This window comes from Sapajus apella, unplaced genomic scaffold, assembly GCF_009761245.1.
Source record: "Sapajus apella isolate SASKATOON/1434 unplaced genomic scaffold, GSC_monkey_1.0 scaffold3, whole genome shotgun sequence".
Classification (NCBI taxonomy): Eukaryota; Metazoa; Chordata; class Mammalia; order Primates; family Cebidae; genus Sapajus; species Sapajus apella.
Window position 1 is genome coordinate 21,327,307 of NW_022436943.1, and position 144,179 is coordinate 21,471,485.

General features: G+C 33.7%; 1 long non-coding RNA gene, 1 other non-coding gene and 1 pseudogene across 2 annotated transcripts; 2 read left to right on the top strand and 1 right to left on the bottom strand.

Annotated features, from left to right (window-relative positions):
* Positions 1 to 26,556: 26,556 nt before the first annotated feature.
* Positions 26,557 to 58,933, bottom strand: LOC116529454. Its single transcript, XR_004259513.1, has 2 exons — positions 58,367 to 58,933; positions 26,557 to 26,961 (listed from the first exon to the last, which is right to left on the bottom strand). It is a non-coding gene; the product is annotated as an uncharacterized LOC116529454 (long non-coding RNA).
* Positions 41,776 to 41,884, top strand: LOC116536361 (annotated as a pseudogene).
* Positions 58,934 to 75,413: 16,480 nt separating the features above from the next.
* On the top strand, positions 75,414 to 75,547 carry LOC116536371. The gene has a single exon (XR_004262596.1). It is a non-coding gene; the product is annotated as a U4 spliceosomal RNA (small nuclear RNA).
* Positions 75,548 to 144,179: the final 68,632 nt, after the last annotated feature.

Here is a 144,179-nt window from a genome sequence, read left to right on the forward strand (position 1 = left end):
GTGAATGATGTTTCTATGAACATTCATGTACAAGCTTGTGTGTGGACATAAGTTTTCATTTGTCTTATATAGATAACTAGGAATAGAATTGGTGGGTTATATGGTAACTCTATGTTCAAATGACTGTGAGACTCTTTTCCAAAGTGGCTGCACAATTTTACATTACCTTCAGCAATTTATGAGAGTTCCAATAGCTCCCCATCCTCACCAATTCTTGGATTTTGTCCAGCTTATGGATTATATCAAATTAGCCAGTATGAAATGTTATCTAATTATAATTTTGATTTGCATTTCCCTAATGAGTAATGATGCTAAGCATTTTAGTTGCCATACATTTTAGTATCAGCTTGTCAATCTCTGTAGAAAAGGCAACTGGGGTTTTAATAAGCGTTCTGTTGAATTTGTATCAGTTTGGGGAGTATTGCCATCTTAATAAGATTAAGTATCTAGATCTATGAATGGCTTTTCATTATTTAGATCTGCTTAATTTATATCAATGATGTTTGTCATTTTTAGTGTACAAGTCTTATACTTCTATTGGTATATTTCTTCATAAGAATTTTATTTTTGGTGCCATTGAAAATGGATTTGTTTTCTCAATTGGATTTTTAAATTATTCATTGCTAGTATATGGAAATACAAGTATGTTTTTTATATTGATCTTGTGTCCTGTAAACTTGTTAAACTTGTTTATTAACTCTACTAGTGGTTTTTTTTTATATGTGTGGAATACTCAGGATTTGATATAAAAACAAGATCATGTCATTTATGTACAGAAATAATTCTACTTCTTAATTTTCAATCTGGATGTCTCATAATTACTTTTTATACCTAATTACTCTGGCTAGAATGCCCAGTACAATGTGAATGGAAATGATGATAGTGGATACTCTTGCCTTGTTTCTGATCTTAGGATAAATGCTTTTAAGTTTTTCTTCATCAATTATGGTGATAGATGTGGGGTTTTTGTAAATGTTCTTTATCTGGTTGAAGACATTTTTTCTATTACTAGTTTGTTAAATGTTTTCATCATGAGAGGGTGTTGGATCTTGTTAAATGCCTTTTATGCATTCTTAAGATAATCTTACCATGTGTTTTCTGTCCTTTGTTTCTGTTAACATGATATATGAATTTATTTTTATATGCTTAATCACTTTGCATTCTCGGAATAAATCCAAGTTTCTCAGGTACATAATCCTTTTTATATTTTGCTATATTCAATTTGGCAGCATTTAATAAGAGTTTTTACAAATGTGTTTTTTAAAAATATTGGTCTCCAGTTTTCTTTTCTTGTGATGCTTTTGTCTGGTTTTGGTACCAGAATAAGACTGGCCTCATCAAATGAGCTGAAAAGTGTTCCCTTCTTTTCATCTTTTGGAAGAAGTTGTGAAGTCTATATGTTAATTCATCTTTAAGCATGTGATAGAATTCACCAGTGAAGCCACTTAGTCCTGGACTTCTTGTTGTTGGATTGTTTTAAAATTACTCATTCAGCCTCCTTATTTGTTAGAAGTCTATTCAGATTTGTAATTTTTTTTCTTGAGCCAGTTTCAGTAGTTATACAGGTCTAGGAATTTATCATTTGATCTAGGTTATCTAATTTTTGGCATACAGTTTTTCATATTCTGTTATAATTGATTTATTTCTACAAGGTTGGTAGTAATGTTTTCATTTTCATTTCTCATTTTTCTTATTCAAATCACTTCTCTTTTTTCTTGAGCAATGTCTTCATCCTTTTTCTACTGCTATAACAGAATACCACAGAATGGATAATTTATTAAGAATAAAAATTTGTTTGGCTCATATTTCTGGAGGCTGCGAAGTCCGAGAACATGGCACTGGCATGGTATCTGGCAATAGCTTTTGTGCTGCTTTATCCCATAGTGGAAGGGAAAATAAGTAAGCAAGCTAGAAATGGAAATGGGGGCTGAATTTTATCTTTTTATCAGGAGATTAATCTTTGGACAACCATCACACTCCTACAATAAAAGTGTTAATTCATTCACAAGGACAAAAATTAGAGTCTCATGGTGTAATTATCTCTTAAACGTTCCAACTCTTAATGCCATAACAATGGCAATTACATTTCAATGTAAGTTTTGGAGGGAGCATTCAAACTGTAATGGCCAGTCCTGTAGAAACTTCAGTCAGTAATGTCATGAAGTTTACAAGTTCTTCCACAATACTGAGGAAAGTAAAAGACCCACAAGATGATTAAGGTTAGTGATACAGAAGAAAAGGAAATGTGGTGTTAATTTGGGTGTTAACTTCACTGAATTAAAGAATACATAGAGAACTGTTAATGCACTATTTCTTGTTGAGTACATGAGGGTAATTCCAGAGGAGAATGGCATGGGAGTCAGTGGACTAAGTGGAAAAGTTTTACCCTCTTTGTGGATAGGCCCCATTTCATCAGTTGTGGGCTCAGAGAAAACAAAAAAAAAAAAGGGAGAGAAAAGTGATTTTCTCTCTTACTGTTTCTCCTGAAGCAGTACACTCTTCTCCTCCTACCCTTGGAGATCAGAATTCCAGGCTCTTCAATTGTGAACTCCAGGACCTACACCAGTGCCCCCAACACCTCCCACAGGTTCTTAGGCATTCAGCTCCAGACTGAGAATTGCACCGTCAACTTCTCTGGTTCTGAGCCTTTTGGACACGGACTGAGTCATGTTACTACCATCCTTGGGTCTCCAGCTTGCAGATGGCATGTCATGGGACTTCTCAACCACCATAATCACATGAGCCAATTCCCCTAATAAATTCCCTCTTACATGTCTTTATCTACCTATGTCTATATTATCTATCTCGCATTGGTTCTGTTTATGCAGAGAACTCTGGCTAATACAGGAAAATATAGAAAAGGTATACTTGTTTATATTTTTATACAAAAATAAAACTTCATTAGAAAAGCACTGATCTGAGATATAGAAAATAAAATTTCTCTGATATAAAAATAACAAATCACAAATTAAAAGTGGTTACCTATACCTGGCAGAACCAATGAAAATAAACCTTAAATATATAAATAAATATTTATTTTATTTCTTCAATGCAACAAATACTTACCTTATATGTCATAAATCAAGCTACATATCACTTAATCTTTACATAATCTAATGAAGTATTAATTATTTTTGTCCTGATTCGACTGATTAGAAAATAAAAGCCCAAAGAGATTAAAAACCTTTGCCATGGTCAGAAGGCCATCATGAATTAGTAACAGAATCTTAGTTCACAGATATCATTCTCTATTGCTGTTACTTTAGCAAATACAGCATTCCACTTCAGATTCTTACCTAATATCTGTTGTTTTCATATGCATAGCATTTATTCATTTGGTTGTTGATAAAATAAGATTTTGTATGTATATATATGAAGTAAATCATTCAGCAAGCTGACAGCTTGTATTAGAATCTCTGACAGTTCCTTATAACAGATAATCACAAACTTTCATGATTTGAATTTAATAAGGAGCAATTACTTTATTTTTTTTGTAGCTTATGATAAGACTAGAAGCTCAACTAAATTTATATATTGTTATGCTATTATTCAATGTGTACAATGAGAACATTGTACATCTACTAAAGATATGGATTGCTTTCTATCTTTTGGTTTATGCATTTTACCTCATAATTGAGCATATATATATGTAAATGTAGACCTGAACTATCACTTGGGATGAATGAAACAAATATTGCATATAAGGAGACCACATCTTTCTCAAAAAGCAGTATCTTTTTCACCCTTGCCTAGTCTCCTTTCAAATATGTGCTGGGATCTTAATGAGATTGGATGCACAATATCTCTGGGAAAAGCTACATAGCAAAGTAGAGTCAAATAAGCAAAATGCTGTCTGATTCACTAGAGAAATGCTTTGTGATAGGACGATATAATGTTCACCTCATATCATGTGGTGATATGGATATGCTATGGGCTTTCAGCAGAGGTTGGAGAAAGCAGTAAAATTTTGGACCCTAAGTGCTCTTTCCCCAAAAGGCAACCTCCTCACTTTTTAATTGTGGAGCTGAGTTTAATTGTGGAACTTGACTGTGTTAAGAGCATCAACTTTGGGCCCAAAATATGTGTGTGTAATTTATGGTTTATTTCTTAGCAGCTGGGTGACTTAACCTCGGTGTGGCTTGATTTTCTCACTTACAAAAGCTGCTGTGGTACTTAAATAAGTACAAAAATGTAAAGCAATTAGAATAGTGACCAGCACAGAGCAGGTTCTCAGTAATGTGAATATTATTGCTATGATTATCCCAAAGCTAGATTTCCTTAAAGTCAACTTGCCAACTAACCTCCAACAAGGTATTAGCTGTTGCAGTTAAGGTGTTTATACTAAACGGGTATTAAAATTTAATTAGGCGACTCCTGAAGGTTAGAAAACCTTCAAAGCACAAAGGATAGGACATAGAATTTCGGAATGCTAGAAAATTTGTATCAGGCTTCAGAAGAGAATAGGACTGGTGGTTATTGTATCAGTGTGATGGGGCTGGCACCCTTGAATTACTGTGCATGAGAAAATGTTTTCTCCATCTGTCTGTAATCAGGGCCTAGAACAAGAAATCAAAAGAAAAAACAAAATCTAAACTCATAGGAGGAAAAGGGTAGAGATTAAGGAAACAGCAGAAGAAGAATGTCATAACAGTATGGCTGTGTTTTGCACCCTCGGGCTGGTTAATGGAATGAAGTTCTGACATTCTTCAAATAGTTTTAAAATGGTCCAAGCGTTCACATGGCTTCTATCCAATTCTACTTGAAATTATGGGAACAGGAATGACTCAAGTTCACTGCTAAATCTTTCTACAGAGGAGATATTTGACAAAATTATTCGAAAGAGAGATGCATGAATGTCAATAAAGAACCTCAGTGACCTGTGAGTATCTTGAAATATTTTTGTATTTGTAAGGAAGCTACATTAACACTTGGGCATAACCAACCAATCAAACAGTAAAAACAATTTGAGAATATGGTAGAACTTGTATTCCTCCATATTATTTAGAATTGCAAACTGTGTCTGAACTGAATGCTCACAAGTAGCACAAATGAAAAAGAATTTAGGAAATCGGAAAGAAACAAGAAGGAAGAAATAAAAAAGGAAAGACAGAAGGAAGGAAGGAAGAAACGAAGGAAGGAAGGAAGGAAGGAAGGAAGGAAGGGAGGGAGGGAGGGAGGGAGGGAGGGAAAAACTGTGGAAATACAAAACTCCTTGAAATAAAATTTGAGCACTTGCAGAGTGGGTATGTTACTTCACCTTCAAACTCTGTCCTGATAGCATTCACTTAACCGGATGAAATGACTAAGGTTGGGAGGATCAGGGAGGTGAAATCTTGACTGCTCTTCTTTGGCCCTTGGGAGGCAAAGGTCATGTTCAATTCCTCTGAGTTATTTCCTGCCATTCTTCTCCTGACATATGAACCACTTTGTTCAAGACACTTTGGTAGGCTCCCTCTAAGGGGATTCTGTATAACCTCCACCAATTTCTTCACTGCTTCCCCCTGATAAAACCTCTTCTTGAAATCCTGAAAGATACAAGCCGGGGTGCATATCTTCAACTGTGGAGAGCGCTAGGCCATTTTAAATAATTTTAGGCAGCCGAATTAAATTTGCTAGTTCTTGAAGGACTACCTGTTAGATCACTCCTAATTAGCTTACTATTTGGGGAAAGTTCTCTTGTGGTTTCTTTGTAGCAGATCATTTTTGGGTGAGTTTCTGGTGAAATGAATGCATACTTTATAATGAATGAGGTCATTTTTATGCTTATTAGTCCTTAAAGAGAGCTGTTTCTGATTGAACAAACTTGGATGTGAGAGAAGAGAGAGAATGAGAGAGAGAGGATGATGACTGATAGAAAGGAACAGAAAAGCAGCTTTTGTGTATATGTGCCTGTGTATTTTACCAAAAGTTTTTGTGGATGTTCAAAGAGAGCAAGGTGTCTGTGCCTTTAATCATTTTCATTTTAAAAACAGAGGCTTATATTTTCACATCTTCAGCTGTCCCAGAGGGCAGCTAGGCCAACTTTAACAACATTAATTTCTCTTTATGACAGGACTAGTGCTGCCCCAGGTCTTCAGAACTGCCTAAAATGTCTGGAAAAGTAGATAATGAAGAGGATATTAGAATTGTAAACAAGAACAATTTTGTAATAAAAACCATATATTTTCTGCATTGGACTTTGGGCTTAATACTGCGGCAGCAAAAGTGTCACGAGTTATAATTTGTTGATGGCTACGGAGCATTAGTTACAGTCAGAGCGTGTGCATAAAGGCCAAGTCCTCCTGGCATCCCATTAAAGAAGATCTGGGATGGGTAATTGCAGTTGAGTTATGTGAATGCGTCTCTTTCATTTGATTTTTGTATTGTGCACTCTGATAAAAAGAACTTGTGTATTGTAACTTCCTAGGCTGCTCACAGAGACTCTTTCCCTTATGCAGAGGTATTTTGTACAAGTTTAAAGGATTTACTAATAGCGAACGTAAAGGGATTACCCTAATGAAAATCAAAGGGGAGCCATGCCCAGTCCTCCACTGCTTTCAAAATATTTAGGAAGACTCCAGTTTGGGGCGTTGAAAATGAAGTATTCTCCTTTTTGCTCTGCATTTCTCTGGCTGCCAGTGAATTCCTCTTTTTCACTGTTTATTCATCCTTCTTGCTGACAGGGTTTATGAGTCTGACACAATGGACTAAGAAACTGTAGATTTTCCCCCAAGAAACAAATGCCCTTCTTTGTGTGTCTGCAAGGAATACGGGGGCAAAGTGTAAAATGTGAACTTTATGGTCTGTTAATATCATAGGCAGGACTATGTTCTCATCTTAAGGTACATGGCAGTTGAGAAAGTTCATACTGCACTTACCATTTTGTCTTTTCCTTATCCTTTGTGTCTTCTTTCACACAGAAGAAATATGAACCTGTGATCCTAAAAACACAGCAATTTCCATTAATATGGTTTATCTTTGTACTTCATATTTGCTTTTATTATACTCAGTGGTCTATGTTCCATAGTCTCTTCCCTGAATTTAGTTTTGTGAGAAAAACACTGCATGAAGCCTCTCGGTTTCTGTTGAGATCTTTATCCATTGAATGTAATAATGATAATATTTATATTTTTAATTAATGAAAATTAAATTTTACATGTGAATGATTGTCTTTACAAGATTGGCAATTGTGTAAGGCATATGTTTCCAAAAAAGGCAATCATTACTACAATAAAGACTAGAGTAAAATTCCAAATACTTTAATTTTGAAGTGAAAAGAAAAGGCATATCGTGTTTTATGAACTCTCTCTAAATATTATGATTTTAAAAATAAGGGCAGAAACCTTTTATCTGCATCTATTAGCATCTAATTCCCTTTTCACAGCTAGGATGTGAAGGTAATCAGCTTCATCCTTCATCCCATTAGTGTGATGAGAGTTAGGTGTGGTGTCTTTCTGATGAGCTGGAGTAGCAGGATCCAATTCTGAGACAGAACTCACTGGGGCTTGATGCAAACTGAAAGGCAAAAATGAGCACTCTTCTATTATTTAGGCGCCTGTCCAGAGGTTGGAGAAAAAAAAATATTTCCTTGTGTAGATTTAGCCTAAGCGAGCAGAGATAACCCCCTTGCCTTCTGTGTCTAATAAGATGTGAATGGGGGCCGAAATAATGAGTATTACATTGTATTTTCCATGTAAAAGCCTGAGAAACAAAACGTCCTGAACACTGGCAGTGATTCCAGTCATTTTCAAATGAAAAGGGCTATTTGTTTCCAAATTACAGCAGCCACTGGAATGCATACGTTTATGCCTCAGAAATCCTCATTTTGTGAAGTAAAATTACCTTTCAGTAATTTAGTCACTGCAGGCTTTGTCCTGCTGACTGGTCAGAAGCTATCAGATAGCTTGCAGCTGCAGGCTGAAGCCCGACCATTTTTTTTTCTAGGACAGGCAGTTAGTTAGTAGAGCCATCAGTGCGGCATCTGTCATCCTGCTAGGCCCAAATTGTTTTCTATGATGGATGTCACAGTCTGTATGATCAAAATAGAAGCCCTGCTGCTTTTAATTGCAAAATCGGAGTACTTGCACATTTGTTATTATGCTGAGGTTATTACCTCACACAAAATGAATTAACAGGTGAAAATAATTGATGAGAGGAGTCTAGGGATTTTTAGCCTCTTCAAAGAGACTTTGTAATTATGGCATAATGAACGTTCTGAGACATATCTGTGGGGGGCAGCATGAGACCACCAAAGATCTCTTCAGATTGATGATAAATTCTGCTGAATTCTACTGTAATACTGCTTAAATTTACTTAGCAATTAGTTTAATAGTCCTACATGATTCATGATAACATACTGAGAATTTTTAAATAACTTTGCTCCATCAATCTATAAATTAAGCTACTTACCTCAGCTTTCTTCCCAAGGTGATGGGAAATGTTAACGAATCAGACTTTCTGAAACAAAGATGACACAGGATAGAGGTTTGGGTTTCAGAAACGCCTCACTAAATGTGGCAGGCATCTCAAATAATTCCTCTTCCCCTTTTAGCTCCTCTCAATAGATTGTGAAAAGAGCCTCACCAAATTTTGTCCAAATATAGTTTAAGAGCTCCCCAGCACATGAAGACTCTGCATTTGTCCTGTGAAGTATATTGTTTAAACATTTTGCAAGCTGAAGTAATTGCTCTTGGCTTTCTGACCACTCTTCCATTCAGACTTGGTCATAATTCAAATGCATTCAGCCCCTGAGTGCTTCCAGAGTCATGGAGTCCGGCCATCTTTCCCCTTTTTCATGACATCCCGAAGCTGCACAGGGGATCTCTGTCACCATGAACTCATTTCCAGCATGGCTTCGGAACACAGAAGGCACTTCTCCTGTATGAACCCAATACTGTCAACATGTTGGGTTAAGATTTTCATGTGTTGTCTGACCCGGTAGAGAATTATAGTTTTAAGATAGTCAGCCTAAAAGTTGCAAAGATGGGAAAATATTATTAAGTTCTATAAAAAACCATTAAAGAAATTTCTTTTAATAAAACATAATGGAACATATTGTGAGCATACATCTTTTCAATAATTTGATATTATTCATGTCTTACGTACAGCTAAATCTCAAGGTAACTCTTCAATTAACTAGAGCTAAAAAATTAAATTAATTGTGAGCACTGTTATAAGAAATGTACATAAAGGAAATCTTGAGACTTGAGATCAAAAAACCCTTTAGTTAAAAGTGGAGAAAACTAAAAAGGAAACAGAATTGTAAGTTTTGGGGAAATAGACGTTTAAATAAAAGACTCACACGTTTAAAAATATATTCATTTTTTTAGGTGACAGGAAACTTTATCACTGATTCTAACTAGATTGATAAATCCATATTTCTAGAAGACATGCATTATTTACTATTGTTTTTGTTCCTTTTGTTGTCTTTCTTAGCACACACACATACACACGTACACACACACACACACACACACACACTTCCCTGCCCAAGAGGTTGTAACATCTTTGCATAGAATTTCATTAAGTGGTTTTTACTTATTATTTGTTAATTTTTTCCTGAATTTAAATAAAATGCATATTAGAGGTATGCAATTGATATTGAAGTGACTCTTTTTACATTTTATCCATATAATACTATATATATACACACACACCTATATACTGCATTCTTTTCAGATTTACTCTAAGAATTTTGCTATTTAAGAGTATGTAATATTAAAGGATCTCAATAACATAAAGAAAAATACATGACAATAAATTATAATAAATGCAAGGCAAGCAGTGAACTGCCCCACATGTGAAGTGGACTGTGGCAACACATATCTGGCCACATGTCACTTTCTGAAGCATTTTTCATAAACCTTCACATGACTGAATTTAACTTCAATATAAGCCCCAAGATGAATTCCCCAAAGACATTAACAATAGATAAATGCTTCTTAAACAAAATAGTCTATTTGAAAAATTTATTACATAGGTAGGAGGGTATTATACAATTGGACTTCAATTGTGTCATAAACCATGATGCTACTATGTGATATTACTTTACTGTTTGATCTTAGTTATAATGGAGAGCAAAATAACCTAAAATTCACAGGTTAATGCTGTAATATTTTGACACCTGTTTCATTTAGATTATATTAGATTATTATTATGAAACACCATGAAAAATACTGAAGGGATTCCAACTTGAACAACAACAACAAAAAACTGAAGATGAAAATTGAATTTCTAAAAAACTTATGTTAATGAAGATCAGGTACAATTTTTTTGAAATTTGATTGTAAAGACAATCCAAAATCCTGTTCATAACATGATCCAAGAGCAATAGATTACACAATTTAAATTTCATGGTAAGCTATGCAAACACAAATAGACATGTCTTACACAGAAATGAAGAATACAGTGACTCAGTGTGCTTTATGATAGCTTTATGACAAATGACACATGTGTAGAGTGCAGTATAACTGACTCTAAAGCAAATTCAGCTGCTTTTTTCTTGCATCTTCTTTTTCTCGTATATAATATGTACAGAAGTACAAATGTTTAGACTCTGTCTAGTGACTACAAACAAAGAACATTCAATGCCATGTGTATGTTTACCAAAGAAATTGTGTTTCAGATGGGAAAATCTGATGTCCTTTTCAACAACTATAGAATTGAAGTAGTCAGGATAGGAAAAAGGGTATTTGATTTTTTATTCATGGGTGATTGCAAAATAATTCTTGTGTGACATTGGGAATGGTGAGCTCATGGAATTTGAATCACTGACTTGTCAGACATATCTATTTCCGGGAAAAGAAGAGTTTTTGTTGATAACCTAATGATGATGCAAATTACTTTCTTGACGATGCCAGAATTTTAGTAGTAAGTTTTAGTCTGCTGCTAGCATGCTGTGAATTTTGTGTAATTAAATGAAATTGGATGTTGGACCTTGCTTTGTGTAGACAGCACTGGTTTCTGAGTAATACTCCATTCAAACAACTCACCCTGATGTATTGCATTAATAGATCATCAGAAGCAGTTGTCATTCCAATGATGTATTAGTACAATACATGAGAATGAGACTCACTGATGATGTATTTAGTACTCACAAGATGGCAGTGTCTAAAGAAGAAATGGGCCCAGTAAGGAAGCTATTATAATTACAGGATGAAGTCAGTTACTATACAGTACTTGGCAAGAATTTTCAGGGTATCAAGTTGGTGTATTGGTGCTGAAGCTACGTTTAGGATACTCTTCCTGGTGCAGAGTGAAAAATATTATCATTCCTATACAAAATAATTTCCGCTGGTGAACTACAATATAGTACACATACATGTTTCATTACCATACATTTTAGTGATGTCAACATTTATATCAGCAGAAAACATTGTGTACTGTTAGTACTAGCTTCTGGGGAAAATAAAAATCTCTCTTTAGTAGGATTTTCTGGGATGGTACGCAAATATATTATCACAACAGTAGTTTTCCAACTGATAGTTTGTGCCAAAGGGGAAGCTTTTGCTTTTAAGTGTCTACATGCCACCAAGCCATCATTGGCATATCTCCTGGCATTAGCTAGAGAGGCAGATATTTTAAGTAAAACATTAAATTTAGTTCTCACTGTCATACATTTTCTGCTAATAGAGCTTGCAACACCTACTATAAATGTAGATGAATTAGAGACTCCTACTGACCTCTATCTACCTCCTGCTGGGCTTTTTCTAAAGGGGTAAAAGAGAGACTTTTAAATGTTCATAACATAGGGCTAAAAAGGCTTTTTATGCAATGGAATAGCAGTTACTGTTCACCTTCTTATAGCAGCTGATTGCATCATAAATAAAATAGCAGGACCGGTCATCCCAGTTGTGGAATGGATGCATCCAGAGAACAGCCACACAGCACAGGGCATTGGTGAGACAAAGGGAATTTTCTTCCCAGGGCCTGGGCCTGTAAAGATTAAGGAGCCTGCCCGTGTGCAGTTTGGGAAGGAGGGAGTGGCAGAGAAAGAGTAAGAAGTAGAGGTGATACCTTATACATGGCATTTCCTCCCTGGAAATTTACTAACCCATCATAATTTGAAGGAAGTTTCTTGAACCCCTAGCAAGGAAGAAAAGGCGGTAATGAAGCGGGAGGGTTAACCACAGAGACAGGAAGATGCTGAAGGGAATCTCATTCCAATTTTCCTAGCTAGGCTGGTAGTGGCTCTCTTACACTGCATTAAACAGTCAAATTTAGAGCAAGGGACTGAATTTGGAGAGGAAAGGGGCATATTCTTTTGATTAAGTGGAATTTCTTCATAATTTCATATTTTATTTCATAATTATCATTTCTTAAATTTGGAATAGAGAAATAATTTTACGATTTATGAACAAGTAAATATTCTTTCAGTAGACCTTAACGATCTCTATTTTAACTAAAGGCTTAGAAAATATAATGATAAAAGTGTATTACCAGATTTACATTTACAATAAAAATGATTTTGAGATGTTTTCTATAACTGATTCATTTAAGAATAATTGTTTATTGTATTGCCTATTTAAGCGTGCATTCTTCAAAATGTTTACTGACTTTTCAAACTATTAAAGTCCCGTACTAGGCTATATTTTGGACTTGTTAGTGACACTGCTGAACTACTGAATAATTATTTTATACTATGTAAGTTTTCTTAACATCTAGGAAATAAGGCAGGTAAATTTTTAAAATATATTTTGAGGTTATAAAACACCAAAAGCAATAATTTATGAAAGTAAACCCAAGATTATTGCATTATATCTAGCCATCAATTATTTTTGTATGATATAAAAATGATTTTTCACATTAAGGAAGGCAGTTTTGTTAAGTATTTAAATAAACACAGGCAGTCTTATTTTTGCCTCAAACATGTTTGCATAAAACAGATTTAATTATTTGTCTAGAGAGTTTAAACCGTCTTAACATTGAAAATGCACATAATTAATCCATAAATATTTGTCATGGAGTTCCAAATTATTAAGGAATGTGAATTAACATGTTTGCCAAAGTTAAGCAACAGTGCTAACAATATCTAAAATGAAAACCCTCAGGATTCCCTTTGCCTTTGGGAGTAAAAACATAATTTGGACCCTGCCCCAAGCCTCCTTTCTTTCTTCCCTCCTTTTTCTCCCTCCCTCTTTCATTTTCTCTCTTCTTTCCTTTCATCTCTCGTGTCAACTTCTTCTTCCTCTTGTTTTATTTTTGGTAAATGTAACAAAACCCACGAAAAAGAAGAAAAGGTAAATCATACAGTGATATGCCACTGGAAAATCTTAATGCTCTGAGAAATGCTTTTAATTGCAGCCAAGGCAGTAGGCGGAAGAGAGTAAGAATATGAGGATGCCATAAAAATGGATAAGCTAAGGTAGTTATGTTAAAATGTTTGAGGCTTTGAAGGTTTTATTTTAATAGCACAAACACATTAATTTTAATTATATTTCCAATATTTAAATCGCAATATGAAGAATAATTATAAAAATATATATTCTTTAAATTATGGTACATTTTTTAAAAGAATTATTGTAACAGAAAAATAAATTCTGACCTTTTGAACTCAGAATTCTATTCAGTGGCATCTAAGGTAGCATTAAATCTAAACATTTGCCCAAAATATGTCACATTGTCTGAGAAGCAACAGGAAAAAGAAAGTCAGAATTCTCATAAACATTGCAGGAGGTAAACACTCATCACTTTGTGGTTTAAAAAGAAACTCTATAAACAGATTAAATATACTATACCACATATCTCTCCCACTTTTTTTCTAGGTAAAAACTGTTTATTCACATAACCATCTGCATTATTGGAATAAAAGGTTATCTTGTTATTTGAAGGCAAAGTCTGAGAGGTAAGTTCCCTTGCACTCCTAAGAGACAAATATGAAAACCTGGTTTAGCATAACAAAAAGCTGGCACTTTCACATGTTAACAGAAAATTCTTCATCAATTAGGTTCATCAATTAACCTTTTAGAAAAAGATTTTCTTTAATTTCTACTAGGGCTTAGACTGACTGATAGTGGCATTTCTTTGCTTAACTGGCTTTGACAACTAATTGTCTCCATGGGTTTTTACTTATACATTCGTCTCACTGGTTTAACAGCTGGTACTCTGGTTTACCATGTAATATGTGGTTGTTGATCATCAAACCTATCTTAATTCTAATTTCCTCCCTGTACCTTGTCTTCCTTTGTTTCTGAACTCTTTTCTGTTCTCTTCAGTGTCTATCTATTCTGTTTCTCTCTGTCAACAATTTCTATAGGAAATGATCTGGACTTCCCTGTTCTCTCAGCTACATAAATGTTGCTTTTCATTAGATGGAAATTCTCCTCATCACTTTTCTCCATCTTTTCAGTCTATCTGATCATCTCATCCTGGAAACGACTATTTCTTTTTCTTTTTACATGAGGAGTTATTTTTCCCGTGCTAGCCTTCACCTTCACAGATATAAAAACCTAATTGTGCACTGTGGTATAAATGGAATTCGAAATTATCAAGTGCAAAATTAGCATTAAAAAATCATAAGACAACAAACAATAGGGCTTTTATGTGATTTTTGTAATTGCACAAAACTAGTTACTCTGGCAATAATTGTTTGTGCTTCATTAACATGCAAAATGGTTTTATAGACTAACCCACACACAAAGAAACCATTTTTGATGAGAATTGTGCTTTGTTTAATGTTAGACACCATTGTATTTGCTTTCCTAATATAACAGTTCTAATTAGTACCTAGCACTCATCCTGAGTTTTTCAGCTTGAACACTCTGAAGGTGACAATCAAGTCACAATTCCATGGCACTCTTTGTCAGTACCTGTCAAAATATAGCTAAGCCTTTAAGAGTTGTGATCTAAATACTGAAAAAAAAAGTTAATAGTCCAGAAACAATATGTCCTAGGTAATTTTACAAAATGAAATTGCACATTAGGTCTTGCTTAAAAACATAATACCATTAATGCTAGCTCATTAAATGTGGCCCTGACAAAACTAGAATTATCTTAACAATTTTATAGCATTGTTTTTATCATTTGACCTTTGCCTGTTTGCCTGATTCATTTGATTTTACTTTCTTGGTGAGGCAGTACAGGTGGCATAAAAGCAAAATTTTAAATCAGTTAATAAGTGCATGCCCACTTATCAGAGGTGATCAGCCATTCATCTTAAAAGCATGAACATCATTCTTTTTAACTGCACTGAAGTAGTGACTCCATTATGCTAGACTTTATAAGCCTAACCATTGTGAAGAGTTCTAACAATTATAACAGGAGAAAACATGCAGGTCCTTACTTTGGACTGTCTTGAGTTAGAAGAGAATTCAAATTTCAAAGACATGGTAGGGGATTTCCTGGTTATTATTGAATCCCATGTTTTTCCTGAAAGTCCACAGGAGTGTGGAGGACTTATTATGCAATGCTGATATTTGTGGGAGGTGTGTTATTTTGAGTAAATGACATGCACGATATACGGGTGGATAACTTGGGCTCAGGAGTTCGAGACTAGCCCGGGCAATATGGTGAAACTTAGTCTCTCCAAAAAACAAAAAAATAGATAAGCGTGGTGGTACTTGTCTATAGTCCCAGCTACTTGGGAGGCTGATATGGGAGGATCCATTGAGCCCCAGAGGCAGAGTTTGAAGTGAACTGACATCACACCGCTGCGCTCCAGCCTAGGCCACAGAGTGAGACTCTGTCTCAAAAAATAATAATAATATTCTAAACATTTAAAAGTCTCACCCAGTAGTGTCATAAAGTTGTCACCATCAGATATGATTTCAAGACTGCCCTTCATCCTTTTCTTCTGTGTATTTTCTAGTTTTGCCACCTCTCTTAAAAGGTGACACCCAAAACATCTGTCTCTCTTTAATCCTCTTTTTACCCTATTATCTACCTATTATCTATCTTGCCATCTTGCTGTCTTACTATCTATTATTTATTCATCGAGTTTTAAATGCATCCATGTTCAGAGTGCGAAATGCTGAATTTAGAGTGATGCATTAAGTCACAGTCTTGACCCAAAGGAGTTTATAAGTCACTAATGGAAACAGACACATAAACAATCATATTGCTTAGTTTGAATCTGTTGGATGAATGAAAAAAAGAGACAGCCTTTGTTTAATAGGAATGTAAAGAGGTTCATGAAAATTTTTCCTAAGGAAAAGTTAATTTTTGTTTTTAGGACTAAATAATGTAAGGACTGAACCAAACTAAAATTATTAGTATATGTAAGACTATGTATTGGGGTTTTGATATTCTCCCACAAAAAATCTGATTTTGGCCCACTAAGTGGTGTGTATATTGGATAATCACTCACAATCAGGTAAGGGTCTCTTGTTACCTGTACTTACATATTTTCAGTGACTAATTTTCTATCATAAGAGGATAGACTGAGATCCAGTGCAATCCACAGACATCTCAGGAAATTCACATTAAATCGGAGCATGAATCTTATGTTTTTTAAAAAAATCTCATTAAATGTAATTATACGATCTCTCATTTACTAAGGGAGTTTCATCTGAAACTTTTTCCAGGAGAATTCTGTTGGGAATTTAGACCTCCTTTCACCTGTGCTCTTTCCTCACTATAACTCATCTCACATGGGATCCTCAAGGTTTTGCAGAATTCCTAAAGGAAAACAAAAAAAAAAAACCACAACTCTTTACAGTATTATCAGATTATATTCTAAAACAAATGAAAACATGTAGCTGCTTTATTTGGAGTATAATATTGTTAAATCACTAATAATATTCTATTCTCTAATTTGGTATCTGAATTCCACCACATGATGACATACTCAGAGTAGTTTTTTAATGATAAGAAAGAGGAATCATAGCCAACTTAGGTCTTCTGAATAGCCCACTGACAAATATAATGCCATCCAAATACTCATCCATTCTTCATTCCAGCAATATTCAGACCTCATCGTCCGCTAAATCCAAGCAACGTGTGTGTGTATGTGGTTTTGCAACTGGGCAAATAATCAAAGCAGAGGAATGAATACAACCATCTGTATGGAAATTGGTAAACTGCAAATTGGTCCCCTAACTGGGATTAGAGAGAATGCATGTTTTCCCCAGCTCTGCTTATTTCCCAGAATTTCATATACATCAATAACAATGGCTTTCCTTCCTTCAGCTAAAGATGGAGAGAGAGATGCTTTAAAGTTGTCAGTGTTAGGGAGGGTTTGTCCTGCATAGTTATAAGCCTATTATTTAAAAGAACAAAATGAAGGCTTGTTTCCTACAGTGAATTTAATACTTTTCCTGCCTTGTATTATGGTGATAGTGCTGAAAAGTAGAGTAAAAAAAAGAGAGGAAAAGATGCATTTTTTAAAACTCAAAACTAAATTGTAACCTTTTTTGTACGATGACTTAGCTGAGATATTTACTTACCAATGTAACTTTTAAAATCACAGTTAGAGCCAAAGAATATTTGATAATTTTTCCTTTAATTTTATAGTTAATGTCCATTATTACATGACATTTAGAAGAGTCTTCTAGAAGCCTAATACAATACAATAGGGTATCATAAAAATACCAAGAGTAAGATATCCCTGATATGCCATTGTTAAATTATGTACAAAGTATAAAATGATAAACCAAAAGAAACAGATAATAGTGATGATGTATTTTGTGTAATCAAGTCCTAAAGTCTATTACGTACATAAACCTGAAATAATGAGTTTGTATAAGTTCAGAAAAACTCTATAACCTTTGATAAACTGTGTACAATTTGGGGAGGGCAAAAAATGGAATATATGATTCCATATAAATGATTAGGATATTCTTGTCTATGAAAAAATCTTATGAACATAAATATCATTTTAGTTATTTCTGATTTTTTTTTTGGGGGGGGTTGGGCAGAGGCTTGCTCTGTCACCGGGGCTGGAGTGCAATGGTGCCATCTCAGCTCACTGCAACTTCCACCTCCCAGGCTCTATTTCTGATTTTTAAATGTATACTTTATTAGCTTAAAAGAAGGCAATGGAAGGAAAAAGATTCTTGGCTTGAAAAGAAATGTTTTTAATTTTATGGTGTGTTTTTGTTGTTGCTGTTGTTCCTCCCATAAACATAGTCATATAAGCAAGTTGATTTGAGAGAGTAATACATTCATATCATATTGTTGGACAGGATATTAACACTGATTGTAGTAGGTTGAATGATGGCTGCTCAAAAAGAAATATGTCCAAGTCCTAACCCCCAATATCGATGAATCTAGCTTATTTGAAAAATGATTTTTGTAGACATAATTGAGTGAAATATCTCAAGATGAGCCACATGAAGCTGAAGGCAGAGATTGGAGCAATGCATCTCCAAGCCAAGGAATGTAAAGATGGCTGACAGCCTCCAGAATATAGGAGGAAGGCACAGAACACATACCCTTTCAGAACCTCCAGAAAAAGCCAGCCCTTCTGACTTCTTGATTTTGATTTTTAGCCTACAGAATGATGAAAGAATATTTTTTTAAGTCAACATAGAAGTAACTTGTGAAAGTCCTAGAAATGAAATACACCAGTTTTTATAATACTGGAATTCAGGTATCATACTCAGCTTTCCAAATGAAAACTAGAAACAGTCATTTTACATCAATATAAACTTCATAGAAAGCAACACACTAAACTCATGAATAAAAACAAAGTAAACAAATGAAATCACTCCAACCTTACAATATGGTGTTTAGCATAGAAAAAGGGGTGGCAAATTAGACCTCAGAAAGCCCTCCTGAGGCACCTAATTTCTGATTATCCTGGGATTTTTAAAAATTGTTATTATATTTTAAGTTCTAGGGTACATGTGCAGAATATTCAAGTTGGTTTGTTACATAGGTATACATGTGGCATGGTGGTTTGCTGCACCCATCAACCCATCACCTAAATTAAGTATTTCTGCTAATGCTATCCTTTTCCTTGCCCTCCCCAAAACCTACAGGCCCCAGTGTGTGATGTGTCCATATGTTCTTACTGTTCAGCTCCCACTTATGAGTGAGAACATGCAGTGTTTAGTTTTCTGTTCTTGTGTTAGTTTGCTGAGAATGATGGTTTCCAGCTTCATTCATGTCCCTACAAAGGACATGAACTCATCCTTTTTTATGGCTGCATAGTATTCCATTGTGTATATGTGCCACATTTTCTTTATCCAGTCTATCATTGATGGACATTTGGGTTGGTTCTAAGTCTTTGCTATTGTGAACAGTGCCACAATAAACATATGTATGCAGGTGTCTTTATAGTAGAATGATTTATAATCCTTTGAGTATATACTCAGTAATGAGATTGCTGGGTCAAATGGTACTTCTATTTCTAGATCCTTGGGAAATCACTACACGGTAACTGACTTTTTTTTTAAGAGAAGTTGTAGCTTTACAAGAACATTCAGCAGAGGTATAAAGAGTTTCCATATGCCCCTTCCCCTCTTCCACTATCAACACATTGTACCAGAGTGGCATGTTTCTGATCTTTTTACTCCTTCCATTGTTTTGCCTTTTTCCAGAATGTCATACAGTTGGAAACATACAGTGTGTCATCTTTTCAGATTGTCTTCTTTCATTTACTAATATGCATTTTAAGATTCCTCCATGTCTTTAATGGTTTGATAGCTTATTTCTTTTAATGCTAAGTAATATTCAGTTGTCTAGATGTATTTACCTACTGAGGAACATCATGGTTGCTTCCAAATTCTGTCACTGATGTATATAGCTATTATAAACATCTATGTATAGGCTTTTGTGTGGATATAAGTGTTAAATGCATTTGGGTAAATATCAAGGAGCATGACTGTTGGATAGTATAATAAGAGTAGATTTATTTATTTATTTTTAAACTGCCAAACCAACTTTAAGTGGGAATTTCACATTCCCAACAGCAATAAATGAAAGTATCTGTTGCTCCACATCCTCACCTGTATTTGGTGTTGTCTCTGCCTTGGATTTTGGCTATTCTAATAGGTGTGTCATGGTATCTTGTTATTGTTTAAATTCTCATTTCCCTAATGGCATATGATGTTGAAAAACATCTCTTATGTTTATTTGCCCTCTTTATATATTTTTTGATAATGTTTCTTTTCATGTGTTTGGCCCATTTTTTAAAAAATTAGGTTGTCCATTTTCTGTTATGTTCTAGAAGTATTATAATTTTATGTTTTTATATAAATGTAAGTCTATTAGCCATTTTTTGGTTAATTTTTTGTGAAAGGTGTATGGTCTGTGTTTAGATTAATTTTTTTCCCTGGTGGACGTACAGATGTTCCAGTATCATTTTTTTTTAAAAGACTATCTTTGCTCCAGTGTATTGTCTTTGTTCCTTTGTCAAAGATCATTTGTATTATTTTGGTATTAAGGTAATGTTGGATCTCTTCCTGATCTCCCTACTATACTCCACTGAGTCATTTGTCTTGCTTTTCATTACTAGCACACTATCTTAATGACTGCAGTTTTTTAGTAAGTCTTAAAGGTATGTACTACCAGTCCTTCAACATTGTAATTTTCTTTAATATTATGTTGATTATTTTGAGCCTTTTATCTTCCCATGTAAATTTTAGAATTTGTCAATATCTACAAAAATAACTTTCTGATATTTTGATTAGAATTGTTTTGAATCTGTAGATTAAGTTGGGCAAATTTGACATTGACAATATTGAGTCCTACCATCTATGAATATGGAACATATCTCTAATGATTTAATTCTTTTTTTTATTTCTTTATTCATAGTTTTGGAGTTTTTGTCATATAGTTCTTGTATATTTTATTTTTAGATTTATATCTAAGGCTTTTCTTCCTGGGAGGTGCTCAAATAAAGAATAATGTGTTTTTAATTTTAAATTTCATTTGTTTATTGCAGGTATATAAGGAAGCAACTTTTGTACATTAATCACATATTCGACAATGTTACTATAATCGCTATTAATTCTATGAGTTGCTTTTGTTGGTTCTTTTGTGTTTTCCACATAGATAATCATGTCATCTACAAAGTCAGTTTTATTTCTTCCTTTCTATCCTCTATACATTTTATTTCATTTTCTTGTTTTATTACATTAGTTGAAACTTCTAGTATGAAGCTAAAAAGCAGTATTGAGATAAGACATGTTTGCTTTTTTTTTCTGAACTTAGCAGAAAAGTTTTTATAGTTTCTCACCATTGTGATAATATTAGCTGTAGTTTCGCTGAAGATAAAATTTAGTAAATTGAGAAAGTTCCCCTTTGTTCCTAGTTTTCTGAGAGTTTGTTATTTTTTGTCAACAATAAGTATTAGATACTGTCAAATGCAGTTTCTATATATACTGTTATAATCATATGATTTTTTCTTTTACAACCTATTGATGTGGTGGGTTACATTAATTGACTTTTCAAATATTGAACCAGCCTTGCATACATGGGATAAATCCACATGGTTGTGGTGTATAATCTTTTTTTAAATTATTGAATTCTATTTGTTAATATTTTGCTGAGGAATTTTTTATATATGTTCATGAAACATATTTGTCTATAGGTTTTTATTTTTTTCTCATTATATTCCTATTTGATCTTGGTGCTAAGGCAATCTTGGTCTCATATTATGTGTTAGGAAGTATTCCTTCTACACCTATATTCTAGGACAGAATATAGAAAATTATTAAAATTTATCCCTTGGTTGTTTATTACATATTCTACTATTAATCAGTGAAACAGAACTAAGAATAAAAGGAGTAAGTGTGACAATACTATAGAAATCTAAAATATTATCTTTAGTATTATCATTTTCTGGTAGCAGGAATAAAGATTTATTTTCAGATAACAATCTGACATATAAAAAAACTGTGGTTTAGTTTTAGAAAATAAATGTCGATTACCAAGTATAATTAAGTTAATAATGTATGATATGTTATATACACTGTGAGCAATGTAAAGGAAATTCATTTCAATTTAGAGCAATATTCAAAGACAGTTTGGATCTAAGCCCATATTGTAAACTCCTCTTAGCTACCATTTTTTAAAAAATTAAGTTTCTAGGGATATACTTATCTTTGTTAAATAAATAAGTTTTAATAACTGAAAATCATCAGCAGTTTGGAGTCCCCTGTGAAAAATAAAAAAAAAAATTCTAAAACTAGTTATCATTCAAGCTTCCCAAGATTTCTCTTAGCCTTAGTTTTGAGGCCTAGAGCCAGGTGTGATCTCTCAGTACTTTCTTGAGTCATTCCAAGTTAGTTCTCAAAAATAGGTTTATTAATTATCTATTCATTCACTTATCAAAAGCAACAGGTCAAGAATACCAAAGTTGTCAAAAAAAAGTTGACAAACATTTTCTTTTTCTTGAATAACTATACCTAGTTCTGTGTTGAAGGAAATGCCCATGGGTTAACTATTTTGTGAATAGCAAATGTCAATGAGAAGAGTGACCATTTATTTTTCTAAGCAAATTTTTAGAATATGTGGGTATATTGGAAAATTAGCAACATAAAGATTCTAACTTCTCAAAAAGTCTAGCCTATCTCTGTTTCTTTCTTCTCCAGTGCCGCTGTAAGACCTATAAGACAACTTGTACTTGACCCTAGAGTAACTTCATTAAACTTATTCACAATATACCATTAATAAATTAATTTTATATGTGTATGTGTGTGTGTTACACTCCAGATACTGTATAAGGGAGTTGCAAATCAGTACTTGTGTGCATAGTGCTTTCATTTTGATAGAAGACTACAATACATAGATAAACAAATAAATATATATGATTTCCAATAGGGATTGTTTTATGGGAAAATAAAGGTTGGCAAGGTCCGTTTACCTTTGGTCATGGGAGTGTTTTTCTCCAGCCAATATAACAAAATTTAAGGGAGGTTTATCTGATAATGTGGAATTGCAGCAGAGACCAAGTTAAAGTAAGGTTTTGAACAATGAGTTTTTCTAGGAGAAGAAATTTTTAGGCAAAAACGAGATAAACCTTGGGCCAAAAGTTACATGGATTAGAAGGTCAGAAATCAAGAGATAAGAGAGTAGGTAGGAGAACAGTTAAGGTCATAGATGCAGAAGGAGAGTAGACAGGGCCTGTAGAACCTTGTGGACTACTATAAAGTGTTTGAATTGTGCTTTTAAGAAGTTTTAAAAACAATTAACAGACCAGGAGCAAGGTGTGAAATGATATAATTTACAATTTGAGAGGGTAGCTCTGACTGTTAGCTTTAGAATAAATTCCCAGGACATAGAAGGAAAAAGATCAGTTAGAAGTGATTTCAATAATAAGTGTTAACTGAATTCAGCCTGACAGTGTGGCAGGACCCAGGGGGTAAGAATGGAAAGATTCAAAATGCATCTGGACATTGGAGCTGACAGGATCTATTGGTGTCTGTGGATGGATTAGAGGTGGAGTAGAAAAAAATGAGATCAATGAATGATGATGCCAAAATTTTTAACCTGACACATAAATAAATGAAGTTTTTACTTGCTGTGATGGAGATTACTGTCAGACAAGTAGGACTGGAAGTAAAACCACAAGTTTAGCTTTGAAGATGTTACATTTGAAATGTTGAGTAGGCAGCTTGATATCTATATGTGAAGCTCAATAAAAAGGTCCAGAATGGATATATAGATTTGAAAATCATCGATGTTCAGATGACATCTAAAATCATGAGCCTCGATAGGATTGCCCAATAAGTAAGAGGAAAAAAGGTTTATGACCAGGATGAAAACTAGGTTTTATGGAGCTTGAAGCTTCACAATTTTGCTGATTATTTTTGATAAAAATATTAGGCAATTAAAATAATCAAGTACAAAGTTTTGAAGGGGTACTAACCGTATCGAGAACTCCAAAGCTTGAATTTTGTTAAGATCATGGCAAATCTGCTTGAGGTTGGAGAGTTGGGGGCTAAGTAGCAGAGTAGACTAAGCAGTTGCCAACTTGTAAAATGAAACTAAAAGGTGGCATTCCAGAAGCAAAGCAGCTAAAGTGTTTCAAGGAGGCAAGAGTAATCCACTGTGACTCCACAGATAAGATGAAGACAAATAATGTACCATCAGATTAGGTAACTTTGTGGAATTTGACAAAGAGTAGTGTTGGTTGGTGTAGTAGGAGCAAAACCCATGTTTCTCTGTACCTTTGGAGTAGATAGACTCTGAAAAGTTACTTTGTTAGTGCTTGGTTGACAGTAATGCATAAAGTGTTGAGAAATAATACCATTGCTTTTGAAAAAGACTAGACCAATTGAACTCCTACCAAGAGTATCTGTGAATTTCTGTTTTTTTTTCCCCTTCTCGTATTATCACTTAAATATTTAGGGATATTTAAGGGGGAAAAAGTTACCTTGTTATTTTCTTATTTGTATTTCTCTAATTAGTAGTAAAGGCAGGTATCTCTTCCCATGCAGTGGCCTCCTTTATTTCCCTTCTATAGACTGAGCAGTGTCCCCATCATTCCATACCAACATTTTCTTGTTTATCTTGGATGTTTTTTCCGTACATGAATTTTAGAATAAGCGTGTAAAGTAAACAAACAAACAACAAAAATAACATTGCCAATTTGATAGGCATTTCCCCAAATTTAGATTTTAAATTATGGGAAAACTGACACCTTTATACTGTATCTTCTCTTTCATTTGAGTTTACTTTATGTCCTTCAGTAAAGTTTATAATTTACCACACACACATACACACAGACACACACACACACACACTCTACATTGGGTAGATTTAGACACATAAGTGGAGAGTAATTAGGGAGCAGTGAGTTTTCTGTAAATGAAGGAGATGTATGCAGCAATTCAAAGGGATAGATACATCAAGGGATAAATTTAAAGATGGCTCATATATATGTGATTTGATCTACTGGATAACTAACATTTAGATTACCCATAAACAGCCTATGTTAAATGCAGGAACATAAGGTTAACGACAAGGACAGACCATTTCTTTTTAATAAGAGTACAGCTGTAAATACAACATGCCCTTTTACCCAAATTTCTTCTATTTCCTGAAATACATAAAACTACCTATGTGCAACGACAGAAGAGATCTTTAGTACAAGCCAAACATCTTGTGAGAGAGGTTTTCAGCTAAATACTTTTATGTTTTTGTGTTTATATCTTTCTTTCTTTCCTTCTTTCTTTTCTCTCTCTCTCTTCCTTTTTTCTTTCTCTCTCCCTTCCTTCCTTCATTCCTTCCTTCCTTCCTTCCTTCCTTCCTTCCTGCCTGCCTGCCTGCCTGCCTTCCTTCCTTCCTTCCCTCCTTCCTTATTTTTTTGTAGAGATGGGATTTTACTATGTTGCTGAGCCTGATTTCACACTCCTGGCCCCAAACAATCCTCTCGCCTCAGATTCCCAAAATACTGAGATTACAGGAATAAGCCACCATGATCAGCCATGCTTTTGTGTTTAATATAAGAAATAGATTGTACTTGTAAACATTCAACTTTATTGAAGCATAAGTTCCATTTAATATAAGTATATATTAATACTTCAATGAGTATTGAGAAATGTGTACACTCTTGTAAGCATCATTCTGATCAAAGCCTCATTCTGATCACATTATCATCACTTTCAAAAATTTCTGGTATCCCTATTCAGTCAACACTGCACAATACTCACTCCAGTTAACCATTCTTATGATTTCTATCACCAAAAGATTAGGTTTAAATGTTGTGGGACTCTATATAAATGACATCCTGTGGGATGTGCTCATGTGTGTGACTTCCTTGCCACTGTGTTGATTTGGGTATTAGAGTTTCGTTATTAGTATTGCTGAGCAGTATTTTGTTGTATGTGTATGCTACGATTTGCTTATTCATTTATCTACTGATGGACATTTGGATTGAATCAAATTTTTGCAGTTTTTGTGGAGTTCTTATGAACACCATATAAATTTTCTTGTGAGTACGCATTTTTATTCCTTTGGGTAAGTCCCTGGAAGAAGGATCTGTATGTCATACAATAAATACGTGATTAACTTTATTAACCAACTGCTCAATAGTTTTTCAAAATAGTCATAGTATCTTACCTTCCCATCAGCATTTTATGAGAATGACAGTGGTTCCACATCTTCAGAATTGTTAAAGTGGTACCCCATACAATTAGCTAGAAATATTTCCAGTCTCTAAATTTTCTAAGCTGATCTTTGTGAAATTATACATATGAAGTTGGTTTTTTGAAAGGAACGGAGTCCAATGTAAAGGATACTTACCTAATATTTTCTTGTCATAATCAACTCTGTCAATGAAAACTACCATACTAGAGAGCCTGATTATGAAGTAATGTACAATGGACTATTGTAAATGCTCTGTAAGATATTAAAAAAACAAATATTGGCTGACTATGGAACTTAAAATGGCTGCTTCCATGGATCGTCTCAAATAAAAATGCTGTGATTACAAATACTGTCATGACACCATTAATCAAGGATTAAGAAATTATTAATTACATTCAATAGTAAATCCAGGTACAACCATGAGAAGACACTTTATTATCAAAGTATTTATTTGCCAATAGACTGTTTTCTCATTTTGCTAACTAAAATTATTTTCTTACAGGGAAAGCTTGTTTTTTTTAACCATAAAAATATAATTTTTTTCCATTGATACTCATTTGTGCTTGGAGTGTATTTGTATAAATGGCTTCATTTATGAATTTCTTTTTTTTTTTTTTCAAAGAAAGTAAAGCAGTTGCTGTTGAATGCCATGTTACATATCACTCTGGCCCACCTTTGAGTTTATCTGCAGCTACAACTGAGAGTTCCTATTAAAGCCGGTTGCTTTCACACTGAGGTCTGTTTGCTTCAATTGCGAGAGTTCTCTTGTTTATCTCTGCAATCAAGGGTAATCTTCAATTAAGAAAGGATGTGGGTTGATGAATAAACACCCAACTGGGACTATTCTGAAGCATGTTCTACTTGATTACTCAGAGGATTCCAGGAAGACTGAGCCACACTTGCTTCCTGTGATGATCTGCTCCTTGACATTGACTTCCATTGTGTGGCTTTCCTCTTTTCCCTGTTTCACTTCTCTTGTTCCTTTACTTGTGCTTCCTGGCATCATCTCTGAAAAATATGACTTGTCTCATTATCTATTTCTGTGAGAAGTCACACCAAGAACAAAAACTTATGTGATAATAAAGGTCTTATTCATTCACTCATTCAACAAAGACTTATTACATCCTTATATTCTCCCAGGTATTGTGAATGAGTGAGACATGTTGCTTGGTTCTCAGATAGCTAACAATTTACTGGTGAAGACTGACATTGAGCAAGTGGTTATAAATATATAGAGACAAGTGCTATAAAGACTAAAATGTCAACTCTGTGAGGGCAGGGCTTTCATCTGTATAGTTCTACTCCCCTTCCCCCAGGCATTACCGTATTTCCAATGCCAGAAAAATTTCCTGACATAGTAGTTGCAAAAAAATGAATGAATGCTAAGGTTTAAACTAGAAACCTTTAGCAATTACAAAGGAATCACTACAAGTAAAGGAGAGTGGAAAAACTATACAAAATGTAAGTTTAATTTTCTTACTGGGTAGCTACAGGCAGAAAAACACTAACAAATAAAAAGAATTAGTAGACCCATTAGAGCATAGAGCCAAAGGTTCCTTGGATGGACATCATTACCTTCTAAATTTAGGGACACCAAGCTACAGACTCTTATAAAATATCACATATAATATGCCCCTGCATTGGTTTGCCAGGGCTGCTGTTACAAAGTACCACAATCCGAGTGGCTCAAACAACATAATTTTTTGACTCACAGTTTTGGGGGATAAAAGTCCAAGATCAAGGTGCTGGCAGTGCCAAGTTCTATCTTAGGGCACTAGGGAAAGATATGTCTCAGGCCTCTTTCCTGACTTCTGGTGTCTAGCTGACCATATTTGGCATTCCTTGGCTTGTAGATGGATCACTCAGGTCTTTATGATCATGTTCAGATGAAGTTCTCCCTGCATGCATGTCTATCTCCAGATGTCCTCTTTTTTTTTTTTTCCCATTTATTTATTTTATTGCATTTTACATTTTGGGGTACATGTGAAGAACATGCAAAATTGTTGCATAGGAACACATGTGGCAGTGTGATTTGCTGCCTTCCTCCCCATCACCTACATCTGGCATTTCTCCCCTTGCTATCTCTCCCCAGCTTCCCACCCCCCACCCTCCCTCCCCTATTTCCCCCCAACTGACCCCAGTGTGTAGTGCTCCCCTCCCTGTGTCCATGTGTTCTCATTGTTCAACACCCGCCTATGAGTGAGAACATGCGGTGTTTGATCTTCTGCTCTTCTGTCAGTTTGCTGAGAATGATGGTTTCCAGGTTCATCCATGTCCCTACAAAGGACCCAAACTCATCGTTTCTGATGGCTGCATAATATTCCGTGGTGTATATGAACACTGATCATATTAAATTTGAGGATCATCCTACTCCAAATAACCTCATCCTAACTACTTACATCTGCAACAATTCTATTTTCAAACAGGGCCACATGTTACAGTACTGTGGGTTAGAACTTCAACCTGTGAATTTTTATGTGAACAATTCAAGATACAACACCCATCTTTCTTCAGCCTTGGAGCTGAATGGAGAGAAGTCTCTAGAATATAGTATACAGCAGGTGAGACTCACCAATAAAGATGCTATTACTTTAGCTTTTCACAATGACAGGTATGGCTTGAAGTTATCCCTTTCATATTATTGCATGTAATAACAATAGATTATAATTACCTTTGCATAGTCAGATTCACTAGTAGCTTATTGTTTAGTGTAAGACAATGCACATACTAAAGATAACCACATCAATTTCTTTCTAAATAATCCACTACTCAAAAATCCAGATGTTTGAGTAACAATAAATTTATTAGGCAAGGTTTTTAAAAATAATTTGCTCAATCTTAGTATTTTTTTCCGTTATTATAAATCTAAACTTTGTTAAAGTCCACACTTTATAAACCAAATTAATTATTCCTTTCTATGTCCCCTGCAATGTCTAAATAAAATATTTTTTTTCATTTTAATATATTTTGATCTATATTTTATTACTTCCATAGAATTTTAGAAATACTATTTATTGACTTATTTTTTTCAATAAAACCTAAGTGGATGTTAGGAAAGAAGTAGAAAGGTCAATCAGGTACAAACTAGAAATACTATAGTCATTTTTTTCCAGATATTTAAATAATTAATAAATAATAAATGCATATTAAAACATTAGAGGTAAAATACTGTAATATAAATAGACATAAATAGCTGAAGTGTTTTTGTTAATGATTACCAAATATCTTAGCACATTTAATAATGCCAGTCAAAACCAAAATAAGCTCTGTAACATAAATGTGATTCTTTAATGTCAAATATAAGTGTGGAAGCTGAATTATAAATTTAATCGCAGATAAGAAGCTAAGTATGTTTATTGTAACATTCTTTTTCAAACAATCCATTTTCTTAGCTGATAAGCCATACCTCACAACATGAATAATATAATTAACAAAGATTTTTGGCAGCTGATTAGCAGATATATATGCAGTTTGTTTTTGCCTCTTGAGTTTCAGGCTATTGTTAAGTTATGCTTATTTAAAGAAGAAAATACCTTGTCACAAGGATGCCCAACAAAACAGCAATCCATCATACAGAATTTACTTCAGAAATTACCATGTCCCAGAGCACGATTTCTCTGTGACCTAGAATTAATTGAAGAATTGATGCAAGAATCATCATAAATACAAAAAGTGACAGAAACTGATCTTTTTGAGGTCAACAGAGTTTTGATGAAGGAGGCTGTGATGTCGTCCAAAGGGCAATATCCAGACTAAAGGTCTCCCAGTTTTGTTCTCTGTTTGATCTTTTGATCTCTACTCAATGTTTCAATGTCATTACCCAAGAGTAAGAAAGAAAGGTCATTTTTTCCTTTAAATTCTGAGCTCTTTAACTTCAGTATGTTTTTATTTACCCCTTTTTTTTTTTGGTTTCAATTTGTCTCACCTGGTCTTTGGTAGTCCAAAATCCTTAGGCTGGCAATAATGTACAAAGAATTTGCTCTAGAAGAACGAAGTCCAACAGTGTGTCACAGTCATTAAAACATTTATGGACTTTGTAGCCACGTGAAACTTGCCTCTGTTCCCAATTCTATTTCTATTTCACTAGGTGATTAAATCAATTGCTTAACTTTCTTCAGTGTTGATAAAAGTATCATGAAATAACAATACTCTTTCCTTTTGAACATTTTTTTTTTTCTGTGCAATAGTAATCCTCATCATTGTCAGATGTGTGCTTTGGGCTTACGAGGAAAAAGCTCGTGATTCTGGTAATTGGAAAAAGAAAAGCATTAATATTTTTCCTCGTATTAAACCATACATAGGTGATTTTAATAGCAGCCACAGTACTCTAGTTTCATGTCTCATTTGCAAATAAATGTTGCTAAATGAGAATACTACATGAACTGAAATTTTGGAAGTTATGTTAACAATCTATCTGTAATGTATGACTTTAATTCCTGTGGTGTAGTCAGAAAAGACCATGGACCTCATCTGTTGTCTAGTTTCCAGTTATATCACTGAAGAACTGAAATAGATTGATGGGAAAAGGCAGAAATTAGGAAACACTAATGTTAAGTGAAGGAGTATATGGTTAGGAAACAATAAGTGTTTCTCTGCTGAATAATGAGGGATGGAAAGTAGCTCTAATTGCACCCTTCTCTGAACTGCAAAGGCCAAGTGCTGCTCATCCTAAACACGGGCCATGTCCGACACATCCCTGTAACTCTGTGATCTTACTATATAATAATTGTTTATAGGTTTATTCCCAGTAGAAGTTATGCATGTGCAGGCAGGCTTATCTCAATAAAATATCTGTTTTATTGTGACAACAAAATATTAACTCATGTCTCCTATAGCTTTAAAAAGTCAGCTTTTTTTTATATATATTTTTTTATATATATTTTTTATATATATATGTTGAGGAGCATGCTTGCATCAATTATATATGTTACCTTTTTCACTGATGAATTTTATGTTTAGACATCTTGATAAATAACAAAATATTTGAATATATATATTTTTCTGTTTCAAGAAGTTTAATTTATAGACCTAGCAGAGTGCCTGATAAAGTGATGTCAAATGATGACAAAACTAGGGAGATAGATACCAAAGTAGGACTGGGGACAATTTGTGAAATAAGATGAAATCAAATTTTATATAGAATATTTTGGGGTACACAGAAAATGATCAATAAATGTGATTAGGGTCTTCTACCTCACAATCTAATTTGAATAAAATGTCTAAATTCTTCTAGTAGCCACAGATATCTACCTAAATATTGCTTAATATAAAAATCAAAAATATAATGTAGTGCTTTGCACTAAAGCATTCAAGAAATGTCTTTCAATTGATTTGACATGGATATATGACAAGAAATAATGAATGAATGAATTCTGCCATAGTTTCAATATGTCCCCCAAAATGCATGCATTGGAAACTTAATCCACAATACTACGAGTCTTGGGAGGTGAGACTTTAAGAGATGATGTTATCCCCACAGTGGGTTAGTTATTGCAGAAGTGGGTTCCTGATGAGTGCAGCCACTATTTGCCTTGCAACATGCTCTCTTGGCCTTGTGCCTTCCACCATGGAATATTGCAGCAAGAAGGACCTTGCCAAAATGTTAACCCATTGACCTTGGACTTGCCAGCCTCCAGAGCTATGAAACAAATACATATTTTTTATCATAAATGACCAAGTCTTACTTTGTTATAGCCACACAAAATGAATTAAGTCAATTCATTGTTCCATAGGCAAAAACAAGTAGCCTTTATGATTCCTTTACTTATGAGTTCAGATTATAATGCCTGAAGTCACATAACTGCTAAAAGTTGTTTTTAAAACTCAATACTGTTTATTTAAAATGCTCTAATTTATTTTAGATAATATTTTTAACATTCCTGATTTGGAATGAGAAAAATAACATTTTCTGTGTGATGGTCCTTTCATGAATTTTTGTAGAAACTCCTACTTGAACTTTCTCTTAATATTCTCTTATGTTTCTCTCTATGGAACTATTCTTCTGAAGACCTACTTCTCCAAGAGAAACAATTGCATTTAACTAAGGACAAGGACTAATACTGTTACTATGTATATCATTGTGTATTGACAACTAGAAAATCATAGTAGATAGATTTATAAACAGTATTGCTGTTTTGCCCTGCAGGAAACCTGCAATTTGATCAAGATCCACATTTAATTCCTGTCTTTATATTCAGATCTCAGTTATATTTTCTCCTTGGCATCTTTAAAAGCTATTCTATACAAAATAATTCTATTAATAATTAATCAGTCTGCCTTTATGCCTTACTATAACCCCCAAATTGCTTTAGATAGGTAAAGAGATAGGTAGCACTGTAGATAAATAATAGAAATAATAGCATTCTGTCACGTGATTTGTTACTCCACTGCAGATTATATCTTATAACTTATGAGAAGAAAGCTTTAAATGAATTTCCAAGGTCATAACCCTATGGTGATGAAAACTATACACACAATTCACAGTGTTCTTACTTTATTTTTGTAATAAAATATTCCATTTTGTGACAATAAAATATTAACTTATATCTTCTATATTTTAAAAAAGTTAGCTCTGATTATTGTATATGTATGTTGAGGAGCATGCTTGCATCAATAATATATATATTACTTTTTTCACAGCTGAATTTTATGTTCAGACATCTTGATAAATGATTAAACTTTTGAATATATGTATTTTTTGTTTCAAGAAGTTCAAAAACACTATCAATAAAATGAAATCTAATAGAAATACTGTGATTTAACAATATATAACTTTCTGTCCTTTAAATATAAACATATATAGCATGTATAAAATCATCTATGGTAGTTCCACAAAGTGAGAGCTACCATTGTGAAAACATCCATCCCAATTCGTACACAAAATGCTCTATAAAAAGTCTAAAATTAATGTTTTCACTGAAAATATAATATTTGTTTATATTCTATGTCTATATATAATTTCTTAGCATATCAAATAATGCATATATATATATGTGTGTGTGTATATATATATATATATATATATATATATATGTCTCCTTTGTGTGATAGGCATCAATTCTATAGGTGACCATAGGGGAAAAGTATATATTATTTCTTGATATTTCTTAATATTTGTAATGTGTCATAACCTCAAAGTTAAAACTCCTATCTGTTTCAGAATAGACATTTAAAATTATTCTGTCTCACCAACTGGCAAAATAGGGCAAAGAAACTATGCCCAGGTCTCATTATTTATTTAAACTGAAATATATTAATATATGGCCACAAACTGATTTTTTTCAAAAATTTTCAAATGGTGTTTAAAAATTAATCACTCTTAATTTATCTCTTTGGTCCCAAATTTGATGAGAATTTCAGTGCTAAATGTCTGTTATTATTCTATATCCAACATCTAGAACAAAAATGTGGAGCAACTGTTTGTTTGCCCTCTCAATGATCAAACTAAAATCATCAGGGGAAGGAGGAATGTAGGATCTGGCTACATTCCTACATGTAGGAATGTAGAGATGGCTAAGAGAGGAGAAATTAATTCTAAATAGAAGTGAATATGTGCTTCTACTGATGACAGAACTTACGGCTAACATCCTCAAAAAATGGCACTGTGTGTGCAGAACAGGTTATCACTAATTGGAGCTCCACCCACCTCATTCCAGTTCAGTCCCTATTGCTAGTTAATCTGAAACTTCTAAGAATAAGTCCTAAAATAGTGATCAAGAAGTTGCACATAACGGGGTGTAGCAAGTCAGCAGAAATTTGTTTGTACTGAGAGTATCTTAGGGTTGGCAATATGAGGAAAATTACCGGTTAATCCCTATATGGGACCTCGGAACTTTCCTGATTAACCAAATTTGCTTGTGTAAGATGCATACTTTGGTTTTTAACTGGGACAGCAGCTGGCAGCATGCTACAAAGGACCTATGCAGTAATCACCCACTCACTTTGAGAAAGCCAAAAGGAAAACTTCTTCAGATGAAGCCCTGAAGGGTTTCATGCCTCAGAACTGCTAAGATTTTGCAGTTGGAATGATTTTAGAGAAATTTGCAAGGAAAACTTCATTATGAATCTCTCATACACCGTGTCCCCTGAGAAGCTTATCACTGTTTGTCAACTGCAACAGAAAGTATAATGCTTTTTTATTAATAGGGTTCTTTTTTTTTCCAAAGGGATTGTTGTAAAATACCATGATTAATTGAAGATTTCTTTTTACTTCTGATTTGCCTGATTGACACAAGTAACCCTTATTAATTTCCCCAGATGCTGAAAGCAGGGGTAGCAAAGAAACACAAGACAATGCATTATTTATTCTGATATTCAGTGGTCATTTTCATCCTAGTCACAAATATTAATTTAATGAGGCCACATCACCATGCTTTTCACCAACTCTGACATGGTGGTGGGGTGTGGGGTGTTGATTAAACTGATTAAACTCTCTAGGTGAAGCACATTTTCTCAAATTCATGTTTGGATGCTTAAAATTCCTGTCATTCATCATGCCATATATAATGTATCTCCTCTTATCAGTCGCATTTAGAAAATGATAGAACAAAATAATTATGCCAAAAGTTAGAAAAGCTCACCAAATGTATAATATCTTCAACTGCTTGGTATTTAAAGCAATTTGACCATGGTAGGTTTAAACGTTTATGGATTTGGTAAGTTTTGCTTTACCCATTTGTTTAGAGAGCATACTACTTTTATCAACATTTCTTATAGATTGTAGAATAGTAAGGCAAGTATCCAAGAATACTATGTGCCACCTTATCATTATATTTTGTTAAGTATTATAGGTTCTACTAAATTGTTATTAATGTTTAATAAAATATGATTGTCTTCATCCATAACATAAATTCTAGAACTCTTCCACCTCTATGAATTCTCATTTTCAGTTAATATATAAAGATATGCACATAAGAAATATTTTTAAAATAAATCTAACTGTACATATTTCATTAAAGATGGTCAGGTTAAGGTAAATTATTGGAGACTAAAATTTATGTGACTACTGATTTTTTCTTTCCTCAAGTACAAGCTCAAAACATTCACTTCAAAATGCTGAAATCATCAGTGATAAATACTATTCTCAGAAAATCTGGCATTGTGCTGATTGTAAGTCCTTTATGTTTTCCAGAAGCTGGAAATACATCATCTAATATTTTTAATTATATCTATCCTCCCTGTGACTCTCAGAATTCTCTCTAAAATACAAAACTTATCATAAAATTCTGCTTTTATAAGGTATTAATTAAATTATTTTTACCTATTGAAAAAATTCTTCCCAAGATGTGATATTCTAAAAATCCCTTGACATCGTTTATACAGTTGCCATTTACTGTCCTAGTAGATCCCTTTTTGTTTGCTGTTTCTGAATCAATCTGAAAAGGCCAGTTTTTATATAACCTCTTCTGTGACTCCTCATTGGATATCCTATGACCTCATCTGTCTTACTTGAGTGCCCAAAAGAACCCTGAATGCCACACAATACTATATGACATCACTGCAATGCAATTACTTGCTGGCAAGTTAACACTGACCCTGAGTTCCTCCATAACAGGAAGAACTTTGCATCTACACTGCCCAGCATAGTGTATGGCACAGAGGTATGTATGGATACCTGAACTGATGATTGCATTATCAAACTTTTTTATCATTATCAATGAGAATTGTCTAAAAAGGTCACTTCTCTTGGCAGGCCATAAGAAATTGGGTGAAATATGTCACAGGATCATCTATAACAAACAGAATAAAGTGGAGTATCGTCAATAGGAAAGCTAGCAACTGGCTGCCTCTTCATCTAGAAAACTCAGTCTCCCCTGTCACAGGAAAAATGGCTCTAAACTGCCTTGTGTATTCCAGGTAAGAGACAATCCAGGCTCCCAATCAGTGAGGATGGAGAAGTCAGGAGGGATATTGAGCCAGGGGTCTGGAACTATGAGATACTCTGGAAAATCCTCAGAGGCCCAACAGCTCAAAGGCAGAGGAGAAGTACATGGCCTCTGCTCCCAAGCAGCATACTGAGCTCTCTCTTCGAGAACTAAATTAAATCTAACACTATCCTCAGCTTTACATGCCTGCCTGCCTCACCAGACTTCATGCACCAAAAAGACTAGAGCAATGTTTCTTTTTTGTTACTATGTTGATCCTTCCAAGCAGAATCCTTAAGTATAAAAAAGGTGCATGTGCTGGTTGAAAAATCTTAAGTGCTAACACATGTTGAATGAATTCTGGGTGCCAAGTACTACTAAGGTGCTTTCTAATTTTAATCCTTACAACCACCATTTGACATGGATACTGCTTTCTCCTCCTTTTTATGTGAAAAGACTGAATATACATGCATTATTTATGTAAGTTAAATCAGGTGATATTTGTATTTCATTTGTATGTATTTAGCTATCTTGTAAGGCTCCTAGCCATGCTACTTCAGGTATTAGAAGGGTTTCAGCTTTCCACCTATGTGCCCCAGTTATTCACTAGTATTAACTTGTAAACTTGCCAGCAAGTAATTGCACTGCAGTGATGTCATATAGTATTGCGTGGCATTCAGGGTTCTTTTGGGCACTCAAGTAAGACAGATGAGTTCATAGGATGTCCAATGAGGAGTCACAGAGGAGGTTATATAAAAACTGGCCGTTTCAGACTGATTCAGAAAAAGCAAACAAAAAGGGATCTACTAGGACAGTAAATGGCAACTGTATAAACGATGTCAAGAAATTTTTAGAATATCACATCTTGGGAAGATTTTTTTTAATAGGTAAAAATAATTTAATTAATACCTTATAAGGAAAATCTCCCACTACCTTCAAAACAATCTGTGTGCCATGACCTACTACAGTGCTTGCTTCTCTTCCTTTTTACTTGTCCATGTACTCCATTGCTGCTATTACTCATCAGAAGAGGTGTTGTCTCTGGATGTTTATCAAATGTTAAATTCTTGGATTAACCGAAAGAGGCTGGGTCCTGGGCCTCAAGAGGAAGGGAGAGATGTGCTGCTTCCTGTGAGACTGGGAACCACATCTTTCCACCTCCTTGACTTTCACTGGCTAGCTGTGTTTTCTGACCCTGCTGGTGTGGAAACTGAAGGATGGATGACAGGGATCAGACACAGAAAGCCTTATGAAGCATTTATTCACTCAATAAATACATACCATCCTCAACCCCTATTCAGTTCTAGGCATTGTCTTAAACATTTGTAACTCGCACCTGAGCAAAAGAGACAAGAATTTCTACCTGAAACATGCACATTCTATTGTTAGTGCCTTCATTTAGGGTATGTGGGCTTTTAGGAGCTGGCCTTGGCCTTCTCCTCTAGCCTTATTCTCTGACTTCAGCCTCATCTATCTCTATACCTTTGCCCCTCTCATCCCTCCATTCTTCTCACACCTGTCTAATTCCTTTTCTTTTCAAATCATCTCAGTCTGTTTTTGATTATCTCATCCTTCAGTTTGTAATTCTGGAACTTTTATATTTCCCGACCTGTCTATAGGTTTGGATAACTATAAATGGCACCGTAAGCCTGATAGTTTATTTTTATGACATTACATTAAACAAGAATGCAGTTTTCTGTAAGTTTAAGAAATATACTTAATGGACAGAATTTTTGTGTAATACTGATCCTTATTTATAAGTAAATTGCTGTCCACTTTTTCTTTCTACCACATTAGCTTCATATGAAGCTCTAAATGATTATAATTTATTTTCATTTTTCCCTTCATTAGGAGCAATTCTTATGAAGTCTAAGAAGCCTCCTATCTCATCTTACATTTACTCTAAAATAACTAGCAACATAAAAATCTACCTAGAAAACTATACTCTGTAAATATATCTAATAATATTCTATACATGACCACACATATTTGTATGTAACTGACTGTTTGTGTGTTTGTTTGAGACAGGCTTTCACTCTGTGGCTCAGGTTGGAGTTCAGTGTCACCAACATGGCTGACTGCAACTTTGAACTCCTGTACTAAAAGGATTCTCTGCCTTCAGCTTCCTGAGTACCTGGGACTACAGGCATATGGACCACACCTGGTTAATTAAAAAAAGAATTTTTTTGTAGAGATGGAGTCTTGCTATGTTGCCGAGGCTGAACTCAAATTCATGACCTCAAGCAATCCTCCCTCCCGAGTTGCCCAAAGTGCTAGGATTACAGGTATATGAGTCCCTGTGCCTGGCTTTTGACATTTTAGTAATGTTATGTAAATGTCCTTGATTTATCTGCCTTATTTAGGTTTAGTGCTAGTATAAATATTTACTGAGAAATCAATTAAAGGGTTATCTATTGATAGTTCCCATTTGGAAAAATAATGAGAGCAAACATTATATAGAGAGTATTTACGATGTTCCAGAAACTGCTTAAAGTGATTTACATTTATTATTTTTAATTCATGTTCAATCATTCTATAAAGTAGGAACTATTGCTATTTGCATTATATGGGGAATACAGTAAAAAGCAGAAAGTTTAAGGGAGTCACCCAAAATTACAACACAAGCAAATGACCTAGTGAGGAGTTGAACGTAGGCACTATTGCTAGAAAGATGTGGGTATGTGCATTGAATTGGATGGAAATTTAACTTATATTTATTTAAAATCATGTAAGTACCTTTTCTTTAATACTAAAATCACTAAATGTTTCAGTGTGCTCAATGCTAAAAGGAAATTTCATATCTTCAGCTATTCAGAATAAAAGCAGATAAAAATTTTTATAACAGGTACAACAGTATATTTGTACTTGCTTTTTAAGGCTTCAAATGGATTGAATCATCCTTAAGTTATATAGGGTTATGGAGGCTGATTTAATATTAGTATCTCCCTATTATTTATAATATACATTGCTTCTTCTTAATCTTGGAAATGAAAGAATATATGGATTTCTATTTCTAAGCAAGCAGTGCATTGGATGACTTTGAAGTAATATTTAAAAAGTCTTTATTTTTGCTGGGCGCGGTGGCTCACGCCTGTAATCCCAGCACTTTGGGAGGCCGAGGCGGGTGGATCACGAGGTCGAGACCATCCTGGTCAAAATGGTGAAACCCCGTCTCTACTAAAACTACAAAAAATTAGCTGGGCATGGTGGCGCGTGCCTGTAATCCCAGCTACTCAGGAGGCTGAGGCAGGAGAATTGCCTGAACCCAGGAGGCAGAGGTTGTGGTGAGCCTGGGCAACAAGAGCGAAACTCCGACTCAAAAAAAAAAAAAAAAGTCTTTATTTTTGAAAAAGTGTTGGGGTTTTAAGCTTAGGAGAAGCTGAGATCCACATATGCCTGAAAATGTGCTAAGGCAAATGCACCAGTAAACTATTATTGAATTTCAATAATTATATAAGCATACTTTTTTGGACTTTATAATAGTTCTTTATTAACAATACTCATTATTTGTCAGTGCCTGAACTACTTTTATTTAGATTTTTTTAAATTATACTTTAAGTTCTGGGATACATGTGAGGAATGTGCATGTTTGTTACATAGGTATACTTGTGCCGTGGTGGTTTGTTGTACCCATCAACTCATCATCTACATTAGGTATTTCTCCTAATGCCATCCCTCCTTTAGCCCCCCCCACTCCCTGACAGGCCCTGGTATGTGATGTTACCCTCCCTGTGTCCATGTGTTCTCATTGTTCAACTCCCAATCATAAGTTAGAACATGTAGTGTTTGTTTTTCTGTTCTTGTGTTAGTTTGCTGAGAATGATGACTTTCAGCTTTATCCATGTCCCTGCGAAGAATATGAACTCATCCTTTTTGGAGACCAATGAAACAGAACAGAGGCCTCAGAAATAACGCCACACATCTCCAATCATTTGATCATTGACAAACCTGACAAAAACAACCAGTGGGGAATGGATTCCCTATTTAATAAATGGTTGGGAAAACTGACTAGCCATATGCAGAAAACTGAAACTGGACCCATTCTAATACCTTATACAAAAATTAACTCAAGATGGATTAAACACTGGCTCATGCCTATAATCCCAGCACTTTGGGAGGCTGAAGCAGGTGAAACACGAGGCCAGGAGTTTGAGACCAGCCTGACCAACATGAATAAATCCCGCTTATACTAAAAATACAAAATTAGCTGGGCATGGTGGTACATGCCAGTAATCCCAGCTACTCAAGAGGCTGAGGCAGGAGAATCACTTGAACCCAGGAGGCGGAGGTTGCAGTGAGCCAAGATCACACCATTGCACTCCAGCTTGGGCAATAAGAGTGAAACTTCATCTCAAACAAAAAAAAAAAAAAAAAAAAAAAAAAAAAAAGATGGATTAAAGGCTTAAATGTAAGACCTAAAACCTTTAAAACCCTAGAAGAAAATTATTTAGGCAATACCATAAGCATACATTTTTTAAAAAAAGGTTATATTAGTATCAGAGTTGGCTGAAGATTTGAAAGTATACTAGAAGTAAATCATTTGACACTCTTAAAATGGATATTCTTTAGGTGCTTCCTCTACACATGCCTGGAGGCTGAACACAGCTTAGTGTTGGGTAGAGGTTGAGAAGTGTGTATCAACCCTGCTTGCAGACCCTACGCACAAAACTAAAGGTTTAGTTAATGGATTCATCCTCATCAAACATAGTTTAGCTAATATCTGTTGCTTCTTAAATGTCTCTATGTGTGCTTCACCTCCCACCTAAGTGGCAAATCAAAACTGCCCTCTAATTATTATATATCTATTTCATTGGCTTAATAGATCAATTGATCCAGGGAGGGGGGAACGGATGGGGGGGGAAGAGAGAGAGAGAGAGACAGAGACAGAGAGAGAGAGAGACAGAGAGAGAGGAGACATGTTTATCTCTATTTATCCATCATAAAATTTCAGTGATTTTTTTCTACAGATCCTAACCTGGCTGACTTACTGCTTATTCATAGTATGCCTGTGGATTGCTTAAAACCCCATACACAGCTACCCACTGCTACAAAAGTGTAGTTATACTCTTCATCACCATGGTCTCCAGAGCTCTGGATGATCAGACTTTGGCTACCTCACAAGACTCTTCTCAGACCCCTGTCTCTCTGGCCACTAGACTCCAAAACCTTAAGTTTCTTTCCCTTTTCTCAGATACTACCAGTCTTTCTCATCTCCTGGCCCTTGAACATGTTCTTACATCTTGTGAAAACTCTTTTCACCACCGTTGAATCTATCAGGTCCCTTCCCATTCACAGGTAGCAATTCAAATACTACTTCCTCAGAGAAATCTCTTTTGTCCATCACACAATAGTTGCTATCATATTATCAGTTGATTTTTTTAAATTATTACTCTGAAATTTTTGTTTATTCATTTTCTTGTTGGTTTATTTTTTAACACTCTTAAGTAGAATCTAAGTATCATCTGAGAAAGATCTATCCCTTGTTCACCACTGTCTCTTCAGTACCTAGCACAATGTCTAGCACATAGAAGCTGTTCAGTAAATAGTTGCTGAATGAATGAATATTGTTCATGAATTTGCTCCCATTTTGAGAAATACTGTGGCTTCAAGAGAAGAGAAGGTCCATACTATGTGACTTATAACTCCTAATAGGCTACTTATTATGGTCATTTATTCTCACAAATTCTCAATTCCTTTAACTGTAAAACAGAGAAAATAATGTCATATTTTATTTATATTTATTTCATTTTATTATTCAATAAAGGATTTGGAGTTACTTTGAAAATTCATGGTATTATTCATTATGTTATAAATACACAAGTAAAAAAAATCATAAAACAAAATTAAGAAAGGAGTAATATGAAAATAAAATGGGAAGATCCCAAATTAAATAGCTATTTAAATAAACATAATTTTCTGTCTAATTTCATTTTAATTTTGGCCTTTAAAATAACTCATAGTCTACGGCCATACCACCCTGAACGTGCCTGATCTTGGAAGCTAAGCAGGGTTGGGCCTGGTTAGTATTTGGGTGAGAGACCGCTTGAGAATACCAGGTGCTGTGGGCTTTTTTAAAAAAATAAAAAAAAATAAAAAAATAAAAAATAAAATAACTCATGAATATAATAAAAGAAATAAAAACTACTTACTACTACTACTTAACAATAACTCATACATATAATAAAAGAAATAAAATGTACTTATCCCATGATACTTAGGATTTTTTTGTGAGGAAGATAAGAAATATTGGATGAAGTAATTTATGTGAAGCAGATTTGCAAACAGTAATCATACATTTACTATTATTAGTGTTTATGTAAAGTTTTGTTAACCAACATTTCTCATGTTTTATTTTCTCACTTCATATTTCTTATTACATACTTTTTTTGTACATATCTCTTATGTTATATATTTTTTGTTCATATCTCTTTTTCATGTAGAGCTATGTGGTCTCTCTAAGGAGACTGTGAGCCTTTTGAGAAAAAGTTCTTTTTTGCCTCCTTGTACGCCTATTTTTTTTTTTTTTTTGTTCTTCCTAGGACAATCATCATGCTGACCATGAGTCAATAACACCTGAGAGCTGGCTATCAGCACATTTAGAACTGAAGATGACTAAAACTTACAGAAGAGCCTTTGCAAATTTTAAGATATCAAGGGCAGAATTTCTGGCAAAGAGAGGAGAATCCTCCATTTTATAGAGCTGTCTTCTTTCTCTGGTTTAATGGCATAAACTGACTTCTCTCTTCAGTTTCTTGGGTTATTTTAATAGCACAGTGATAAGCCCTAGCCCCACGCTTGTCCATAGGAGAATTGTCCTGACACAAAAAGGTATTTTCTGCGCTGTCTTCCCCTCTACCTTTGAATGTTTCATGACTCAGAGGAGGCTATCTTTAACAAAATGAGAATAAAAAATTGAAACATACGTTTATAATATGTCTTACATATAAATGCTGCATATTTTGTCTAACATCTAATTTGTGTGAAATGAAGGAAAAGCAGGCATGAAGTTTCTCAACATAACAAATGGTTTTATCAAATATACACATCATGGAGTATATGTGAGTATGTGGAAAGCAATGGGGAAATACTTAGTTTTGAGGTAATGCTTTCTTAGTTTATAAATTAATAAATCCTCCATATTCCTCAGTAAGAGAAGTAACGTTCATCCCAAACCAAAAATCAAAAAGGAAATTATGTGAACACAATCAAGAAATCCAGTTCTGTTACATAAAATATGACTAGAATGTTACATTATTCACCATACAAAATCATGTGGGTTTTTTTGCCATTGGCAAACATGTTTCATTTACAAATTTATATATCTCTACAGAATTTCCTTCAATATTTCCCAGAAGAAAAATTCTTCTCTATGGATATATTGTGGAGCAGTTGATTAAATATTTATTGAAATGCTTAATATAGTATGCCTGGAAAAAACAAAATTAAAAACATGAACAAATTAATATAGTATAACAAAAAATCTTAAAAACACTAGCATAAATTATTTTATATAAATATTAAAATAGTGAAAAACAGCTAATTTAGAAGAATTAAGGAAATACCTGTTTAAAACTACCAACATTAAAATCAACCACTAACCAATATAACATTTATAGCTGCATTTAACATAATGTACTTTTTAATCCCCTAAAACTTTCTGTTCTTTTACTGGTTTACTTTTGGAATAACGTGTTAGTAAAAAATATAGTTCAAATTAAGCTATGTATTGAAGAGAAATGTACCAACTATGTTGTTACGGTTTTTATTACAAATAACATAGAGTTTTGATGAACTTTGAAAGGACACAGTGAAGTTTATTATTAGGAAAGTCTGGCCACTATGAACAAGACTGATTTAGGCTGAACTGCTTTTTTTTTTTTTTTTTTTTTTTTAATCCCATCAAATTCTTTCTTTGAAATAATAAGAATTACTTTGTGGTGTGTGGAGTTATAATTCTTCTGTGAGAACTCAGAGTAAACATTTGATGGCAAATTCATAAAATAATCATTTTTGGTCCATTTCCTTTGGCTCCACATACTGTTTATATAGCGGTATAAGGGTTTCTGTTACTAATCTGTCTGTGAAGTTTAGCCCTGCTTACATAGAGTAGATTTGGGAAATAATGGAATGAGTAACATCTAAGGACTAAAACACGATAGACAAATTTATTTGTAACTACAATAGGGCAAAATATATATCTATCCCCAATAGTAATCCCTTCTATAAAGTAGAAACATTTAACCTTCGAGTGACCATAAAATTTAGTGTCTAGCTGGAATACTTTTGAAAGTGAAAGAGGTTAGGACAAGAGGCTTGAATCAATCATCTCAGGCCAACTGGAACACATGTTCACCCTATTCAATAAAGATCTTTGGACCGGTTCTCTTCCTTCTCTTTTTATCTTTCTGGCAGTATCAACACTTTTATGTTTAAACTTTGTTTTTACGGCTTATCTGCCTATCCAGCCGTCAATATCACCCTATTATTTGCATTATACTTACAGAATTCAAAGGTAGATATGTTAATAAATTTATTTTTATGGATATGTTCAGATAAAGTTCATTTATAGTAAGCAATTATACTGAATAGAGAGCACAGTGATCTTCCTCGAGGTAATTATCATGCTAAGATTATTGCTTGCACAAAAAGGGTCATAAGAGGTTTTATGGCAGTAACCTGTAAGATCTGAACCTTCTGATCTTTTTATCTCTGGAGCACATAATGTATTTTTTTTACATTAAGTACTGAAATTACAGTCCATTAAAAATTAAGCATTTAGAATAATTGCTCTCATTTTTAAAGAGTCTAAATACCTAGATATATTTCAAGACTACTTGATTTGCACATTGTATTAAACACTCGCCATATGCAGAAAGTGTGCATGTTGAGTATGGTACTAGAAGTGTAACTAAAACTAATGAAAAAATATACATGGCATAAGTGATCACATTATCTACCAACTTCATAAGTATATATTTCTTTTTGAATTGAATCTCTCAAGCTTCATGCAATTTTGTCTTTTGATAATCCTGCTCAGTTTACAGATAACATGTACAATGCTAGTGATAGTGGCATTTTATTTAATTTTTATGAGTAACCAATTTACTTCACTTAAAATTCATATGTGTGTGTGTGTGTTTGTGTGTAAATACACATATACCTACAGTATTTTTTATAGCAGTTTCAGGTTTGCATAAAAATTGAGCAGAAAGTACAGTTCGCCTATGCTTCCTTCCCTATTTCTCTTACTATTAACATCTTGCATTAGTAAGATACATTTCTTAGAATTCATGATCTAATATTGACTTAATGTTAGTAACCAAAGTCTATAGTTTACATTAGAGTTCACTTTTTGTGCTGTACGTTCTATGGGCTTGAGAAATATCATGACATATATTTACCATTAAACTATCATACAGAGTAGTCTCAGTGTCCTCTATGCCTTTGCCCACATTACTCATAGTAAGATCATCAATAATATTTATCATTTGTTAATTCAGTGGTCCTTCCCTAGCTTGATCTTTCAGCAACACTTGACAATGGATACTTCACACACTCTGAGGCCACATGTTTTCCCCGTTTTTTTTTTCTTACTTTTTAATTCTTTCTTAGCTTTTGCAGGATTCTTCTCTTCTCTATAATCTCTTAATAGTGGATTGTTCCAAGATTCATCCTTTGTTCCTATTTATTGCTGTATCTATACTCACAATCTTGGTGATCTCATCCAGTCTCATTGTTTTAATAGCATGTATGTGGATTAACATTCATTGATTCACTAACTTATGACTCTAGTCCAGATGTCTCTCTCATAATCTAGGTGTATATATTCAACTGCTCATTTGCTCTTACCTTAGATGTCCAAAAGACATTTTAAATTAAAACAACAAATAATTTTTAAACTTCACTGTGATTCCTCACAAGTTTACCAATTCAGTTGATGACAAATCGATTCTGCCAATTACTCTGTTCAAAAAGCTTGGCATCATTCTTGACTCCTTAATTTCCTTTATATTCTACTTCTAATTCATTGGGAAACCCTATTAGTTCTAATTTTAAGGTATAATCAGAATCCAATCAGTTTCTACTTTCTTCACTCCTATCACTCTGGTCTGAGTCATTGTGTCTTGAATTATTGCAATAACCCCGAAAACACCTTCCTCCCCACTCTTTTCCATGTTTGTTTCCCAACTGTCTATTATTATAGGAGTAGCAAGAGTAATTATTTTCAAACATGAGTCAGATAATGCCACTCTTTCTTAAAAACTCTGCTTTTGCTCTCCATTGTACTCCAAGTAAAAGCTAGAGTCTTTACAGTGGCTGTCAGTTGCCCTTAATTATCCAACATCATTACTTCTTCTTCTCCTAAATGCTTCCTTCTTGCTGTACTCAAGTCACATTTGCTCCTTGCATTGCCACACCAGGCATACATAACACCTGCACAACCTTTATATCTGTAGCAATCTCTTCCTGAAATACTTTCACCTCACTTAAGTCTTTGTTCAAATTTTGTTTTTCATTCATGTTTTTTCTTTCCTTGGTTTACTTTTTGTTTTACTATTTAACAGCATTCATCAATTGATAGCATATTATTGTAGAATTTGTTTTAATTTTTAACATTTTTGAGTACATGAGATATTTTGATACTTTTCAATGCATAATAATCACGTCATGAAAAATGGGATCTCCATTCCTTCAAGAATTTGTTTTTTGTGTTACAAATAATCCAATTATACTTTTAGTTATTTCAAAATGTATAATTAAGTTATTTTGATTATAGTCACACTATGCAACTACCAAATATGAAGTATTATATCATTATATGACTTACTCATATTTATTGCTTGTTGTTTAGAAGATAAGCTTCTTAGATATGAAACTTTGTTTTGATTTGTTCACTAATATATTCAAGCACATTGAACTCATTGAACTGTGTCTAGTACATGCTGAATACTTGATGAATATTTGTTAAGTGCATCCTCTGTTGCATCTTTGTTGTTCCTATTTTGTTTTCTCCATGCCTTTGACATAGTTAACGCTGGAAAAGCACCAGAACATGTTCTCTGTAGTGTCCAAGCATGTCATTAGTAAAGGACAAAACCAATCATTATTGTATTATCATGTGATGTGTCATCATGCATATTTCACCTTAAGAACAATTAAGGCTGATGTTATAAAATGGGAATTATCAATATAAGACAGCTATTCAGAGAAAAGAGTAAAGGAGTGAAAATAAACTTGATTTCTTCTAAATTTTTAAAGTACATTGGAATTATAGTTATGTAGCCTTGATTACAAAATAACAGCTCTCATAATATCCTCCATCCCTTCCTGCTTCTCTCTCTTTTTCTCTATTTCTTTCTATTTCTAGTTTTTTTTTTTTTCTGGAGGATTTATGAATATAAACAATCTGCCAGTGGATACTACATTAGCATTTGTAATTAAAAAAGAGTATTTATTGGGAAAGGAAGTACATATTATTTTCCTAAAAATACATGTAAGACCTTGTTTTTATTTTTAATTATAGTACAGAATTTCAAACCTGTTACATATTTGGAAAAACATGAAAGATTTTTTTTTCCTTTAAAACATATTTTATATACAGAAAAATAAGTCATTTTCAGGTATGAAAATTAATTATAATATATATTAAAATCAAACTCTATGTACTAAAATGCCTGATTTTCAGTCACCTAAGAGATATAGGAAGAAGGCTTTATCTCTGCAGGGATAAATGGGGAGCCAGTTGTTTCACATCTTTTTTAAAAAAATTAAAGCCAGTAGATATCTGCCTTCTTATGATATGTGTAGACCTTATATGGACATATCACTGTCTAGATCGCTGAAACACTGCAGAACACACAGAGCATTTGAAAATCACTAAATCTAGAGTTTCTAATTAATGTTAATAAAGTTAAAAGCAAGCACTTGTGTTTGTTTGTATTGGGTAAGAAAATGATCCGTATTTTGCAATTCCAAACTTTAATTCAATCCCAACATTAATTATAAATTTGCGTTAATAGACAGTATACAAATATGTAACTAATATATGATTTAAGAATTACAATATTATAATAAAAGTGAGGAACAAATAAGTATATTCCTTACTATAAAAATATTTTTAGACAGAAATTTTAGTAATTTTATTACTGATCCTTAGAGGTATTAATTGGCTACATTTTATATTATTGGTCTTAGCACTGAAAATTTCTACTGATACTACTTTGTCTAGAATATCAGCCATTTTGGAATAATTTTTCTTCTCTCGTCTTCCTTTCGGTAAATGTGTGTTTACCTGTGGAGCAGAAGTCTGCAAAATAATGAGTTAGATAGACAAGCTTAACAGACTACATATGATAGACAATCTGGCCACTGTGACTGTAAATAAATTAAGCTCACCCTCAAATTAAATGGTCTGAGAAGGCTTTCTAAAAGCAGTAGCACCAAACCTGAATCTTGAATGACAAGTTAGATAAAGAATGGGTGGGCCCTCCTTCGTAGACTTATATAGACTTTTGCAAACTTATGAGAATAATGACACACTCAAGTAGTTCATTTTGTTAATTTTGTACTGTTGAAAGATAATGTGGAGCTGGCTGAAGAAGAGTGGTCAATAGATGAATTTGAACAGAGAAAAAAAGGCCAGATTAAGAAAGTGGTTTTTGTTTCTTTTGTTTTGTTTTTGTGTATACTCTAATAGAGGCAGTTAAATTAAATATTCATTGGGACTTGAAATGAGAAGACCCTGGACAGTTCACAGAAAAGGCTCAGCGATTCAAATGTCAGTCAATGTTTTTGCTATCTATTGCTACATAAAATATTATTCCAAAATTTAGCAGCTTATGAAAATGAGTATGTATTATCTCATACAATTTCTGAGTATCAGGAGTCCAAGAGCAGCTAAGTTAGGTAATTTTGGCTCAGTGCCTCTCATGAACTCTCAGTCAAGTTTCTCAGCCAGAGCTGCAATCCTCTGACAGTTTGATGAAGGCAGGAGGATCCACTTCCAAGAATAATCACACACATGGCTTCTGACCGTAGAACTCTGAAGTTTGCTTGTTTTTAACAGAGCACCTCAGTTCTTTACCACATGGTTTCTCTCTGCAAAGTTTCTCATGATATGTCAGCTGCTTAGAGCAAATGATTCAAGGGAGAGGGAGAACAACAAAGATGGAAATCATGTCTTTTTAACCTAATCTGGGAAATGGCATCCCATCATTTCTTCTGTATTTTCCTTGGTCACACAGTCCAACCCTGTATAATATGAAACACAACAACACAACATTTTGAATACCAGATGTAGGGGGCTGGGGTTGGGGACCATCTTGGAGACAGGCTACCATAACTCAGAGGGAGAAAATTAGAGCCCACTGAAACATAGATTCAACATTTTGAAAGGTACTATGGACTGAACTGCATCCCCCCACCGAAATTCATATTTAGAGACGGGGACAGTGAAGAAATAATAAAGGTTACATAAAGTCATAAGATTAGGAACCTAATCCAATTAGAATGGTGGGTGGCCTTATAGAAGAGGGGACACACCGGGGTCGCTGTCTCCAACATGTGAGGCCACAGTGAGAAGGCAGCCATATGCAAACCAGGAAGACAGCCCTCACCAGACACTGACCATGCTGCTGCCTGTTTTTGGACTTCTAGTCCCCAAAACTGTGAGAAATAAATATCTATCATTTAAGCCAGCTTGCCTGTGATACTCGGTTATAGCAGCCTGAACAGATATGACGAAACCAAGAGAGGAGTATAACAGAAGCCAAATAAAAAACACAGTTTGAAAAGGAACAGGTAAACTGAGAGTGTCAATTGAGCCTTATTTATTATTGTTTTGGAATTTACTAAGAGTGGGTGAATAATCTAATTTATTTGGAAAAATATAAAGTTTTTAGATGATATTTAGTTTCTGCTTGCTCGAAGTTACATGTTTTGTCATATGGTGTACCCAATGTTTGATTCCTCAACAAAGATTCGAAATTATTTTAAATTTCTTTCCCCAGCTATTTGGCTTTATTTTTTCATTGTGACTCTATGATCTGCTAAATTTGTATTTGCTTGTGCATATATACATATATTCTTTTCTTCTCTGAAACTCTATAGTTATTAAAATTGCTAATTCCTGTCTCATTTATCCTGGGAGAAAAAGGTCTAAACCATATATCAGTTTAATGAAACATTCTCTTCAGGTGCTAAATTCCATGAATATATTAGTCAGATATTAATTATAAACAACAGGATACTTTTCAAAAATAAGATAATTGTTCAGGCCATAGACCATTCCAACAACATTTGATTGTTTTTAAACTGATTTTTTTTAAAGTAGCCAATTTTAAACATTATAAAGTCTTCAAATAGCCTGGTTGAATATTTTAAAGGCTTTGATTTTAATTAGATATTGGACTGCTTCAGCTTACTGAAAAGAGGTGAGAAAGCTTCAAACCATGACACTCTCCTAAACAGCAGGTGTCAGCTCTAACTGCCTCTGAAAATATTTAATATATTCAGTTAATCGAATTCCTTAGAGAATGTTACAGTCCTGCTTATTTGTCTTATGCAGACTTTGTATTAGATTTTCTTTCTTATTTACTGTACTTCTTTACATGTTATGAAAAATTATGTCTGATATTTTCTGGTTTCCCAACAAAATCAATTTTAGCTTTTCTCAGTCTTGCAATCACAATAAACTAAACATTACTAGCTTCATTCCTTGACTTTTAGAATTTGAGGTCTTCCCTTTCAGTATTCTGAGGCGACCTTGACAATTTTGGAATATTTACTTATATCAGTTTTGCATATAGTCTGCCAAATAGCTTAAGGCTCCATAGATGAGCATATATTAAACCATGAGTGTGATTTTTTTTTCTATTGAGTTTATGATGTAGCTTAAATAAAATTGAAGAAAATGTTAAAAACTACAAAATTTGTTAGTATACACCTGAATAGTGCAGCAAGTGACCAACTCTTGTGAGTTTGCAAAGCCAGTGAAGTAAATATAAGGTAATTTATTTAAGGGGTGTATTGTACTTACTATGCAAGAGGTGTATTGTACTTATTATTATTATAACACAATCTTAGCTTTTTCCTCAAAGGTATCTTGTTGTTCAATGGTTATAATATGCAAACCAGCTCCAGTGCTTCGACAGAAGTTGACCATGCCTTTGAGGGCAACATTTGAGATAGTGACATTTACTTCCCTGTGTGGTGCTTGCCTCTATTGCTGAAATTGCAGAAATGTAATAAGAGCTACTATCTATTATCACTTTATAAAAATAAATAATCTTTAAATTAGAAATAAGTGAGGGATACTGAGGAAATTATCATGTTATTATTATATTAGAAATGTCAGATGAATACCTAAGTATGCCAAAGACAGAGTATTGTTTTATTTTTAAAGTTGTCTTCATGTCTATATCGGTACACTAACGTATCTCTGTGTGAGCGTGTGTGTGTGTGTGTGTGTGTGTGTGTGTGTGTATATTGTCCTAGAATAAATTACATTTTTGTCTTAATATAATTAAAAGTAATGACTTGAAGTCATATCAGTGGGCACTGTTAGTGTATTTAAGGAAGTTGAAACTGTGAACAGATAGGAAGCTTTTAGGCAGGCTGAGTTAACTCCTGGAAAAGTAGAAGCAATGATTCTCAAGATGAGGAGTTTTACAATTCTGTCTGTCCTAATTCTTCTCCACAAAGGGATATATACAATAATCTCCAACAAAAAAAAAATTAAAACTCCAGTGATAATTTTGAGAAAACGTGTTTTCCTTTGCTCCACTCCCACTAGGTGTCAGGAAAATTATTCTAAATGGTGAGAATAAGACCAGGAAGATAGGTTACCTTTTCTAAACACCTCCACTGTCTGCCATAGATGTTCAGTTTAACCAAAATTATTTATTCGCGTCTTGGAGGCTTTTGAAATTCATGTTCAGAGTAGAAACTCTTCCTTTGGTACACTTAGACTGCTAGCAGCTTTTACAAATAACTGGTACTTTCAGAGGCAGCCCTTGGTAAAGCAAAATTTTCAATAAGGGAATGTGTACTGTTTTTCTCCATAATGCTTCCCAAAGACAAAACTCTTACTCAATATCAATAAAATTAATGTTAGTGTGGCATGTCAGCTTGAATAAATTTTAGTGATAGATCTTTTTCTCCCTCTCTCTCAACTCCCAGACTTATTTAAATGCCCTCCAAATTCTAAATAAGATCTTCCGAATTAAGTTGATTGATATTTGTTTGAATTGTCAGGTATTTATAAAATCAATTCAGTCAAATACTGATTGATTTTGGCAGATGTGAGAGTGACATCTTTTTTGAATGCAAATATGTGTTTTTAATTATTGTTACCTGGATGTTATATCTTAAGGTGGAGCCAAAGGATTCAATAACACTGCACATGCAAAATGTTATTTTATTTCTAAAAATGGAAAAAATATATTTGATTAAATAATTCACTTATTTCCCCAGTAGCACAAACCTAAGTGGTTATTATTAAAAATTCTTAATTTTTTATGAAAACTTTTTTGATGTTTTCATTATATTTTTACTTTGATAAAATATTTTAATTATTCTACAGAAATTCTATTATTTTTAAATACAGTGGTCAGTAAATATTTATTACACAAAGATATCAGAAGCATATGGAAGAGCAGTTTGAATACTTTCATATACATTTTTTATGTTTCTCCGTATGTATCCATTTCTACTTCCAACACATTAGATTATCACCTCTTCCAGGGACTATTTAATAGTTTAATTGGCCTTCCCGTATTTCTTACCTTTTTAAGGCTCTGAGTTTCTTTGGCAATTCCTCTTTACTATTTAGAAATCTCCATTGTTTGCCTAAAATCCATAGAATAAAATCTAATCCTTCTTTTTGTGTCAATACATTTTCCAAAAGCTTATCACAATTCATTTTTTTAGGTTAAAGTGTTATATTTTTACAGGCTTGTCTTCAATTAATCACAAGTATCTGTGTGTGTGGGCGGGGTGGGGGGAAGGGGTGTTTTAATCATCCCTGGAAAATATTTTTGCATTTTCCAACCCCACACATAGTTTGTATGATTCCAAATGACTGAAATATGTTCTCCTTTCTCTTCACCTAATTAAATTCTACTCATCACTTATGTGAGTAACACTTGTGTGTAACTCCTGCTAGTTGCTGCAATGGGTAAACACTGAATCTCAGTGGCTTATAACCAGCAAGATTCATCTCTCCTGCAGGTGAAGTCCATTAGGTCAGGTAGTTCAGATAGCTCTCCTCCATTCTGTAGCCAAACAATCTGAATAAATATGTGACTTACGAAGCTGCAAAGGCAGGAGAACGGAATTATGGGGACAATCTGTAGGCACTTACTGACTTGGCCTCAGAAATACACAGATCACTTCCTTGCAGAGTCCTCTGGCGTGGTTCAATGGTTTGAACCTAACATTAAAGGAAACAGTGAAAAGTAGGTGAACAAATGGCACATTTGGGGCATATAGCCTTAGTCAATTCTGTAAACACAGATACAATCATGTCTACTATGAAAGCTTAACCTGCCAGGCCAATGTAAAACAATCTTTTCTCCTTTGAAATTATATACCATTTCCTATAAAATTGACCTGCTGATATTAATAAATAACCTCACAGCATCATTTTTACCATCTTTTTTGTCATAATTTTACCAATTTTTTTTTTAATTAAATTGTAAGCTCATTGAGGATAGGATCTATATCTACAGTAAATTATCTCCTGAGAGTGCTTAGCAAGATACTCTATATATAGTGAAAGGACAGGCTATAGTTCTTACTTAATTTAACATTCCAAACCATTTCAGTTAACAGACAGACATCTAGGAAAACAAGACTTCAGATACACCTCAGGCATCTCATGTATAATATAAATTATTAAAACTGATTAATGTTCTGCTGATAATGTTTCTTCAAAAAAAAAAAAAAGGAAAGAAAATCTTGGCTGAAGGACAAATTCAACTAAATGAGATAAAAAAGGGAAGGGCACGGTCACACAATATATCACCAATCTTCTGAATCCCTCTATATAATCAAGAAACATTTGTGTCCTTCTTAGGTCACTAATCCTGCTGTGATTGATGCTAATAACAATAATTTACAATGATAACTTATAATTTTCAGAAAAAATTAATAATTTAACTACTTTGATTATTAAAACAAATATAAAAAAAGGAAAGATGTTATTGTAAAGCATATTGTTTCAATGAGAAAATTGAGGTTTTAAGTAATCATAGAACACGAAATTATACAAGTCTAGCATTGGCAAAGACCTTAAATATGATCTAATGCAATAGTTTCATTTACAGTTGAGAATACTGCAGCCCAAATAGGTTAATTGACTTGTGTGAGGTCCTGTAGAGAATGAATGGATATAGCAGAATTAAAGCTCCTCAAGTCCAGTGATATTTAGACTGTGCTATTCTGCCTTTTATTTAATTAAGCGCAACACAAATATGCATTGTTTAAGAAAGCTATTTAAAATAGTATCTACCTGAAATGGAGTAGATGTTGAAAGGATTTTATAAGTCATGAGTTTTTAATGTGTTTTATTTCTTCCTCATTAAAAGGGAGAAATCTTTGGAAAAAAGAGTGAGATCTCTCTTAGGTAAGAGTGTTCGGTGTAAGCCTTGAAACATAAATGTATTTGATTTTAATTGGATAAGCTGCATGTATGTGAAGTTACTTATGGACTTAAATTTTAAGCAATACATTGACAAAACCAGGAAATACAAAAACTAGAGAGAATAGTATATTAAAGATCTTTTTGAATGTAGAATTGATGCAGCCACATTTGGTTTCCAAAATGCTTAGTAACATTCATTTTTAAACTAGTAAGTATGCTTTGACTATGACTTACTTTTATCATTAGTTTAAAGCTAGAATACTGTTGATAGTATTTAATATTACCACTCCCTACGTCCTAGATTCTGTAAAAAACAAATAAAATGTGCAGTCTGTTTTCAGGACAGTTTCATTTGCATTTCATTACACTTTTAACCCTCAATTTTTATTCTTGTAGAGGCTATTATAGGAGCTGGTAATCATACCTTATATGTTATAGACAACTCTTAGGTTATCAAAACGATCATCTGGTCTATTCCTCTGAGTCTAAGCATGACAACCTTAGATCATTCAAAACTATGATTCCCTCTCTAATTTTTCAAGACATCAGGTGTGAAGATTAAATCGATCAATTTTTTAAAGTATATTTCTTTGGAACCTGGTATGTAAAATAAACTGAGCTATATCTTGTGATGAATAAAATAATCAGCATTTGGTCTTAAGCTCACAATCAAAGGAAAAACTAAAAGCACAATACAAGATGCAAAATAACATTCTAATAAGGCATTACAGAAGTCATAAAGTGATATTTGATTTATTCTCAAATGATTGGTTCAGATAATACATGCTGTTAGAGTTCAGAGAAGAGAGAAATATATCTTAACATTCAATAGAAATTCTCTCTTGATATAACTAAAGGTAGTTTTATTTGGTTTAGTCTTTTGTGGATCACTAGAACTGGCAAGTTTCAAGTATCTTTTTTTCTTTTTTGCCTTCATTTTTTTAATGTTAGATATTACCTACAACTTCTAAACCTTTCTTTAAACTTTTCCTCAAGGTTTCAGTCATCATCTGCTAAATAATCTATACTTCTTCACAATAACACTATATGTAAATTTCTTTTGCTATATCAGACTTTAAAATAATGAAAAGATTACTTCTCATGTTTAAACAGCATAGTAGAATCCACGGTGTCGCCTTCTTTATGACTTCCAAATCAATTTTAGCCTTATTTGAACCAAGGTAGGCCTTCCTCATCTCAAATATATGCAATACTTTTTTGATATAATGTGTGCTCTGACCCCATAACTATAGCTTTTTTTTTTAAAGCAACTTGATTTAATTCAGCTCAAATATATTAATATTGCCATTGCAAATAACTCACTTGGCAGGGACAAAAAAGTTCACATGTCAATGTGATCAGAAAAGAGGGTGAGGCACCAGAGTAAGTGAAAGAGGCATTTTGGAATTAATCAAGATAAGAGTACCAGCACCTCATATTTTACCTAAACAACAGCACAGGGTATAAGCAATTTGTATTTTTTCTTGGCCTTGTTACCATTTCACCCTGACTTATAATTGATAGATCATTCATTTAATTAATTGATTCTATTTCTAGACTATAAAATGTTAGGGAGAATTCTCTTTTTGGTTCACTTTCTCTTGCAGCTTAGATTTCTGAATATACATATTGCTGAAGCAGGAATAGAAATAAACATATTTGGACAGTGCCAGAGAAAAGACCATTTTACCTGTAAATGCTTTTCAATATAAAGCACATAAATCTGAAAGAAATGATTTGAGAGAGTTTTCTTTCCCAAGGATGAAATGCCTGTGTGTAAATTATGCCATTGTGTTACCCTGACTGGTGGGTATAAATTGTCTATTCTCTTTCTACTACTTCAAGTCACAGTTAAAATATAAAATTATCACTATGTAGTAACACAATGAAATCTTGCCTAGTTGTGTTTCCGAGATAAATATATTGTTGGGTTTTTGTCATGGTATGAATACATGAGGGTGAAACAGTGAAAAATACCCCTTTCTACCAAAACTTTTCTTCATGTTTATTACACCCCTCAAAGCGGGAGAAGATTAGGTATGGAACAGAGAACAAGGGTAATAAAGTCACATAGAGCTGTGAATCATGTGTTTCATACTCACAGGTACTGACGTACTTTCTCCCCAGAGAAAATAGTATCTATCTTGCAGGCACTGTGAATAATATAAACCAAGACTTTATAGAAGAGATAACATAAATAAGCTAATATGACAGCAATCTTTAGACAAGATTTTATTCCAACTAAATCATCTCGAATTTTTAAATAACACAGAATAGCAAGAGTGTAGACAAATTGAAAGAAATTTAAATCTAGACTACCTTAGATAATATTTAATATTAAACACTCTGAAGCCCATGCTCTACCACAGGAATACATACCAACAATCATGTGTTTTGCCCTAGCTTTTCAAGTCATTTCATTGAAAACTTTCGTAGAAATCAAAGGAGTTATAAAAAAATCCTCTCCCAGGGACAGGAACTCAAGGGTAGTTGCTGCTATGAAACAACAGTAAGAGCAGTTGAAGGGAAATCAGAACCTGACTCTTCCACCCCCACCTATATTGATATTGAACTCTATTCATATCTTCTGTGTATTTCCAACCTGTTATGGAGCCACCTATAACAACAGGTCATCCATTCATTCAACCAGCAGTTAAATAACATTCATTGAATACCAATCACTGTGCCAAATAATCAGCTTTCAAAGAAAACTGTAATCCATTGCAAATGTCAACTTTCTCTTTGTACTTGCATAAAAACAGACTGCAGCTCAGATTCATGTGATCTATAAGTTATGTCTGGGTTACTACCACATGAAGAAACAACAGTTAAATCGAGAAGTCATATATTTATCACAAAAGTATATAATTACTTAGATAAATACTACATTGAAAATGTAAAAAAACTTCCACTTTACTATTAAGTGTTCTCATGAAGATTCCTTGGAGTCAGGGGAATACATGGAAATACCCATGACTTTTGAGAGATTAACAATTGAAGTGGTAGTTGGACCAGAGTCTCTTGACATATTATATTTGTCATCAGTCACATCAACATCACTAAGCAAAATATTTGAGCATTGATGGTATGGATTATATGTGTCTTACACATGTACAAATGCTATAGAAATATGTTTGAGATGTATTAATATAAGCATGTGTGTGTGTGTGTGTGTGTGTGTGTGTGTTTGTGTGTGTGTTCAGACATTGATTTACACATCTAATTATTAAGAAGAGCATGGGGGTATAAGAACAAAATATCTGCTTTTTGAAGTATAAACCTTTTATAATGAATTCCCATATTGCAAAATTTCACATGTAAAGGATATATTTCAAAAGCTTATTGTCAGAAACATAAGCCTTACTGCCATTTCTCTTGGATCAGTGAGCTCATGAGTCTCTTCCTTGGGTTTCATTTTAAGAAGGTTTCAATTCTTAGAGAGAATAGATGACAGTTGGAGTATGGAAGTTTTTTGTCACTATGACTGTATTCTCCCAAGAAGAACTAAAGAAAGTAGAGCAAGAATTTTTATTGCTTAGAAATAAACTTCAATGAGCCTTTCAATTTCTTATTCTTATAGAAGATTGCCTTCAGTTACCTAAATAATTCTCAATGATTCCAAGAAAATATTTAATAAGGTAGGAAAAATAAAGGCAATTTGTAATCACATTATTTCCTATTCATTTTATTGGGGGGTTTATTTCCTTTGTTACTTTTATTTGACTCCCTCAATAGTATGACTCTATTATAGTGAATGACATAGTTGGACACATTCAAAATTAATTATTTTCGAACTAGATTATATTCTAAGAAAATATTTGAAATTGGAGACATAGGCTTAGTTAGAAATCATCATAATACATACTCTCACACACACACTGATACTCACATATACAAACATACTAACCTAGTTGTCCATATGCTTCTCTGAGTGATTGTTCCCGACCAAATACACTGAATGACTGTGCTGATTAAATTCTGTGATCTTTTCTCCACATTTAATTCATCTTGTCAGGTATGGAAGACCAATGGCTTCATTTCAAAGGAAAAAAAAATTCAAACAAAAACAGGGCTTTGTTCCTTGACCTATAGTTCTGAGAAAAATAGCACAACACCCAAACACACCCAAGTGGCAAACATCTATAGCTAATTTCTATGTTATGACAGAGAGTGAGGGATGTTTAAGGTATAAAATGAGGCTGAGCTTTGGAGTGAAGGCATTTTTTCTCTTTTGCCTTGGACAACTGCTGGAAAAACGGCCTTCGATGTCTTTGTCAGATTCCCACACAGACTGTGAAGTTTCTCTGAGTCCAGGCGGGTTATCTCACAAATCTGTGCAAAGCTCCAGTGAATAATTTATATCAGACATGAGGCGACAAGTTAAACACGCCCATTTTGTCTAAAATGCTATGAAGGTATCAAGATGGAGCCAAGCTACAGGGCGAGGGGAGCCTGGCTGATGGGAATCCGAGTATGTCTAGAAGAGAGGATGCTGCTGTAAAGAAAATGAAATGTAATGAGATACTCTTTCATGCATAATTCATAGGTGAAAACATGACTGCATAAAAAGCCATGGATTTTAACAAGGCAAGCCTGCAATCATGCACATTATCTTCCCAGAGGAACTTTATATAATATTGGTCAAAAGGAGAAGATTCTGAATACCAGTACAAAATAAAGCTGACAGATTTTCAAATGCAGCAGAATTTACATTAATGTACAATGCCTGTAAAAGAAACAATTTCTATTTACACCTGAAAATACTGCATAGCAAAAATTTACTTTAAAACATTTGCTATCTCCTCTTTAAATAGGAAAAAAAAAGAGGAGAATAGAAGATTCATTTTGATAAACATCAATAAAATGTAAAAGCTGTGTTTACTGAATGTTGTGGGGTTAAGTTAAACTGGACTTGCCAGACGTTTTCACTCTTCAGGCAACAAAAGTTTGGATAGAAATGTAGGCATAGAGGAGGCTTTAAAAATGTTAAAATGTTAGCTATTGTTGATGCAAAATTTAATTTGGTTGTGTTGTAAGAGCAAATATTGTAATTCGGCTTTCAACACCAGTTTAGTGACTAACACATGCCTGATTTCAAATGGTGTTTAATACGTGGAGCTCGTAGTTGAGAGATTAAAGAATGTTGATTAAAGCTTGGCATGTCTTAAGTTTATCACCATCAAACTCTAAAGAAGCCTTGGCTTCTTAGAAAAAAAATGGCAGGGTGGGGGTGGGGTGATGGTGTTTTCTTTGACTGTCCATGCTATGGAAATACATAAGACAGGAATGCAAGAAAAAGGGTCAAAAGCATCTGCAAAACATACATGCCAGAGAGCTGAGCTTGGCTTGTTGGCTTGGCTTACCCTGTGCACTATAAGTATTTGAAAGCAAAACCAACTACTAAATAGTTACATTGCATCCAGCTATAGTGTTGTGGCTCTGATATTCTGCTGAAGAAAGCAGCAAGTGTTGAAAATGGAAGACATATCTGCATTAAAGTGACAACCTACCACAGGATTTTTTTAAGGTCCATAGTTGAAGAAGCAAAGAGAATTGTTATAAAGAACAGCAAGTGGAAGAGGACTAGATGTCAATTAATCTAATCCATTTAAACAAAATTGTGTTATGAATCTCTGTTTGCTGTAACTCAGATATGCTTTGTATTTTGAAAAAAAGTAGACTTAGGAAGTTAATGATTTAATTTCTGAATGTGGAATCCCAGTTTTTACAAACAGTTGGTGGAACAAAGCATATCATGCTGAGAGCTGGTCATAAAGACAGTTCTTTAATATTGTAAGACTTCCTTCTGTTTCAGTGGTAAGTTCAGAACCCGAGTTTGATCATTTGCATTATGTTTATTCACGCTAATTCTACTAGGATATATTCTGGTTTGTTTTGCTTTTAAAATATGTTTACAACCCACTGTCCCCATACAGTCTCTGTGGTATGAGATTCTTTCTCTGGGGCACCCAGAGCTAATGAGCTGGTTAACCTTAACATATTTTAGTACTCTACTGCTTGCTTGGTTGCTCTAAAATACGGCTGAAAAAAGACAGTTTGGGGTGACAGTATCTATTCCCTTCTGTGCTAGAAGGTGAGAAGTGGTGATCTCCATCTGTTCACTCTCCCTGACAGATGTGCTCTTCCACCTCTTCGTGCCAGCTCAGCACACTGCTGAGAAGTTTGCTACACTGAAGGATCCATTTCCAAGCACAGAAAGGGTTTGTTTGCTTGTACACCTGTGCTCTAAAGGAAGTTTTCCTATTGCTTATGCCAGTTGGATGAGTTGCTGAATTCTTTAGCATACATAAAAATGCAAAGTGCCTGAAATGGGAATCAAATGATAACATTATTAGAATTCCCTCTTGGGGACAGATGAGACAGATGGTTGCATAAGGAGGATGTGCCTGAGTACAGCTTCTGTAGTCTGAATTTGTTTTTTGTTTGTTTCCTTTTCTGTGAAAGCAATGCACATATTAAATATCATACAGAACACAAAGCACATTTGAAAGAAAGAGAGGAGCAGAGTGGAACATGAATTTTTAAACTTCTGTCTACTGAGAGTCATGCACAAGCATTGGGAAGCATCATCTTAGGCCTCTGGAATCTATACTCTGCAACTTTCCTCAGCCAGAAAACCCAATAAAAACAAGTCATGTGAATAGGAAGATGCCATTTATGGATCAAGTGGATTTTAGTTTCCCATTCAATCAAGTGAAATTAGACATATCATTACCTATTTAAATTCTTTAAAAATCTTCTTATGACACTTAGAACACAGCACCTTTGTAGGATTTGGCATTTCTCACCCATCTCCTCTCTGACTTGACTTTGGCCGCTCTGCCTTCTAGTGCAGTAGAAAGATAATAGAACCCATAAGTAAGAAGTTTTTGTTTGTTTTTAAGGTAAAAGTTATAGTTTCTCCAAAGAAGAAAAGGAGTAAAATATGTGGAGAGAATTAGGAAAATTAGAGGATTCTTTGTAATAATGTCTTTATTATAAGTGACACATGAGATTTCATGCTTATAAATCTGATAGATCAGAACACCATGATTTTCTCCAGAGCTGCTGACACATAAGAAACCTACAAAGAGATGTCCAGTTGTGAGTCACAGGGCTTCATCCACCTCTCTTTTATTCATAATGTAATAATTGGGATGAAAAAAGTGAAAGGCTCTTTTTATCTAATTTGTAGATGACTTGAAGCTAGAAAAGAGAATGAATAGTTGCATGCAGAATGAGTTCTAAAAAACAGAAGGACAAGTGGAAGCCTGTGCTTAATCCTTAAAAGTTCTTAATACATCTGTGGTTCCTTTTCTTTGAAGAGCTTCAAAACAGAAATGACTTATTCATGAATTTAATAAACACAGGTTTGAAATGTAGCTGGAGAAGAGTTTGAAATGAGTGTAAGGGAGTACAGGGTGAGAGAGTCTTTTATGACTCATTCATAGAAGCATTTGAAAGTGTGAAAAGGTAATCATTCTCTGTTCCCTTCTACCTAAGGAACAAGGCTTAATACTCCCCATCTCTTTCTACCATGATTCTTTTCAGATTCGTATTTCCAATAATTTCCTTATTCCATCCTTTGATTTAATTCCAGCCTTGAAGCCAGAAGTATCTAAAATATAAACTGCACTCTTTCTACTTCTAATATTACTTTTTTCTCTTAGCAAGATCTAACTACTTGCTAGAGAGGAATTAGATGTGTTGCTCTAAAAATGGAAAGGCTGAACTTCTTTGCTACAAATAGAGTCCTATAATAAAATAATTTATAAATATGTGTTTTTAACACTATTCAACTTAAAAGATAAGTTTTTATTAATAAACTTATTGTGAAGTGTGCAAATCAGGTTCACTAAGTCTGAAGCTTCTTTTTTTTTTTGGTAACTGTGCCTTCAATCATTATCAATTTATGGGATTTTTGAATTAAGATAAACTGGAGAATAGACATTTGGTTTATTTTAATATTTCAGATGACTAGTTCTTGGAAACCAACTGATATTTATTTAGCTGCTTCCTCAGATCAAGGACTTTATACTTTCTTACTCATGTAACAAGATGCTTAAACATGCTGAATTGTAATCTATGAGGAAGAAAACAGGGCCATTGTTGATTGTTCAAGGAAGGGTAAAAATTCAAATTTCAAATACACTGAATTAATGGAAATGAGAGACTGCATTCATTTACCATGGCTGTATAGTCCTGTACTCAATGGAAGCCCTCATTTGCAAAAACTGCAGAATTGTTTACTGGACATAAAGTAAGAATTTGAGAAGAAATTTAGAGCTTTTTATGAATATAAATCTTAATTCTCTTTTCCCTTTCCTTTCTAAATTATGTTAATGTAATACAATAAAAAATCAGGATATATTTCAGAATTTACCTGATAAGATTGTTGTGGAGTTAAAAGGGTGTTTCCCATAACATATGGGTTTGCACAACATTTCATATACCATACTAAGTTTTAGAAGAGGTACAAAGTTTATATATCCCCAAATTGAATATGTCATCAACAGTGAACAGTGTGGCTTATCTGTGTAATAAAATACGGCTTTCAATGAAAAGAAACACACTACTTAAAATGCAAAGTGGATGAGTCTCCACAAGAAGCTAAGTGAAAGAGGCCAGAAACAAAAGCGTATGTACTATACGATTTCATTTAAATTAATTTCTAAAGCGTGGCAATATTCATCCATAGATTCAGAAAGCAGATCTGTGTTTGTCTTAGGCTGGGGATGGGCGATGAACAGTGAATGAGAAGAATTTTTTTGGTAATGTAGGTGTTCTGAACTTGACTATTTGGTGGTTACAGAGATGTGTAAATGTGTTCAAACACATGCAACTGTATACTCAAAATTGGTGCAGTTTATTCTGTGAAAATTATGCTTCAATTGGCTTTAAAAAACAAAAGCAAACAAAAGAGCCTATATACATGGATTTCTGCTCTAATGGTATACCATAAAAAAATATTTGGGCACCGTTTCTTTAACTTGTTGAAAGTCTCTGCTTCCCAACTACTGAAGTATCTACAGTCCACAGCTCAACAAGAGCTGAAAATAGAGGTTGTGTTGAAGAAAAGCGAAGTGACATTTATTGAGCTCTGCATAAGGAGCTTTCCATACATGTATATATGGAGTTCTGTGTTTGAGAAATTCTCTTAGAGAAGAGATCTGTTATTAAAACACTTCCAGATAAGCCATGTGATGTGGGCATCTCATACGCAAGATGAATATGGCAAGATTGTTCTACATGAGACAGAAGGAACTTGATAGGAAGCCAGTTGGAAGACTGAATTAGACAGAGTGATTGGAGTATGTCTACAGCTAAGTAGACTTCACATCACTAAGCCTACAGCAGAGCTTTCACATGCCTGTGGCAGAATTGGTACCTTAGTACAGAGTGACCCAAAATAGAAGAGGTGCTAGGAAAGGTACAGGAGTCAGATTAGAAGCACCCATTCAGTGTAAACCAGCAGACATCCTAGTAGGCCCAGGGGTTTGTTTGTAAAACAATTCTTTCTACATAAATCTGTAGAGCTCATTTCACTTTCTGGGTTACAGCTTTATTCAATATTTTTAAATAACATGTTTGTAACAAATGAGAAAAAGAAGGCTCTAAGATGTCAGAGTTGAGAAAGAAGAAAGAAGGAAGCACAGAGGCTGGTTTTCAGCCTGTGGCAATCCATGTACTCAAAATGTGACTTTATATTTTTACTGTGGAGTGTAAGTCCCATAACATCAAATATTTGTATAAATATATATTCCAAGGCCAAAGTTTGTTTGTGTAAGAGCTTGCTTTAGGAAAAAAAAAAAAAAAAAAAAACCGTTATGTAAAATTCCCACTCACAGTGGTCAAAAAGTTAGCACTAAATTTAGGTAGAAATTTTAAGAATTACTGTGAAAAGTTTATTTCGTAGCTATTAGATTCATTATGATAAAATTTTAAAAATTACATCTTTTTCATTACTATAATTCTCTTAAATTCTTAAATTATTTCTTTCTTCATCTAGGGAAAAATTAAAACCAGTAAGTGGGGCCAAAAGTGACCACAAAGAAAATAAGTTATTCTTATAAAGAAGGAATTATTTCTATTACCTTATTAAATGAGTATTATTTTCCTAGCAAACACAGAGTTACCATGCTGCAAATGAAGCTATGTGCGTGCAAAGAAAAGGGTAATTCTGACTTTTTTTCTTTCCTCAACTCAAAATATGAAAGAGCTGTATCACTTGTTTTTTCTTGAAGGAACAAAAGCTTTAATTAGTCTACAGTAATTTGTGAGGAGATGTTTGGTTGTTTCTTTGTTTTTATCTATGAATTAGAGTATGCAGCTTGCTGAATAACTTTTAGAACAAGGTTTCCAATCCTTAGGTTGCAATACATTGCAATAATATGGGTTGTTGAATCAGTTTAGTACCTTGGGATTAGCATTTATAAAAAATGAATTAATAAAACCCATAAGTATTGTTTCTTGAAGCATATTTTTCAGATATATATATACATGTCGGTGTATACATGACTGTGTGTGTGTGTGTGCGCGTGCGTGTGTGTGTGTATGTGTGTAAGTTTGAGTATTGGGCTGTAAGATAAAAAGTTTTCCTTTCTATGGACTGAGAACAGCAAAAAAATTTAAAAATCATTTATGAGAACCAAGTAGTTTCTCAATAAATGCTTGTTGACTAGATGGCTGATTTAATTTGAGAAACAATGACCAAGCTTTGCTCATTGTTTTAGAAAAATTTTCTAAAAGTGCAAATCAGAATGGCTGCAAAAAGATAATATTTGTGATGATTTCTTTTCAGCATAGCTTTGTCCTCATTAGGCCTTATGTATTTATTTTTGATTTACCCTGATTAGGAGTGTTCAGATTCTAAGTCTTGAACGGCTTAGAAAATCACCAGAGGGGAAAAAAAGAGCTTATTATGAACCCTGGCCAGCAGTGACATTTAAAAATGGAATCAACAAGAACTATCATGAATGCAATTAAAATACTGGGAGCCTGTGACTAAGGGGGATGCTTTAGAATATCACCATGTGTCATCTGCTGTTTTAAGGGTCAATAGGAGCACTTGGTGCACTAAAATCTATTAAACCTACTACTGTGAGATTGTTTTTTTCAGTAAGCAAATTAATAGGAGTGGATGATTACCATCTTTATTATAGGTTGGGAAGCTAGTATATCTGCTTAAGTGCACTTATTTGAATGGAAAACAGGTATATATAAAGTATGCTGAAAAAAATTGACAAAGCCTTTGAACTAAAAAGAAGCTGACCCTATGTTAAAGGATAAATACTTCAAAAATAATATGAAAATGGTTGTGATTCTAATTATTTTGGGAAAATTTGCCTCTATGAATCATTAATTTTCATCTTTAAAAATTCAGAAAGATGTGACATTTAATATGCTAGATGAGTTTTTAGTAGAATACACTATATTGGCTATATGCCTTTCCTCTCCTAGATATTATGGTGATTGTGGAACCATTATTTAAAATTTGCTGGAGTTATTAGACAAAAAGACTCCATAATATATATAGCTCATCCACTTTAATACCAAGGCACAATTAATACCTTTCAAGTAGAAATTGAGTTTATTTATGTACATCCTCCTCCAGATTCTCATCAAGTACTATAGTTGTTTGTTATGTCATAACAGATGTATGAAACACCAAAGAAGAAAATGTCAAAACAGATTGTTCATTATTTGATCAAAAGGATGATTCAGAGAAGCAAATGTCCAATGTTTAAACTCTGAGGCCTAAACATAAGTGTTTCAGAAAAACTCTCATCTTTTGTTGATTGTCAGACATGCCACAGAATCTCACTTTCTCACCACTAAATCCACTATTAAAAAATAATTTCTTGAAATGAGTGCTTCGACAAAGATGGAAGGTGTACCAAAATAGGCACTTTAGCAACAATAGATTGATTATGCCATAAAAGCATCATATTGGAAGGTAATAGTCATGATCAAAATCATAGCACCATAAAATAATGTTAGTTGATTATATTGAATACTGAGTTGGAGTCAGAGTCTTACAATTCCAGGAACTAGTTCAACAGTTACGCCTCTTCCCAATTTACAGACATAGAAATTCTCTTAATTAAACCACATAAACACCCATACTACAAGAGCACTGATATCAGTGAGACAGCCTTATTTCAACTATATAACTGGTGAGTCAAGTTTGTTGAGACATAATATGCCTATTCTATTACTGGCACAAAATATCAGTTTGGTGAAAAAAAGATTGATTGGTTGTTGATTGATCAACAAGTTCTGACAACCCTATTTACTTTCACATTTAAATCTATTATTAAGAATTGTCTAGCTGCTAATAGTTTGAAAACATTGGAAATTAATTTAAAAATGTTCCTGATAGATATATCAGGAACTGTCTTACTCTGTCAAAACATGATAAACTTTTAAAAAGTGACTATTAAGAAATTACATGATATGGTTTGGCTGTGTCCCCACCCAAATCTCATTTGAATTCCCATGTGTTGTGGGAGGGTCATGGTGGGAGGTGATTGAATCATGGGAGCAGGTCTTTCCTGTTCTGTTCTCATGATAGTAAATAAGTCTCACAAGATCTGATGTTTTTTTAAAAAGTGTAGTTTCCCTACACAATCTCTTTCTTTGCCTGCTGCCATCTATGTAAGACTTGACTTATTCCTCCTTGCATTCCACCATGATTGTGAGGCTTCCCCAGCCATGTGGACCTGTAAGTCCACTAACCTTCTTTCTTTTGTAAATTGCCCAGTCTTGGGTATGTCTTTATCAGAGCCATGAAAGCAGATTAATACAGTAAATTGGTACCAGTAGAGTGGGGATCTACTGAAAAGATAACCTGAAAATATGGAAGTGACTTTGGAACTGTGTAACACGCAGTGGTTAGAACAGCTTAGAGGGCTCAGAAGAGGACAGGAAAACGTGGGAAGGTTTGGAACTCCCTAGAGACTTGTTGAATGGCTTTGACCAAAATGCTGTTAATGATACGGACAATGAAATCCAGGCTAAGGTGGCCTCAGATGGAGATGAGGAACCTGTTGGGAATTGGAGCAAAAGTGACTCTTGTGATGTTTTAGCAAAGAGACTGGTGGCATTTTGCCCCTGCCCTAGAGATGTGTGGAACTTAGAACTTGAAAGAGATAATTTAGGAAACCTGGAAGAAGACATTTCTAAGCCACAAAGGATTCAAGATGTGACTTGGGTGCTGTTAAAGACAATCAGTTTTAAAAGGGAAACAGGGCATAAAGTTTGAAAAATTTGCAGCCTGACAATGTGATAGAAAAGAAAATCCCATTTTCTGAGGAGAAATCCTTGCTGGCTATAGAAATTTGCATATGTAACAAAGAGCTGAATGTGAATCCCCAAGATAATGGGGAAAATGTCTCCAGAGGTTGTTAAAGGTCTTCACAGAACCCCCTCTTATCACAGGCCTGGAGGCCTAGAAGGAAAGTGGTTTCGTGGGTCAGGTCTAGGGTCCCCATTCTGAGTGCAGCCTAGGACTTGGTGCCTTGTGTCCCAGCTGCTCCAACTGAAGCTGAAAGGGGCCAAACACAGAGCTCAGGCCACGGCTTCAGAGGATGCAAGCTTCAAGCCTTGGCAGCTTCCACATGGTACTGAGGCTTCCAGTGCACAGGAGTCAAGAACTGGGACTTGGGAACCACTGCCTGGATGTCAGAGGATGTATGGAAATACCTGGATGCCCACAAGAAGTTCCACGTAGGGGTGGGACCCTCATGGAAAACCTCTGCTAGGGCAGTGCTGAAGTGAATTGTGGGGTCAGAGCCCACAAGTGATACCTTACCGGGCAGTGCCTAGTAGAGCTGTGAGAAGAGGACAACCATCCACCACACCCAAGAATAGTAGATCCACTGACAACTTGCACCTAGAAAAGCCGTACACACTCAACATCAGCCCATGAAAGCAGCCAGAAGGGAGGCTGTACCGTACAAAGCCACATGGGTGGAGCTGCTGAAGATCATGGAAACCTACCTCTTGTATCAGTGTGACCTGGATGTAAGACATGAAATCACAGGGGAGTATTTGGAGTTTTAAGATTTGACTGCCCTTTTGAATTTCAGACTTTCATGGGGCCTGTAGCTCCTTTGTTTTGGCCAATGTCTCCCATTTGGAATAGCTGTATTTACCCAATGCCTGTACCCTCATTTTATCTAGGAAGTAAGTAACTTGCTTTCGATTTTACAGGCTCACACGCAGAAGAAATTTGCCTTGTCTCAGATGAGACCTCAGACTGTAGACTTGAGTTAATGTTGAAATGATTTAAGACTTTGGGGAATTGTTTGAAATGTGAAAACATGAGATTTGGGAGGAACCAGGGGCAAAATGATGTATTTTGGCTGTGTCCTCACCCAAATATCATCTTTAATTCCTGTATGTTGTGGGAAGGAGCCGGTGGGAGGTGATTGAGTCATGGGGGCAGGTCTTTCCCCTGACGTTCTCATGATAATGAGTGGGTCTCACAAGATCTGATGGTTTTGTAAGGGGAAGTTTCTCTGCACAATCTGTGTCTCTTTGTCTGTTGTTACTCATGTAAGATATGCCTTGCTACTCCTTGCCTTCCACCATGATTGTGAGGCTTCCACAGCCATGTGAAACTCTAAGTCCATTAAACCTCTTTTTTTTTAATATTACCCAGTCTCAGGTATGTCCTTATCAGTGACATGAAAACAGACTAATACAGTACAGTTTGCTTAAAAATTTAAGGGCATGGTCCCTTTTAACTCCATTATGTCTCTTAATTTCCTTCACATAGCAGAGAATGAGGACTTCAAAGGGACTCTTGTGAGGATGTCTATGGTAAAGTGGAATTTCCAAAGGAGATTCAACAGCTGATATTGGCAGCCTATTCTGTTAAGACTAAATGCTACAAATCTGAAGCAGATTGGTCACTGTCATATTACCATTAACTTGCACTCCATTCTCACAGTGAACTTAATAATGAATGTAAACAAGGGAAGATTTCTATTTTACAATCAGATAAAGAGATTAATAGATAAATTTGATTATATAGAACTTGAGGTAGACTAGTAAAGCCAAGGATCCCATGATTGTCTTAGTAGTAACATCCAAATATATATATATATGTCTTTCAGTGAAAGCAACAAGAATAAATATGAGTTTTGACACTCACCAGGCTTGTATTGCTTTATAAACTCTTAGATATTTACTAGAATATGGTACTTCCCTGGTGGGAACCTTTGGTGAAATCAGTGAATTGTAAACCTTCACTTATTAGTTGTAGGAAGCAGCCTCTTAATGTAGTGGGAAAAAAATTATGTACTCCAAGTTACAGCATGCATTCTAGACCACTGTGAGGGAGCAGTTTGCAGGTGAAGTTGCAATACACAAGAGGGTAGAAAAAAATTCCTGAAAAATTAGTTTGGATCACCAGTCAAGTGCTATGCCTAGACACAGATTACTTTGAGACTTTTCAGTTGTGTTCAACTAACCTATTTAATTTGCGCTGAGTTTTCTATTACTTGGAACTAGAAATAGTTTAGCTAATAGTTATCTATGCATATTAATAATTAGAGTGACTTTATAGACTCTCAATATTGATATGAAGTTTATAACTCTATCTTACTTATTATTGGCACTCAATATACTATTCCTATAAATGTTCATTGATGAGACATGAATGAACTCTGGAAACAGACCAAGGTTTAGTGTAAGAAACTGTTCAAAATTTTTTTTCTATCCATAGGAATATTGTGGCTCCTGTATCCGAGTCAAGGGAGGCAATGGTAACATGCTGATTTAATGTAATCAGTCACCCCCCATCAAAAAGAAAACAAAACAAACCCACTAATTTTATAGCAAATAGCAACATTTTCCAGCTAGTCCACAAAACCTCCCAAACACCTGGACTCTCTTTCTATGTACTTCGAAATAATTTTTTTGGAATTAAACTATGCGGCAGATTGAATAGGCTTTGAGAGCTATTTAAATACCGATTATAAAATCTGCTAATAGAAAAATATTCTCTATGTTTTAAACCATTTACTGACAATTTATTTAAAAAATATTTTGTGCCTAAAACCAAAATTATTTGGAATCGATTTTTTAAAAGTATTGGGAAAGGATGAAAAATGGATAGACTTTGTTTAATTCTACATTCATAACTTGATATTTAGGCTGTATGAAGACACTGTGAAATGTAACATAAAACAATATACATAGACATGTTTGTACATACACATATGCACTAAAATCTCTGAAGAGAAAGTGGTTAGTATTCACCAGATATTTCAATGGGTCTAGGATCTTAGAAAGGTTTAAGACCAAGGATATAGAATTAAAATTGTACAGGTTAATTTTTCTTTCATAGGTACCACAATATCTTACGTTAATCTGTAGATGGGAGTGAATATTTGGGCACTCACAAAACTAAACTTTGTACATATAAAGTGGTTAAAAGAAAAAACTCTGGAGTCTGCCTGCCAAGGTTTGAATCCTATGAATGCCTCTTACTGACAAGGTGACCACAAACAAATGCTAACCCCTCAGTGCCTACCTTCCCTTATTTATGAAATATGAGCTTTATAGTGCCTACCTCTTGGGTTTGCAGTGAGAGATAATGATAAAACTCATGTAAAACATTATGGATATTTCTTGGTACATAATATATTGGTCTCTTTGTACTTACTCATTTTGCTAATCTTAGCTTTAAATATTTGTTTCTCAAGCAGACTTCCTATATGATTTGTCTGAAATCTAAATCAAAAGTCACCTATTAGAGCACACTTATTTTATAGCATTTATTTGGAACTTTTGGTTCCACATGGTCAGGAACAATTACTAGTTAGTTCTTAACCTGCCTATCCAGTAACAAACATCTCTGGCTACAAAGATACTCATCTTAGATGCTCAAAATTTTTCTGACATGCTAACTGACTAAGTGCATAAATAACTGAATGAATGAATAAAAATATTCCCTATGTTTCCTTCACCTAAAATTATTGTAAGAATCCTTCATATCTACTTCAATTCTCGTTAATCAATTCAAAACACATTACCAAGTAAATACAGCAGCAAAAGTACTGGGTAAACTAACGTATACTCATTTGTCTCACTTATATTTTTGGATTAAACATTATTTGTTTTATATCAATAATTTATTATTTTATATGTAGATTATTTTCATAAACTGTTGTATACTACACAGTCTGAGTCTTAGAGCAAATATATTTATATTTACTGTCTTATCTGTAAACAAGAACTTTTCTCCACAATATATGTCACTAGATTAGATTTTTACTCACCATTTCATATGTATTACCACAATGTTCCCATTGCAGTATGTGGTCCGTCTTTCATTTTCAGTCACATATTCTCTTCTGTGTTAAAGGGGGTGTGGCAAGCAAATGTGAAGGAAAAGAGAAAGGAAACATGTCTAACCGATTTCATTCTATTTTAGTGACAGCGAATAAGACTCAAAGTGTCAGCTAAAATATAAAAGGTGTTTTTATTTCAAAAGTTTTCCTTATTCTATCAAATTTTAGATTTTTGTCTAAAGGAAAAGTATTGCCTCTAATATGAGCTTTCGTCCAGTCAAGTGTGACACCTTTTCTGCATAATCCAGTTAGGAATTGTCCAAGCTAAGAATTTTCTTAATTATATTATCAGTGTCAGCAATCAGAAAATTACATTGTGTTCTACACCCCAGAAGTTTCCAAACTGTAGAAAAAGAGAGACAGTGTGCAACAGATTAAAATTTACTTCCCCTGATACAAAAAATATATACAACTAAAGGCAGTGATAAGTGTTGAAAGGTGACATCAACATGGTATAAATCCAGAGATGGAGCATTTGTGTTAACATTATTTAAACTACCTCTAACAGCTTTGATGTAATTAGAGACCTCTTAGAATATGTGAATGTAAGAACTTGTAGAGTAGAATCGTATGCCTCAGAATCCTTTTAATTTTACATTCTATTTAGAGATATTTATTAATGAATTGTTGGTTCCATGCATTTCTCTATAATGCTCTCAATTTAATTTCTTATATTTTAAGTGTAAAAATCTTTAGGTTTCTATAAATTCCTAAAATATAAGACATTATCCTCAATACAACCAATTATCACAAAATATTACCTGGCATATTTTCCTGAGACATTTAATTCCTCAGGGAAAAATAAATGTCACAAAAATCTTGCCAGTCTTATAATAGTGGCAGTTCAGGAGTGCTAACTAACTCTTAGCTCCAAATGATTTCTCTCTTCTACTGACATAAAGCCTTTCTAATGCCTATATTTAATAATGTACCTACTATATACTATAAAAAATTTGATCTTCATGCAAATATTAAAAATCAGGTCTACAACAAATAAAAATGGATCTAGTAGTGTTTCTGTGGTATTAACTAACTGTTGACATGTAATTAAACTAACTCTAGCCTAAGCATTATTATTATTATGTTTTAGTTTCTCTAGACTTTAAATTACCTGACAGGGTGTCTGCCAATGTGCTATTAAAATTAATTCTATTTTCCATTCTATTGTTTCTGTTATACTTACAAGTGTCATCTTTATTTCTAAATACTTTAATGGTCACCATGGAGAGCTTCTAACCTTTATGTCTCTGAGTATAGATGGTAATGAAAATGGGTTCAGCAGATTTGATTCTGTTTTTTTGTTTGGAGCTTACTGAAAGCTATGAATATTTAGTACAACTGACCATTTCAAAGGGAATCCAGCAGAGACTGAATTAGAGACAATCTTCTACTTCTTATTATGCAGGTGGTAGTTATCACAGCTTTGGTTTTCAGTTGGTTTTGATGAGCTGGTATTTTCACAATAGTGGGCTCACTTTCAAGTATTTACATTAATTTCTTATGAAACAGAAATAATGACCATCTAAATGACTTGGCTTCTCTGATAATGACAACAGAGAAAGGTGAGAAAATTAACCAAGTATGCTTTCTAATTATAAAATATAGTTCATTTTTTCCTCTGACTTAAAAAACTTTAGAATAAAAATTTATTTTCTAAATAAAAACGATTTGTTAGGGGGGACCAAGAAAGGGATAGTTCAGTCATAGAGAAAATTGAGATAAAATATATAAATCTCTAAAACACGAATGAAAGCAGACACGCTGAAACATCCTCTTTATGAGTTGTTTTCATTTCCCTTAAATTTACTAAGAGTTGTATTATCTATACATACAGATTTGCATTCTATATATAAGTTATCTGGCCTTTGTAGTAGAAGGCATGGCATTCTGTCCTCCAAATATCTAACTGCAGAAGTCCAATCAAGGGTAATGTTTCAGAAAATCAAGAGGAGAGGAGTAGGAGGAGGAGGAGAAAGACTTTCCTAAGATATTATTGTGTAGTTTATACTACAAATATCAGAGGATATGCAAACAGTATATTTCACTCAATTTTACCAGTTTTGGTAAAAAGACTTAACTTCAACCAATAAAAATGATATAGCCTTCTGACCTTAAAACCTATACTTTGAGAACAGTTAAAGTTAGTATTAATTTCAGAGAAATGGGGCTTCTAAAATACACCAAGACCTCAAGTACAGGGCTTTAATACATAGTCAAAATAGTAAGTAAATTATAAAAAGCTAAATATCCTGCATTTTTCTTATTCTATGAATTATCATAGTATAATGGTTGCTAACATCACTTCAAGCACCAAACAGTTGAAATTCAAATTATGCTTTTAGCACTTAATAAATGCATAAAATAGGCGAGCTACTTAATTTCTCTGAGGCTGTCTGTGAAATGCAAGATTAAAGCAGTCATGCTCCATAGAGTCATATCATATAAGGTTTAGTGTATCAAAGGGCCTAGTATGTGACATTCTCCAGGGATCTATGTCTAAAACATCCACAAATTCTGGGAGTGTTAATTGTAAGCAATCCCTAGCTAAGAAATCACTGAAAAACACATAAAAACCAAGATTCTCTTCTTAATATACCTTAGTGTATTTACCTAAATATCTAGTGATATCAGTGGGCTTTGTGTCCCCACCTGTATCTCATCTTGAATTATAATCCCCATAATCCCCACATGTCAAGGGAGAGACCAGTTAGAGGTAGCTGGACCATGGGAGCAGTTTCCCCCATGCTGTTCTTGTGATAGTGAATGAGTCTTGTGAGATCTGATGGTTTTATAAGTGTTTGATAGTTGCTCCTACATTCATTCTCCTTTCTGGTGCCTTGTGAAGAAGGTGTCTTGCTTCTCTTTCTCCTTCTGTAAGGTTGATTGTAAGGTTCCTGAGGCCTCTCAACCCATGCTGAACTGTGAGTCAATTAAATCTTTTTATTTTATAAATTACTCAGTCTTGGGCAGTTCTTTATAGCAGTATGAAAACTGGCTAATACATCTAGTTATCATGTTGGAGATTAAACTTTGTAATCTTCTTTTCCTTCTGATGTGAACATTCCACATCCACCTCATCCTTATGACCAAGGCAGAAATAAATCACAGGCCATCTGTAATTTAACTTTTTCTTTTCCCTAGATTAAATTATTTTGGATGCAGACCCAATCTGAGAAGCAAGTACTGAAATTGTATCTAAACGATATCATATCTGAATCATTTCTTTCTTCAGTCAAAAACTTGTCTCCATAATCCACCTCCAATAAATAAGCCATGAGACCAAAAATGAGCCCTATTTACTCTCAAAGACAAAAGCTTCTGCCTAGCAAAAGAAATAATCAACAGAGTGAACAGACAGCCTGCTTAATGGAAGAAAACATTTATAAGCAATGCATCTGACAGGGAACTAATAACCAGAATGGGCATGGGATTCAAATAACGACAACAATAAGACATAATTTCATGAAAAAGCAGGCAAGAGACATGAATAGGTATTTTTCAAAAAAAGACATACAAATGGCCAAGGGATATGTGAAAAAGACTCAGCATCACTAATTATCAGAGAAATGCAAAGTAAAACTGCAATGTGGTATCATTTTACCAGACATAGCCAATGAAGTTAATCTGAGGTATGATTGTTGCTAAATGAAAACTTTTCCCAATACCCCACCATGACGACTTGAGATATAGTCGGCATTGGCAAATTTTGGCAGGCTCTACAGGGACTGAACCAAAAAAAAAAAAGAATGAAAGAAAAAAGGGAATATTTATACACTGTTGGTGGGATTGTAATTAGTACAGCCTGTCTGGAAAATAGCATAGCAATTTTTCAACAAACCAAAAGTAGATCTACCCTTTGATTCAGCAATCCCAATGCTGAGATCTACCCAAAGAAAAAAAATTAATATATCAAAAAGATATCTGCACACATGTGTTTATTGCAGCACTATTTGCAATAGCAAAGATAGGGAATCAACCTAAGTATCAGCAAATGATTGGATAAAGAAAATGTGGCATCTATACACCATTGAATACTACTCAGCCATAAAAGATGATATCATGTATTTTATAGAAACACGGATAAAACTAGAGGTTATTACCTTAAGTGAAGTAAGTCAGACACAAAAAGACAAATATGGCATGTTCTTTCTCATGAGTGAGAGCTAAAAAATGTGTTCATGTGGACATAGAGAGTAGAATAATAGACAATAGAAACTTGCAAGGTGAAGAGACTGGAGGAGAATGGATGATGAGAAATTACTTATTGAGTACAATGTACATTATTCAGAAATTGAGTACTCTAAAACCTCTGCCTTGACAACTATAATATGTTGATATAACAAAATTGCATTTATACCCCATACATTGATTAAAAATTTTCAAAAGACAATTGAAAAACAAGGCAAAACAAAAGGTCAGGATATAATCTTCATTTATGCAGTCCTCAATTTTCTCAAAATCTAGAATTTTTATTTCACTTTTATTGCAGTTTCAGGTATAAATGTGCAGGTTTGTTATACGGCTGATTTCATGTTATGAGGATTTGGTGTGCAGATTATTTCTTTATCTTGATAACAGGATAGTACCTGATAGAGAGTTTCTCAATCTTTATCCTCTCCCTTCTTCCATCCTCAAGTAGGCTTCTGTATCTGTTGTTCCCTTCTTGGTGTCCACATGTATTCCGTATTTAGTTTTCATTCATTAGTTAGAACATTTGATTTTCTGTTCTTGTATCAGTTTGCTTAGGATAATGGCCTCTAACTCCATCCATGTTGCTGCAAATAATATGATCTCATTCTTTTTCATGACTTCATGGTATTCCATGGTGTGTATGTACCACATTTTTCTTAATCCAGTCTAATGTTGGGAATTTAGGTTGATTCTATGTTTTTGTTATTGTGAACAGCACTGTGATAAACATGCATGTGCATGTTTCTTTATAGTAGAACAATTTATATTCCTTTGTGTATATAGCCAATCATGGGATTGCTGGTTTGAAATGTAACTCTGTTTGGAGTGTTCTGAGAAATCGTCAGACTGCTTTCTACATGGCTGAACTAATTTGCATTCCCATCAGTAGTGTATATGCTTTTGCTTTTTCCCAGCAACCTGGCACCATCTGTCATTTTTTGACTTTTTAGTAATAGCCATTCTGGCTGGCGTAAAATGGTATTTCATTGTGTTTTTGGTTTGCATTTCTCTAATGATTAGTGATGTTGAGCATTTTCTAATATACTTGTTGTCCATGTGTATGTCATGTTTTGAAAAGTTTTGTTCATGTCCTTCACCCACTTTTTAATGGAGTTGTTAGTTTTTTGCTTGTAAATTTAACGTTCTTATAGGTATTGGATATGAAGCCTGACAGATGAGGTTTGCAAATACATTCTCCCATTCTGTATATTGTCTGTTTATTCTGTTGATAGTTTTTTTTTGTTGCTGTTGTTCATTTGTTTGTTTGCTGTGCAGAAGCTCTTTAATTTAATTAGGTCCCATTTGTCAATTTTTATTGCAATTGCAATTGATTTTGTCGTCTCTGTCATGAAATTTTTGCTGGGTCCTATGTCCAGAATGGTATTTCCTATCCTTTTTTCTACGAATTTTTTTAGTTTTAGGTTTAAATTTAAGTCTTTAATCCATCTTGGGATGATTTTTGTATATGGTCTAAGGAAGGGATCCAGTTTCAATGTTCTGTTTATGGCTAGCCACTTATTCCGGCACCATTTATTCAATAGGGGGTCCTTTCCCCAATGCTTATTTTTCATTGACTTTTCAAAGATTAGATAATTGTAGGTGTGTGGCTTTATTTCTGAACTCTCAGTTCTGTTCCATTGGTCTATTTGTCTGTTTTTGTACAGTACCATGTTGTTTTGGTTACTGTAGCCTTTTGGTATAGTTTGAAGTCAGGTAGTATAATGCCTCCTGTTTTATTCCTTATGCTTAGGGTTGCTTTGCCAATTCGAGAACTTTTATGGTTCCATATAAATTTTGAAATAGTTTTTTATATATAATTCTGTGAAGAATGTCATTAGTCATTTGGTAGGAATAGCATTCAATTTGTAAACTACTTTGAGCAGTATGGGCATTTTAACAATATTTATTTTTTCCTATCCATGAGCTTGGAACGTTTTTCCATTTGTTTGTGTCATCTCTTACTGCTTTGAGAAGTGTTTTGTTATTCTCCTTGTAGAGATTTTTCACCTCCTTGGTTAGCATATTCCTAGCATTTTATTCTTTTTGCAGCTACTATGAATGGAATTGCATTTTTTATTTGGCCTCAGCTTAGATGTTCTTGATGTATATGAATGCTAGTGATTTTTCTACATTGATTTTGTATCCAGAAACTTTTCTGAAGTTGTTTGTCATATAAAGGAACACTTCGGCAGAGACAATGGGGTTTTCTTGATATAGAATCATGTTATCTGAAAACAGGGGTAGTCTGAGGTTCTCTTTTCTGATTTGACGCCTTTATTTCATTCTCTCATCTGATTGTTCCGGCTAGGCCTTGTAGAGCTATGTTTAATAGGAGTGGTGATAAGGAGATTCTTGTCTCGCTTCTCAGGTGGAATGCTTCCAGCTTTTGCCCATTCAGTATGATGTTGCCAGTGGCTTTTTCAAAGATTGCTCTTACTATTTTGAAACATGTTTTTCAATGCCTAGTGTGTTAAGTGATTTAACATGAAGGGATGTTGAATTCAATGAAAAGGCTTTTTTGTATCTATTGAAACGATTGTGTGATTTTTGTTTTAAGTTATTTTTATGTGATGAATCACATTTATTAATTGCTTTTCTAAATTTTATTTATTTATTTATTTATTTGAGATGGAATTTTGCTCTTGTTGCCCAGGCTGGAGTGCAATCATGCAATCTTGGCTCACTGCAACCTCTTCCTCCTGGATTCAGGTGATTCTCCTGCCTCAGCTTCCCTTTCCAAGTAGCTGGGACTAGAGACATGCACCACCATGTCTGGGTAATTTTGTATTTTTAGTAGAGATGGGGTTTTGCCATGTTGGCCAGGCTAGTGTTGAACTCCTCACCTCAGGTGATCCACCTGCCTCAGCCTCCCAAAATGCTGGGATTACAGCCGTGAACCACCACGCCTGGCCCAATTTCAATATTTTGAAGTAACTTTGCATCCCAGAGATAAAGTCTAGTTATTATGATGGATTAACTTTTTAATGTGCTGCTATATTTGGTTTGCTGTTATTTTATTGAGTATTTTTGCATCTATATTCATCAAGCTATTGGCCTGAAGGACCTGAAGTTTTCTTTTCTTTTTATTTAGTTTTATCTCTGCCAGGTTTTGGGATAAGGATGATGCTGGCCTCATAAAATGAGTTAGGAAGAAGTCACCCCTCCTCGATTTTTCGGAATGGTTTTAGTATAAATTGGTATCAGCTATTCTTTATATAGTTGGTAGAAGGGGCAGTGAATCTGTTTGGTCCTTGGCTTTATATAGTTGATAGGTCTTTATTACTAATTTAAATTCAGAACTCATTATTAATCTGTTCAGGGATTTTATTTCTTTCTCATTCAGTCATGGAGGGTGTATGTTTTGAGGAATGTATCAATTTCTTCTGGGTTTTCTAGCTTGTGTGCATAAAGGTGTTTGTAGTAGTCTCTGGATTATTTTTTTCTAAATATATATATAAATAAATATATATATATTTCTAAATATATATATATATATATTTCTGTGGGGTCAGTGTAAGGTCCTCTTTGTCTTTTCAGATTATTTTCATTTGGACTTTCTCTCTTTTTATTTTGTTTATTAGCCTAGCTAGTCATCTATCTATCATATTAATTCTTTCAAATAACCAACTTCTGGAGTCATTGAGCTTTTGAATGGATTTTTCCCTCTCCATTTCCTTCAGTTCAGCTCTGATTTTTGATATTTCTTATCTTCTGCAAGCTTTGGGGATTGGTTTGCCCTTGTTTCTCTGGTTCTTCCAGTTATGATGTTAACTTGTTAATGTGAAATATTTCTAACTTTTTGATGTGGGCATAAGAATTTCTTAATTTCTGCCTTAATTTCACTATTTACCCACAAGTCACTCAGGAGCAAGTTGTTTAATTTCTATGTAATTGTATAGGTTTAAGCTATTTTCTCAACAATGCTTTTGTTTTTGTTGTGCTGTGGTCCAGGTGTGTGGTTGGTATAATATCTTTTTTTTTTTTTTCCTAATCTGCAGAGAATTGTTTTCTGCCTGATTGTGTGGTTGATTTTAGAGTATGTGCCATGTCCAGATGAGATGAGAAGAATGTATAGTCTATTGTTTTTGGGTGAAGAGTTCTGTGGATGTCTATTAGGTCCATTTAGTCAAGTGTCAAGTTTTGATTCTTAATATCTTTGTTAGTTTTCTGCCTTGATAATCCGTCTAATACTTTCAGAGAAGTGTTGTTTCCCACTATTACTGTGTGGTTATCTAAGTCTCTTCACGTGTCTCTAAAAACTTGCTTTATAAATCTGGGTGCCTCTCTGGTGAGTGAACATATATTTCGTTCAGTTAGACATTCTTGTTGAATTGAAACCTTTACCATTTTTGTCTTTGTCTTTTTTTACCTTTGTTGGGATAAGGTCTGTTTCTTTCTAAAATTAAAATAGCAACCCCTGATTTTAAGATCCAGAATTTTATATTGAAACTGGCAAAATTTTTTCCACCATTACTTATTTCTGATAAAAACCATATACAACTTAAGCTAATTCAATAAACACATTTCATTTTCCTGTCTCTTAGATGGGTGTGAGATTTCAGTCTTTCTACTCTCGGGAATTTAGAGTCAGTAAGTTCTCTTATTATAGGAACTAAATGAGGGAGATTGTTGTCCTCACTGATGTTATTGATTATAAAGAGAGTCCATTTAAGATGAAACGCAAATAATGGATAATGGCAATCAGAAAAAACTGGACCCTTGTTGATGCCTAAGCCGTTCAATGTTCCATATTTAAAGTTAACTGAACACTGTATCCTCTCTCGCTCTTTAAAAGACAGATCAAGTTTGGGTTTTTGCTAATTGTGACCAAAGTATGCTGACTTATACAAAAGACAAAAAGTAGGAGGTTGCTTGCTTGGAAATGAAGTATGAGAATCCTTTTATTTTTCAAGTGGCCAAGTATGTTATGAAGTGCATAATATAAATTAATTATTTTAATTTAAGTATAATTGTTCAGACTACTATAGGTGTGTCAAACTGAAATTCTGTCAATCTGAACTCATGTGAACTAGAGACAAGTGTTCTTCCCTCACAAATCCAGTATACAATAATAGAACAAACATGATATAACCACTATAGGTTGTCCTGTTAAATACTAGGACAAATGAGTCACACAGAAGCTACGGGTCCACATTAGTTCTAAAATCCAACAGGGAATATATTAGCAGTTCTTTCAGTAAGACATGAGGGCCTGGTAATATGTCACCATGGCTTGTTGCTCTGCTTCAGAAGGTCCATGTTATACCCTCTGATCTATACTTTCTTTGTCAAGAGATATATCTCTTGAAATGAATGGATCTCAGAATAATTATAAACAAGGTTTCATTTTATAGAAATTTTGATTTCCAAAAGATTCTTTCCATTTTCTAGTCTCTCTTCCCCTTCAGTTCAAGTTGATGGTGTTTCTGTGCATATACTTTTCTTAAAATGTCTGTGGTCATCTATGAACCTTATCGGGGTTTTACCCCATTAATCAAACACCACACTCCCAATTATATTCAAATGAACATTCCCTCTTGTAGGCTTCTACCAAGGCTGCTGAACTTTTAAACCTTTAAACTTTTTAGAAACCATATCCCTGACTTCTTTGTTCAGGCACGCTCTTAGATTCTTCTGAGATCTTAACAAATATTTTATAGCCACACTCTTAGCTGTATCTTTATTATACATTCCAAGGAGCACCTTAGATTTGCTTATTGTTTTTTGCGTGTGCAGTTTTTTTTTTTTTTGGACTAAATATTATTCCTTAATTTTAGTGTATTGACAATCTAGGAAACTTGGAAACTTTCAAAGGCAGCAAATTCCAGCTCCTTTATGTATGATCGTTTACTTTTATCTTACCACTCACATTTCATATTCTATTAGAAGATGTAAGTAGTATTCAGGCAACATCCTTAAAACTCTGGCTGGAAAATTTTCTATGTCAATCAGTTTATTAGGCACATTATCTACTTTTCTTATTATCAGAGGTAGCACTACTGCTAAGTTTCTGCCATTGCATAAAAAGGATTATATTTCTTACAGTTTCCAATAACATTTTATTCACTTCCCCATAAGTCTTCACTGGAATACTCTTTGATGGCCTTCAGCAGAAGTTAATAGTCTCTTCAAAGTGCTTTAGGCTTTTACTATCACTCTCCTAAAATCTCTTGAGATTCCTCCCTTGCCCCTTTCCCAAAGTCTCCAAAGTTTTAGGTGTTTTTGGACAGTAAGTACTCTAATGTCAGGTATCAAATTATGGATTTGTTATCTACTTCAAAACAACAAAATACTCAAAAAGGTAGTGCCTTAAACAAAAAGAAATATTTATTATGTCTCACAAATGTATGTTAGAAATTTGAAAGTAGGTAATTGGGGTGGCTCTGTCTCAGGGCCTTTCATGAGACTTCAAGATGTTGGCTAGAATTGCAGTCATCTGAAGGTTTGCTGGGGCTACAGCATTTGCCTTCAAGATGGCTCTCTCAGATCGCTGGCAAGTTGGTATTGGTGTTGGCAGAAGAACTCAGTGTTTTCCTCACTGGGTCACTCCACAGGACTTTTTGAAGTCTGAAATCTGACTACCTCCAGAGAGAAAAGTGTCAGCTCCAATATTCTGTATGGCATAGCCCCAAAAGTAAGACACCATCATTTCAACAAGGTCCTTTTAGATACAGATATTAGCCTCTTTTTCTCTGGAAGGCACTATCCAAAAGGACAAATACCTAGAGGTATAGATCATTGAGGGCCATTGTAGAATCTTGTTCTCAAAGAATATGTGCTAGAAGAAAAGATATTTAACATGTTTTTGAGTTATTATGAGCATTGAAAATGTTCTGCTACCTCAACACGAGAGGAAGAATCAAATACCTGTTGTTCACGTTCAGCATTATAATTGATTCATAATGGTGATAAATATTTGATTTATTATTATTATTCATACCAAATTTTCTGGCATTTCAGCTTTTTTCATTAAACCTAATTATCCAATGCATTTATAATTTATTTAATTCTTGTTTAAGCTCTCCTATTTTTTTTTTTCAATTTGTAATCACAAATGTTTAAATGAGTGGGTGTCAGCTACACTGAATCCAAGAGAAGAAAGCTAAAGTGTCTATCTATAAATTCATTATGTTATCTTTGAAGTCTTATTTAACTCCAAAATTATATGTTATTTTGATAACAGACATTAGAAAGGTTTAAGACTTAAGATATTACTTGGAAAATTCTCAGGACTTTAAGACATTTGTTATAATGTTGTTAAAGTAAAAATATGTAACTAAATTATAAAACATGGGGAAGGAAATGAAAGCAATAGTTGGCATTAAAACAGCAGGGAATTTTGAGTAAAGGGTTTTTTTTTAGACGGAGTCTTACCCTATCACCCAGGCTGGATTGCAGTGGTGCAATCTCTGCTCACTGCAACCTCTGCCTCCCACGTTCAAGTGATTCTCCTGCCTCAGCCTCCCAAGTAGCTGGGACTACAGGCATGTGCACCACACTTTGCTAATTTTTGTATCTTTAGTAGAGACAGGATTTCACTGTGTTGTCCAGGCTGGTCTTGAACTCCTGACCTCATGATCCACCCACCTCGGCCTACCAAAGTGCTGAGATTACAGGTGTGAGCCACTGCACTCAGCCAAGTAAATGTTTAAGAGAAAAAAATTACCACAAGAAAGGAAGGAAAAGTTAAGTATATGGACTAATGGTCACAAACTCAAGTACCTACAGAATAGGGCAGGTAACATTCAAAATGAAAAAAAAAAAGGAAAAGTGTTGACAATTTTCTGAGAATGGAGTTTCCTGGAAGGTTCCTAATCCCTTCTTCTTCCTGTGGGTGATGCCAGGCTCTTGGTCTTCACATCAATGGTGGTTATAGGGCTTCTAGTTCTCCCGGATCCTATGGAGCTGGGGAGAAAAGGGGTGGTATAGGGCAAGTTACAAATGCGACAATGTTCACTCTTCAGGAATTTACCTTTTTTTTAATTGAATAAACATTCTTTAAACTGTGGCCAGCCTTTAGTTAATTTCCAAAGTTTTAAAAAGTTAATGTTGACAATTTTTGCCAGTGTCCTTGGCGGTTTGATGGATGGAAGGGTAGATTTTCTGGGAGGTTCTTATTCTGACATTTCAGAAATGCTTCAAAAATCTCTAATTTCAAATACTGGTAGCCACAGAAAGGTCAATAGTTTGTGCCTTCTTATGTAGGCAGGTGTACCTCAGGGCCAGATCATTCAATGTAAGTTGATAAAACCTACCAGAAGTGGAGAGTCCCTTGGGCAGCCAATCCATACAGGTCTGCAGCAACCTCAATTCTTGCATTCTCAGAAGAAATAATTTGACTGAGGAAGCATAAGGCAGAGTGAGAAACTGAAGCAAGTTTTAGAGAAGCAGAAAGTTTATTAAAACATTTTAGGGCAGGAACGAAAGTAAGTAAAGTATACTTGGAAAAGGGTCAAGTGGGCAAGCTGAGAGAGTCAAGTCTGTGGTTTGACCCTTGACTTGGGGTTTTATAAGGTGGCATGCATCCCTGATTTCTCCCGCAGGATGGGCTGTCCACATGCGCAGTGGCCTGCCAGCACTTTCGAGGGGCCGCATGCAGAATGTGTTCACTGAAAGTATGCACGTGCTCACTTACGCTGTTCTTCCCTTACCAGTTGAGTATTTCTAGAAGGTCATGTAACAGTTAAACTTTGCCATTTTGCCCCATAGTGTACATGCTTGAGTTTACTTCACCAAACTCCTGAGATCTTATCGAGAAGCTGGTAACCACAGGTTTCAGATGTTTTCTATTGGGAGACTGCTTTTCCCTGGTGCTGGCTGTGACCAATTTTTATTTAGAGACACAGTTTAACAACTGCCTGACCATCACCTGACATTCCTGGTGGGAGAGGGTGGCCCTCTCTTGCCCTGCTTATGTCTTCCTGACTACCTCATCTAACAGTATCACTTTATTATAATAATAAAAATGAAATAATATATTTCAGTAGCAGCCAAAAATTACATTTATTTTATTCTGTTTAAGAAGTCAGAACAGGCTGGGCACAGTGGCTGACGTCTGTAAATCCAGCACTTTGTGAGGCTGAGGCGGGCAGATCACCAGTGGTCAGGAGTTCAAGACCAACCTGACCAACATGGAGAAAGCCCATCTCTACTAAAAATACAAAATTAGCTGGGCTTGGTGGTGCATACCTGTAATGCCAACTACTCAGGAGGCTGAGGCAGAAGAATCACTTGAACCAGGAGGCAGAGGCTGCAGTGAGCCAAGATAGCACCATTGCACTCCAGCCTGGGCAAAAAGAGCAAAACTCTGTCTTAAAAAAAGACAAAAAAAAGTCAGAACAATGAATAGTTTTAAAAATGTTGTCAATTTAAACAGAAAGTAGAAACTTTATACTTTCTTTTTTTTTACTTTGAGACGGAGTCTCGCTCTGTTACCCAGGCTGGAGTGCAGTGGTGCGATCTTGGCTCACTGAAGCCTCCACCTCCCAGGTTCAAGCTATTCTCCTGCCTCAGCCTCCTGAGTAACTGGGACTACAGGCACATACCACCACCCCAGGCATTTTTTTTCTGTATTTTTAGTACAGATGGGGTTTCACCATGTTAGCCAGGATGGTCTCAGTCTCCTGACCTTATGATCTGCCTGCCTCGGCTTCCCAAAGAGCTGGGATTCCAGGTATGAGCCATCACACCTGGCCAAGACTTTAGACTTTCTTATAGAAAAGTTGAAGTGGGTGCTAACTGGTGGGTCTCACATATCCAGAAAATTCACTTTTATAAATCACATTATTTTTTACAAAATACATGTTTATATTGTTAAATCAAAATACAGGTATATAATCTAAAAATCATAATCAAAACTAATCTGTTGATTAGTCCAGGCTATACCACCCTCTTCTCCTTTCAAACAAGGGTAGTGTTTGTTTTTGTATAATAATATATGCATGGGGCAGTCGTTTTTCAGCTAGTTGTAAAGAGATGATGTTCTTTCACATTAGCCATGAGATATTGTATTAAAAAAAAAAAAAAGGAAATGAGAAGTATAGACTACAATGGAAAGGCTTCCGATGCATGCCAAGTGTCTTGGAGTCGTATTAAGCACACCATAGAGATGGGAAGTTGGAGACGGAAGCTGATGGAACTAGTTAAGAGGATTCAGTAGTCAAAAACATTATTTTTTAGACCTCAGTACTGTCTTCTTGGCCCACACATTGGAGGTTCTGTGGAAATTGCAATACGACTAGGCTTTCGACGTTGATGATCTCAAGATGGATGATGGCAGTGCCTGGGGCTCCCCAGGTGGCCTTGCCCAGGGATCATGTAGACAGGTAGGAGACAGAGCAGGAGTTGAAGAGCAGAGCAACCAACACAAGATGACAGCAAAGAGATTTGAAGAGTTCACAGAAATTAAGAAGCAGATATTTTTGGGTGGAAACTGTGGCCCAGCTTTAAATGGGTGGACATTGTTAAGACCATAAACTGGTATCCTAAAAAAATTATATTTTCCTTTTATCCTTTTGACCTTCTTTTAGGTGATCTACTCCTCAGTTCAACCTTCTGTTTTCCTCAGCACATACTTGATGATCTGCCCTCATGAGAATGATAAACTAACTCCCTGGTACAAAGATTACATTGAATTGCTTCAAAGACACATTGGGGCATGTACTACAAATAGATAACTCGTACAAATCTAGCTACCTGAATTGTTACTGCTCAAGTACTTGTGAAGTATTTGGCAGTCAGAAGTGATTTATTATTTATTTTTCCAAATATATATGTGTTTCTGAAAGAACTGTTCACTGTTCTGTCAGGGAAACATACAGTTAAACGAGTGAATTGCTGATCTAAGCCACTGACCCACAGGATTCCCTGAGATGTTCTGGCCATTACCTGTTCAGCATCTAACGAGTTAGCCAAACATTTTATTTCTTCATGGAAAGCTAGATTACTGTATTCATCTTCTATCCTTAAACATTCCTGCCAAGAATAAGACAAAGCTTTTCCCTGGGACAACAGTTATCTGTAATACTCAGATACCCAAAGAACTCAAACACAGGTGGTCTCCTTTATTCTATAGTAAATGTAAACTGTATGTAGAGCTTGTTTTTATCCTGCCTTGATTAACTGATGATACCAACGATTTCTGCTACAAATGCCCTTATAGGAAAGCTGATAGCTCTTCCTGCTATCAATGTTATTTTTTTTCTTAACTATATGAACAGAGCATCTGCATATATTATATTGCCTGATATAAAATATTTGAGAAAGAAAGAGGCCATTAACTGATGGAACACTAGAGAAATTAGCACAAAAATTACAGAAACATATTATGCATATTAAATAACACTTCAAGAACTATATGTACTCATTATATATATATATATATATATATATATATGCTTGTATTCAAAGTTATGTACACATATGTATACACATATACACAAATACACACACATGCAGATATATATACACACATATATATAGTATTTCCCAGTTTTGTTGTACTGTGTATATTCTTCTGAAATAATGCCTTATGTGTGTAACTTTAACTACCATGAAACATCACTAATATGATAGAAGGCAATAAGTAGCAGATTTTTGGGGTGCCTTGTATTTCCTTGGGATTACATATTAGCTATATTACATTCTTCTACTGGAAACTTTTGCTGTAACCATTGCTTCTCCTCTTACTCTACAACGTGTTTTTACTCAAAATAATCCAGACAACATTAGAATAAGAAGAATTTAAACTGGATAATACACAGATATTTCCTATATCCCTTTCAAGCCATAGATTTTACTAGTTACTAAATGAGAAGGAGCTGGAAGTTTAGATAGTAAATCATGTAGTGCTGGTTAAAACTTCTTCATGCTTAAGTTAACTGAGACAGTTTTATATGATGCTATTTAGATAAAGCACTTTCAATAAATCTTTGTTACTTTTTAAAAAAAAAATCTGAAGTTAAGCAGCTCCTTTGGGGTTTTCTAAAAAAAATTTTTTTTTTTTTTTTTTTTTTTGAGATGGAATTTCGCTCTTGTTATCCAGGCGGGGTGCAATGGTGTGATCTCGGCTCACCGCAACCTCCACCTCCTGGGTTCAAGCAGTTTTCCTGCCTCAGCCTCCTGGGTAGCTGGGACTGCAGGCATGCGCCTCCATGCCCAGCTAATTTTTTGTATTTTTAGTAGAGACAGGGTTTCTCCATGTTGACCAGGCAGGTCTTGATCTCTTGACCTCATGATCCACTCTCCTCGGCCTCCCAAAGTGCTGAGATTATAGGCGTGAGCCACCGTGCCCGGCCCAAGAAAAATATTTTAATTAGTTGAGTCTCAAAACGTTGGCATTGTAGATTCTGGTGCTCACCCAAAGTGGGGATGAAAAGGGTTTGCCATCTAGAGAAATACTCTATAAATTACTCTCTCTTTCCCACAATTATTTTAAATATAATTTTTCCCATGGTTCTCCCCAAATATTTTACACTGGAACCTTTGGAATATCATGTCTGAAGAAGAACCATTTTGTTTAAGACTGCTTTCCATAGACTATCTTATATCCCCTTTGATAGTAGCAACAGCACATATGTTTTCCAAGAAGTCACTACACATGATGGCAGGTGATTAAGTACTGTCAAATATCCAGGTAGTGAGGTGAAAAAAAATGGGGGTTTGCACTTGGATTCACGTTTTGATACTCAACACCTTTATCTTTGAAATAATGGTATTGGTTTTTTTCAGAGGAAGAAAAGAAATAATGTTTAAGAAAAAAAAATCTTCAAACACTATAGAGTGCTCCACAAATGCTAGTTTTTATTATTCATGACTATTACAGATGATTGGAAAGTTTCTGGGAAATGCCCTTGTCCCTAAAACACTGATACCGGAGACTTTATTTTGGAGAAAAAGGAAGTTGCAGTGTTATCTTGACAATATCTGTGTTCAATCTAGTACTGCCGTTTGCTCTCAGTAGCCAGAACCCTCCCAGGATGGATGTGCTGATGCTTACTTCTTAGAGCTATAATCAGGGTTGAAAGCCTTTGTCCTTTTGCTACAATGTCTCTAACTCATTTTTCCTTTTTCCATGGATGGGAAACAAGAAATAAAGGCTGGAAGTTAGAAAACTCTGAAAGCTATCTACTTGCAATGGCACATAATTGTGTTGCTGACCACATTTGGATCTCATATGATCAACAGTGAACTTCATTTATTTGAACTAGCTGTTTATTTCTTCTTTGAGATGCTTTCTAGGATGTGCCAGTTGTGTGTGTGTGTGTGTGTGTGTGTGTGTGTGTGTGTGTGTGTGTGTCAGACAGAGAGAGAGAGAGGGAGCGCGCAGAATGATTAATGTATTTTTGAAAAAAGGCAAATTATAAGAAAGCTCTTTCATTAGCTGTTTCTATTGCTTTATTTGTTTCAAGAAACAGAACGACCTGAAAGCAAGCTTTTTGTAATAGCATTGGATTTAAAAACCATTTCCAATGCTCTATGATCATGTACAGATTTATACCACAACAAAACTCTACTAAAAAGTGTTGTAAGTTAAATGGACTTTCAAATTAACAACTGAGATGCCCATGGGCTAACTTAAAAAGATAAGATCTCTTAATATCCAGCTGAGAAGCCAAAATAAGACATTAGAGAAATTGTCACAATGCTGGGATTTTATCCTGACTGTGCAATATTTTAGCTCCCCTACCTGAAGACTTTGGGGGAAAAAGGCATATTAAAATTCTTAAGTCTGGTACATAGTCTGGCAGACCCTATCACACAATGTCACAGATGCTGATATGTAATAAATATTTTGCTTTTGATCTTTCTTATACTATCTTTATTTTATTTGCCTACTTTCCACTTCTTTTCTCTCAATTGCTTCACTTGATTTCCCATGATAACTCACTTTCCCACAAAAAAGGGGGATAAAAGAAGGTTACAGACACTAAATGAATACATTTTTAAAATACTTAAATAAGTTTTGCTATAGGTGATTCAATATAATTACTCATTAGATAAAGTGAATCTTCTAAACTGTCTTAAATTTTTACAAATTGGAAACTCGATTGTATCATGGGAAGAAATAAAATGACTGGCTATGATTAGAAATCTATTGTCAGATTGACTTGAAAATCATTTTTGTGTCAGTGTTTAGCACTTTTATTACGGTGAGCAAGTGATTTAATCTTATGAAGTCTCAATGTTCTCATCTGAAAAATGAGTACAGTATCAATCACCTCACATGATTATTATGAAGATAACATGAGATTAGCAACTGAAAGGTGCTTAAATGGGTTCTTGTCTCATAGATCAGATTATGTATACGTGGGTGTTTTAGTTATCATTGTACTTCAAAATCATAGTTTCTGAAGGCAGGAAATCTGTGTTTTGATTATCTCACTAAGTTTCGGTGGCTATTCTTATGAAAATCTTCCTATATGTGTTTTCTAGATCTTTAATTTCTCTAATTTGAAAATGCAAAAGATAATTATACTGATAATATCAGAAATATATCAGTAATCATATCATCAAGCTATAGTAATGCAACACCTCCAAATCTCCGTGGCTTAAGACAATAAAAGATTGTTTTCTACTCATGATCACCCTCATTACAGATCAGCAGCAAACTCTGCTCCAAGTCATTGCCAACTTTCTTTTGGGACCCAAGATGATAGAGGTCACTATCAGAGATACTACTATTCACCAAGGTGAAAAGAAGAAAAAACACGGGAAGGCATACATTAACTCATAAAATACCTACCTGAAAGTGATTCTCATCATTTTATTATCATGCTTCATAGAACAAAGCAAGGCATATGGCTGCACTTAATTTTAAGTGAGCAGGAATGAATAAAGTTTATCATGCACCTGGACAAAGGAAGCCCAAACACCAGTACATGTCTCCAAAATCTACCACAATATGTATTGAAATTTAAAAAATCATTTCTAGAAAAAAGCATTTTTATAAATTAAAAAATATATATTGTTCATATTATTACTACAGTTTTGAAAAAAATAAATTCCCTATTTTATGTTCAGTTTGTATGTATGTTTAAACCAACATTCTGTAATACCACTTGAGATATATTAGTTGAGATTTACTTGAAATAATGATATTTTTACTCTGTAAGAAAGTAATTATTTTAGCACTAATTAAGCAATTGGCTGGAAACAAAACTAATGGTTTATTTCAAAGTAGCCTCCTCAGACACAGTACCATGGTTCCTGAACAGGGATAAGTAAGCCCTCCTGAATGCTGTGCATGAACTAGATGCAGTTTTGAGTTCCTTCTTGATTAGAAATCTGTGAATCTCTGATATGTGCCTTAGAAATTGAGTACCAAATAAAACTGATGTATGCTAACATTATATGTTGCAGAAATATTATGAGGCTGAAAGAAGGCAGTATGAGTGTAAGTGAATATGATGTTTCATACTGATTGGGAAGTTATTTCATGGTTAGCTTACTTCTCCTGATACTCCTTATTCTCTGCTGCCTCTTCTCATACCCTCTGTTTTCCACTAGCCTATCAGCTTTTCTCTAATTGTCATACAAGTAGGCTAATCTGTGTTCTCTTTATTGGTTGGTGCTCCAGACCTCATATATTTATGTAGCAATATTTGTTATGACACTTTTTGTGAGACGTGATTAACATACATGGCTATCCTCAGGTCACAAGCACTTCATAAACTCACCATGTAATGATTTTTTTCTTCCAATAAACTAGTCATTTTACTAAAAATCAGATAAAAGACTTTTATGTCTTTGCAGTTTTATATGCTCTGTATATTTTAATGTATATAAATAATGCATTTTTAAACAAACTTTCTTTCTAAAATCACAGACTCAAATAGCATTTTAGAAAATATGCTTTGGAATACATACACCAAATATGTTTTAATATAAAAGACCCTAATATTATAGTTAATAATAATTAGTAAAGGAAGCATAAGTAAAGCTATGTATTATCTTGAATTTCTAGTTGAACAGATTGAATCTAACACATATCTCTCTGACGCCCTAAAAAATGTTCAGTTTTTTAACTTTGATTTTAAATGGACAGTAACTGTTCTCCCTAGGGAAATATTCTTAGCAGAAAATCTGGTAGTCCTGTAGTCAATAATAAAGAAAAAAATGTGAGAAATGGGAAAAAGATCTTCTGAATAAATACATAGGTCACGAAAAAAAAGATATACTTAGAAGCATTTTTATGGTACCTGTACATCCTCTTTTCAAGACTGGATTTATCAGAGAAACGTCCAGCAATGTGCGACTTGGTGTGATACTATGGCATTCAAAAGCATACAAATTTTTTGAGTGAGGTTGTAAATGATATAAAATATCTCCTTTAAAATCTGAGTTTATAAAGTTATATCAACTCCATAGTTGTAGTACACGTTAAAGTAACTATAAACAATAATGTTTTCAACTAATAATATCTGGAATTGTTTTTTTTATCTTGTAATAGGTAAGTTCAGATCACCCCATAACCAGAGTGTAATGAAATTGTCAACATTTTCTTCATTTCTTCTTTTCCTGACAAATGGTGTGAACATATCACCTTTTTCTCTTAATGGAAAACCTAACTGGAATACATCAAAATGCTATTAGGTTTTTCATTTTCTTCTACAATGCAATGCTGGGGAATGCGTGCAGCCTTCATCTGGGCACCACTGTGGAATATTCCTTGTCCCTGATAAAATGACTGCACAGGAAAATCAAGCAGAATTGTTCTCTGACTTGTATTGCTGCTCCTTTGTTACAGTCTCTCCAAGAATGTGTGCAGGGGGATTATCTCTGCTGTAGGAATACACATGGGTTATGTTAACCAAATGTGTTTAAAATTTTACTCAAGTAATTTCAATGTGCAAACAAGTTTAATGAAAAAGTCTTCATGTCCAACACTACTTATGCATATGCTGGGTTTTGGAATAAAAGGAAGTGCAGCAACACAGACAGCTTGCCATGAGTTTCAAAAGACGCTTATTGCAATATTATGTAGGAAAAGGGAAAAATAAAATCAAGTGCCCTTATCTCATGGGAAATATCTGTAGACTATTCATTGTTTAATTTATTTGGTCTTGAACTAAACCAATAATAGGATATAAAATAAATCCAAGTGAGTATACATGAGGCATAGGCATAGAAGTCAGTATAGAAAAAGAATATTCCTTCCATCCATAAAATGTTACCTATGGATTATAACTATTAAAATAGAAATAGCATTTATCCTGTAATGGCAATTTAAGAAGAAAACATTAAGTGGCATTTTTGTTGATCTCATAAGCAATTTGATTACCATGCTATAAAATAAAAACAAGAATACTTAAAATGAAGTGTATATATATATATTTTCTCTATGACATCAATTTCTAGAGAAGTAGTTATATGTCAGAAACACAGTTTTTTTTTGTTAAGTCACACAAATTACACTGTCATTTTTTAAATAGGAGGTCCAGTATGACATAAGTAATGTGATAATTTAAGAAACCATATAATTACAGCAAAAAAAAAAACAGTTTAAAGCTATTTTGAGCAGCCTTTGGATTCAGCAAACTAAAAATTTCTCCTTGCTTGCTTATATCAGTCAGCTTTAAATACTTTAAATTGTTAAATAATTAAGAAACAATGGAATCTTTTCTTCCAGGTGTGTTATTCCTAACAATCCTTTAGTGATTCTTCTAGCAATGTCTGAACAGTGGTATCTTGATTCGCTCTGAATGACATGTCCAGAGCAGCATTTCTCCTAATGCCTGGGAAGAGCAATAAATATTTTCTTGGAGCTCTTGTTGTGATTTATATTTAAAATCTTAACTAGAATTGTGGGAAAGACTTCATAGTGAAACATGTTTGTTTTATTTCACCTCAACAGAAGCATACCAGCTGTGGAGTGAAACTCATTTCAGGTACAAAAATGATGCTACAATATTCAATAACTGAACTTCCTAGAACAAATGGCTATTAAGAACTAGAATACAGTCCATTCCATCCTCAAATAATTTACTACCAAATGTGGGATGGACACTATAAGGCCAGGGTAAACGTATTTATGCCTACCACCTTCCTGTTTTATGTGTCTGAATAATTTAAAGGCCAAAACCAAATGTTATGCATCACATTTTCCTAAGGGAAGAAATTTATCTCTAAATTGAAAATCAGAATTTAATATTTTCCTAATAAATATATATTGCCTCCATTAGAGGAATTTGGAGGCTATTCAGTTACTGTCTTCAAATTTGTTTGGTTTAAGGTACAATAGTGATTACAGAAAAATTTTACTTTTTATTCAGGCTCATCAGTGTAGTGTAGCTATGATCTCAGATAGAATACTTTCAAACAAAGAAAACATAAAATGCACCTAGAAAATCAAATGTTGAGGTCATTAGCTATCACCAGTTGGTTTTGTTGTAATAACATCCAAATTGAATACATGGCAATTTACATAGCATATTATGCCCTGTGCTGCAATTTGGCTTTTGGAGGTTGCAAAACCTTAATTTACTCTGTTAGAAGAGAGCATTTTCTAAGCATCAAAGTCATGCTGTTTCAGGGCCCACTGTACTCTGCACTCACAGATTCTGTGAAAACAAGGTGCAGTGACATATTGAACTGGAAATCTTGAAATTTTGACCATAAAAAATTTTTTTAGAAAAAAAATCTCATGCTCTTTTATTTAAAGCAGTTCTAAGAAAGGTAAATTGGAAACTGACAACTATGTAAGTTTCATCTTTTCATGCATTTTGCAGCTATGACACATTTCTCTGGCTTTCGTTATTTGGGTGGCATTTATTTGTTTCATTTTTAATTATAGATGTGAAGTAGCTGCCTCACTGATTCATTTACTTCAACATTAGCTGCTCATGGTAGATGCTCAATCCACTAGATATCTGTCACAATTTTGGATTGGATACCCATTATCGAGATTGATAGCAGTTATCAAACCTCAAAATACGTGTGTGTTCTCTTTTAAATATTAGCTGTCAGAGTGTGATAAGTTGTGTTGGGTTGTATAGAGCAGGGTTGAACATATGACACAGAGAGGCTTAGTTTTAAAGACGAGCACACTTTATAGCTGAAATCCATGACAAAAGAGAAAGGCAGGCAGAATGTCAACATGTGCAGAAGACAAACACCAGGGTTCAGTAACCATTCCAGATAAAGGAAAACAATTTGACCTTCCTACTTTTGTCTTACAAAATGATTTGTTTAACTTTAAGCTTTAAAAGTATAACAGGGAGAAAGTGCACAAAATAGCTCTTGTTGTGCAATGGGGAATATGGTCTTTATTGTAAGTTCTTGGGGAGGTGGTTCCGCCAAAGAATTATGAAATTCTTGAAATATGTATTCTGCGTAATGTCATATTTTATGAAAGTATGAAAAATCTTTCCAGTTTAGAGAGTTAATTGAAATCATTTAATTCCCAAGAGTTAATTGGGAACTCATTTTATAAAAGGGCCTTAGTTTGAATATCTTGTTTTGTGGATATATGATATCTTAATATTAAACACTATCAGCTTAGAGGCAGTACATATTGGCATACCAAACTACAGCATATTTATTTTGTCTTGACAACTTTATTTTTTTTTCTATCTGAAAATGACCCCTACATATTTTGCTTACATATTTTTCTGCAGAAATTGCACATTAATTCTATCTAATTGGCTACTATATTGTCTTTACGATATCCTGGCAGAAGAGATGACTCTAATAAGGAAACTCTGGCACAGTGTTGCCTCTTTAATGGGTACTTTAAAAAGTATGTAATTGTCCCTTTGTCCACTGTTTCTAATAAATACTCTCTTCTTCTGACAAAAGGCGACTGATAATTTTATTACCATTACATTTTATATCTTTAAAACTTACTAGTATAAAGCTCACTTTTAGCCAAGTAAATGTGGTTTTTTAATTAAGTGAAAAACTTGAAAAGGAAGCCTATTCCAGAGAGACTCAATTGCTTCCTGCAACCTGTATGAAAAGGGCAGGGGTGTTAAAACAAACCTCCCACTTTTATTTTCGAAGGAGAAAAAAATCACTGCTAAAGATAATTTTTCCATTAGTATTGTTAATAGTGTTCAGCTTTCTTGACATGCTTTAGAAGCAGACGGACTTGTCATGAGCATCACATTTGCAAGCACTGTCACAGTTTCTAAAGGCTCTGGAGAAGGGACGGAAGTGTGTTAACAGTAACTGTGAGTGGCCTTTGGGGAACAATAGGCTTACCTTAGACTGTGCCTAGCTTTTCAAAAAACAAGTTGCTATATTATACTCCATACTCACGTTAGTGCTCGTATAATGCTTGACCTAGCCTCATTTTTTGAAGTACCGTTTCCATTTCTAAACTCCTTTCTCATCCCCTTTGGATCATCTAATTTGAGTGTTATAGCATCCACCCTCAGAGCAGTGATTCCAGCATGCGTATCCGGACAATGGTTTCTTGTACAAGGGCTTCACTACTCAGATTGGTAGGTATATGTTTTCCATTTTCTCCAAAATATTTGACTTCTTAGTTCTGCTAAGCCTCCTAGCACATAGGTATCATAAATAATTATCTAAGAAAACTGATGGTATTAAACTAACAGATTTAAATGATCCCAAGTTTTTTGGAACAGCTGTGCCATGAAACTCTTGAAGCACTCACTCAAGAAGAAATGTGAAGCTCATACCAAGCCTTTTCTAATCTGAACTTAATTTTTGTTTCATTTTTCTGTTTTATAATTAATCTGCTCTATGTTACCAGTGTCATTAAATAAAGCACCTTGTCATGGCGGTTTCTTTATGCAGGCTGGCCAAGGCAATGGGCGAAGTTTACGTGGCTGTACTTTGTTCCAGTGGAGCAGTTGCTGCAGCACAATCAGTCTGAATAAGTAATCAGCTAGGATATTGTTTCAAGATTTGTATTTTCCTTAGGTCAAATGAGTCCCTAATTGACATACTTTTATAGAATTAGGCAAAGCCTAACTGAGTTGGGCATCTAATCCGTGTTAGCCAGTAGTTCATTTTATCCATTGTTTGTATCCATTGGGAGTCCAAGCTGCCCATCATATAAACAATGTGTGATCTATTTCTTTGTAGAAATGGTACAAATTTTGTTTCAAAGATGAAATAACAAATAAAATATATATTCACATGAGATAATTATACCATGTTTAATTTTGGTATATTTAAACATTTGGTAGAACCAAACGTTTGGTAGAACCCTCACGGCAATGTATTCAAGCCAATCAACTGTGGGTTCTTAATTCAAAAATGGGATTGAGGCATTGCAGTCATAAAATATTATAGAAGATATTACAGGATATATAAAGTGTAAATACAATATCTTAGTTAAAATGTGCTACATATAAAAACCACAATATAAACTTCTAAAGACAATGTGTATAGATTGCTATTACTTTTTATATTCGAAAGCATAAGGTAAATTCTCAAAAGGTTTTACAATTATTTTAAACCAGAAAGAAAATGTACTCAAATTATTAGGACTTGTATTTACAATACTATGTATGCACCATGCATATATATACACAAACGTGTGTATGCTAGGGGTATGTATATATGTACACTGATATGCGCATTCACATACAAATCATTATAATACATTTTTCTTCTCATTAATTGGAAGACTTTTTAAATAAAAATAGTAAGAAATGACAACAATGTCATTTCTAGCTATTATAAAAAGGAGCATAAAATAAAAATAATGGCATTGGGGGCATTAGAAAGTACCATAGCTTTTTAGCCTCAAAGAAATCCAGAGATGTAATAAGGTTTCATCTGCTGTTATTTTTCTCCCACTGAGCAGACCTCTCCAACTCTCAGCTCTGATGCTCAGGGAAAGTAAAGCACAGCAGTCGAATTTCACCCACTCACACTCTACCTGACTTGTGGATAAAGATAACAGTTGTGGTCCCTGTTGCTTTCAGTTCTTTCCTTGAGATGACTTAATTCATCACAAACAGGGTAAGCAATAAAAAATAAGGTTGAAGCTTGCACTTTAGTATGAACATAAACTGTGCCTTATATATATTCAAATTCATGTCTAGTTGGGAGAAATATTCATGACTAATATTAAACTAAGCCCAGAATTAAGCAAAATGCAACAGACATATATTGAAGTGAGCATTTTATTATGTGACATGTCAGTCAGATTAAAGAAAAGGGTGCATGACACCGACAGGATATTGCATGTATATCAAGCAATTTATTTATATGTGACAGGGAGAGTTTGATTTCTGGAAAGAATGACAACCCAATGAAATAACTGCTTGCCTTCAAAATTACTATAGTATAAATGTACATCTTTTAAGATGGAATTTTAAATTGCAATTAACAAAATGTAGATAAATATGCTTAGGAATGAATAGTGACATACAGAAAAAAGGGGATGGAGAAATCTGTATAAATGCAAAGGTTTTCAAACCATGATTGCCAGCATCCAGAAGAGGATGCTGGTGGATGATTGCATGCCTCTTAACAATCTAACAGCAAAAAATTTTTAAACAAGTTAATATTATTTGTTACCCAAACAGAAGGTATGGGTGTGGGCAGGACTTAGATTGCCACTTGGGAAAAACTAGAATGTAAAATACAAACTCTGCTATGAACAATAGCTATTAGGGAAATGATCTAGTTATGAAAAGCAGTGCTATGATCTTTATATTGGCACTTTTTCAAATAAAACTATAGATTTTGCTCTATAAGAAGTATGCTTCTGTTCCTCTAATTCCATTCCTCCCTTCCCTCATTTACTAAAGGATAAGGAATGAAAGAAGACCAATCATAGCACTAAAACGTCATAATTACTATGTGTCTTTGATGGAAGTGCTCTGTGCTAGAAGGACAGGCATGGAGTCGGAGCAAAGGAGGAAGAGAGAAAGAGAGAGAGAGAGAGAGAGACAGAGAGAGACAGAGACAGAGAAAGACTAAAGTTGAAGTCACTATCTTTATTACTAGCAAAGATAGAGTGCAGTGAAACAGAAATTCTTTGAGTTCATAATCATTACACATGGTTGCTCTTACCAGGTACTGGAATTAGAAGAAAGAAGAATCAGTAGTCACTTGACTTTATTTACTTTTCTTAAATTATAATTCGCATGACGTTTACATGTTTCTAGGATTAACTGAGCAAACCACAGAGAGACTACCTAACGAGTAGTCTATAAAGTATGTTAAATGAGAAAAGGGAGGTTGGATGTGATGCTTGTCAAGATGGGTTCTCATAGCAGCAGCAGCAGCGGGAAGAGCTATGGCTGAAGCTCCTCTCTTTCATTTCCAGAGGTTTAGGCAATATCCAAGTGGTGCATGTGGGGGAGCTACAGGACTGATGCAATCAGAACTGGCTTGTTCATCAATAAAGGCAAACTGTATTTTCTCATAACCTTCTTTCTTTGTTCAAGAGACTTCCATTTTAAACTGTAATCTGTGACTTTTGAAACGGACATTAAGGAATCTTGCCGACAAATACTTCAGGCTGATTTTCTTTTTCTCTCCTTCTTGCTGTTTAAAAAGAAAATCATCATGACAGCACTATGAGCAGGTGAAACATATCAGATGTTCAGTAGACAATTAAGCTCTCACTACCCCAAGATTTCTGATGGGGTGAAGTTTTTAGGAAATGTTATACAGAGTTCCACACTAACATTACAGGTCACCGGAGACTGGCCACACAAATCCTGAGATAATGCCATTTCCACAACACATAGACTAAGATCTTGTTTTGAATATTTTCTACTTTCTATTTTAATTTACATTTTATTTGATTACCTGTAACCCCTGAATGCCTTGCTAATGCCATCTTAATCCTGAGTGGACATTTAACAGTGTAAAAACAATAACAGAAAAATTATGACCTGGAAATGATAAAACTCTAATAAACAAAGCATGGCAAAAGAAATTATTTTTATACCTAAGCAATCATTGTACTATAGTCTTGACAATTTCAAGACAGAAAATTTTAACAATGTTTGATTGGTGATATGCAACTTAGTCTCTCTGTCTCCTTCACTCTCTCTCGTCTTTTCTCCCCAGCCCCTTCCTTGAGAGTGACATTTGTTGGTTGCATTATCAGTGATATTCAGCATATCGGCTAAATATTAGAGAAAAGTCTCATTTCCCAGGAGAGATAGCAAACTTTTGACCCCTTTTGATACACTTTCATAATTAAAAATATATCTTTTGTGGAAATCTCTTATTTGAGAGCCTCAAATAATCCTGACATCTTTGAATATTACTGAAAACCTTGATCTTTAAATTATTTATGGGAAATAGGGATGAACGGAAAAAGGAATAAACAACAGTATTCTTTAGGGCTTAGTTATGAATTGGGTCTTAATATTTTCCTTTTGGTTTGCTTACAATTTTCAATGCCATGTGCCACAGACAAAGTTTAACCACATCTGGCATGTGTACCTTCCAAATGGAAAGTAGGAGGTGGTTAGTCATCTGGCAAAGCAATTTTAGTATACTGCACCTACTATTAATCTCAGGGTAAAGCTTCTCTGAGTAAGTAATGGAAAGTGGTTGCTTTTTCTTTGTTTCCTTTCTATCGCTTTAAAAGGCACAGAATACTTGGAGATGAAAGATTATCCTGATTGCCTTTTTTACAATGTGTATGTATGTATGTGTGTGTAATATATATGCCTCACAAGGTACCCTATAAATGTATATAACTGTTATTTGTCATTTTAAAAATGAAAGCTAAATATATATACAAAAATGTTGATTACAAAAATGTATCAGGGTAGTTTATGTTTTAATAACTTGATAGTTTGGAAAGCAAGCAGATGCTTATGAGCACTGTGAGATCAAATTTTTAATATGTTTTGTTTTTGTTTATTGTGATGATATTTTTACCAATTTCCTTATATGTACTATTGAAGTTGGAAAATTAAAGCTTTCCCTGAGCTGTGGTCTTTTCTCTTCTGGGTATGTTGAAGTCTGGATTCTATAGAAGCTGTTACTGTTATAATTCTGCTTCTATGCCTCTCCAGATGTAAAGTGGCTTTGCTCAGACACTACCTTCTTTCTAATTAGAAATGAATGCACTGAATGGAGTGGGAAATGGTAAATGATTGAATGTTTTGCCTTAGAGGCGACACCAAAAATTCTTACTTAACCAAAATACATTCTATTGGTTAAATAATGTGAGTAAATAGAGTCATGAGAAAATATTGATATAAAATAATATGAAGAGTAGAAAGGCATTTTATTGACATGGTAATTTAGGCACAGTCAACTGATACATGACTAACAAGAAATATGAAAACTCAGCAAGATGACTTTCTCACATGCTCTAATAACGTCTATTTAAAATTTATTTTCTTCACTGAGTATACTATTTACCTCATGATTTATACTGCTACGAATTCTACTTTGTTTGCAATTGTTTTGGAAACATGCAGATAATGAATGACTAAACTAAAACTTATGGAGAATACTGAAAAAATTTTCATGTTCACCATTAAATAATTAAAACTTAACTCAATTCTAGTTTTATAGACAGTATTTTATGAACTAATAAATGAATGATTGAATAAATAACTGAATAAATAGGTGAACAAGGAATTGGAAAAAATAAAAGTAAATATTTGACTTGACCTCATAATAAATGTTGAATGATATTAAAAATTATTACAGGCATAATTCATTTTATTGTGCTTTACAGATATTGAGCTTTTTACAAATTGAAGGTTTGTGGGAATACTCTTTCAAGCAAGTCTGTTGGCACTATTTTTCCAACAGCATGTGCTCAATTTGGGTCTCTGTGTCACAGTTTTGGTAATTATTGGAGTATTTCACAATTTTTTGTTATTATTATGTCTTTTATAGTGATTTGTGATTAGTGATTTAATGTCACTGATATGGAAGGGAAGTGCTGGGAAGGAAGAGAGTGGTCTTTTTCAATGATATGGAAAGGGGAAAGAGAAGTGCTGGGTAGAAGAAGGTGTGGTCCCTGGCTAGGGCTCCACCCCCACAGACCTAGGTGAGGAGTGGGATTTCCTGCCCAAATGTTGCCTTTCCCAAGACCACCCTGGCCTACCACAGCCCCATCCTGTGCCTTTAAAAATGTCAAAGACTCTAGAACGCAGACACAGGCTGCCTGATATCGAGAGGAGCACATCGACACAACATCTCTTACAGACTGGTTCAAACCCATTGTTGAGAATTACTTCTAAGGAAAAAGCTTAACATCACTGGTCATTAACAATATACCTAATCGCCCAAGAACTCTGATGGAGATGCACCAACAAATAAATACTGTTATTAGGCCCACTAACAGAACTTTCATTCTAAAGCCCAAGGAGTAATTTTTAATTTTTAGTCATATTATTTAAGAAATAACAGTTCCCATAGATAGTGATTCCTCTGATGGATCGGGGGAAGTCAAATGGAAACCTTCTGGAAAGCATTCACCATTCTACATGCCAGTAAGAATATTTTTGATTCATGAGAAGAAGTCAAAATAGCATAAACAGGAGCTTAGAAGTTGATTTTAACCTCACAGATGACTTTGAGGGGTTCAAGACTTCAGTGGAGGAAGTAACTGCACATGTGGTAGAAATGGAAAGAGACCTAGAATTAAAAGTGGTACCTGAAGATTGGACCACATTGCTAAAATCTCATGATAAAACTTTAATAGATGACTTGTTGCTTCTTATAGATGAGCAAAATTAGTAATTTCTTGAGACAGAATCTCTTCCTGGTGAAAATGCTGAAAGCTTTTTTGAATGACCACAAAGGATTTAGAATATTCTGTAAACTTAGTTGATAAAGCAGCGTTAGAGTGAGGACTTCAACTCTGAAAGAAGTTCTGCTCTTGGCAAAATATTCCATGCTATGGAATAATCTTTCCTGAAAGAAAGAATCAATTAATTTTGGTGAACTTCATTGTTATCTTACTTCAAGGAACTTCCACAGTTAGCCCAGCTTTCAGCAATACCACTATGTTCAGTCATCAAGCATCAATATCAAAGCAAGACCCTCCACCACCAAAAAAATTATGACTCACTGTGGGCTCTGATGATCCTTAACATTTTTTACCTATAAAGGATTTTTAAACTTAGGTGTATACATTTTTAAACAGTGTGTGCATTTTTAAACATAATTCTATTTAACACTTAATAGACTACAGTATAAAAATAATTTTATATGCACTGAGAAAGCAACAAATTTGTGTGACTTGCTTTATTTTGACATTCACTCTATTGAGCTGATCTGGAACTGAACCTGCAATATCTTTGAGGTCTGCCTGTATTATTATTAGAAACAAAAATCTTATAATCTGGCCATATAAATAGTTTCACTGAAAGAATGTTTAGGTGTCTATTTTGTATCCCAATGTATATTAGGTTGAATATAAACAAGGGTTATCCCCAAAAGTTTTCATCAATTTCATTTATTGATGCTCTCCCACAAGCACCCCATACTTTAGTGCGGTAATGGTGTCTTACTAACTAACATCCTTGCTTTTGAACATACATTTCTATGTCTGATTCCTTCTCCAAAGCTGAATGATCCTTCTTGCTTTTAACACTCAATTTATGCATTGTTTCTTTCTTGACATTTTTCTCACCCCCCTAAGCCTGTGAGAGCTGGTTCACAATTCTGTTAGATAACACCTCAATCCCACAAGACTCGGTGCATACATTTCTGTCATCATACTTTTAGGGTGATAGTGCAATTTTGTATTCCATTCTGCATCTCTTGCATCAGCCTTTGTTTTACTCATTTCTTTAATGAAACATTTAGCACAGTACCTGATAAAAATGTGCACTCATTACGTTTGATGAATAAATCTATAAATGTAGGCAGGAACATGTGGATAACATATAAAATAGTCCTGACCATATGATTATAAATTTACTTATTTGGGATGACAGATAGTAATTATGTTAAAAACCAAGCATTAAAAAGAAATAAGAATAGGCACTAATAACTCTATTCGATAAGGGAAGACACATAACAACAAAAGTGTAGAACTTACTGTGAAGATTTGACTTTGCGGCATTTAGTAAATTCATATCAGCAATGAATTTTTAAAATTTAAAACTTTTTGAGCTAGTATCCTAAATAAGTTTCATGTTAACATTTCCTAACAGCATCTCTTTCTAAAAACTCTTGCATATTTAATAAATCTTATTGTTTTATTTTGTTTTCAGAAAATATGACCCCTACAATTTATAACTATTCAAATTAATTAAAATGTTGTCTATTATCTAGAGTGTAATAAGTTTGTAAATGTTTCTGAACACTTAGAAGCATGGCTTACTAAAGTTTGATGTATGTGTAATACACCTTAATAATTACATGATTCATAGCCTTTCCTTGAATTATTTTTTTCCAGGAGGTCTATTATAATGTAAGTGTATGTTAACATTTCCCCAGAAAATTCTAAGTTATGCTAATTTCTTCTGCTATTTCCCATTATAATTGTGATGCAGTGGCATATAGCACATGTAAGTTCATTAATATAGTCTAAATAAATTATATGGTTTAAATATTCAATGTTTTCATTGCTAAAACATAAATTCCTTTGCTTCACTAATCCTTTTAACTTGACATTTTATTATCCTATTGTTTTCTATCTGTTTGCATTTGTTTTATTATCACTTCCCACTGTAGTTTCAGCCCTTTGTAAGTATTTTAGGTGCTATTTACAGCAGTATATGTTTGGAGTTTGACGGAGTATCACTATTGTTCTAAATTATGCAATTACCTGCATTTCTATCACCTTCTATGCTTTGGTTCTATTTCCATTTTAAGTGCTTCCATGATGTTTTCTTTCTTTTTTGGATTCTATTTGTTTAATGTTTGCCTTCTGTACTGTATTAGAATGTAAAGATCTAACTAATAGCTTTACCAATTTGCAATTACGTTTAAATATACTCAAAAACACACTTAGATTCCAAAATATCTAAAAATAAATAACAAATCAAAGCAAAAGGAAATGGCCTGGTTCCATCCCAATATGTAATGTTATGCATTTTTATGGACTCTTCTCCCATAATCATATTTTGAGAACAATTTTTGCTCGTTGGACTCTCCACATTAAACTTATATCTGGTCAAATGCGCACTTGCCATATGGGCAGTTTGACTCTCTTTCCTCCACATTGTTCTGTCTTATTTTGTCCAAACAACCAGAGGCACAAATTCCAGCCAGAAGTGCTGTCTGTGGCTAGAAAAGTAGGCTCTGGTTTATATCATTCTTCAGCTGTCATTCTTTTACTGCTCCTTCTGTCATGAAGTATTGCTGATGAGCATTAAGGTGGTTCTCTATAATAATTGTAATGGTGTCTACAATCAAGACCACTGCTGCTTCTGCTTGTCTATGAGGTAGCAAATGTCTGTCTGCCATGAAGCAAGCACTTTTTGTAAGCTGTCATCTGCAGTGACTCTGCTCTCAGTGCAGTTGTCCCAGGGCACCATGTAAATAGAACAGGATGAGTTACTTCACACCGAAAACGAACCTTTTCTTTCTCCTATTCAAGCACTTTATTGCATGTTTGGTTATTGTTTCTCACACTTTTGTTCTAATTCATTTTTATGTATTGTTTAGTATTTGTAGTTGAATCTCTGTTCTTTCCATGTCTATTAGATCATTAAAAAAAAAAAATCTGCGTCTTTTCATGAAACCAAATAGTAACTGTCTAGATTTTCCTTCTGTTATCTATAGTAAGTAAAATTCAGAGAAATGGACTTCTTCAGAGTCTCCTGGATAAAAATGTATTTGATATATGCTATAGAATTTTTGCCTAGATATGTCCTTTTTCTCCTGTATATTCATACTAAATAAGGGGGTTACTCAAAATTGTTGTAATGACTCTCCATTGCTCTTAGTGGCTTTTAGCTATTGGCAGCTTTTCTCTCAAAATTACAGTATATGCACAGGTAAATATGTGTGGTCCTTAGCCAGTATTACCTACAACTTCTTCTCATCTGAGGTGGCATATTATTTTTCTCAAGTAGTCTTGCATGGGTTAGAATATTTGATAAAATATGTACCCCTTCTTTTTTCAGATTATGTGGTTTAAGAATGTTTTTGTTCAAATACAATACTTTAAAGATTGTTTTTGTACTTTTTATCCATTACACATTTTTTATATAAATTACACATGCTTCAATAATGTTGCATTTTGATAGATACCTGCTCTAAAATAATATACAAAGATACTATCTGATTGACACAAAGAAAGGAAGAGAAAGGCCTATTCAAGCTGGTTCTATAGTTAATTTTATGCATCTTTATGAATGTAGACAATTTTATACTCACTAAAATAGTCTATAATCTGGATTAGCCAGTATTAGCGGAAGCAATCTAAAACTACGTTATATATTAACTGTAATCCTTCACTCTTCAGGTACATTTGGTTGTGTTCTTTCAAAAACTTTTTTTTTTTAATACATTAAGTTCTGGGATACATGTGCAGAACGTGCAGGTTCGTTACATAGATATACACGTGCCATGGTGGTTTGCTGTACCCATCAACCCATCATCCACATTATGTATTTATCCTAATGGTATCCCTGCCCTAACCCCGCAACCCCTGAAAGGCCCCAGTGTGTGATATTCCCCTCCCTCTGTCCATGTGTTCTCACTGTTCAACTCCCACTTATGAGTGAGAACATTCAGTGTTTGGTTTTCTGTTTCTGTGTTAGTTTGCTGAAATTTATAGTTTCCAGCTTCATCCATGTCCTTGTAAAGGACATGAACTCATCCTTTTATATGTCTGCATAGTATACCATGGTGTATATGGATCTTAGAGGAAGTTATTCCTGCATTTGCTGTATCTTCAATGTGTAGTCAGATTGACAGGGTTTTTTTGTTTTTTCGTTTTTTTTTTTTTTGCTTTTTTTCCATGTTTTTAAGATTTTTCATCAGAAATTGGGATAGCACTTATATAAAATTGTGTAGTAAATTCAACATGAATTTGGAAGTTGCCTAAAAACATTTTAAACATTATTATCAAAATTTTCAAACAAAAACAGAATAATTTAATAAATACTACACTATTATTAACCAGATTCTAGTATCATTAAGATTTGCATCTCTTGCTTCATCAGTTCCCTCTCTTTCTTTTCTGAGATACATTAAACAAATTCTAGATTTCATGTTATTTTACTTTTACAGACTTAGTATATATCTTTAAAAATTCAATAAAATATTTCTTATATCATACCAATGCTGCAATTTCCACTTAGCATAATTCAAAATAAATAATTGGTATAAACTAATATCTAATCCATATTAAAATTTGTGATGTCTGTATTTATAGTTGATTAGTTCAAATCGTGTGCCCACACACAATTTAAAAAATAATAATAATTTAAAAAATTTTTATAAAAATCAAATCATGATTCAAACGAAGTTCATCCACAACATTGATGTTTTGATTATCTCAAAGTAAAACAGGTCCTGTTCCCTAAATGTTCTCTCTATATAATTCTTTTTTGATTAATTTGTTGCAACAACTGTGTTGCATACCTTGAAAAAACTGTCCACGTTTTGTTTTAACTCTTGGTTTCATCATGGTGTCCTTTAGCTACTTTCCCTACCCCTTGTATTTCTTATAAAGTTAACTCTCAAGTCTTAACTAGGTTTAGGTTTTCTTCTTCTTATTATCATCATCAGTATTATTTGGCTGGGGCCAAAAATGCTTTGTATGTGCTACTATATATTTTGCATTTCTGTTTCTTGGGAGACACATAATATCTGGCATTTCTGTCTTGAGTGATGTTAAGACTAATCAGTTGGTGAACGGTAGTAACAACCTGATGTCTCCCTTAAATACTCTGCTTTTCTCATTATTAACCTATTGCTTCTCAACTTCAAACCCACTTCTCTCTACTCAGCTTTGTGATGCTGGGGCAGAAATTTTGCAAACCACACTTGACTTTTGTCATGTAGCTTTCTGTCAGGTTCTTTTAACAAGGGGCCTAGAGCAAGACAGAAAGGGGAAACATGTCTTGACTATCTCTTGTTTGCTGCGGTTTCTTTTTATATCTCCCCAGCAATGGTCGCTTGCTATGGAAACAGAAGTTGATCCCAGAAGCAACTAGCCTCTCTATCCAGCTTTTTTTTTTTGTCTTTATCTTTTCTTTTTTGAGATTCTCAGGTTCAACTTTATTGTGACTCCTCTAAGACAGCAGTACCAGGTAGGCAGCATCCTCTCTCCAGAAATTTGAGTTTTAATTTCATGAAAGCCCTTCCCCAAACTTCTGAGGAATCTGTAACTATTTGGCAGTGCCTCCTCCATAGAGTCTAGGTGCCACCTCCAAGCTCCCAGATTCTAAAATCTTCAACCCTTTCTTTTCATTGCCCTTTTATCTGATGCTTGCAGTTACTATCTTTGTGCTACTTCAATGCCTCTTCTTCATCTTCCTCCCTTACTTTTTTAACCACTTTATCTGTTTTATTGGTTTCACTAACTGGAAATTTTCTGTTTACTAAGTAGAATTTGCCTGATAGTTACTTGAAAAAGTAAATAGTCCTAGAAAACATCCCAAATGACAGAAGACTGAGTTGTTTTTGTTGTGTACATGTCCCTAGATTTGAATGTAGTACTAAGCTCCTTGCCAATGAGAAGTGTCATAATACTAATTGATGGCATTGTGAGTAACCAACTGATAAGGATTGGTTGATTGTGGTGAAGTGCTTAATGAAGCAGTCCCTTGCAGGAACAAGTAGTCTGTATAGCAGTAATTAGAACTACTAGGGCTGTTAATGTGGCAGATGCTTCTACTGGTATTAGAGAGTTGCAGAAATGAAAGAACAAGAATGAGCCTTTAAATACTTAGCACAAGTCATGGTTAGAAAACTACAGAGTTAGCCAGGCATGATGGCATGCACTTGGAATCCCAACAACTTGGGAGGATGAAACAGGGGCATCTCTTAAGCCCAGGACTTCAAGGCTGCAATAAGCCATGATCAAGCCACTGCACTCCAGCCTGGGCAATGGAACAACACCTTGTCTTAAAAATGAAATCAAATAATAATAAAATCTTAAAATATCCTTTAAAAAAGACAATTACAGAGTTCCTTCTGTGTCTCTAAGAGAATTTACTAATTCTTATAGCCACAGAGCCAACTTTACCAAAAATCATGAGTAAAATTTGGTTGTATATTTTCATACTTATAAATTGAAATCATGGCTTTCTTAAGTCTCTCAAGTGAGAATTAGGGCATTGTAAGGGAAAGAGGTATAACCTGAGAGCCAGAATTGGGTTATGTGAGAAAACTCAGATGAGGCTGAAGCCTTAACCTCTTGAGCAATTCTGAACATCCCTTGCTAGTGGAATCAGTACAACATTCTGTGTGCACAGAGAACATTCATCTTTTGTCTGAACATCCTATAGTAAACACACCTAGGTCAATCGTCTTGCAAGAGGATGTATACCTGTAGCTACCTCAAACACCTCCCATGGCTTCTAGACCTATAATATAGTCATGCATCAGTATATTTCAGGGAGACTATACTAACTTTGGTAAAGGTGAAGTAGCTTCAGGAAGAAATGGACACCAACAGAATTGTGTTGTCTCGCTAAATGATTATCAGCAAAAGCCCAATTGATAAATGTTAGGAGTAAAATCTATGACTTTTAGACTAAGAAGAAAAATACAATGGAACAAAATCATGAATATTAGATTAATCACGAGGGGTATGCATTTATGCATTAGTTTGTACAACTGGAAGTATTTATAATGCTTTGTTTGATTGACTGAAACTTGAAAAGCGGCCTATGTTTACTGAAGTGCAATATCAGAACTACTCTGAAATAATGCAAACAGAATTTTAATGCATTTGAGAGATATTGATATGGGTATATATTTATAGTAATGAACATCACGTTTTCACACATTACCTATTATGTATCTCAAGAAGACACTCCCTTTATTCAGGCTTTTGAGAGATACATTAATGAGGGGATTACCAGTATTCTTAAAAGTCTTTTGGTTTTATTTTATTATTTTTTTTTTTTCAGATTGGGGATGGCAATGGAAAATGCTACCTGATTCTATTATGTTGATGGAATTACAAAGAAACAGAGGGTAAATTACAACACAACTACAAGAGAGACTTACCACACTGTGTACAAAAAATAAATACTCAGACATGTGCTTTGAATTGATTTTAGAATGGTTGTGTTTTGTTAATTAAAATGAGAGTTTAATGTGGTCAGTTAGAAAGTAGAATTTTGGAGCAAGTTCAACATATTATATGGTCAGTAAAACTATGGATATAGTACTTGATTGTCCTCCAAGTTCATAAATGTATAATTGGAATAGAGATATTCAGCAGCTGGAGAGATGCTCATATTGACTCTCTGATCTATGTTTGGAACCCAGGGACTATTTTAAAGTACAATTTAGTATTTTAATATCTTAGAGTAGAAATGAGATGGTAAGAAGTAATAAAAATGAGAGAAATCTATAACTATATATATATCTTATATGTAATATAAGCTAAGATATATATATCATATATATTATATATTATATATATCTTATATGTGATATATATAAGTTATATATCACATATAATATATATTACATATAAGATATATTATATTTTATATGTAATATAATTATATTATATATTACATATATTATAAAATATAATTAAATATATATATTAAAATATATAATGTATAATCATATATATTATATATGATAATATAAGATATATTATTACATATTACAATATATAATAAAATTATAATATATAGTATAATATGTAACATATATTACATATTATATATAAATATAATATATAATATAATATATCTAATGTAATATAATATAAATATATATTACATATAAGATGTATTAATATATAATATATATGATATACCTTAGCTCTTTGAGTTATATATATATATATAACTCTCTCTATATATATCATATTAGTTATATATATCCTATACATATATAGAGAGAGTTCTTTATATATATAAATAGAGAGAGAGAGAAAGAGTTTTATATATATATAGAGAGAGTTTTATATATATATATATATATCCTATTAGTTTTATATATACAGAGAGAGAGAGAAAGAGAGTTATATCTATATATCTATATATCTATATCTATAGCTATCCTATTAGGTCTGTTCCTTTAGAGAACCCTGACTAATACAATCACATAGGTTTGGTTCCTTTGTGTTTTTGGTATGATACATTGCGTTTCTGATATTTTCTTTACTTTTTGAAACTAAATGTTGTCTGGGTTGGTTCATCTCATGTATTTCCTTCCACAGATCCGGAAACAGTTATTTATTCAAAGAGCCTTGGTACCTAAATCTCCTAATAGTGAGATATACTGATTAGAAATGACAACCTGAGGCAAACTTATTGCTAATGTATTATTGTTTCTAGGTCTTCTAAGTGAAGAGAATGAAAAAAAAAATTAAAACATATTCTGTACCTGTATTTTTTAGTGTTTAATTTCTTTGGTTTTAATCATATATTTTTCTCTGAATTTACACTTTTTTTTTTTTTTTTTTTACTTTTATTTTAGGTTCAGGGATAAACTCATGTATTGGGGGTTTGTTGTACAGATTATTTTGTCACTCAGTTACTGAGACTCATACTCAATAGTTTTTTTTTTTTTTTCCTGCTCTTTTCCCTCCTTTTCCACTCTGCTATCAAGGAAACCTTTGACACTTCCATTAATCCCTTCTTTGTGTTCATGAATTCTCATCATTAACTCCCACTTATAAGTGAGAACATGAGGCATTTGGTTTTCTATTCCTATATTAGTTTGCTAAGGATAATGGTTTCCAGTTTCCTCTGTGTCCCAGCAAAAGACATAATCTCATTCTTGTTTATGGCTATGTGGTATTTCTATGTAGTATATGTGTACCAGTTTTCTTTATTCAATTTGTCATTGATGGACATGTAGGTTGATTCCATGTCTTTGCTATTGTAAATAGTGCTGCAGTGAACATTTGCTTGCATGTGTTTTTTTGGTAGAATGATTTATTTTCCTCTGGGTACATACCCAGTAATGGGATTACTGGGTCAGATGGTAGTTCTGTTCTTAGTTCTTTGAGGAATCACCATATTGCTTTCTACAATAGTTGAATTATTTACACTCTCATCAACAATGTATAAGTGCTCCCTTTTCTCCACAACCTCACCAGGATCTGTTGTTTTTTGACTTTTGAATAATAACCATTCTGGCTGGTGTAAGACAGTATCTCATTGTGGTTTTGATTTGCATTTCTCAAATGATCAGTGATACTGAGCATTTTTCATATGCCTGTATGTCTTCTTTTAAAATTACCTGTTCATATCCTTTACCCATTCTTTAATGGGATTTTTTTCTTTTAAATTTATTTATGTTTATGACAGATGCTAGATATTAGACTTTATTTTTAGATGCATAGAGGTATGATACATTGCGTTTCTGATATTTTCTTTACTTTTTGAAACGAAATGTTGTCTGTTTATGCTGGTGATATTTTCTTTTGATGTGCAGAAACTCTTAAATATGATTACATCCCATATATCAATTTTTGTTTTTGTTGTGATTGCTTTTGGCATCTTTGTCATTAAATCTTTGCCCATTCCAATATTCAGGATGGTATTAACTCAGTTGTCTTCTAGGGTTTTTATAGTTTTGCGTTTTAAATTTAAGTCTTCAATCCATTTTAAATTAATTTTTGTGTATGGTATAGGGAAGTGATCCAGTTTCAATCATATGTATATGGCTAGCCAATTATCCCAGCACCATTTGTTGAATGGGGAATCCTTTCCCCATTGCTTATTTGTGTCAGCTTTGTTGAAAACCAGATGGCTGTAGGTGTGTATCATTATTTCTCGGCTCTCAAAGCTGATCCATTTTTCTATGTGTCTTTTTGTACCAGTAGCATGCTATTTTACTTACTGTAGCCCTGTAGTGTAATTTGAATTTGGGTAGCATGATGCATCCAGCTTTGTCCTTTTTGCTTACTATTGCCTCCTTCAGATAATATTCAACTTCACCAAAGTTTCAGAATACAAAATTATGTACAAAAACTACTATCATTCTTATACATCAACAATAGCTAACCCAAGAGCCAAGTCAGGAATGCAACCACATTTACAAATGCCACAAAAATAATAAAATACCTAGGAAAACAGCTAATCATGGAGGTGAAAGATTTCTATAATGAGAATTACTAAACACTGCTCAAAAAACAAACAAACAACAAAATAAAAACAGAAATGACATGAACCAATGGAAAAACATCCCATGCTCATGAATAGGAAGAATCAATATCATTAAAATGACTATAATGCCCAAAGGTATTTATAGGTTCAATGTTATTCCTATGAAACTACAAATAATATTCTTCACAGAATTAGAAAAAACTGATTTAAAATTCATAGACACTAAACCTTCTCAATTACATTAAAACTAGTGAAAGTAATTACATATTTGTTTTATATATATACATATATACATTCATAAATACATGTGTTTATACATGTATAAATATATGTGTATATATACATACATATGGATGTATGCATGCATGCATATTGACACCAACAATTAGAGATCTAAATAAACTTTAGGATTCTTTTTAGCTCTGTTTGTCCTTATAATTCATTCTATGGGTATAAATTCAATGCTTTGTTTTAAAGTACCTTAAAGTAACTGGTATGTCAACAACTCTGTAGAGAATTATTTATTGCAATTTGTTTTTAATGCTTACAGCTGATTTTTTATGCAGTTTTACCTTGGATAATATGTAGAATAGTTGAAGGTACACAGCAAGTGGTATGTTCATAGAGGTGTTATTTCCATGTCAACACATTCAATAATTTTTCCTTTCTCCCAATGTTGTTAGTTTTAATCTTATCTCTTTAGTCTATCTTTTTGTAATATAAACATGTTTTTTGTTTTGTTACCTACAAGATAGCATACAAGATATATGGATATATATCTTATTTTTTCTATTCTAAACTTAATATGTCCTGGAGTTATTATAGATCAACCGGAGAGTGATATAGAGATTACGCTATACCATTTATAAGGGCATTACATTTCAATATGTGGATATAATATGGTTTATTCAATCAGTTCCTTACTGATGGACTTTGTGCAATTTCCAGTCTTTTATAATTACAAAACAATGCCACACTTAATAACTTTATAAGTAACTTATTTATTATCTTAAGACATTTCTTAGTTCATCATCATGACCTGTAACTGAAGGACATATTACCTGAAAAATTGATTCTATTCACTGACAGCACTTGGATTGTGTATTAGTTTTCTATTATTATATAACAAGTTACCACAAACTTTGCAGTTTAAAAGAACATCCATTTATTTTCTAAGGGTTTTATAGATCATTAATACAAGCAAGGAGTGTGTGGGTTCCCTGCTTCAAGTGCTACAAGTCTGACATTAATTTGTCTATGATGCATTCCTTTCGGGATGCCTAGGGCAGAATCTGCCTTCAAGCTTATTCAGGTTGGGGTTACAATATAAGGTGCTGAAATTCTCATTTCCTTGTTGCCCATGGTGAAGGAGCTGCTCTCAGCTTCTAATGTTTGCCCACATTCTTTGCTAGGCAGGCCCCTTTATCCTTAAAAGTCAGCAATGGAGATATTCCCTTGCGTCAAATCCTTCTTATAAATCAAATATCCTCCAGGGAAGGTCCCAGTCTCTTTTAGAACTCATCTGAGTTCCTCTACTATACACAGGATAATCTCTTTATCTTAAGGTCATCTGATTTAGAAATTTAATTATATCTTAAAAATTCCTTCACAAGAGTACCTAGGTTATTGGCTAATTAAATGGCAAGGAAGAGCATTTATACCCAGGGATAGGAATAGTGGAGCCTATCATAAAATTCTCCCTACCACAGACTACTTTAAAGAAATTTGGTTTGCTAATAACAATAGGATTAATTTCTTGCAAGATATTTTCAAACAGTCTATGTTATAGATATGGTCAGAAAAGCAAGCTTAAAATATGCCAAGGAACATGAATGAAGAATTTTGATAGAATCATGACAGATTGAATGAGATTCCAGGTAACACTAAAGATGTGACTTTGAGCTATGGAGTGGAGAAAAAGTATATTTAAGAAGAAAAACAATGTAAGCAATAAGAAGAAGCTTAGAGAATTGGCTTTGAAGGAGTGGTGGGTAGTTCCCACTTTATCTTTTAAAAGGCTGATAAAGGGATACTGGCAATTCTAACTCAACTATTCCAAAAGAGTGGCTGGTATATCTTTTCTTCTGCTTATTTAGACCTCAGTTATATTTTGTTATAGGCCTCATGCACCTTCTCTTCTTGAAGTCTTATTTTGGTAATCCTGTTCTGTGATATAATCTCAATTCTGAATTGCAGTAACAATTCTATATAAATCTCATTTGTTTTATAAACTTTTGGGTTTTCAAAGGACAGTTACTACACAGCCTAAAAATAAACCATTAATATGTAGTTTATTTAGTCAGTGAATTTTACTCACATAGTACAGAAAATATTCTCATCTTTTTTACATAAGCCATAGAACATATCAAAAGTTTGCACTCATAGTACATAGTTCAAAATATTTACCAAAGATAGTATATTTCAAGTTATTGTAAATTTCTTATTTGTTAATTTCACTATTCCAGTCTCACAGATTTCTTTTAAATTTTACATAGTGTTTTTAAATGTACAATTATGTTTTTAAAAATATATTTTCAAATGCAACTGAATTTTATATCTACAGATATTTTTATTTTATAATCATATGGTTTGCCTTATTTTTGTCTGTTGTAAAAATTTAGTTTTAAAAATAATTTGAGAATCTAAAAGAAATACAAAACCAAGCAAATTTAACTTATTGTAGTTTATTGTTGTAGAGAAAGAAATTCTTTGTTTAGCTCTTGTTTTTAGAACTCTGTTCCCATCATCACAGCAACAGTCTCCAGCCTCAATCTCATTACTTATTACTACCCTTTGATAAGAAGAGCTGCCAACCTAAATAGACTCCTTGGTTTTTAGTGAGCTAAGCCACTGTAATATGAAATGACAAGCACCCATGTTTAATATTCTTCCTGACTTCTTCTTGCCTTTATCAGACAAGACTAGCCAACTAAACCAGGAATATCTAGGAACAGTTATTTTGAAATCTCTGTTCTTCATAAGATGGAATTTGATTGCAAAATTCTTGAGGCTGCTTTCAACTCGAATACACTTTTTTTATAGTGACATAATTATCAATATCTCTTAGGACATATTCCAGTATGAATATATGTTAATTTATAAATAGAAGAATTCATGCAATATGTTTATTTTTATTTTCACTCTAATGCTGTGGTAGCATGTTTTTTTCTGATATCATCTTTGGTAATCCTCTGGCTACTCCAGTAGTTCCAGTTTCAATAATCTCTACTATCTTGTTCACTATTGTAGATACAGTACATGGAACATTCTCTAAATCTGAAGGCATTTAATGAACATTTATTTATAGAATTAATAAGTGAGCAAATGACTGTTTTATAGAAAATTGGTCTTACCTATATTGCAAATGTCAAACACATATTACAGGACCAAAGAACAATATGGCTGCATATATGTTCCAAGGTATTGATGCTGTTAGCATCAAGTGGCATTTATAGAAATAAAGGCTACCAAATGTTATCTTATCCTGAAAGTATGTGATAACTTTTTACTCTAAAATATGTGATTGTTTGCAGAGAAACCACAATTAGGCAAACTTCCAAAGAGTTTTAAGATATTATTAAACTTGTTTTACAGTTTCCTTTGAAGTGCCTAACTCCAATATATACTGGGGTTTTCATTTCTCCATTCAATATACTAAAAAAACAAAAATATCAGCATTTCTTTGAAATTCAGAATCTTATAAAAGCTCAGAATGCTGACAGAAGAGAATAGGTATGCCACTCTATTATTCACATCCTTAGGTTCTTAGAAATAGCCTCATTTCTTTAAGACTACGAATGAAAATATGCTTTATGTTACAAGCATAAAACTTCAATTAAACTGTGAAGACAATTTATACCATAAAGAACAGTGCTATGGTTTGGCTCTGTGTCCCCACCGAAATCTCATCACAAATTGTGATCACCATATGTCAAGGGAGGGACATGGTGGGAGCTGACTGGATCATGGGGGTGGTTTTCTCCATGCTGTTCTCATGATAGTGAGAGAGTTCTCATGAAAGCTGATGTTTTAAAAGTGGGAGTTTCCCCTGTATGCTCTCTCTCTCTCCTGGCGCCTTGTGAAGAAGGTGCCTGCTTCTCCTTCCCCTTCTGCCATGATTGTTAGTTGCTTTAGGCCTCATCAGCCCTGTAGAACTGTGAGTCAATTAAATCGCTTTTCCATATAAATTACCATTTCAGGTATTTCTTTATAGCATTGTGAAAATGGACTAATAGAGTCACAAAGTCATGCTTAAAAGATGCATTTTGTTCTACCCCCACTCTGACTATTACTGTTCATTTTAATTCAGTTGATAAAAATGTGGGTAGAAAATACCTGGTATAAAATTTTGACCAGGTTCATCATCTGTAAAAAAAAGTTCTCTTTCTACCTTCACACAAAGTGGCTGATGTGCCATTTTCTTTATATATCATAATATTAATTAATATTTTAAAAGTTTTGCAGCATCAAAAATGAAAAGAGTAATAAGAAATAAACACTCATAGAATTACAAAAACTTCTTTCCTACCAGGAGCCTGTTTACATATATTCAAGATCAATAGGAAGAACAAGTCAGTGGCATTTAATTATGACATTTTTTTTCATGAACAGAGGGTTAAGATAGAAATAGCAATGTTTAAAATTAGAGGCTGTAGCTGAAGGCTGTTAGCCAAAACATTTGTGCATGCTTAATGGCCCATTTTACAGTGTTTAAATGCCTCAGCTTTCTACCTTTGCCAAGGTTCTGGCATGCAAGTCTAAGAGAACTGTTCTGTCTATGGAAATCTTTCATTTGAACATAGATGAACTAAAAAAAAGAAAAAAAAATCCATAGGTAGAAAATTTAGCAACCTGCTGAAATTAATTTGGGTAATTTGGAGAAATGTTTATCCATCACAGCAGTTTCAGAGATGTATATTATTATCAATTGGCTTGTTCCTATGGTGAACACGAATGAAGAAAAAGAGCTTTCTGAGAGTAAAGTGCTTCACCATGGGGACTAAATTAACTCTTTATGAGTAATAGGTCTTATGTATAAGCAACCTCCTCTATGGTGCTAAGTGGTTTCCTACAGACTAGATGAAGTTAATTTAACAGCCTGCAGCTACAATAACAAAAATAATAATATAATTTCTATTTGCTTCAATTGATTGCTGCAACTTATTTTGTTTATATAATCACAAATCCTAAATCTAATGCACAAAATCATGCTTGCGTATGAAGAACAAGCAGTCTTTTAAAATTCTAAAAAAGTGAATTAAATAGTTTACTGCAATGAACATATTTTTTCCACTGCCTATTTATTATCTGATTGCAAGACAGGCATCTTTGCTTTCTTTTATCAGTTACGGGATAGCTCAGGTTTTAACTCAATCTGTTTTGATGTTATAAGGTAAAAAAGCTTTCATGTATAAAGGTTTAGTATCTTTTATTTAAAATTAAAATATTAAGACAGCAACATAAGCATATTCAGTTGACTACACTGTCTATACTAAAGGAGAACTAAATTTGGATAATTTATTTTGTTTTTCTTAAATTCTTTTTGAGATTTCTGAATTTTTATCTTGTTTTTATTAAATTATTTTCGATATGTCAGAATTGAATAGGCTTCCTTTACTAAAACCAGCCCACTTCTTTGTCAAGTTTTAATAATCATAAATCTTGGTCTCCTAAAAAGTGTTTCATAGGTTTGAAAATATGAACAATTTGTGTAAATAACCTATGATCCTTTCAATTGGCTTCATACTTTGTATTCTGGATGTGCTTATTACTTCTCTGATATCTGTGTACATATTTTTATATATAATATATATTACACACATATAAAACATACATAGATATGTACATATCCATTGATATACACACATCTATACATATGCACAGGTGCATATATACAAGCATTTCTATATGTTTGTTTTTGTATGTGTGGCTATATAGGTAGGATCAATTCATATTGTACTATTATATGATGTTTATGAGATTAAAAATTTATAGTGGTTATTTTTCTTCATTGCTAGATGCCTGTAGCATAGAACAAACATAATCAGTATCCTTGAGATAGGGTTTAGATCTCACCAAGTCATAAACTGCTAAGGCAACCTTATGATTGCCAAAAGACACCCTTTTGTGTTCTGTTTCTCATCGATGCCTCATCACTTCAGTTTAGTGTGCAGGCTGCTAGGGTGGAATACATTTTTTGAAATTTGATGGAAAGAGCTGAAGCAAAAGCAGTGAAAACTAGCAAATGCTAAAACTACTGTGATTATTGCGTAGCTATAGGTAGCTAAATAGACATAAAAATAGATAGATATTATATATTGCATATGAATTGTATTGTGGAATTAAATGCAGCATGGAAAAATTGATTAATTATATAATATGTAAAAATCTATCTACTATGATTAAAAGCTTCCCTTACTTTTTTTTTTTTACAGAGAAATCCAATATATACTTAATTCCTTGTTGTAATCACTTGTTGATCTACTAATTTTTCCCATAAATATGAACGTTTATTCAAATGATAAAAAGGAAGTGGGCACATCATCAAATTTTGGAAATTTGGGGGGAAATGACAGTCAAAATCCTTATACTATATTTTTTCAATGCTTTATTGCCAATAGTAACTTAAAAATAAGCATACTTTGTTTTTCATACTAGATTGTAAATTATATGAAATATATCCACTTATTCCACTCTCTTTTTCTCTATTGTCACCTCACAAACAGAGTGAAACACTCAGTGTAGCTTTTCCTTGTGATTTTCATTTCTCCTGTACATACATCCCTAGTGAGGTGAGAGGAAGAGGGGCAAGATAATTATATTAGGGTAATTTTTTAAGTGTGCAATGGCATTCCTTGGTGCTGGGCTAAAAAGCAGAATGAGCAAAAGTTGGGGAAAAATCAAAAAGGAATTTCAGTGAAATTCAGTAATGATTAAACGAGCAAAGTAAATACAAGATGTAGCTCAGGATAACTGAAATGATTAAAAAGTTTTTACAGAAAATCAAGTGATGATTGTATTACTAAATGCTTGCAAAATAAAGCCGCAGAATAATCTTGCCATCTCCATTTCATTTTAAATTAAATGTTTCTTTGTATATTGTCTTCTTTTTTTTTTGGGGGGGGGGCGATGGAGTCTGGCACTGTTGCCTAGGCTGTAGTGCAGTGGTGTGATCTCCGCTCACGGCAAACAGCAACCTCCACTTCCAAGATTCAAGCGATTCTCCTTTCTCATTTTAATGTCATGTTTCTTTAGCCTAAAAAACTCCTGGAATTTTAAATTTGTCATCATTCTGGATTAATTTAGAAAAACTCTCTGTAAGCATAAATGTCTACTATGGGGCATGTCCTGCTTCTGATAACAATAGTATGGTGGTAATACAGGTATATGTGACTTTGCTATTATAATACTTTTAGGATTATTTCCCTAGAGTATTAAACAATCAAATCAAATATTTGGAGATATGCTATGACAGCAATGTTCAAAGGAAATCTACAGAAATGAAAATCATTTTTGTAACGTCTCAAAAATTCATCTATATCTTTATCTGCTGCTTGTTAACATCAGTGTAATAATTTCTAAATGGTCATAAATTGTCCTCAGGCTATCAAAAATAAAAGGTACACGATAAACATGAAATAGTAAAACCTGAAAAGCTCTAAATAAACAGCACCACCTTAGAGAGGGAGCCCTACCTTGATCAACTGCTTTAGAGAAACCCTCCATTTCTCTTGAAACAGCTCCTCTCCCTAAAAGTTTAGCAAGCAAATGGGACATACCCACTTAGTGGTCAGAACCCTCTTTTAGACTACCTGGAACGCTGAAATTCTCTGCAGTTTACAGTGGATAACTAATTTGCCAAGGTTGTAAAGAAAAATAGTGGTCTAGATTCTGGATTCTAAATATGGGTCTTGTTTTACAACTTATATTCTTAGCTACTTCTGTACAGAGTTAACAATTAGTACAATAATGTTATTTACAAAAGTTACATTACCCTGGTAATCATTAAAAAAATCAGGAGACAATAGATGCTGCAGAGGATGTGGAGAAATAGGAACATTTTTACACATTTGGTAGGAGTGTAAATTAATTCAACCATTGTGAAAGACAGTGTGGTGATTCCTCAAGGATCTAGAAATGGAAATACCATTTGACCCAGCAATCCCATTAATGGGTATATACCCAAAGGATTATAAATTGTTCTATTATGAAGACACATGCACATGTATGTTTATTGCTGCACTGTTCATAATAGCAAAGACCTGGAAACAACCCAAATGCCCATCAATGATAGACTGGTTAAAGAAAATGTGGCACACATGCACCATGGAATGCTATGCAGCTACATAAAAGGATGAGTTCATGTCCTTTGCAGGGACATAGATGAGTCTGGAAACCATCATTCTCAGCAAACTGACACAAGAACAGAAAACCAAACACCACATGTTCTCACTCATAAGTGGGTGTTGAACAATGAGAACACACAGACACAGGGAGGGGAACACCATGCACTGGGGCCTGGGAGGTGGGAGGCTGGGTTTGGGGAGGGTTAGCATTAGGAGAAATATCTAATGCAGATGACAGGTGATAGATGCAGCAAACCATCACCATGGCAAGTGTATACCTATGTAACAAACCTACACGATCTGCACATGTACCCCAGAACTTAAAGTAAAATAAATAAATTTTTTAAAAAACTGAAAAAATGAAGATATAATTCTAAATATCTCAGTATTTTAGATGTATCAGTCTTTAAGTACTTTTTTCTAGACTCCTACTATACCATAGCTCAGAGGTCAAAAAAGCTCTGTCAAAATTTAACTAGTAATAACATTCTGACTGATTTGATTTGACGATGAAAAAACCATCTATGTATTACAAAAAGTAATAGTTTTGTTTTAGCAGGAGAAAAAATTGCACCAGTTTTCTTTTGTCTAGTGTTTTCAAACATGCCTTTAAAAAATCCTTTATTTTTATTTGTGTGATGATGTTTTGATTGGAATATTTATATGTCAAAATAGTATAGTCTATTACTATTTTACATCATTAGACTTGAAAGTCAGTTACGTGGCTGGAAGCAGTTGATCATGCCTGTAATCCCAGCACTTTGGGAGGCTGAAATGGATCTATCCCTTCAGCACAGGAGTTTGAAGCCAGGCTGGACAACATGGCAAAACCCCATCTCTACAAAAAATACATAAATTACCTGGGCATTGTCATGTCCACCTGTAGTAACAGCCAATTGGGAGGCTGAGGTAGGAGGATTAGCTGAGCCCAGGAGGTAGAGTCTGTAGTGAGCTGTGATGAAGTCAGCTACAAGTTGTATTGCAGCTGCTTTAAAGATAATGCGTTTTTATCCCTCTACCTTCACATGTACCCCCAAACCTAAAGTGCAATAAAATAAATGGAAAAAAAAGTGTATTAATCCCCTTTCTACTTTTTAAATATATTATTTGGTTTTGTTTTTCAGGTTTACACAAGTTATTTGGTTTTTGTCATGTTTCAAAATTATAAGCCAATATTTATTAAGTACAGTTTCTATTTTCTGCCTTATTTTCTCCTTGCTTTTCTTCTAAGACTCCAATTACACATGTTGTTTCATATGCTCTCTTATGTGTGTTTTTTTCTTTTTGAGCATCATCCTGGACACTAACCCCTTATTTCACAGTTGTTTTATTTTCTTCTCCACTGTGCCATTTCTTCTACTAAATCTACCTAAACAATTTAATTTTATTATTTTAGATAATTTATTTGATTATTTCATATATATATTAGCTTTTGGTGAAATTTATGGTCTACTATTTTTTTGAGCATATTTATGACGGATATTTCAAATGTCATGAGTTCTGACTTTAAGCCTATTTCCATTGTTTCGTTTTTGTTGTTTGTATTTGTTTTGTGTATGTATGTGCTGGGTAGTGTGTGTGTGTGTGTGTGTGTGTGTGTGCAGGGGCGTGTGTGTGTTTATGCCAGTTTCTTGGTATACCTAGTAATATTTTGTTGAATGTTGCACTTTCTGTATGATAAATAATGGATCTTTTGATGATTTGATCTTCTTCCAAAGTAGATTTATCTTGTCCTCTGATTGGCTGATAGGCTTGGGGGAGGTTATATTAATTCACTGGGTAATTAATTGATTAGGGCTGGATTAGAACTTTTATAGTTTTCTTTTATCTCTGATTTACTATGGCTATCAGGATATAGATCTCCAGGGATTCCAAATGAAAGGCTATTATGCTAACAGGTTACCTTCTTATTGAGCATGTCCTGTACTATATTTCTATTTCTTTGAGAGCATGGGATTATATAGCATTCAACACTGCCCTTCTGAAATTTTTATATAGTTTCTAAGGCTTTTCTTCTGTGAAGTTTATGCATTCATCTAATGCTTAGAAGCAAAATTACTGAATGCCAGACTCACTTCTTTGAACATAATTTCTTAACTATTCGCTCGTAAGTCTTTATTGCTTTGGTACGCTTACTCTGTTTTCTTCTTCTCCATATAATTGCCAAAATTTGTGCTTCCTTGACCTTATTTGCATGTTTGTCTTACTTCCTGGGATCCATCATTATCCTTATAATTGAAAACTATCTTAAGAGAAAATTGGCACCTGAACTATAGGCTCACCTCTTCTTAGATTTGCTACTTTACAAAATATTAGCCTATCTAGTCCTGATTGCATTGAAAGCTCATCAGAATCATCAAACCTATTTTTTTTTTCTTAAAATACTATACCTGGATTTTCAAAGTAATCTATAATGGAGCATTGGTCTATTACAATATAATGAAGCATATATCAAAGGAAGTCTCCAGAAAAAAGGTTCATCAAAGAAAAATATTTTTCTGATGGTTAAAATATATGGAAGTGACAACAAACTTAAAAAAAAAAACACATCTGTTTATGTGAACCATTTACTTAGTTTTATTATAAACATCTCATTACTGACTTCTAAATTACAAGACTCTAACACTGGCCAAACATACAGCTATCCTTCTGCTTTCTCTAATCATATTTTGTCTCTAGGTCATGGAACCAATGCTTAAATGCTTTTTTTTTTTTAATAAACATAGAAAGGTGACATCTATTCTTTTTACTAAATGATTCTAATCCAAGGTAATTTATTCCTAAAACAAAATTACTGTAGATTTCTTGCCTATCTTTTAAAGTGTTTCTTCTCTTATACTTCCACTGAAGTCTTGAAGTCAGAAGTTAGATATTTTAAAGTCAGTCCATTAATTTCAATTCCATCACTGATTCCTCTATATATTGGCACTGGAATTATGTCCATATTTGTTTTTTAAATTTAGATTTTTTTCTGACAAAGAGCTTTGACATGGCTAGGTATATTTGCTATATTTCCCCTAATTTAGATGGTAATTTACATTCAGGATTAACAGATTGTTCAATGCAAGACTACGAATAATTTTAAGCACTTTATAAGTGTAATGTGGTAAAAATCCTACTTTGATGGGATGTAAAATGCAATACAACATATCTTTAAGGAGACACAATCTCATGGTGTGACTAAATATAAAATAGGAAAGAGGGATAAAGTGTTAAAATTGTGCTACAACGATCATTTTGTTGACTTCAGAATCGTCAGATTTTAATAACATTCTAACACATTATACAGAAACCAGTTTGATGATATCTTTTCACAAAAAGCAGTCTATTTATTTAAATATATATTAATGTTGTTTAATATCAATCAGATCTCAATACAACAAATGAATTACAGTTAAAATCTTCCAACTTTGAGATAATTTCTTATAGTCAATGTTTACATTATGTAAGCTCATTTTTCACAAATCACAGTTATAATAAACCGCCTAATTAAATTTTTATTAATTTTTTTTTTGTGAAACCAACTTAAACTGCTCCTTTACTGTTTGATAACATCACAAATAACTTTGTGAACATAAAGGAAAGGCAAAATAAAGCATGAGATCAACTCAAAATTAACAACCTGCCTCTTTGCTCATTCCAGAGAAAATTACACTAACTTTATTAATAAGATCATGCATTACTTAATGATGAGGATACATTCTGATAAATGTATCCTTAGGAGATTTTGACCACGTGCAAATATAGATTGTACTTCAAAAATCTAGATGGTGTAACCTACTGCATTCTTAGGCTCTATGTATAGCTGATTACTCCTAGGCTACAAACCTGTTCAGCATGTTACTGTACTGAATATTTTAGGCAATTGTAACAGAATGGTAAGTGTTTGAGTGTCTAAATATTTCTCAAAAGAAAAGGTGCAGTAAAAATATAATATTATAATCTTACAGGACCATTGTCATATATGTGGTCCATTGTTGACCAAAACATTATGCAGCACATGGCTGTAGTTGTAAATAGCAATAGAGGTGAAAGTCTCATCTTTGGGTCCTGAGTTGAGACTGGAATGCTGTGAGTCCTGAGCAAATTTAGTTTTCAGTTTTGCAAATGATACTGTATATTTGTTAATAATGTCAAGTGGGGATTAAATACTAGATATTTTGTATATTACGTGCTAGGATGAGGATTTCCATCCTTGCATCCTTCTAATGTTGATATTGGAGCCCATTCAGTCCCCATCTCAGATTCCGCTGAGTTTTAGAGAGCAATCATTGTCTTTTGTGAAGGGGTTTGAGAACACTATGGGTGGTAGCTTCTGAAATCAGCATGAATTTAGGCTTAAGACTTTTGCTGATCTGACCTTAGTACTGGTGCTGATTTCTTTTGTTGATTTTCCACTCCATTTTGGTATCACAAGAGGCTGGAAGCTTAGGCACTACATTTTTTAAATATTTTGTTTTAAGTCCTGGGATACATGCGCAGGATGTGCGGCTTTGTTATATAGGTAAATGTGTGTCATGGTGGTTTGCTACTGCATGCAGGGCTTAATATCTATGGTTTGAATAGTTTTAAAGTATACATTTAAAAAATACTATGTTCTATATTAAATGCCAATTTTTGATAATTAACTTTCTGTGAAAATACTTTAATTATTTTCTTCCTACATGTAAAAAACAAGTTAACTTGAATAAAATAAAGAAGCATATGTTTTAAAAAACAAGGAACACATTTCTATGTCAAAAGTACCCACAAAATTTGGCTGGATTTATCTAACACATTATACAGAACTCAGTCTACTGATAACTTTTCACAAAAAAATCTATTTAAATATGTATTAATATTGTATATTATCAATCAGAGCTCAAAATAATAAGTGAAATATTAGTTAATGTTGGAACTTACCTCCAATTTTGAAGTAAGTTCTTTTTTAAAATTTCTTCTAAAACTGTGGGATGCATGTACAGAATGTGTAGGTTTGTTACATAAATATACATGTGTCATTGTGGTTTGCTGCACCTATTGACCCATCTTCTAAGTTTCTTCCCCTTACCCCCATAGCCCCCAACCGTCCATGGTGTGTGATGTTCTCCTCTTTGTGTCATTTGTTCTCATTGGTCAAATTCCACATGAGTAAGAACATGTGGTATTTCGTTTTTTGTTCCTTTGTTAGTTTGTTGAGGATAATGGCTTCCAGCTTCATCCATGTCCCTAGAAAGGACATGAACTCATTAGTTTTTATGGCTGCATAGTATTCCATGGTTACATGTATCACATTTTCTTTAGTCTATCATTGATGGGCATTTGGGTTGGTTCAGTATCTTTGCTATTGTAAATAGTGCTGTGATAAACATACGTGTGCATGTGTCCTTATAGTAGAATGATTTATATTTTGGGAGATATATACCCAGAAATGGGATTGCTGGGTCACATGGTATTTCTGGCTCTAGATTTTTGAGAAATAGCCACACTGTCTTTCACAATGGTTGAAATTTACACGATCACCAACAATATAAAAGTGTTCCTATTTTTCCACAGTCTCATCATCATCTATTGTTTACTGATTTTTAATAACTGCCATCTACTGTTCACTGACTTTTTAATAACCCCAATACCAGGTGGTATCTCATTGTGGTTTTGATTTGGATTTCTCTGATGATCATGGTTGTTAAGCTTTTTCTCATATGTTTGTTGGCAGCATAAATACCTTCTTTAGAGAAGTGTCTGTTTATATCATTTGCCCACTTTTTGATGGGGTTGTTTTTTCTTATAAATTTGTTTAAGTTCCTTGTAAATTCTGTATATTAGACCTCTGTCAGATGAATATACTGCAAAAATTTTCTCCCACTCTGTAGGTTGCCTGTTCACTGTGATGACAGTTTCCTTTGCTGTGTAGCAGCTTTTTAGTTTAATTAGATTTCATTTGTCAATTTTGGCTTTTGTTGCAATTGTTTTGGCATTTTTGTCATGAAGTCTTTGCCCACGCCTATGTCCTGAATGGTATTGCCTAGGTTTTCTTCTAGGGTTTTTATGGTTTTTGCTTTTACATTTAAGTCTTTTAATCCATCTTAATTTTTGTATAAGGTGAAAGGAAGGGGTTCAGCTTCTGTTTTCTGCATATGGCTACCCAGTTTTCCCAAAATCATTTGCTGAAGCAGATTCTTTCCCATTGCTTGTTTTCATCAGGTTTGTTAAAGATCAGGGGATTGTATATGTGTAGTGTTATTTCTGAGGTCTCTGTCCTGCTCCATTGGTCTATATGTGTTTTGGTACCAGTATCAGGCTGTTTTGGTTATTCTGGCCTTGTAATATAGCTTGAAGTTAGGTAGCCTGATATCTCCAGCTTTGTTCTGTTTGCTCAGGATTTTCTTGGCTATACTGAGCTTTCTTTGAAAGTTAAAATAGTTTTTTTTCTAATTATGCGAAGAATGTCAATGGTAGTTAGTGGGAATAACATTGAATCTATAAATTATGGGCAGTATGGTCATTTTCACGATACTGATTCTTCCTGTGAGGATGGAATGTTTTTCTATTTGTTTGCATACTCTCTCATTTCCTTTAGCAGTGGTTTGGAGTTCTCCTTATACAGGTACTTAACATCCCTTGCTAGCTGTATTCCTAGGTATTTTATTCTCTTTGTAGCAATTGTGGATGGGGGTTCATTCATAATTTGGCTCTGTGCTTGTCTGTTGTTGGTGTAAAGGAATGATTCTGATTTTTGTACATTTATTTTGTATCCCAAGACTTTGCTGAATTTACTTATCAGTTTAGGAGTTTTTGGGCTGAGATGGTGGGGGTTTCTAAATATAAAATTGTGTCGTCTGCAGAGACAATTTGACTTCCTCTCTTCCTATCTGAATACCCTTTATTTCTTTCTCTTGTCTGATTGCCCTTACTGGAACACCTAATACTATGTTGAATATGAGGGGTGAGAGAGGGCATTCTTGTGCACCTGTTTTCAAAGGGAATGCTTCCAGCTTTTGCTCATTTAAAATGATATTGGCTGTGGGTTTATCATAAATAGCTTTTACTATTTTATGATATGTTCCATTAATACCTAGTTTGTTGAGAGTTTTTAACATGATGAGTTTTTGACATGATGTTGAATTTTATCAAAGGCCTTTTTCTGCTTCTATTGAGATAATCATGTGGTTTTTGTCTTTGGTTCTTTTTATGTGATTTGCATATGTTGAACCAGCCTTGCATCCCAGAGATGAAGCTGACTTGATTGTGGTGGATAAGTTTTTTGATGTGCTGCTGGATTTGATTTGCCAGTATTTGAGGATTTTTGCACTGATGTTCATCAGGGATATTGGCCTGAGGTTTTCTTTTTTGGTTGTATCTCTTCCTGGTTTTGTTATCAGGATGATTCTGGCTTCATAAAACGAGTAAGGGAGAAGTCCCTACTTTTCAGTTGTTTGGAATAGTTTCAGAAGGAATGGCACCAGCTCCTCTTTGTATTTCTGGTAGAATTCATCTGTGAATCTTTCTGGTCCTGGGCTTCATTTGGTTGGTAGGCCATTAATTACTGCCTCAATTTTAGAACTTGTTATGATATATTTAGGGATTTGACTTCTTCCTGGTTTAGTCTTTGGAGGGTATATGTGTCCAGGAATGTATTCATTTTTTTCTATAATTTTAGCTTACTTGCATAGAGGTGTTTATAGTATTCTCTGATATTAGTTTATATTTCTGATAAGTTCTTACAGTCAATGTTTACCTTATGTAAGCTCAGCTTTGACAAATCACAGTTATAATAAACTGCATAATAACGATTATTTTTAGATATAAAAATTTTATATATTGTATTTATGTATGAATATATATTGCATGTAATTTATATATACTTATATAAATTTAGAACTAGTTATTTTCTATAATAATAAGCACATCAAAGAATTATGGCAGATGTCCTTAAACAAAAGCAAATAAAAACTAATCAACTCAATTATCTGAAGACAATATGTAATGATCTATTATGTAACAAAAAGTATTGTATATGGCTTAATATTTCTCATAGAGCCTATACTCAGAAAACACTATATCATGTGATAAAGGATAAACGCCATTTGTGTTCCACCAGACACAAGTCACTCATAAATCCAAGTTTTAAATCACTTTGGAATATGAGGGAACAAATGTTCTATTTTCTCATGGAACATCCCTTTGTCTCTACTATGTGTTTGTGCATATGTTGATTGCCATTTAGAAGCAAATAAATAAATAACATTGCAGTTGATTAAGCACAGTTGTGAAGACTCCTTACTTCTCACTGAACATATGTTTAACTTCTGTGAATTCCAATTTCTTTATGCAGAAATTATATTAACTATGTAAAGACATGTCTTGAATACCACCCTAACAGTCTGCGTTTTATTAATACGTGATTAAGTAAATGTTGACTGAGCTTGGGCTCAGACTTGGAGATTCTCAGTGAAATAAGGACACAAAATGTGTTTTATGTAACAGAATTTAAACCAAAATCTTTTTTTTTTTTTTCAGAGTATTTTAAGAGAGAAAGTCACATAGAGAATAAGTCTTATTTTTTGGTTTTATTATAGATTGAAATTACCCAAGATAGATTCAGTATTCAAAGAATTTCCTGCAACATGAACATGACTGGAAAAATAATTTTCAACATTCACTTTGGTGAACTGCTGAACTTTGTTAATATTTTTTGCAGTGTTAAATTTAATTTTAATAAATTGCATAGCTCTGGCAACAAAGTGAAGTCTAAAGATTGAAGCCTGAATAGGTCAAAGGAAAAGTTAGCTTGCCAATGCAAGCCTGTTTAAATACAAACTAAAAAATTAGGCAGGGAAAACAGTTTAAAAAAATATTGAGAGTATCTTTGATCATCAGGTGGTTGAAAAGAAGTAATATGACAAACAGGAAATTACAAAGAATAACTTTTGACTATAGTGGAAATAGTGGGTTAGGTAGTAGCCACATTTCAAACTAAATGCAGAATATTTTCTTAGAACTTAAAGAAAAAGTATCCAGATGTCTAAACATTCTACTCAATGCAGCTTTTATTTGGAGTTTGGCAAGTCTTCAGAAAACTAGTAGTCAAGTTTAGCTGGAATATTTTTTCAACCTATTTACATAATTTTACACATATTTTATGCTTCTGCATTACAATTTTTAGCAGTGGCCATATTTAATTTTCAGCTTTTTGAAAATGTTACAATTGTTTGCATGAATTACTGTATTGTTTCCTATCAAAACGCTTAGAGTATAAACTCCATACTTGTGAATAATTTCAAACAGTGGTGAAGACAAACTTACATAATGGTATAATGAAATCCTCTAATAAGTGTCACCATATATTTGTACCGTTCTGCTCTCAAATAGGAAAAGCCTCACCCTAAAAAAGAAAATTAAAATACTCTGTTATTTACAGATTTCACACAAGTATATGTTTATTTTTAGGATTTTGAAATACTGTATAAGAGAAATTTGCTTTATGCCTGTATTATAGCATATTGGACATTGTGGCTTAGTGTAATTATGTGATAAAACCTCCCTTAGAAAGGTTTCATTATAAATATTTTCTAGCAGGTACATAATAAGTGAATGTAGGAATAACAAACAAAATAGCATATAATGCCTTTATTTGTGTTGTCTAATTAAAAATTATAGCTGGTTACCTTTTGTGTTAGGTACTACAATTATACCAAGTTTTGATTTGAATAAAGTTTTAGGCATAGGAGCTTTCAGTACTGTGTCTACGGTCACAAAGCTATTAAAATTTAAAGGCAGAATTCAAACTCACATAAGCCTCATTTTATTTTCTTATTATTTTTATGTTTTACTTCAATATTTCAATTTTTAATTTTTGTAGGTATATGGTAGGTGTATATTTTATGGGGTATGTGAGATATTTTGATAAGGCATACAGTGTGTAATAATCACATCATAGTAAATGGAGTATCCCTTACCTCAAGCATTTACCCTGTGTTACAGTCTAATTATACTATTTCAGTTATTGTTGACTATAGTTATCCTGTTGTGCTATTAAATATTAAATCACATTCTTTATTTCTGTTTTTTGTGCACGTTAACCCTCCCCATTTGCCTTCAACCCCACCTACTATCTTTCCCAACCTCTGGTAACTATCATTTTACTCTCTATCTTCTTGAGTTCAATTGATTTAACTTTTAGCTCCCACAAATAAGTAGGAACATGCAAAGTTTGTCTTTCTGTGCCTGGATTATTTCGCTTAACATGACTTCCAGTGCCATTCATGTTGTTGCAAATGACAGGATGCCATTCTTTTTTATAATTGAATAGTACTCCATTGTGTCTAGGTACCATATTTTCTTTATCCATTCATCCATAGATGGATACTTAGGTTGCTTTCAAATCTTGGCTATTGTGAATAGTGCTGCAATAAACCTAGGAGTGCATGTATCTCTTCAATTTGCTGACTTTCTTTCTTTCCAGTATATATGTAGCAGTGGAATTGCTGGATTATATGGTAGCTCTATTTTTATTTTTTTTTTTTATTTTTGAGAAGTCTTCAAACTGTTCTCCATAGTGTTTGTACTAATTTATATTCTTATCAACAGTATAAAGTGGTTCCTTTTTATCCACATTCTCCCAGTATTTGTTATTTGCCTGTATTTTGGATAAAAGCCACTTTAACTGGGTTGAAATGAGATCTCATTGTAGTTTTGATTTGCATTTCTCTGATGATCATTGATGGTAGCACATATTTGTGATTTGTATGACATCTTTGTGTATCTTTTTTCCATTTTTAGTCAAGTTCTTAGATATTTTTCCATAGAGTTGTTTGAGGTCCTTATATATTCTTGTAATTAAACTCTTGTCAGATGGATAGAGTGCAAATATTTTCTTCTTTTCTATGGATTGTTTCTTCACATTATGAATTGCTTCCTTAGCTGTGCAGAAGCTTTTTTTAACTTGATGTGATCCCATTTGTCCATTATGCTTTGGTTGCCTGTGGTTGTGAGTTATTACTCAAGAAATCTTTGACCAGTCTAATAGCCTGGAAAGTTGCTCTGGTGTTTTACTTTAGTTGTTTCATAATTTGAAGCCTTAAAGTTTTTGATTTGTTTTTTTAATATGGCAACAGATAGGAGTCTAATTTTTGTTTGTGTTTTTTTTTTTTTTTTAAATCTGGATATCTAGTTTCCCCAGAACCATTTATTGAGGAGTCTGTCCTTTCCCCAATAGATGTTCTTAGCACCTTTGTTGAAAATGAGTTTGCTGTAGATGTATGCATTGGTTTCTGGGCTCTGTATTTTGTCATATTAGCCTATGTGTCTGCTTTTATCTAGTACCATGCTATTTTTGTTTCTGTAGCTCTGTAGCAGAATTTGAAGTCAGATAATATGAAAACTAATGCAAAAAAAATCTTTATGAGAAGTATTGCTGAGGTAAGAAAACCTAACTATAATTGACAAATTTCTGGAGGCTTAGCATAAACAAATCTGAGAGTTAAAAATACCAAGGACCCAGTCACAGGGTAGGCAACTACAATTTTATAAGGTTTACCTTTAGAAACTCCATGAGGTCCTCACAGTGCATATTGGATAAAAATCTCCTTATGTTTCTGGCAAGGGGAGGAAAAAAGGAACCATTTAAATATACTCCAGAGAATTCTGTTCTTAACAGGATCTGCTTTCAGAAGAAACTATTTCACCAGAGCTTGATCTGCTGAGGTTTCATCAGAGGCTAACATACCTGAAGGAAGAAAAGCATCCAAGTACTGACCCATCTAAACACGGTTTCTGATCTCAGAGGGTAAGAGAAAATGTGACTCACTAATGAAATTCACAGTTCAAAGGTACATGCTCACCAAAAGATTTATATCTAGTCACAGGATTGTAGAACAATTTCTCACCCCACAAACTTTACCACCACATTACTAAAGACCTACTTACTACTATTCCTTTTAGACACACAATATGTCTACTATTTAACAAAGAATTGAAAGGCATACTAAAAGGCAAAACCAACCAACCAACAAACAAAAACACATAAAAACTATCCATATTTTAAAGAAACTGAGCAAGCATCTGAACCAGAATCATATTTGAAAAGAAAGCTAAAATTATCAGATCAGAAATTTGAAAAAGAAAACAAAGAAGCAAGCAATTATGAATAACATGCTAGGCATTTAAAGTAATAAGTGGAGAACAGATGAATAATGAGGGAGAGAGATGGAAGTTCTAAGGAAAAATGAAAATGAAATGCTAGAGATCCTAAATATTAAGAAATCAAGAATTCCTTTAATGGGATTATTAGTAGACTGGACATGGCTGAGGATAGAATCTATGAGCTTAAGGATATGACAGTGGAAACTTACAAAAATCATAAGCAAAGAGAGAAAAAAATGGAAAAACAACCCTGACAAAATAGGCCAGAACTGTGGGACAACTGAAAAAGGTATAATACATGTGTAAGGGAACAACAAAAGGAGAAGAAAGGAAGAATAAAGAACACAGAAATGCCGAACAAATAAAAGACAAACAAAAGTCCTATACTTAGGCATATCATAGTTGAATACCAGATAATCAAAGATAAAGAAAAAAACTTGAAAGAAGTCAGTGCGGAAGGATCTCTTACCCATAGTTAAACAATAATAGAAATAATATCTGACTCCACAGAAATCTGCAGTAAAGAAAAAGATAAAATAAACTATTTAAAATGGTGAGAAAAATTAAAAAAAAAATAAGGAAAAGAAAAAACTAACCCCAAATTCTGTACCTTGTAAAATTATTCTTCAAAAGTAAAGGAAAAATAAAGACTCCTAGACAAACAAAAATTGAGGAAGTTTGTTGCCAGTAAAACTACACTGCAAGGAATGTTAAAAGGGGTTATTTTATACATTGATATATATTATACCAGTGTGTGTGTGTGTGTGTGTGTGTGTGTGTGTGTGTGTGTGTATATATATATATATACAGACACACATATATATATATATATATATATATATATCTGTTTTGATACCAGTACCATGCGGTTTTGGTTACCGTAGCCTTGTAGTATAATTTGAAGTCACGTAGTGTGATGCCTCCAGCTTTGTTCTTTTGCTTATGGCCATTTCACAATATTGATTCTTCCTATCCATGAATATGGAATTTTTTCCCCTTTGTTTGTGTCCTCTCTTATTTCCTTGAGCAATGGTTGGCAGTTCTCTATCAAGAGGTTTTTCACGTCCCTTGTAAGTTGTTTTCCTAGGTATTTTATCTTCTTTGTAGCAATTGTGAATAGAAGGTCACTTATGATTTGGCTCTCTGCTTGTCTTTCATTTGTGTATAAGAATAGTTGTGATTTTTGCATTGGTGTATATATATATACCAATGGAACAGAACAGAGGCCTCATAAATAATAACACACATCTACAACCACCTGATCTTCGGCAAACGTGACAAAAGCAAGCAATGGGGAAAGGATACCATATTTAATAAAACTTGCTAAACATATGCAAAAAACAGAAATTGGACCCCTTCTTTACCCTTTATGCAAAAATTAAGTTAACATGGATTAAAAACTTAAATGTAAAACCTAAACTATAAAAACCCTAGAAGAAATCCTAAGCAGTAACATTCAGAACATAAGACTGGGCAAAGACTTCATGACTAAAACACCAAAAGAAATTGCAACAAAACCAAACTGACAAATTGAATCTAATTAAACTAAACAACTTCTTCTCAGCAAAACACAATATCATCAGAGTGAACAGGCAACCTACAGAATAGGAGAAAATTTTTGCTATCTATCTATCTGACAAAGTGCTAATATACAGAATCTACAAGGAATTCAAATAAATTTACAAGAAAAATAACCATCAAAAAGTGGGCAAAGGAAATGAACAGACGCTTCTCAAAAGAAGACATTTATATGGCCAATAAACATGAAAAAAAGCTCATCGTCACTGGTGACTAGAGAAATGCAAATCAAAACCGCAATGAGATACCATCTCATGCCAGGTAGAATGGTGATCATTTGTGAGGATGCAGAGATAAAGGAATGTTTTTACACTGTTGGTGGGAATATAAATTAGTTCAACCATTGTGGAAGACAGTGTGGCAATTCCTCAAGGATATAAAACCAGAAATATCATTTGACCCAGCAATCCCAATACTGGATATATACCCAAAGGAATATAAATCATTCTACACATGTATGTTTATTGCAGCACTATTTACAATAGCAAACACTTGGAACCAACCCAAATGTCCATCAATGATAGACTGGATAAAGAAAATGTGGCACATATACACCATGGAATACTATGCAGTCATAAAAAAGAATGAGATTATGTCCTTTGCAGGAACATGGATGAAGCTGGAAACCATCATCCTTAGCAAACTAACACAGGAACAGAAAACCAAACACTGCATGTTCTCACTCATAAGTGGGAGCTGAACAATGAGAACACATAAACATAGGGAGAGAAACATCACACACCGGGGTCTGTCAGGGGGTGGGGTCAAGGGGAGGGAAAGCATCGGGACAAATACCTAATGCATGCAGAGTTTAAAACCTAGGTGATGGGCTGATAGGTGCAGCAAACCACCATGTCACACGTATATTTACGTAACAAACCTGCAAGGTCAGCACATGTATCCCAGAACATAAAGTAAATAATAATAATAATAATAAAAAAAATGCATATATGTATGTGTGTGTGTGTATGTGTATATATATAATGAAATAAAATAAAAAGGAAGATATAAGTCAGAAAGTGGCACTAGATTAAGAAATAGCATCAGAGAATATGTGAGGGTAAAATAAAATAGTTATTTTATTTATCGTTAATTGATCTAGCAAATAAGTTTGTTCAAAATAATATACTTGATTATGTGTTGTCATGCAGGTACATAGAGTGTGTATATGTTTTTATGTTTATACATTTATATATAAGTGAAATGAATGATAGCACTGGTAAAAGGGATATGTAGAGAGGAATTAAGAATATTGTATTATGATAAGGTATTGTACTACCAATGAGACAGTAGAGTGTTATATGAAAGTAAACTTTGATTAGTTTAAATGCATATTGCAAATGTTAAGGCAGCCACTAAATACAGTAAAAAGAAACAGGTATAATTAACATGCTAAGAAATGAGAGAAAATTGATTCACATAAAATGCTCAATAAAAACCACATGTGGAAGACAAAAGTAGAAACAAATAACAAGGGCAACAAATAGAAAACTAGCAAATTTGATACATAGTTTAATATAACTCTACCAATAATCACCTTACAGGAAAATATTATAAATTCATTAATTAAAACACAGATATTGTCAGAGTAGATCAAAAAACAAAACTCACATATATGTTGTCTACAAGAAACTTCCTTTAAATTTAAAGATACGTATACATTTAAAGTAAATAATTGAGAAAAATATACTAAGTTAACACTAATCAAAATAAAGCAAAAATAAGCTATATTAATTTCAGATAGATCAGATTTCAAAGCAAGGGATCAGTGATAAAAGGGGTATTTCATATTGATTAGGATCAATACTTCAAGATGTAGCAATCCTTGTATATGCTTAACAACAGAGTGACAAACTATTGAGTAAAATACTGATAAAACAACAAGGAGAAATAGACAAATCCACTATTATGGCTGGAGACATCAACTCCCCTCTATCAGAAATGGAGAGATCCAGTAGACAGGTGATAAATAAGGACATAGTTAGCACCATCAAACCACTGGATATAATTGACATATACGCACTATTTTATTCAAACACTGCAGTCTATGTATTCTTTTCAAGCATGCTACAATTACAAAGATAGATCACATTCAGGATTATAAAACACACCTTAGCAAACTTAAAGGATGCAAATTATACAGTGTTTGCTTTCAGACCACAATAAAATTAAACTAGAAATCAATAACAGAAATGGACTTGGGAAATCCTCAAATACTTGAAGATTAATAAATATAATTCTAAATAACAAAGGAGTAAAAAAGAAATCCCAAGAGAAATTTAAAAATATTTTGAACTAAATGAAAATGAAAACACTATTATACAAATTTGTGAGATTAAGCATAATCAGTGCTTAGAGGACAATGTAAAAAACATTGGAAGCATATAATAGTGAAAAAAAAATACTAAAGTCAACCATCTAAGCTTCTACATTGAAAAACTAGGAAAAGAAAATCAAATAAAATCAAAGTGGAAGAAAAGACATATAAAAAGTATAACAGAAATTAATGAAATTGAAAACAGAAAATCAATAGAGAAAAACAATAAAACCCAAAGCCTGCTCTTCGAGAAGAGCAATCAAATTGATAAACCGCTGGTAAGATTAATGAAGTAAAACAAACAAAAGACACAAAATGCTAATATAAGAAAAGAAACAGGACACAGTTACAGATTCCATGAATATTAAAAGGATAATAAAGGAATATTATTAACTCTATGATGAAAATTTGTTAACACAGATGAAATAGATGCATTTCTTGAAAGACACAACCAGCCAAAACTCACGCAAGAAAAAAACAAGACAACCTGGATATACCTATTAAAGAATTTGAACCAAAAATTAACAGCCTTCCAAAACAAAGCACTAGGCCCAGATGGGTTCACTGGTAAATTCAAGCATTTAAGGAAAAAATTATACTTCTTATCTACAATCTCCTCCAGAAGACAAAAAAAGAGGGAATACTTCCTAATTCATTCTATTAGGCCAGCATTACTCTAATATCAAAACTAGACAAAAAATTAAAATAAAATAAAGATATAGACCAATATTTCTTAAGAACATAGATGCAAAAGTCCTCAACAAAATGTTAGCAAATTGAACCTAACAATGTATAAAATTAATTTACGCTATGACCAAGTGGGAATTATCCAGAGTATGATAGACTGTTCAACATTTGAAAATTCATTAATATAATCAAACATAATAACAGGCCAAAGAAGAAACTTTACATGAGCACATCAATAGATGTAGAAAAAGCATTTGACAAAATGAACACTACTTATAATAAAAAATTTTTCAGCAAAATAGTTGTAAAGGCAAATTTTCCCTTCTTGTTAAAGTACATTTACAAAAATCCAACAGCTAACATTATTCTTAATGGTGAGAAACTCAAAGTTTTGACACAAATTTTAGGAATAAGACAAACATATCCTCTCTTACCTCTGATTTCATTCCAAAGACTTTTATACCAAAGTCTTCACCAATTCAAGAAAACAAGACAGAAAAATAAAATTTATGCAGATTGGAAAAAAATAAAACTATCATTATTTGCAGATGACTTTGTCATCTATATAGAAAATATTTTTTAAACTATGAAAAATACTCCTGAAACCAATAAGTAATTATTGTAAATTTGCTGGATTTAAGGTGAATATTTAAAAAGTCAATTACTTTCCTATACATTAGCAATAAATAATAGGAATTTAAACTTTAAAATACGGTCCCCAGGTAACAGAGTGACACAGCAGAACTATGCCTAAACACAGTCTCATTCACATTAGCACTCATAAAAGGAAAGATCTATGTATAAATCAAAGAAAAATTCTACAAGATCAATATCAGGAAACTACAAAACTCTGATAATATCAAAAAGGAACTAAATGGAGATATTCCATATTTAAGATAGAAAGCCTCAATTTGTCAAGAACTCCTTTCTTCCCAACTTGATCTATAAATTAAGTGCAATCTAAGTCAAAATCCCAGCAAGTTGTTTTGTGGATACCAAAAAATCTAGTTTAAATGGAGAGAAAAAAGACCCAAAATAGTCAACTCAATGTTTAAAAAAAAAAATGTCAGAGAACTAACACTACCTAATTTAAAGACTTACTTTAACAATAATCAAGACTATGTAGATTAATGAAAAATTAGACAAACAGATTAGTGGAAAAGAATAGAGGCCCAAAATAGAGCACACAAACATAATCTACTCATTTTTGCCGAAGAAGCAATGACACTAGAATGAAGCAAAGATAGTCATTTCAAAAATTGTGATGGAACAATTGGACATCCACGTGAAAAAAAAAATCTAGACATAGACCTTATATCACTTATCAAAACTAATTCAAAACAGAGCATAGACCCAAATATAAAATGTCATATTATAAAACTCCCATGAGATAACATAGAGGAAAATCGGGATGACCCTGGGAATAGTGAATTTTGATGCAACAAAAAAGGCAGAAAACATGAAATAAACAATTATTTTGGTGAACTTCATTAAAATGAAAAACTTCTGGTTGGCAAAAAAAAATTGTCAAGAGAATGAGAATACTGGGAGAAAATATTAGAAAGAGACATAACAGAAAAGGGATTGATATCCAAAATGTACAAATAATTTTTTAAAATCAAAAATAAGAAAATAACAACCCAATTATAAAATAGGCAAAAGACCTCAACAGACAACTCAACAAATGATATATACAAATGGCAAGTAAGCACATGACATAATATTTAATATAATATGTCATTAGGAAATTACAAATTAAATCAACAAAGAGATACCATACACACCTACTGAATGATGACAATACAAATACTGACAACATCAAATGATGGCAAGGGTACAGAGCAAGAGGAATTCTCATTCATTCCTGGTGGACATGCGATACAACTACTTTAGTGGTACATTCACTTTGGTGGTTTCTTTGATGATTCATATATATGAACACTACTGTCATATAGAGGGTTCATATATATGAACACTACTGTCATATGTGTGTGTATATATGTATACACACACACACACATATACACATTTATATATACACTCCTATATGACAGTAGTGTTCATATATATGTTCACATATATACACTCCTCTATGATCCAGCAATTGTGTCCCTTTAATTCATTACTCAAATAAATTAAAACTTACATACACACAAAAATATCTGTGTACAGATATTTATAGCAGCTGTATTCATAATTGTCTAAATTGGGAAACAGCCAGCGTGTCTCTCAGTGAGAGTGTGGATAAAAAAATTGTTTTACATCCAGGCAATGAAAGATTATGTAGTGCTAAAATGAATGAGTTGTCAAGCCATGAAAAGACACAGAAGAAGCTTAAGCATATTTTTAAGTAAAATAAGCTAATCTACTAAATTTACATTCTAAACATTTCCAACTACGTTATATTCTGGAAAAGGCAACTTTGGGAACAATAATTAAAGAAAAAAGGTCAGTGGTTGTTAGGGGTTGAAGAAAGAAGAGAGGGATCAATAGGTTGAGCACAGGGATTTTTTTTTTAGGCCAGTAAAACTATTCTGGATGATACTATTAATTCAATAGTGCATGCATGTCATTATACATTTGTCAAAATCCATAGAATGCACAATACCAAGAATGAGCCACACAGTAAACTATGGACATTGAATGATAATAATATCTCAGTGTAGGTTCACTGATTGTAAAAAAAAGTACCATTGCAGTACAAAATATTGAGGCTAATATTGTGCAAGGATACTTGGAAACTCTCTGTTCTTTTTGCTCAGTTTTGTTGCAAACCTAAAACTGTCATTACAAATAAAATGTAGAAATTAAAGAAACCAATTATGATATCTTCCACTGACTGTCTGTTTCCAAAGTCCCTCTCATATTGTCAGGTATTTTTACAGGAGCACCTCCAAGCATCAAAATATGTGTTTGGATTTTTTGCTGTGTAACATATTACTAAAAATCTAGGACTTTAAATACACATCTATTTTCTCATAATTTCTGTGGGTCCAGATTCCAAGCCAGGCTTTTCTGCATTCTCACAAAGGCAGCAAAGTATCAGCCAAGGCTGTTTCTTACCAGGACATTCGACTGGGGAAGCCTCTGCCTCCAAACTCACTTTGGTTATTGCCAGAATCCATTTACTTTTAATTTTAGGACTTTTGGAATATTGATTTTTCAAATTCAGAAAAGGAAACCATTATTTTATATAATGTAACATAATCACTACAGTAATATTAGATCCCTTTTGCCATACAGTATTGGATCAATTTTGCCGTAGGTAAGAATAACATTCCACCATCTTTGCTGTATTCTATTGTGTAGGAATAAGTTATAGGTTGAGTTCACATTCAGAAGAGAAAATGATAAAAGGGATGTGAAACCCCAGGATGTAGGAGGCGTGAAGGCCACCTTAAAATCTGCCTGTTGAATGTGGTACTGTCAGTTTTTATTCTGGAAAAGAGGCTCGTTTCCTGCAAAAATCTGGAAATTAAAAAATATCTAAAATATAGAATAAAGTTATATCCTGAATAGATTCCCCCTTAAAAAACAAACAAGGTCAAATAAAGGGATATCATGAACAGGACAACCAACCTTGCAATGGAAGGCAACGTGGAAACACAGTAGAACTGCTCATGTACTGTCTATGAGCTTCCTGAAGGAAAACACAGCAAAGAATATTATGATAGTCATAAGATTAGTCAGAGGAATTTTGAAAAGATACCCTTTGAGCTTGGCCTTGATTAAAAAATGACATTAAAATAATGTTTGTGTCTGTGAATGGGTGAATTCAGAGCATTCAGTATGAAAAGCAGAGGGTCAAGCTTTTTGTGGTGGGAAAGCCCCATGTGAAATATGTGCAACCAGAGGAGCAGAAAATTCAAAACTGTCTCTAGCTTGTTAGCAATTCGGTAAAATTTCTTATTTTGTTCTAATTTGAATAATATTATTTTGTATATGTAACATAGTATCTTAATCCATCAGGAGTAAAGTTTATAAAATCGTTTGTTAACAATAACTTTGATAGAATATGAAACCGTGAATTAATCAAATTTATGTCTAGTAAATGTTTGCTAAGTTAAATAAAGCACACCCTGAATGATGTGATATTTTTTCAATAATTTTGTAAACTTTATAGTCACAATGATGGTAAAATTTTTATTAGTATTTCTTGAATAATGTAATACAGTAACTAAAAAGTGGAATGTTAGAATTAGAAAAAAATAGGCTAATATTTCTGACTATTGCCTCCATATTATGGCTAATTAAAAGACTTACTATTTTACTTTCACTTAATGAGAAGTTAAACTTAGGGCTCATGTTGTTTTGCATGTTATCTGAGCATTTTTGAATATAATTTTTTAAATCATTATATTTACATTACAATTTGTAGCTGTGTAAAAATACTTGTATTGAATGATTGAAGGAAAAACAGATAATGCCTTATGGTCTGAATGCTATTCCTTACTTTTATTTTTACTGAAAATAAAATAAGTCTTCATCCTCTTCAATATATAAAAAGAGTACAGGACCCAGATGAATAATTTTAAAGTTAGTATTATATTGCTTTAATATCAATTGAATAATAATAATTTCTAGGGGCAAAATAAATTATTCCAGTTTTATGGCAAAAACATTAAAAATCAAAACTATTTTTCCTAAGAAGCAGTGAGACTTATTATATTGTCTACTTTCTGAAGAATATTTGCCTTTTTTGCCCATTATTTTCTCCTTTAGTTGTTTGCTAGCACTGTCATTTGGCTTTTGTTTCAACTTTCTTTATAGTTCATAAGATAATATGTTATATAAAACCAAAGAGAAAGTAAAGGACAACCTGCCTTCTCAGGTATAGAAGTGACCTTTATAGTTAAATCAGGGTATCTTGTGTCTCTCAGCAATCTTACCTTTAGAATGAGAACATTCAATTTGAAGCATGTGTTGAGATTTATATAACACCACATAACTGATATATAATTAAGAGAAAATGCTTTAAAAGTTGTGAAATTCTCATCATGAAACCCATGCCTGCCATTTTTTGCAAGCTGTTTCTGATGCTTTGTGGTGTTCCACTTCAAGCCTTTTTTCTTTCTATTCCTTCATAGTGAACGAAAATGTAGTCAGTATCATGATGTTTTGTAAGGTAGTGCAATGTTAAGTTCCGGAAAGGTTTGCTGTGTCTCATTTACATTTCTGAAGACTTTATTTGATGATGCAATTCTGTTCAGATAAATTGTACACTTTGTTTTTTATATATGTTCACATCACCTCTAGCACTACCACTACTTTCTCCACCATTGTCATCTACAATGAATAGTTTTTGGGTTGCTAAAGAAATACTTGGATTTTTGTCGATCACTTGGGAAGCTATTACTACATTCTACTTTGGGTTATGCTTAAATGTTTGCTAGTATAGTGATATAACTTGGCATAAATGTAAGTCAATTTACTTTTTCCCCTATCTTTATTCATAGAACTTTTGGATTTTGTATATCATAGAGAAGAATTCTACCAAAAAAAGGATACATTTAAAACAATATCTAACTTTTCTTGAATGTGCTGCAATCTGTGAATATAATAATTTTTTTTATTTTTACTATGAACTTATAAGATGGCACTGTTATGATCCCTAGTATAAAGCTAGAGAAACTGAGGCTTTGAAAACCCATAAAATTTGTCCAAGATAGCCTGGCAAACAATCTATTATAACTGATTCAAGCCCAGGTCTACTAACATTAATCAACCTTAACCACAATACTATATATCATCCTGCTCTGAATTATCTTCATTTAGAATCTGATGAGAATTAGCATGGGATAAGTGGAGTGCAGAGATAGTAAACACTGCTCTTTTTGCTTTCAAGAGTCTCAATGTGAGGTATACTTCTTACAGAGTAATTTGTAGAAGGTAACCAAAAAGTCTGTTTTGTATGTTAAAGAAAGCATAAGCATAGACCACAGGCACCTAACATTCTCATGAGATGTTTGGGGAATTTTATGATTTC